This window comes from Chroicocephalus ridibundus, chromosome 5 (genome assembly GCF_963924245.1).
Source record: "Chroicocephalus ridibundus chromosome 5, bChrRid1.1, whole genome shotgun sequence".
NCBI classification, from domain to species: Eukaryota; Metazoa; Chordata; class Aves; order Charadriiformes; family Laridae; genus Chroicocephalus; species Chroicocephalus ridibundus.
Window position 1 is genome coordinate 83,118,854 of NC_086288.1, and position 144,179 is coordinate 83,263,032.

General features: G+C 41.9%; 2 long non-coding RNA genes across 4 annotated transcripts; both read right to left on the reverse strand.

Moving 5' to 3' along the window:
• Positions 1-9,290: 9,290 nt before the first annotated feature.
• Positions 9,291-32,601, reverse strand: LOC134516561 (uncharacterized). Of its 2 annotated transcripts, XR_010071357.1 has the most exons (7): positions 32,061-32,601; positions 30,654-30,787; positions 23,167-23,237; positions 20,856-21,005; positions 19,208-19,416; positions 11,345-11,486; positions 9,291-11,098 (listed from the first exon to the last, which is right to left on the reverse strand). It is a non-coding gene; the product is annotated as an uncharacterized LOC134516561 (long non-coding RNA). The 2 variants fall into 2 exon arrangements; XR_010071358.1 differs by lacking the exons at positions 30,654-30,787; positions 32,061-32,601 and adding an exon at positions 23,348-23,408.
• Positions 32,602-36,354: 3,753 nt separating this feature from the next.
• Positions 36,355-72,854, reverse strand: LOC134516562 (uncharacterized). Of its 2 annotated transcripts, none has more exons than XR_010071360.1 (5): positions 72,649-72,854; positions 71,650-72,181; positions 39,134-39,230; positions 38,663-38,796; positions 36,355-37,359 (listed from the first exon to the last, which is right to left on the reverse strand). It is a non-coding gene; the product is annotated as an uncharacterized LOC134516562 (long non-coding RNA). The 2 variants fall into 2 exon arrangements; XR_010071359.1 differs by having other exon boundaries at positions 39,062-39,230.
• Between the last annotated feature and the right edge of the window lie 71,325 nt (positions 72,855-144,179).

The following is a 144,179-nucleotide window of genomic DNA, read 5'->3' on the forward strand; positions in this document are numbered from 1 at the left end:
AATGAATCCGACCCTCCAATTCTCAGCTCACAAACCCACCAGCACTGGCGTAATGAACTGACACATTGTTTAGCATACATTTTTTAAATCTCATTTAATTTTATAGTAGATTTTTTCTCTTAAAACCTTACAATTTTATTGAGCAATTAAACCGTGTTCTCAGTCAGGGGGAAGAAATGCCCATAAAATAGCAATAAGCTAAGCAGTGATTTCTAGACAGAAGCCGTGTTTTTATTTCCTCCATCATAATAGGAACAAGTATTTGTTTTGTAAAATAAGATGCAGGGCCTTCTAAAAAGCCGAAAATGACAATTGATTTTTTTCCCCCTTTTTTTTTTTCCTTAAGTGAGATTAAGTTTAGAGTGCTTGGAATAACAAACTGCTGCTGCTGTACTGGCCCTATCGGATCAATCAGTCAAATGAAATGAGGAATAGTTGGGGGAATCTTTTTCTACAGTCATTTTCCTGACTGATGGCTGCTTTCGGAGCATCACGTATTGAAATTTGTTTCCACCTCGCCTTTAATGCGAACATTTCAAAGGTAACCTTGTTGCTGCCAACACACCAGCGAAACCCTGCATCTGTTGTCAGCAGTTCTGATTTGAAAGAAAGATGAGGGGAGACCTCTTTGGGACGGTGGAACGACTACCAGTGAATTTTAAAGATGATGTTTACAAGTGTAAAACGCTATGTACAGTAGCTGTGTCTTCAGGTATAATAATCACAAAATTAGGCTTTAACAAACGGGAATTTGAAAGACATTGCTATTTGTAAGACAATATCAATGTTTTTTATTTCACTTGTCACCGCTATTAAGTTGCTCTGGTAGATTCTAAAGAACGTTTCTATCCACCATGAGTAAGGCAGGAAAAATGTGCACTTAAAATAATTACACAAAACTGCCAGTTCCAAGGGGGGTTGGAACTAGGTGATCTTTAAGGTCCCTTCCAACCTAAACCATTCTGTGATTCTGTTAAACCCCCCCCGCCGATATGTATTTAGTTTGAAGCAAATATTAAACCACAAAACTACACACAACTAATCTATAGAGAAGTTCTCCTTTCTTTTTCCACTACTAATTAAATGTCATTGGAAGAATAAAAGAATTCCGCAGTGTGTCTTCTGGAAAACACCTCGTTAAAATATCTCTGTATTGTGAATACCCACCTACTTGGGCACTTTCACTTTCAGTCAACACGAATGAATACCTTAAAAATAATTTGGATAGAGACAACATAGCTTAATCTGCGTACTAACTATTGCAACACCGAATTATGGAAGTTACCGAGGCTCAGAAAGAGGAAAGCCAAGCTGCTCTGCTCTCACCCACGCAGCAGCACGGCACGGGCCAAGGCACGGGACAAGGCACGGGCCAAGGCACGGGACAAGTGGGTTCAAGAGTCAGGAACAACCGCCAGGTTTATGAACATGCTTAAAGACTGGCTGACACCAGCAGACATATCCAGAAGGATCCTGGCACCAAGAGCATAATAATAGCAGTACACCACACTCGTTATGTAGATGATAAGTAAATTAATTATTATTTTAACAACGCAAGTTTCTACAGGATTATAATCTTTGTCCTTTCTAAAGTAAAAACCCCACTGACTTCAGTCCCTGTCTGAAAAGCAAAGGCAGGTGAAGCTGCTGCACCACTTGAAAGACATCCTTACACCGAAATATGGTCACTCTTCTGAGGTGCGATGAGCAGAAGTGACGAGGAGGTGCTTTTATTCACTATTATCATCTAGTTTACAACAGATTGAAAACTTCCTGACTACCTAAACAGTTTCCATCAGCGGGTGCTGATATTATTATATCAAAACATATCAGCAAGATTATCAACATCACTGACATTTAGGAAAAAAGTTCTCAAGAATTTTCTTTGCAGTAAAATAACGTCCTTCATTTTGAATATTACATGCAATCATGAAATCAAAATATTTTACTACACTGTACTCAAAAAGAGCATAATGTAGTTGCAACAATGCAATTGTTTCAAGTCTTGCAATAACATCAAAACTAAGCACTGAAATTTCGAAAACATTTTTGTTCTCTGGAAAAACAGAGAATACACCAGGAATACTATGCAATGATACTTTTGGAAGGATCTTTTTAAAATATCTTTCCTAAGAGATTTTGGTTGCATTTTCCAATTTGGGAAGAAAAATAATTATACTTATTTCTGATAAAACAGTCATTCCAAATGTTGACCAGTCTTGACTGGAGTCACGCTCCAGTTCACGCTTCGTCTCTTTTCCAGCGCTGCGCTGCACTGCGTGGAAAACTGAAGAGTTATAGCACTGAACTCTAATGGCTCTCAGATCAATAAAGCACGGTGACATGCTGTACTCCCAGGTGAACGGAAAATTGAGCTGGCAATTGACATCTCGGATCTGCCAGTTCCTTACATTCACAGAGACATTATTATTTAGTCTGGTTGAAAGCAATATTCTAATATAACCAAAGGTCAGGGTTGAGTAATAAATCTGAAGCTGGAGACAGTTTATCATAATACTGCCATGTAGAAGTCACAATATGTAAGGAAAGGTCAATTTTAGCAAGTCATATTCAAGTGTTTTTCCTTTGGGCTATGGTAAAAAAAAACCCTTCTCTGTTATGTGATAAGTAAATACTGAAAGGTATAGCAATCACTAAATATCATATTACAAATTATCTTATCTATTTTTAATCCTGCTGTGTATCAGATTCTGAGAGACTGCAGCACCTTTCCAGTCTGGTCTTTCAATTTTTTGGCACATCATAGAATCACAGACTGGTTTGGGTGGGAAGGGACCTTAAAGCCCCCCCAGTGCCACCCCCTGCCCTGGGCAGGGACACCTCCCACCAGCCCAGGTTGCTCCAAGCCCCGTCCAACCTGGCCTTGAACCCCTCCAGGGATGGGGCAGCCACAGCTTCTCTGGGCACCCTGGGCCAGGGGCTCACCGCCCTCACAGCCAAGAATTTCTGCCTCACATCTCATCTCAGTCTCCCCTCTGTCAGTGGAAAACCCTTCCCCCTCGTCCCACGGCTCCCCTCCCTGCTCCAGAGTCCCTCCCCAGCTTTCCTGGAGCCCCTTGAGGGACTGGAAGGGGCTGGAAGGTCTCCCCGGAGCCTTCTCTTCTCCAGGCTGAACCCCCCCAGCTCTCTCAGCCTGTCCCCACAGCAGAGGGGCTCACCAAGTTAACCTGACAGTACATCCTCCCCAACTCACAAACTGGAGAATTATTAGCTCATTGTACAGATATTTCCATGGATTTCCAAAGTTTCATTAATTTTTATGTTTCTGAGGGATTATCATACCTTTTGGGAAGATTTTCAGGTAGTAAGCAAGCCGAAGCAACACTATGCGAATCGGCTGGCTATACTGCAATTCTTTCCTGCAGATTTTTAAACTGATGTAAACTGAACCTTTCTGTCAGGACTAATGGTCTGAAAGTGCTACTCTGGTCAAACAGTGGGAAACACAAAAGCATCCCTGGAGGGATTTCACAGCCGGGCAGACGTGGTGCTGAGGGACACGGGGTAGTGGGGGTTTGGGCAGGGTTGGGCTGGTGGTTGGACTCGATGACCTGAAAGGTCCCTTCCAACCCGGGCGATTCTGTGATTCTGTGATTCATACGCCGTTCCTTCTTAGGACAGCACGTTGCAGCTGCAAACCTGTTCCAGGAGCCAGGAATTGCTATACAAACCTGCGGTCCCAAGAGAACGCCACCACTCGTGTGGGAGCTGTTCTGCACTGCAAAAGGGGGCGAGTGTTAGCGTTCGAATATCGCGTCTTGCTGAGAACCAGAATAACGTCCCATAAGAGGCAGCAGCACAACTCAACCTCACGCCGAGCGACGTGGTGCAATGGGATCGATGCGGTCGCTGGGCCAGGACGCGACACTGCGAATTCAGGAACTATGCAAGACCTGTGAGTAATCCCTGCCTAAGGTACTGATGAAACATGGCTGACTGTTAAAAAGAAAGAAAGACAAAAAAGGCTGGTAAGACACAGATGACAGTCAATGTCCATTAAATTGGCCTGAAGTTTCCAGACTGAAAGTATAATCGAGCAGTGAGTCATGGAGGGGATACACCTTCCCCAGGGGGTAGCAACCATGCGGTGCAATTTTCTGGGCTTCTTACTAATTATGTTTATTATAAGAGGTCCACTGAGATTTTCAGCTTCTGTAGACATCTCTATCACAATTACCATTATAAAAGCCTCTATGAAGGCTTCCCCAATATTATTACTATTTATCAGCTTTCCTCCTTCCCTCTTCCTGTGCCCTACCAGCGTGTTTACCATGGAGATGCTGGACACCAACAAGAATTCAATTTGTGAAGACTACGTGCACTCTAATCTGTTATTTCAGGAGAAGAAGAGGCAAAATTTATTTCTTTATCGTGGCACATTTCCTTACAGAGATGAAATCTCCAGAACTCTGCCTTTTCGTTTCCGTTAACCTGACCATAGCAGTACTTTCCCTTATTGCTGGTCTAATCAGATGTGATAACCATTACACTATTTGTAATTATTTAACTGGAGCTGCCTTCAGCTACCAAGATCCCTAATTTTTTTTGTGTGACATTCATTAGGGACATTCATAAAAAACAGGGGTAGTAAATACCATCTGTTGTCTTTGCGTCGCTCCCCCCCCGCCATCAGGTATTTGCCCACGTGGGTACACCCGACCCTTCCTGTCCCCAGCTGCAGAGTCCCAGCTCTCCTCGCCTTCCCTCATGGGAAGGTGCTCCAAGCCCTGAACCGTCCCGGACACGTCCACGTCCCCCCGGGCCGAGGAGCCCAGACCTGGACGCAGCGCTCTAGCTGTGTCCTACCAGAGCTGTGCAGCGGGGAGAGGAGTCCCCTACGTGTTAAAGATCATCATTTTACCCATAAAAAGTAAGAAAACCTTTTTAAAAAGTAAGTTTGGTTTTGATATTGTTATGTTAGCACATAACATCCTATTTTGTAATTGTTGTCAGTTTACTCAAGATATATTGTTAAAGAACTCTTACTTAGAAAGATGCTGGTTTCCCTTGGAGTTTCCGGAACTCGCTAAGAATCCTCTCCACGTGTTTATCCACCCCAAATTTCTAGTCGCTACAATCTGCTTAGAGCACTTCATCTCCCCCAATATCTCTGTGCTTTATTTGCTGCCTCCTGGTTTTGCACATGACACTTCCCCCCTTCTTTTTCCCCACATTCATGTGCTACTCTGAAATCTATTACACAAACTAAATATTTTTCACAATGTTAGAATTAATTACTTTGAAATCACTAAAATAGTCTCAGAGGTGAATAGCTACTAAAAAAATAATTATTAATACAAGTATTATAAAAGTTGTTATAACCACCATTTCAACAACATCTCTTGGATGGAACGTGCTGAACTGCTACATACCATAACACGCCATATTTGTATTCCTTTAAATTCCTGGTTTCAGACATAACCAGCGCCAATTTTGATATATCCATAGTGTTAGTGGGGAAAAAGAAAGCATTAATGGGGAAATAAAACCCATCTCCCATGCTAATCAAACAAAATAAAAAGATAAAGAAAAACTATGGTTGCCCTTGATGCTCTCGGGTGTGTTGTGCATTGGTTATGGTTAGACAAGACACAGCTATTCAGAACGGCTATTCCGAATATCCTGTGCAGTAATCTTAGAATTTATGGCTACCTGCTGGTTGCAGTTCCGTGCCATCGTGCACAGGATGGCTCAGCTCCAGCTGATTGCCTGCCAGCCCCTGCAGGCTCCATTACCTTGCAAGCACTCGTCGTAAACGCTGCCGTTAGCCACAGCCTTCCCTTTGTGGTACTATCCCCAGTTCTTCCGGATCCAACAATTATATCCCTTTTCTCCATAATTCAGCCCCTATCTCACCTGCTGAAAAGGTGCCTTTGATTCTAACTAGATCGAGTTAATTTCAGTCTTGTGTTCATTCTACTGCGTTGTAGGCTCCATAACTGGATTGCTTTTGGTTCATATTGTGACAGAAATCAACCAGAATACCAAATTTTACACTTCTTTTAACTGTCGGGCACTGAATCGGGTTAAATGTAGCAATACAGGCATCTTAATTTTGTATGCTACTGCTTTGCGGAACCATTAATCTTTTAAAAATAACACATTTGTGCTCCAGAAGGCCTGAACGGGTTGTTGGCTCTGCTGTTGTCTGAACCGCAAACGCGAGCAGTGATGGAAACGCGCAGTCCCTGTTGTGGGGAACTCTGGAACAACATGGGCTGCACGCTCCCTCATTTGTGAGCAAGACTCAGCTACTACCGCTGAAGAGCATGAAATTGAGCTGTCATTACTTACTCATTATGTTTTATTGTGCTGGGAATCATTAGGAACCAAGGATGTGAGAGTCATGAGAAACGGGGAGTTTGTTTGTATCAAGTTCTTACCGTTATGCTTCTTCTTCCAATTTTGGGGTATTCGAATTTCTTCAAAATTATTCAATAATATTTTATTATTATGAATTCTTCCTCATGTGTCGACACCACAGAGGTAACTCTCATCACGCTATTCCCTTCTCACAATGACCCCACCTCTACGCCATCCCTGAAAAACTGCAGGCTAATTTATCTCTGATTCTTAACAAGCATTTAAGACTTTTCACCTTTTCCAAATATCCTCTGCCTTCAGAAATCAATGGTGAGCTCCTGTTGTTTGAGATTAGCCCCTTAAAGGGTTGCTTTGAACGACTGAAGGTCTTCTGTATAACCGGTAAGGATTGAGTTCTCCTCCATCTTTTGGGCTTCAGATAATCTTTAGCCACCTGTGGGCACTGCGACATGGGAAACAGATTTTCTTAAATTCAGGGAGGTGAATCTTGAAATGTTTATTTTAAGTTTCAAGGCACCTAAGCCTGGATAGACATCTTTTATTACAAACAACATTTTTTTTTAGTAAAGTATTAAAATACCACATAATGCAGGCTTGTAGATATGCTGCTTCATTGTGAAAAGGATAAACTTGACCATGTTGTGCAGGAATTAATATTGGTGTAAGAAAGAGTCACTTAAGTGACTTAACTGAAGTTATCTGGGTTTACTGGGAAATCTACAAAAGTAGAATTAGAGTTTAATTTAATCTAGCATTCAGGGATGATATTTTTAAGAACAGGAGAAAAGACCAGTTTCACAGTATCTTGGCTAATGAATTCTATAGTGCCATTAATGCCATTTGAATTCAACAAGATAAACATTAATGTATGTATATGGTCCAAAGACAGACCTGTAACTTTTAGGTTATTTTCATGTTTTTTGGAGATTAACTGTTCTGAGTCACCATCCCTAGAGGTGTTTAAGGAACGTCCAGATGTGGCACTTCAGGGCATGCTCTAGTGGCAGAGATTGTAGGGGTTTGGGGTTTTTTGTGTGCGTATGGTTGGACTCGATGATCTCAAAGGTCCTTTCCAACCATGAAGATTCTATGACTCTCCAAAACACGTACAAGTAATTTGAACTTTTACAAGCCATTTGAACAGTAATACTTCTACTTGGCCTTCAAAATCTTTGTTGAAGTGAGCATGAAATGACTCCAGGTTGGATCCATGCTTCACGAAGGAGTCCTTCTGGCTCAGCTTATTTGTTTTCATATTAGCAGAACAAGTGTGACAGTAGCAGGAACAACTGTTCCAGTTAGACTGCCATAAGGCTCAGAGAACTGATGGATGATGCATTTTGTTATTTACTACGGTCCTGTGTTTTCATTTCTAAAATATTGTTAGTGTTACCTGTGACCCCCCTACTACCCTTAATTTGTCCTTGGGGATGGGAATGTTACAAAGTCCAAGTGCTCAAACTATTAATTTAGTGTTACAGACAGGTTTTGCAGAGAACTGAGCAGAATGTGTGCAGACTTATGTAAATATTTCATTTCAGAGAATGTACAAAAAAAAAATCTATGGCAGCTAAATACATAAAAACTGATAGTTTATCTAAGTTGTATGAAGGTTCTCTCTGCCCGGGGAAGGTATTGGTAGATATTTTACCACCTGACCTCCTGGGTGACAAAAGCTGTATGTTGTTATCATAGCTCCATATGGATTATTTCTAATTGGTGAAAAAAAACAGCTGTAAAACTGTGGTTCTGTCTCATGGAAGCAAAACGTCCACAGGGAAAGCAGACACACGATGTTCTGAATTTCCAGTTAGCTTGGCCCGTGCTAACATTACAGAAAATCCTGAAAAAGACAGTCCTAGAGATTGCTAAATTTTGAATGAGAAGTGTCATATGCTCAGTTTAACTAGGATTTCAGATGAATAGAATTGCACTATTACAGTTCAGTACACAAAATTATTTCCGTGCTGTTAAAACCTGAGAGTTCAATACCCTCCAGCAGAAAACACTAAGACCTGGAGGAGAAACCAGCGTAATGTTCGTTTGACTTAGTCATGGGTAGTTTTGTCAGCAGAGCCCCAAGACCCTCACAGCTGTAACGTTTTCTGCTGTGACGGGACATTTTTTCCTCTTCCGCAGACCACCCGGGAGAGCGGCAGGTCTTTGTGTAGAGTTGGGAATCAGCTATTGCCTTCACGCTACCGACCCCAATGCCGAGCTTCAAACGGGAACGGACCGGGTTTTTAAATTCAGAAGCCTAAGCGGAACTTTATGGGACTAAATTCAGTGCCCTGCGTCTCTAGTGCCAATACAACTGGAAGGCAAAACATCATTTTTTTAATTTGATCGTTTAGAACTCATTTTAGGTGTAACCACTTGGTTCTATTTGTAGAAAAATCCCATAATTAACTATAAAGCCCAACGTGGTTGCATATCTTTCCCTTCATGCTTAAAAGAACATAGTGAATGGCTAACGGTACAGCCACACTGATAAGTGGGTTTTTCATTAAAGCCTTGTGAATAGGCATGATAAGAGAGCAAAACAAGACCCAGAAAATTCCTTGACTGTATTGAGAAAGTGCGTAACATAAAGCAAAAAAAAAAAAGTTCTGCACGCTGACCCTGAAAACACAAGTTAATTCTTAATGCGCCTGTTTGACGAGTGCTGTCTGAGGGTTCTGGCAGCCCTGCAGAGCGCTGGCAAATGAAAAGGGGGGTGAGGCTGGAGAGAAAGCTCATTAATTACCATTTTTAGTAGCTCAGATGCAAAGGACAGCATAGACTTGCAAACAGCATTGCTACGGCGTCTCCAGTGCAAAACGAGACGCGGGAAGAGAAATGGCAAATGTAGAAGATTCCTTGTGTACAAACCTTGTTAAGGAAATAAATAGAGGACAGTACATAGAGGTGACTTTATTTTTCACAGAATTTATTATGTACTGGGATAAAGGGAAACAAGAGTTAAATCCAAATTAATTTTTGTGGTCGTAAGAACTCCCTCATTGTTTCTAATAACAAAACTGAAATATTTCCAGAGATGAGTAACCGTCACGGAATGTGATGCTGGTCCTTTCAAGGCATGAAAATATTTCACCGATACACACTAAACCCTTGTTGAATGTAGTATATCCTCTAATGCAAACATTAAACCAAAGACCTAACACCTTTCTTTTATACAATATCAACTCATCAGAAAAGCTATTAGAATAACGACTGTTGAGCTTCTGCTCTCAACATGTAGAAGATAAATTTTCACATTATTAAAACAAAGACCTATCAGTGTAATCGCTTCAGAGCCTCTATGTTGGGACCATAAATTTGCGACTGCAGTACTGCTCCCGCAGGTTATCTATGGTGTTATACAGAAACAGAACATCACAGAGACACTGGTAGGGCACATGCACTATGAATTGCCAGATATATATAACTAATAACGCGCTATGCGCATGTACTATCACCGTCTATACAGTGGATACGCTCTTACAGAGATAAATATTAGGAATAAAAATGGTCTCATACCTACTTGAAGGCCAGCACTCTTTCTCCTAAAGACCTATTATGTAGTGTCAGACTAGAAGGTAATGAGAAATGAGATAACGATGGCGAGATGAAAATAAAAAATAGTGAAAGACAGTACTAAAAGCCATTTTGGTGTTTTATCGGAACAATCGCTGAAAGTGCGAATATTTTTTAAAAGGTTGTACAGTATGAAACAAAAAAATCCACAAAATGTCAAATGTGTGAACAGAAAATAACTGAATATAATTTGGAAATTCTTCATAACAGTTATGCCTTGTGGGCCTTCTTTCTAGAAAGTGAAACCACTCATGCAGATTTTGCAATTATGGCATTAAAATGCATTCAAAGATGACCTCCAGCATTTTAAACACTGTTACGTATGCATAGGTCAATACATTCATAATTAGAGAAGTGTAAAATTGCTCAAATGAAGAGTGCCTGATTAGCGATTGTAGTCGTCTACACAAAAATCCAATAAAAAAGTGGCACATGAACAAGAGAGGAGTGAACTAATTTCGTGGCTTCATTATGAAGGATACAGCTTCGGCTTCGCTGAAAAGTGTCATCTGAGAAGGTGCTCCGTACCAGAAAACAGAGATATTGAGATACTGCACTCGTTAAACACGTTTTACATCAGGACGAAGATATTCTGCAGTCCGTATGTGATGTCACAAAGAAAATTTACCAACACTTACTACACCTGCAGGAAGGGTATCGCTAACTCGAGGAAGGCAGGCGTCTGAATCAGACTTGGCTGGAGTTTTCCAACAGTCGAAGTCCAAAATGGCAAGCATTGAAATCCACTCAAAATCTATCCTATAACGCAGCTTAATTAAACTGCATTCTAAAGAAGTTTTTGATCTTAAAGTTTCTTACATATGTCCCAGTTCTGAAAAAAATTTTTTCACTACTCGACATTTATGTTCAGCCTGCTTAAAAGCCACAAAACACTTGCTCTTCCAGTAAATCCCCCAAAGATCTCCGTTCAATGTTCTTAAATTTTGCCTTGAATGTTTCAAAGGACGGGACTCACAACAAAAAGGATTGGTAGCAATCACTTGTTTTCGGAACGGCTGTGATGCCATTGCTAAAGCCCCTTGCTCAGAGCCTACGCGCTAAAGCAACGTTCAAAAAATCGGAGGAAACACAGTTCTCCGTCGTGCATCTCTCACCTCCCAGGAAAGCGCCTCCAAAACAGGTGGTGGCTGGACACATCGGTGGGGGAAAGACGATTCTAACAATAGATATGGGAAATACAATCAGACCGGATGAAATTAGAGTACCTAACTTGCATTATGGACTACCTCATCCAACCTTCTTTGTAACAAACATTAGAATTCTGATAGAGACCAATGTTTACGTGCATGGTTTGTTAAAATACCTTGCTTTAGAACAGCATCCCTCTGAAAACTTCAATTCTAGTGTTTCAGGTGGTTGGTTTGTTTGTTTTTAAAGAAACAGCTTGCTCTAGAGAACCTACCTTTTAGCTGCTTTGATTCCTTTGCTACGTCTCTCTTCAGGATACAGCACCGGGGATCGGCCGTCTTCATCCTCGGAGACCCAGAGCAAGCGCTGGGAACCAGCTTTCATCATACACCTGAAGTCAGACGAAATATAGGAAACTGCAAAGGGAGAAGCAAAGAGAAGCTGGTAGAAAAAGATCGTATCCTGACAATACATTGTTTGGGTCTAGAAAAAAATAATCATTTTACAGAAAATTCAGACAGTTCTCTCATAACCTATATCAGGCTGCGTAAGAAAGGGCAAACTGTTATTCCTTTACAAATGATATATTATATGCAATAATATTTATTCTGTTATTTATATATTTATTATACTGACTATTATTATTTTACTATACTTATTATGTGTTTGGGGTTTGTTTCTTTTGAAATGGAAGGCATTTCCTAAAGCCTGCGTTATCTTTTTTTTTTTGATCCTCAGGTTCCTACACATATAAATAGAAACGATCAGCTTTCAAGTAACAAATGCCCTTGTAAATGTGAGAAGACACATGTAAGGAGCAGGAGCAAAAATAAGCTTTAAAAAATATCTTTACCTTTTCCACTTTTCATAAGCCAATGAATTAAAGGAGTAAAAAAAAAAAAATTTGTAGGAGGATAGTAAAGAGCCTCACGATTTAAGTATGGAAGATTTCAGTTACTTCCAAGGAGAAACTTTTTGATTTTTTCTAAATAAAAAACAAACCCCATTTTTTTAAAAAATTACCCTTTGCATATATTGTCCTATGGAACTATGAAATCCTTTCCCAAAAATATTTTAAAATAACTTTAATTTTGAAGGTCAAGATGCTTATGAAAATATCTTGTGTACAAAAAATACTGTGTTTCATAATAAAATAATATTACTATAGCGACAACTCAAGTTGTTATGGTAACTGGGTCTGTAAAAAGGGCAAATGAGCTTATAAAATGTTTAGGTATTTGTCTCCGCAGAATTTTTAGATAAAGTTTTTCTATTAAAAATACTTTAGAAATATTCAGAGGATAAAGTGCGGAAAAAAAGAACTACAAAGAATTAGATGGAGTCATCATTATTGTTCTGAAGTACAAACAGCTGTTACGGTTACACTCTTTAGATGTTAATGGCTACGTGACGTTCGCATACGCTGACAGAAAAGGGAGAAGCAGCCCCGTGAGGCATCCTAGCAGCCTCTTCCCAACGTTAGAACTTGCCCCATTCAGGCGGTTGGAACAGGGGGGATTATCAGCGTTAGTTAGGGCTCGTCAGAATTAGCAGCTGGGTTGAGCTGTGTTGTGCTGAAGGCCGAAGGCCGCGGTTGTGTGTGGACGGGAGAGGACCCAGATGTCCGGGACAAAGGCACTCAACGTCTGCCCAAGGTAGCCACGGTTCGGCGGAGCGGCGGCCGCGGAGAGCCCGGGCTGGGACCGCAGCTGTGGGGCTGCTGCTCTCGGGTGGTCGCGGGCACTGGTGGGCTCTGGTGACATGGAAGAGCGGGCTCCGGACCAGACAGGGATGTGCCTGCCCAGGTAGCCTTGTCCTTCGTCATTGTCTTGGCAGAGAGAGCGCGGCTAGAAGAGAAGACATCACCGCTTTTGAGTCATGGAGCGCTTCCTGGTGCTCGCCAGATCCCTTGTGTTGCTGGCCAACGTGAAACGGGCCTTCCCAGTGCCAAACAAACGGTGCTGTGCCGGGAACAGCAGCTCCCGGCCTTACGCCGCTGGCTCTCAGCAACGGGCCCATTCAGCTTTCAAGCTTCCCAGGAAATAACGCCCACGCTGAGAGCCAATCTGCCAAATACCAGGTGAAAATAAAACATACTTATGAAACTGCAGCAATCAAACCTCCTGGGAGTGTCCAAAAAAAGCACAAGAAAATGAAAGAGAAACAGTAGAAACACGTAGAATAATATACCTCCGTTTTACATACTGGAGATATTCAACTGATGATCACTGATTTTGACCCGAGATCACACCTGATTCTGATTGATATTATGATGAAGCCCATCTGGGAAACTTTCAGCCTGGGGGGAGTTAATCAAAAGAGGGAAGTGAAATAGAATATTTTGCTAAACATAAGCATTACGCTTTTCTTTCTCTTATTTTTTTATGCTGTTGATGTTTAAAAAAAAGAAGTTTGCTAATTTAATTTCTAATTCAAACACCCTGGAGAAACAAAGAATCACTTTAATTGTTGGACTATGGGTGAGATCCAGGATACATTCATATAAGTAATTTACATAGGAAAAAGTAACTACTTCAGAAAACAGAGTACGTGATCATAAAGAGCGCAAAAACTGGGCCTGAAGTGTATTTGCAAAGCCGGAGAAACCTATAAACATATATTCTGGCTCCTTATCCAACTTTAAAGCAATTATGGAATGAATGCATTCCTTATGAAATCCCAGGACTTCAATGAAGAAGCGTCTCCCTTTGGAAGTAAATAGAGAATACCATGAGATGACGGAGCTTGTTGGCTACTTCTCTGTAATCAGTATGCTTTTCAAGTATCACCTAGCAAAGCCTATAAAATATGCCTGAAATACACTAGGCACCCCCACTGGCAGGTCATCACGAAACAGAAATCGCTCTTTTAGTTTGGGGAAAGCGTCAGAATAAGCGTCTGGACACACAAAGGGGGTTCAGTAAGCACAGAGATTCCAGCGTCGCTGCGTCTACAAGAGGTGCCGCCAGTGGGAAGCCATCTGAATCCCGTCACTCCCAACACTTGAGTCATTTAGGACTAAAGAAAAATAGATAGATAGCACGCTGCAAGGGTTTTTGCACAAAATGAGTTACAAGTTTCATATGAACAAATGACAACTATAAAAATTAAACCTACCGCAGTGTGTCTTTTCCATCTCTCCTATTCACGATTCTACACAGCTGCTATCTGAAGCGTTTAAACAGTAAACTTTATGTAACCATTAAAAAGGAAAATAATTATTCTGTGTATAAAACTCATTTTAGGGAAGAGTGGAAAGTGTCATATAATCACAGCGACTGTGGGTATCACTGTATGTGTTATAAAACCTGGAGAAATACTTCATAATTAAGACTATAACTGGTGAATTTTACTTTTATGCTTGTGAAGTGTTTGTAGGTAGGAACGTCTGCCAGAACCGAAGCTTATCACTCTATTTCTAGACTTCTGTAAACTAGAACAGTCCCAGGAAACGTGTATATGTTATTACGAAATTAGTTTTTTGAAAAACTGAGTAGAATATTTGGAGAGCAGTAGGAACATCACTAATGCCTGGAAAAATGCGTGCGTTCTGCATTTATTGATATAAATTTTCCCTGCTGGAATACCAGAATATCCCTGCAGATGAACTTACCGTGTACCCGGAATTTACTGGAACATTGTCAGAGATGAGACGATTCTCAGCTGGCTGCGAAGGGCCCGGTCAATGCCCCTCCACCACCAGTCTCTCTGCCAGGGTGGCCGTATCCGTCACTGCGGAACCGGGGTGAAGCTGCCCCAGTGCAGATGATGCTTTTAAGGCCATTTATCACACTCGACCTCGTGAATAAGGCAAAGTCCCTGTCTACGCGTGCATCAAAAGCTTCCTACGTCAAGAGAAAGAGAAGTTGGCTCAAAGTAAGATTATATTTAATTTTTTTCAGCCAGTGAAGTCATCTATGAAGTAGTCCGCTACGCACTGCAGCTAAATATTCAGATTATTTAGAACCTCCATTATTCCCTTCCTGGTCTATTTTTATGTATACACAGAGTACTTCGGCTCAAAAATGCAAATATATGCAGTGCTATTTTACTGTTCTGAAACCTCTGTTTATATATTCCAAGCTAGCTGGAACTTTTTCAAGAGCCTTCATTATCTTAGACATTTTGAGAATATTTTGAAAGCTTGAATAAATTGCCTAAGCACCGAATGCCGAGGGCAGCTAGGCAGTGTCTGAAGACAGTGAATTGAGTGACTCTTAAATTAGACATTTGCACGGTTATTTTTAATTAATCACCATATAAAATGTAATTAGCATGCACCACTTATCATTTGAACAGCAGTTGGCAATTTTTTTTTGTTTTGTAAATTCTTCTCAGAGCCCAGAGTTCAGGAGGAGAGGGGGAATCCCAGAGGCTGATGTCAGGAGCAATCAGGGGTGATGGAGCTGGCTGCTGCTCGGGAAATAACGCGTCGTTTATTCCACTCTCCATGGGGCAGGAGTTTTTAACTGAGAAGCACACTACTGTCCGTGCTCGTCGTTGTGCAGCAGTAACGCGCTCAGTAAGGAAGTAACGGCACAATTGTACAACCCTCCTCCTCGCGAGCCGTGGTTACTCCGCGGTGACAACTCCGAAGACACCGCGCTGTTGCAGGACCCCCACGGGCTCAATGGAGACATGCCTCTGCGGGTGCGGGTGGCAATTCCTCATGCTGCTGCGACGTGGAGTGGAGAACACACGGGAAGAGCTGTGAGGCAGGCGGCACCCCAGGGGAACGCCAGGAAGCCAATTCCTTCCCGGCTGGCATTCAGCGGAGCAGAGCCGCCCCAGCAGAGAGGGGCGCCGGTGGCAAAAGCTGCTGCACACCCCCAGCACCTCCAACCGCAGCAGTTCTCACCACCACAGTGCCCGGAGCTGGTAAGGACGTCCAGAATCACATAGATACACTTTCCAAGAGCACCGTGCTGTGCTTGCCTGGAGAAGCCCATCCCTACGGATACAGGGGATGGGAAGTTGTGGCTGGAGGGGTTCAAGGCCAGGTTGGACGGGGCTTGGGCAACCTGGGCTGGTGGGAGGTGTCCCTGCCCAGGGCAGGGGGTGCCACTGGGGGGGCTTTAAGGTCCCTTCCCACCCAAACCAGTCTGTGATTCTATGATATAAGAAACTGGCTTTTTTTTTTTTTTTCTGTGATTCTTGCTGCTTCAAAGTGTTCACAGGTGGCCTTCAGAATAAAGCTATGCACAAAGTCATGCTAGTGGCCTCTTAATTCTTCTAAACACTGCATGGGAAAAAGTTATCAACTCCTTTTACGTAGTTACTCAGTTGTTAGAAAGACCATTTACCATTTTTACAAAGAGAACAAAAAGAGAATATGTACAACCATGAAAGAAAAAGAAAAAAACCAACGACTTACCTACAAAGGGAAGCAGCTGGTGCCAAGGCAAATGTTCACAAAACATTAACTGGTTAAGATATGTAAAATACCTAAGACGAGATATCTCAAGGTAATCATCTGCCATTGTCATCACAGAAGTGCAACTGCTGGGTTGTTTAGTGTCCCCCCCCTTTTCCCTTTTCTTTTTAAAGGAGAACTGCCAACAAACCCCTCCACACCAAAGCAGACAAAATCAAAACCCTGAGGCCCTGGTAGGCGGCTCACCGATGCTCTGGAGAGGGAATGGGTTTACAATACACCCCACACTCAGCGGTTCCTGTCAGTCGTGGCTTCCGCCCAGGAGATCAGTCACTCACAAGCAAGGCACCAGCAGTGTTTTGAAGCAGCACGTTACTCTCTTTTTTGAATTAGCCTTAGCTCTTTTAAAACCTTTATTACTCTCACATCCATCCAAATAAAAATGAAACCTCTCCATAACAGTATTCACCTAAATCAAACAGGATAAAGCGGCAGTCTATCCGGGAGAGCCTCTCCCTCCTGGCCGCCCGTTGGAGGACGTTCCTCAGGAGACAGAGCAGGGGAGAACCCCCTCTGCTCCACCGCCGCAGGACACTGCTCCTGACCCTGCGCCTTCCAGCGGCCCCTCGCTCCAGGCTAATCCCTTCCTCTTCCCTTTTGCTGCCCGGTGGGGCACAATTTCCAATCTTTTTTCTAGCAAACGCTCCTCAGCTTTTCCCAGGCTGGGCACTAGAGAGTACAGCATAGATATTATTCTAATGAAAATGTCATTTTTTTACTACCACAGTAGCTGGTAATACAACTTGTTTCCCTATTGAGATCTTTTTAACATACTATTTGTTTTAAACTGCCTATATGCTTGTAAACAGCTTAGATTGCTGTAAATTGATCCACCTGACATCCTTCTTTCTGGGGTGGATAGTCAGGATAAAGAGAAGGCCGGGTTCATTATAAAGAAGATGTGTTAATTACCTAATTAACACATCACACTCCTCTGCAGCAGGCAGAAAGGAGGAGGAAGACGACTGGGGAATTGAGTGAAGTTATAGTAGAAATTGGTTTATGAAGCCCAGAGAGCAGGGACTAGCTTTGATGAGACGCCACGGCTGTGTGCAATGCCCTCCGTCAAGTCCTAAATCTCCTGTAAACTGCACGAATTAGCTCAGATGTTCGTCTTGCTCTTGCGAATGCCAGGAGTACAAGCCGTACTCACTTAATCGGGAGTTTGCCCAAGTTTCGACAAACCTGGGTGAGTCTGGTCCCTCTTGACCCGTAGAGCAGAAGACCTCGCTGGGTCTACACAGACCAAAGAGCTACTGGAAACCCTCCCTGCCTCTTACTGCCTTTGCTACAGCTGAGTAAGGACACGCGTCTCACGTCTCAGGAGTTTTGTCTCCGAGTACAAAATCAGTTTGGACTCAACCCGAGTGTCAGCGACGCGCCTTTCACCCGACCATCAGTTGACCCTCAGCTGCCAAACACTCCCGGAGCTTCTGCGGTTTCAGGCTCACGCTCCCTAAAGCAACCCAGGCCAGGACAGATCTAACCAGCACAAAACACGAGGTGTGCATGGAAGTAAAGCTTTTAGGGTGCTTGTTGGAACAGGCACAGCAGTTTTAATTTCACGTCTGTCTCTTCCAGGCAAAGAAGCCGGCAACAATTTGCAGAACTCTGCTGTGTAATTCCGAGTATTTGTAATCTATCGACTGACTGCATTTATTGATGCCATTAATTTATTAATGCCTCTGAAATGCAGGGTGCTGTCTGTCACTCACGCTCACTGCTGCCAGGGCTGCGCAACCACTTTCGGGTGGTGTTACGAGGGTCTCAGCTGTCTTACGCGGCATCTTAGCCTTCTGCTCAGAAACACTGACCTTTTCTGAAATAGGGAGGGAAACAAAAGCTGCGTATTAAAATCCCCTCTCCAAAATGATACTGTGCATGGTTTGCCTTTTTGGGAATTCATCCACCCTTTCCTTGCCAGTCTTCCATGGGAGCGACTTGAGATTCAACACACTGCTTTTTCCCCTATTTTAGGAGTGAGATGGATTATCAATTTCAAAGTGACAAGAAATTGTCGCCCCCCGCCCCCCGCAAGAAAAAAATCCATCCTAGATAGGCATTGTGTCATTTTGAGAAAGCAATAATGATTTCAAGGATTTTTTTTCTTCTCCAGGCTTACTTTGAGTCTTTATATGTCTGTGATTTCTCAGTTCCTCTCTAACATCAGCATCTATTACAGGCATTGAAATTCCCAGTTACTCCTAAAAATTTCTGTAAGCATTGAAACACGTTTCCCTGTTGTTATCCTGTAAATTAGTAATGTTAAATTCAACTCAGCCTGATTCTATAACTTTAGCTAATCATTGCTTTATTACCTTCAATCCTTTTTCACTGTTAGGTTGCGATGGCCGAACTAAAGGCTTATGTTTGTCTGCAAGCCGTGTAAGCCCGTGCCCGCTAACCCACATCCTGAGTTTCTGCCCCGTTCTGAGCTTTACTGCTGAAACCAGCACTAGGGCAGAAGGTGGGAGGTCTCAGCACAAGCCTGACCCTCTCAGGATGATGCCTTACCTCTAAAAAAAATTGCTGAAATCTAAAAAATATTTCATTTCTATTTGCAGTGCCACACTTCTCAGACTTTTCATAGCATATGTTTATAGTTGGGCTCTTTTGTTTGACTTCTTAAATAAAAATGTGAAGTACCTCTAGTGTACCAAAACCCACTATTGGTTTCTCTGAGTTAGGCAGCATACTCCTCACCTGTGCAAATGTTTTGAAGGTATGCTGTAGTTTATGGTTTTTCTTCCCTATTTCTTCAATTTTAGCTCCAGTGGATTTTTCTTCCCAATTCTCTTCTTTCACTGAAGTTATTTTCTTTACTGTCTTCATACTGCTATTTCTGCGTCAGGCTCAGGAATCACTGTTTATCTTCTTTATTTCAGCAAAGTAGTTCCGATGCCTCTGCAAAACTTCGATTTACACAGAGCCCTTTTTCAGATATCAAACCTCTGAAGATAAAGCTATCAGAGATTCAATTTTCTGTTTCACAACTCTGGGCAGGGTCATTGTTCTAGACCTAGAGACAACTGAAATGAAGTTATTCCTCTTACTACATTGATGGGGTGTAAATTTGTAGCTGTGATTTTAAAAAGTATCTAAGTGCACCCTAACTCCCCTCCACAAACATACTGCATGGGAAACTCATCAACTGGATTAATTATCCTTCCATTTAGGACTGGATGAGTGTTACCTTCATTTAGTTGTTTAAAATTCACGTCTAATTTTCCAGTTTTACGTCTAGTTTATTCCTGCTTTTCGTGATCATACTTTTTCCAGGATAAAAACGATGGCTCATCTTTGAGACTGTTTAGCTCCAGCAAAAATTAAATCCGCAGATTATTGACAGCCCCATCGCTGTCTGAATGCCTACTTAGTGCGAAGAAACAGCAAGCTACTACTTACTGCTTTGTTTTACAGTTCTTAGACTTGACTGTCTAACTACATGATATTGTTTGTTAGCCTAATTTTAAGTTTTCCAAGTCTTCATTATTGATGATACAGACAACATACGGATTTGGAATTAAAGCCGCCAAACTCTATCAGTTGAGTAACACACAGTTAATTACACTAGATAAAGAACAATTGCTTTATGTAAATTATGCCCCAAAAATCCCAGCATTATCGTTGCATCATGATCTATTAATATTGCAAATATTAATTAAGCTACATGCATGGTAAGTATTCATACAGCAAGAGACCGCGTATCATTTGTTAATCCAAATGATTATGAACACCAAATATTTCAGTAGAAACCCACAAAAAAACAAGAGAAGAAAGCTGAAAGGAGGTGAGGAGAAGCAGAAGGGAAAAACTGCAGAGGACAGAGAAGAGGTCATACGAGAGCAGAAATAAGTGGAAGCAATCAGGGCATGGCATCTTGTGAAAGATCCCAGGTGAAACAAAATTGGTCCGAGTTGTCATATCTAGCTGACGTTCTTTTCTCTGTAATAAGTACTGTACCAATTTTTTTGCTACATTCGCTGATTAGTAGAGGCTCAAAATTCTTCCAAAGAATAGGTGAGTTATAAAAATGAGATACAGTCTTAATTGTAGGCTTTATGAAGTAGATGGGAATAGCTGAATCCACATCCAACCTCAGGAGACACATACTAACTAGAGAAAATATGAGAAATAATATCGGCAATGGAGAACGGTTTGCAAGAACAGAACGCAGGTGGAAGCAGCTGGGGAAAGCTGGTACCTGTGCTGTGCGGTGCTTTTAAGAATTGCCTTTCAAATTGGATTTTCAGTTTCTATTAGAATAGTCTTTAAAATGTTGTTTATAACTGGCAGGAAGACAGACAACGTTTAAAATACCATTTTCTTACTTACTAAAGTAAGTACTTACTTGTACTAAAGCAGCATTGACATCATGGGATGCGACGTTAATACATTCTGGACTTCACAACAGTTAGATGATATTTTCCGTATTTACACAGAGGCTCAGATTCTTTTGGAAGATTCTTTTGTAACATTTTTTGCAGGCACTGATTCCCCTCTGAAAACAAAGGATTTCACATTTCTTAAAATAAGGTCATTTGTGTGACTATGTTCCAATTCAGGTGTTCAAGCACAAAAGCTTGAACCGTATAATCCCGCTGTAAATATAGGTATGTATTTATTTGTATTTTTACATAAGGTAAACAAAGAATGGAAGAAAGAAAATAGTACCATTCTCATTTTGCAGGGAAAATCACTGAAGCACAGTCTAGGTTCAGGCCCTCCAAATATTTACTCTGTATCAGTCAGAGGTTTTCCCACTAAACGAAACCCAAAGTATTTCCTGGTAAGTGAGAGTTTTGCCACCTTGCTATGGGAACTGTCCCGGTGCATTAATTAAAAAGAACTGTTCTTCTCCACATGTCCTTTTTGTGTTTTGATTTGTTTTTCTAAATAAGCAGGGACCTAGCACTGTGAACTAGATAGAACATAGACTGACCAAAAAACCAGGCAATGACAAAGGGATTGTTCAAAGCACGTCATGCTTCAGCAGCACAGGCATTTCAGAACTTCTTCTACAAGTGAACTGGCCACCTCACTGCTTTCAGAAGCTGTTGCCTTCACGGGCAGCCATCAGAAGCCCAAGGAAAAGGCTCAGAGGTGCGGGTATCATAGAATCACAGAATCATTATTGCTGGAAGAGACCTTTAAGATCATCAAGAGATGCCACGGCTGGTTATTGAAACTTTGGTGGCGCTGTGTATTGGTTGCTAGAATTATAAGCTGTGGTTTCTGTGAACTGGTATTGCCCGTAGTTAAACGAGGTTTGGAGTGATGCTATGGGCACAATCCTACTTCCACTCAGTTCAGAGGAGGTTCTGGTGCAACGTATCTGTGCAGCGGTGGTGGCACACACCCTGGGAATGAATGCCATGTCCTGGGTTTGAGAGGTTTGTTTCGCTTGTCCCCGCTCGTTTGTGAGGTACGTTTTCTGCAATAAACTGGCATGGGTTGGATGACCATAAAATAGTGAAAAATAAGCTCTTGTTGATGCTTCTGTGAAAAAGCATACTGTTTGGTAGGCATTTGAAATTTGGCTTAATAAAAGTCTTTAATGTGAAGTGTAATGTGAACTTCAACCTCATGAAGTTCAACAAGACCAAGTGCAAGGTCCTCGATCTGGGTCAGGGCAATCCCAAGCACCGCTATAGGCTGGGCAGTGACTGGCTTGAGAGCAGCCCTGAAGAAAAGGACTTGGGGGTGCTGGGGGACGAGAGGCTCCACATGAGCCATCAGTGTGCACTAGCAGCCCAGAAAGCCAATCGTACCCTGGGCCACATCGGGAGAAGCGTGGCCAGCAGGGCGAGGGAGGCGATTCTCCCCCTCTACTCCACTCTCGTGAGACCCCACCTGGAGCACTGCGTCCAGTTCTGGAGCCCCTACTACAAGAGAGAGATGGACGTGCTGGAACGTGTCCAGAGAAGGGCCACGAGGATGATCCGAGGGCTGGAGCACCTCTCCTGTGAGGACAGACTGAGAGAGTTGGGGTTGTTCAGTCTGGAGAAAAGAAGGCTCCGAGGAGACCTTACAGTGGCCTACCAGTATCTGAAGGGGGCTACAAGAAAGCTGGGGAGGGACTTTTTAGGCTGTCGGGTAATGGTAGGACTAGAGGGAATGGATCAAAACTAGAGATGGGTCGATTCAGACTGGACGTTAGGAAGAAGTTCTTCACCATGAGGGTGGTGAGACACTGGCACAGGTTGCCCAGAGAGGGGGTGGAAGCCCCATCCCTGGAAGTTTTTAAGGCCAGGCTGGATGGGGCTCTGAGCAACCTGATCTAGTGGGAGATGTCCCTGCCCATGGCAGGGGGGTTGGAACTGGATGATCTTTAAGGTCCCTTCCAACCCTGACAATTCTATGATTCTAATTGCCAACCTAACAGTATTTGCTATCCCCAAGTTAACTACTGGTATAATCTGCATCGATTTCTGAACCGGTAGATTTATAGACACGTTCCATTACCATCCAGCAGAAAGGTGTAATAGCACACTAATCATCAACTGTCTTCTCACTTCTACCTAAGGATATAATTTTGTCATAATAAAACTGCAGGGGAATTAGAGAAACGGTAATAAATCCAATGCCTTGTATCTTGTATATTAGGAAAGTGGTACATAAACTCAGATTAAGCACAAACATTCTAACGTACAAGCACTTACTTTTCACTTAAATATGTATGTTCTTCTAAGGTAGTTTTCATAGTTTTCCCCACTGTATTACTTATTTGTAACTAAAAAAAGAGAAAAAAAAAAAAGAAAAAGAGAAAAGAAATAGTCAATATCTATATTTGAAGGGTGATAAAGACAGAGCAAATAAAACTTTCAAATCTTTCAAACCCACCAGGGAGATGGTAGCTCAAGTCCATCATTCACAGCAACGTGAATTCTGTACATAAAACCATCTGGAAAGAAAAAATTACAAATCAATGTATAAGTGATAATTATTCTCTTCATGAGATACTGTTTGTATACAATATTGCACTAATCTCGTTTTATCTAATACAAAAGCAAATATTTGTGATGAACCCTGTCAGTTTTTTAGTATAATAAATGGCTACTTTTGATCTGGGTGCCGAAAGCCTTTCAGGGCCTCTGTTAGTGCCGCCGTTGGCCATCACACAGACCCCAGTTTAGTTTGGGATATAGTAATTTAGGAACTCTGATTTTTTAGAGTCTCCATTTTTGTTTTTTGGCTCAAAGAGTTCCAATTCTGAGATTTCAAAAACCAAATATAAATAAATCAAGCCATTCCTTCCTCCCTTTAGAGAGCGTATAAAACATGTTTATCTCTTGGGAAGAGTACGAAAGGATATATGAAGCTAGGAAAAAACCTCGGTGATTAGTTATTTCCCACAGGATTCCAACAGTCTCTTGCAAAACTGGGAAGAACTGTTCCCCCAGGACTCTTTGCTATCCCAGTCAGTCATGTTTAATTCTCCAAATCTGTGCTAATTTTAATTCCTTCAATGAATACTGAAACGTATGTTTTCAGGGAATGAGAAAAGCTATTTGGAAATATTAATGGCTAGGCAGTGAGTGAAGAAAGAAATCGTTAAAATATTCAGCTTTTCAATATTAAAAGAGATGGATTTTTTAAAAATGTGTGCAAAATAGTTGTGATAATGTAAATATATTTGTATTTGGTATTATTACGCTAACATATCAGAAGTAATTTTCACTCTAATAACAGAAATTGTAATAACAGTGGAGGTCTTTTAGTCTCGCCTCTGTTCTGGAATTATCTATTTTCTAACAGTAAACTAAATGTCTGCATTAGAAAACTATCATAGCTGAATTTAGAGTTTGTAACAGGTTTTCGTGCTTTATGATTGTTGTCTTCTCCTCGAGGTATGCACTGCATCTGTGTGCTGTTGAGCACAACACGAAGCACTGGATTAACACATGAGACTTTTCAAAGACATCTCTAAGCTCTACCTTCACAACCGAAGTCTTCCCAACAGGGTTCCTGATCCCACCATAAGGGACCAGCCTTCCCAAGAAGACACGTGAAGAATCTTGACCTTGGTGAAACAGAACCTGAACCACGTGGGATTGAAATGTGGAGGGAAAGATGGAGTTTGGGCATCGTCCAGATCATCTGCACTGGAGTGGTTGTACGTGTGGGGCCGGTCTTGGGCTCCTGCTCCCCTGGGTCCCCTCTGATGGTGGGTCATGCTTTGTGATGGCTTTCTCACAGCAAGCAGAATACGGCAAGGCAGAAGGCAGAGGTGGAGTCACTCGTGTGCCACCACCAGGAGTGGGGACATGGACCCGAGAGCCTGCAGGTTGGGAATGGTGTTCCTCCTGCTCACGGGTGTCTGACACGGACAGAGAGAGTTTCCTCCTCTGCTCAAACCCTGACATTGGATGCTAAGTCAGGTTTAAAACCATTTTAGCAATGGTTTTACCTACCTACCTAGCAGGGTAGGTTTAGATTAGACATTAGGAAGAAGTTCTTTACACTGAGGGTGGTGAGACACTGGCCCAGGTTGCCCAGAGAGGGGGTGGAGGCCCCATCCCTGGAGACATCCAAGGCCAGGCTGGATGAGGCTCTGAGCAACCTGATCTAGTTGAAGATGTCCCTGCTACTGCAGGGGGGTGGGACTGGGTGGCCTTTAGATGTCCCTTCCCACCCAACACGTTCTGTGATTCTATGATTCAGTGTTAGACAAGGAATTCATAAAAATCACCTGTATTCCAAAACCCAAAAGCCTTTAGGAACTGAGCTTCCCTTACCCTGCACACTCTCTCTACAAAGGTGTCCTCGGTGGGGTACCGTTGTTTGCACATATACACATCCAGCCTTGCCGGCAGACTGGAGTGGGAATACGGAGCTGGGGCTGGAGGTTCAGCTCGGGCCCTAAGCTGGCATTAGCTATGTCCCAACGTAAGCTGGACCTGGACTGACGTAAAGCAGGGTTGCCTTTAGCCGAGGTCTTCACATACGTAAAAGAGATGAAGACCCGGCCCCGTAGAAGCCATACTGACCAGCAGGTGACGCATGGAGCTGGTGCCGTTGCAAGTGCTCCCAGTGGCTCCTTCTGAATTTCTTCCAGAAAAGCATTACAAAGTCTCCAGTATCCTCGCTTGAACTCAACGTTGTGTCTGCCTTGAAGGATTTACTAACATCTGCAGTTTCTTCCTTTTCCAATGATTCTGCAGTTTGTGTTGACGTGAACCCTGTCAGCTTCCAAGATACAAGTCTGGTAGGGAGTCAACTGCTTACTGCTAAGGTTTTGTGAGCAGAGATTTATTTTCCCCCCCTCCGTTTTGCTGATTGTTTTATTCTAGCATAGGACAGACGATGTGGGGATTGCTCGTGAAGACAGCAAATTCAGCAGATCTGTTCTTGTGATCTGTTTGAGCTCTGCCCGGCTTCGGAGATTCCAGAGCTGAACTGACAGCAGCATTTCACTTCTGTGACCTGCTTTTCACCGCTATGTTTTAAAGTGCTGCTTGTAATATTATGGGAATACCTAACTGGAAAGCCTGTTTTCTTTTGGGTTTGGGTTGGTTGTTTTGGTTTTTTTTTTACTCTAAATGACATTTTACTGCATTTCTCTTTTTCTGTCTGAAGTAGATACACTTCAGCTTAGTCAGAGAAATGGTCTCAGGTACCCCACAGAATTGGTGGGAGAGTTGCTCAATTTTTGCATGATTTGTACTTCGTAGAAAAGTGATTTTTCAACAGAAGACCCCGGGTATAGTCTATAAAGTTGTGGATTCCTAAATAATGCATAGAGACCCACTGACAAGCAGCTGACTTGTCCAGGTTAGTTGTCCCAGCATCCTTAGAAGAGTTTAAGGACTATAGTTTGAACATCACTACATGGGCCTACGTTTCCCGTAGTTTGATTCAATAAACAGAGTAGAATGCCGTGTTTAAAAGAACAAATGATAGAGTGGAAGACAGGACTTTATGCTCTTCTGTTAATTTCAAATCTGCTGGGAGCGCGATGAAAATGACTTTTCTGTAATAATTCAAGCATAACATAAACCCAAGAGATTTCACATTTTGATAAAGACACAAGTAACCAGTAAGAACACCATTTTATAAATGATTGGTTTACTGTATTTCTTACAGTGTTGCATTAAAATAACGTGAATGTGAACACTATTTGTCACATACTGGACATACGGGCTGCCAATACAGTTATTGCAGGATGTCCCCCTGAATTATTCTTTATCTCACTATTGGATATATGAAAACAAAGAATTGCTTGGCAATATATCCCTATTATCTCTGAAAACCACACAAAAATAAATGAAGAATATTAAAAAAAGTCTGATTTTTATTGCATGAGGCTAATTACATGCTTAGCATACTCGGTCAATGAGGGAGGATTTGTGAAAAAAAAAAAAAAACACAACCAACAACCTAACCCATCATTTAAAAGCAAAATGTAATCATTTGCAAAAAAACGCTCCCAACTCTAGAAAGAATTTGCTGTCTGATTATTTCAACCTATTTAATATAAGCACAGAGATACTCCCTCCTCTCACAAAGCTTTCATCAGGTACTTTATATAACAGAACTGCAGGGATGTACGTGTTTCTGAATAAAATTCCAAGACAGAGACAATATTAAGACTGGTTTTATAGAAGTCCCATTTTCAATAGTTACCAGGTGAAATGGCCAATTTCAGCATTTTGCGTTCATGACTCAGTAACGATTACCCAAATTTAGCCCTCAGCTATCAAAATTGAAGAATGTTAACGCACAGAATTAATTTTATACAAAGACCTCATCTACTTTATTCAAAAATCTTTCACTATCTTTTAATAATTATATTTGTTCAAAATTAATCTTAAAATAGAGACACAGTCCTCATTTTCAAACTAAAATGAATGACTTCTGAGTGTTGTTAACCTGTGCCACTCCTAGCGAGGGCCACAGCTGGTCAGACCCCAACAGGGACCAACAATAATCACGTAATCTTCAGAATCAGCGTCGGGAGAAATCACCGGTAACGTCTCCACTGTATCTCAGCTTTTAGGAATCTTTCATGAATGACGTGCACAGACTCTCATTTTATCCACATTTATTATTTTAATTACTCCTAAGAGTTTCGGAAGGATCCAAGCACGCTGAAGATATTTGGAGGCTTTCTGCTGATATAATTTAACTACATTTATGTAACCTGGCTTATGCCTTGATATTAAGTTTATCGTTTACCTGAGCTATTATTCTAGAAAAGCAGAACCTGATTTTGGCACTGGTGCTAATTACTTTTGGTTGTTCTTCCTCAATATATTTTCTTATGGTCGAGGTTACTGACACCACAGAAGAAAGAGAAATTCGAGAGCTGAGGGTGACCATGTGAGTTATTTACATTTTCTCTCCTTGAAATAATGTCTCCCAACATCTGAAATGACATACATGCCACACTACCTACGAATCTCACGTTCATACTCTGGCCTCTTCCCTTCTGAATATTGCAGTGCACAGTGAATTTCTAATTTTTGAGCTGGGAAGTGGAAGAAGACAGATGACTACAGGTACAAATAGGGAATTTTGGCTATTTAAAAGTTAAAAAAAAAGTTTTCACAACAATGGAAAAAGAAAGGGAAAGAGAAACTCTTTGCTTTTTCAGGATTAGAATTGTAAAAAGTAACGATAAGAAAAAACTCAATATATTGCCACTACTGTGCTGCGCTGCGTGTTAGAGACAACATTCAACTCAGCCAGGTGACATTAGGAAAGCATCAAGCCCAAACATCTCAAAACTGAGACACTACTTATTTTCAGTTGTGCTAAATTGCTTCCATTGGATTTCTCTACATTTTGTGCCGTGCTTTTAGCAGCATCTGAAAACAAAGGAAAATGTTATTTTTCCATGCAGTCTTCCCCCAGGAGTTTAAACATATTTCAGAATTAGAAACTACTGCTTGAATTTAGGAAAGTTTCTGAGGAATTCTTCCAAGCTTTGATTATGTGTTGGCCCTTGAAATAATGGAAATACCTGACAAAATGTTCACGCGTTCCTAAACTGAAAGTTCCCTGAAACACGACTGTAGAAAGGCTCGGGCACCATCAGATCTACTGGGCAGGATCACATCACTACATTTTAAGGAGGGACTACTATTAATTCCAACTGTATTCTAAACATAGTAGACACCATAAGTCCACCCTAAATTGCAGATAACTGCTGGTGTTTCTCATTCAGGAAACATCTGAAAAACACCTTTCCACGGAAATCATCCGTTTGCTTTCCAGAAGGCCAGCATCTCACACATGGAATTAGCAAGGGTAATAAAAAAAATGAACAAATTTCACTGGTAGGGTGTGTGGCTCTATGTTAAATTTTCTATCAAGTAAGTTTTAGCCTTCTGTATTTATGAGATTATGGTTTTAAAACAAATAATGCAGAGGAAGATTCTAGTCTTATTCATGTAGCACAATACCATATGCCGCAGGGTTTTTGCAGTAACGCAAGATCAATAGCGGAGTAAAGCGCCAGCTATTGTATTAGAATTTGACCCTTTATCTGCTGCTCAGTGGATTTAATGTAGAATTACTGAAAATCAATACGCATGGACAACCCTTTTTTTTTTTTTTCTACAACCACCGTGAGTGATGATGAGTAGATTTTTACAAGCAAAAGACGCAGTAGTCTACAGAGAGAACCTGGCCTCTCCTGGCTGACTCACAGTGCTTGCCATCAAGCGTCTGCTCTTTAATCTTAGTAAATGGCAATTTTTGGAAGATTCTTTGTCTTAACATAATATTACCCAACCGAAATAAGAGGCATGAGGCAGTTCAGGCATGACTGGCTAATAAAAGGAAATGCTCAGAATAAATTTTCGTACATATCCAAAACCTCCCGTGTGCTCACCATGTCCTGGCTATACTAAATTTACCTGTATTTTTCGTGACCTGCATAATGTCAACAAAACCAATGTGTTTATTTTAATGGCACACTGAAAAATGGAGTTTGAAATTATGTAAGTAGATATATGAAGTTAGGATGAATTCTAAAGAAATTAAGGATTGTGGTGTGATCTATGGAGGGTTACAGACCCTATATTTTATTCCAGAATTCCTCCTCTATCTTAAAATGCTCACAAATGGCTGTGGAGGTGCCGATGATAAAACATATTTGTGGTAACACTGCTTCTCACATGATGGATTACTGAGGCTTAGGAGTTGACAGAGACTCATGAATTTGTGGTGTAAAAAAGGAACAGCCATATATTTTTTACACACTGGAACTGAAGTTTTAAACCTAAATTACAAGATACTCTTAACTAAGTCATCAGCCCACATTCCCTGAACCCTCGGCGAGAAAAGGAGAGCAGCCAACACCTCTTCACAAAGACCTCAGCTGAGCAAGCCCCGTGCAGCCTTTTCTCGGGGAGAAAACACTTGGGCGAGTGATTCCATTGCCTTTCTAAGCTCTGCGCAAAACGTAACAGAAATTTGGTTTTCAGCGCCCAAATATTTGGCTGCGTGCGCCAAACTTTTAACACTGCACTACAACAAAACTTACTTGAATTAATCTTGGATTGTTATTACAGCAAACGACCCCCTGCCCGGTCAGTGCAAATAAGAAAAAGCTTGGCTGGTCTTAACCTAGAAAACTGTAAAATATGTCAACTGGATGCCTCTCAAGTGTGTGATAAAAATGCTTCTCCACTGCCTCCAGCAGTATTGTATCTGACCTCGGAGCATTAGAGAAGAGAGACCATATTGAATGCCTTCATTTCCACATAAAATGCTGATCATGATAGTTCAGACATGCCAGATGGCAGTAGTGGTGATAAATGGTGTTGATGCCTCAGGAGAAACGAGCTAGTAAAGTTATATTATGTTCAGTTGGGATTTTAAACATGTAAGAGCGTTAAAACTGTTATTCTCCGGCAAAATCATACACCTCATATTTCAGTGCCATGTCATATATGGGGAAAAAAATTCCTGCCATCACGTGCTACTATGAAAAGCAAACTTTCCATGTCACAACAAAACATCCCCACACGCAGTATATACAGTAACTTTTTAGGTATGGATATGTATATAAGGAATGATGAACCACCTGTATAGGGAAATCCAACAACGTTATTTCTCCTTTTTTTCCTGCTGTGAGTATAGCAATATATATCTGGAAACAGCAAAATAATAGCACAATGCTAGATTAGATAAAACTCACCTCACGTTTGTAACAGGTCCTTTCCTCCCTTGGAAAATTGGTTTGCATTTCTGAGCGAAAGGCCATCAGACGTGACAGGAGGAGCGGGGCTGGCTTTAATCAGGAGTTTGATCTGGCCGATGGTTTAACTGCAACTGAAAGATGGTTTAAGACATTTTAATGATCTAGACATAATTTGTATCTCCTCCAAAGAGGCAACTCTATGGGATTTTGCCTGTGAGTGTCCGAGGCTTTTAGAGGGAGTGGGAAGATGCTCTGTAAGCAGGATCGGGCTGTTCCCACAACTCCTAAGGACCCCGGGGGCTGGAGGTGAGTTGCAAACCCCCCCTGCCCCGATCCCAGGACTTGGATCGCTTTACCAGTGACACGACGTCCTCTTTACCAGATTGTCCTACACGGACAATTCATCCTCTTTACCAGATTGTCTGCCACCAGTGGCATTCTCTTGATCTTCGACCGTACAAGGAAGTGCCAGAGAAAGGAAGGGAAGTTAGAAATAAAGGAGTTGATGGCAGAGATATTTTTCCATTGTCCATTTTCGAGTGATGGGCAGAAGGTACCTTTTCTTTTTTGTGTCTGGGTCAAGAACGTGCTACAGAAGCACACGACAAATTTGTTCTTGGAGAGGAGGCAGAGCGCTCGTAACGGAGACTTTTACCTCCACGTCAAAGAGGACCAACTGCACCTTACTACAGAGTGCTGTTGACGGGAAGGAGAAACTACACTCGGCAAATATATACTGTTAATAAATCCATACATATTCGTTATACATACTAAAGAACAAAGAAATTAAGGGATGTCACAACTGTATTGTCTGTAAAACCTTGACGAAAAGAGGTGCAACGGGCACACATATTTGTCATACTTTTTGTGTATATTACTCAAACTCTTTGTCCTTTGGCAACTTGGAATTTAATTTCTTTTGTCTAACTTTTCTTATTTAATTTTATTAATTAGAAGGCAGCCAAATTTAGAAGAAGAAATATTACAGAGGTATATAAGAAATAAGACAGTGGAAAAGTCTATCACGCAAAGATTAATTTGTCCAATTTCAAAATGTATATTGCAATATTTTACCGCTGACAGGTGATCATGGGCAGATGGTCATTACAATTTATCACAGCAGGAAGCTGTTAAAATGACAATACGGGCAGGTATAAAATTATATGAAGGAGAAGTTATAGAAGATAATTTTGAAACTCTAGCAACTTGTCCTTTTAAAGTTTCAATCACCAAAAGAACATAATCCAAAATCTAATTATAATTTTAAAAGACAGAGTGGGGGGAAAAAATAGCCTGTTGAGTGGGGAAAAAATTTATGCGGGCAAATTTCCACCGTTACTTCCTCCTATTCATCAAAATTTATGCTTTGCTACACAGGAACTCTGTAAAAGTTTTTTGCCTCACCTTTTTTGTTTGGAATTTATTGACCGATATTCCAAGAAAGAGAGAATGGGTGTCCAACCCCAATTTATGCCTTTGAAAATCCGCCTCTCCCTCTCCACTTTTGTAACCCTATCATTTATAAACAGCAGCCACACGTTATTTTTAAGTGGAAAAGGAATGTTCTTTGGCACTGATCAGCCTTGAGTGAAGTTTTATAGCAGTCTCATAAATTTCTCCACAGCAGGTTTATAATGAGATTGCTGAAAGTCCTCTGACTCTGGTCTGCTAGCTGGCATTTAGACACTGCTGAACGGATCCTCGGTATAAACTAACAAAAGGAGCTTGAAATGTTTCTTCCCTGGTGTGGCTAGCACTGCTGCCTGCTTTTACAATTCCACAATCAAAGGTCCGTAAGTTCAGATATTATTGGCTCTTCTTTAGTGCTCCATCTGGTCACTGGCATCTCTTACAAGAGCAGGAGCTGAAGACCATCATCTCTTGGAGGTCGGATTGTGTCGCTCTATAGGCTGCGGGATTTGCCACACCGTTGATGAAATGCGTGCTGTAGATGCTGTTGCAATAGAAAAACGAACAGACGGTTAAAGTGAGACATCCATTTTACACTTTATCATATGCAGAGCGAGCAGGGGTATTAAGGTCTTTCTGACATCTTCTCCTAGGGTTTCTTCTCCTGCCTTTCCAAAGGGAAAAGACCTGTCCCAAAGCGGGGGCATTCACGGAAGCCCAGTGGAAATGCTGCTTCTGGCAGGAGCAGTTTAATAGTGAAATACTGAAAGGAGGGGAAAAGCAGAACAAGTATTCTGACTGTTCCTTTAGTTCATTGGTGGGATTTTAAAATTATCTTCATGATCTGCAGCTTTGATGCTAACCCAACCCTTGAGGCAGGGGATGCTGGGTCTCATCCAACCAGTAAGTAATAAGCAAATACGCTTTTTAATAATTTGTTGACACCCCATCATTCCCATACAACCCTGATGATCAGTACCGAGGCCCTTTGCAATCCTCACGGCAGTCGCGGCGAGAGGAACCAACCGAGCCATGGCTACTGGCCACGTTACGGAGACTTTCCTGAAGCTCAAGCCTCTCGTAGACTCTGTCACTGGCTCGGAAAAGGACCATCCCACAGCACAGCACAGCTGGCTACTAAGAAAGCTACAACCTCATCGCACTTAGCTGGGCTTTCAAATTAGCCCGCAAGAGGAGACCGCTGCGCACTTTGTATGCAGAAATACAGAACAGAACCCTCTCAATTTCTTAAAAAAGCTTGCCTTGAGAGCATACAGTTTTCAGTTAAAAAAATACCACTTACTCACATGCATCTTAAATCAAACCTTGGTTTTGCAGGTAGGCTGGTGTTTCTTTGCGTTTCTGCTGCGGTGGCAGCAGCGACTGCAGTCGAAGCCACACCAACCGGCACCCGACACAACCACCCCCAGGGACAAGATGGGGCTGACGTGGATCCCGGTGGGAATGTCCAGCCGGGCGGGAGCACGCCGCCAGACAGGGCAGGTCGGGATGCAGCTGAACAGAGACGCGTGTCCAGCTCTGTTTGAAATGGATTCCAAAACACAGCTTTTTTAAAATTCCTGTTACTTGAATATTTTCACTGAATCTTTCTAGAAGCAGAATTTGGTTCCTGGAACCCAGAATGTCATCATGACGCTTAATACTGACTAGGGAAAATTTATTTGAGTACAGATCTGGAGGAACTTTCTAGTACCTTATAATGAGCACCCTATTGAGAAAATAAATGAAATCTCCACATTTCTCGCACCTCATGGGGAAAAAAATCTGGTTTCTGCCAAAGCCAACGGTGCACCTTTTTTCTTTCAACAAAGCAAGTACCATTGAGATAAAATAAAGAGTGACTTTGCAAACCCTTTAGCAAGGATTAAGTAAATTTAGTCCTTCATCATCTTTGCACAATGAATGGATTTAGTCTCTTTTCCCTCCATTTTCTGAAATCCTCATGTTTCATGCACTCATAAAGTAGGGATTTAAATATTTTTTTGAATTTTTAATTGCTAAGCAAGGTTGAAATGCATCTTGTCTAACGTTTTTTCTTGTTTTGTTATTGTACAGAGCAAAGGAAGCTTTTAAAAATAATTTTAACTCAGTTGTTAAACGTTACTATAATAAGAATGTGTCTTTAAAAAGTGAACATTTTGTCACTCATTGTATCATTTACATACTCCTAAAGTCTAATTACAAACACACAATGAAACACAAAATGCCATGTGAAATAAGCAAGAGAAATTGATTTCAAGTATTTTTAATATCTCTCACCCACCACTGTTCTGGTTCCACAAAATATACAAAGGAAAACATTTTCAACTTTATTTGTCCAATTATAATGTATTGCAAAAGCATAATTACCATTCAGAAACATCCAATTTTGTCTACAGAAAACCGAATGTTACTTATAACACGACTTGCAGCCATGTAGGAGGTCTTGGCTAATTCATATGTTGCTCCGAATAACAGGCTTTCTAACTGACGACCTAGGACTGCGGTCATCCTGCAGGCACTGGAAATCATGGATATCTAGTCCAGGGGCAGAAAATACCTGGATGCATATTCATGAACTTAAATAGAATTCCTGTTGAAATTCGACTCTATTGTTTTATTAATACCGTCTGCGTATAGAAGTACTTCTGAGAGCAACATCAAGCACTATTATCTCAGAAAGATGCTTTTTATGTCATGACGATATTTTTTATGTCCAGAATGCTCATGCGTGACATTCACATCCATATGTATAAGTTTAATACATTTCCTCCTGTCATTTTCATACATTATTGAACTGAACAAAATTCAATAAAACACAGACTCCACAGTTCACTTGTCAACATCAACTATAGTTTGCACAGGCTTTTTCAGCTAGTCCACCCAAATGTAGTCCCTTCTTTGCATTTCCTGAGTCAACTTATTGCATATCAGTGTATCTGAATGGGCAAAAGCAGTTTAAACATGAAAAAGGTGTAATTCACAGGTGTTTGTAAACTTTGCATCTCTTGCTCACAAGCCCTGATGGCCAGAATGAAATCCTGCTGCAGCTGTACATCCCCCCTGCTCAGAGCAGAGCTGTCTCTCCCGTCCACCCCTCCAAGCCCCACAAGAAGGCACTTTCTGGCCTTGCTGTCTTAAATAAGGACGGAAGATGGAGGACGGTGGAGTGCAGAGCTCAGGAGGACGGTGGGTAAACCGAAGAGCAGAGAATCCCCCCGAACTCCCACGTCTGCTCTCGGGGCGGGCACACGGTGTCCCGGGGCTGAGCCATGGCGCCCGCATGGGCTGCTCTCAGAAAGCCCACGGGAGTCCCCAGATCAGGGCTGGGCTACCAGGAATGAAACCCAAAACCACGTCAAGGGTCAAGGACTCCAGCTGCTTGAACGACCACTTCCAAGAATCCAGTCTTGAGACACTGAGTAACTTTGCTATTTGATTAAAGACAACGTCAATAAAAAATGCCAAGAAGCTAATTCTGTGTACCAAAAGGAGTTTTTCCATGTAGTCACCCTAGAAAATTACAGTATTTACCTATAATCATTTTAGCAGTTCAGAGAAGGCTAAAGACAATCCGGCTGTACGGTCCCACACCGTACTGCGCACTGATCAGGCTCTACTTTGAAGACAGAGTATACCCTGCAGAATTACACTGAGATGTGGAGGAACAAGAAGGGAAAATGCCTGCTTACCCTTATTTCCTACAGCCTTGTATCTTTTGGAAAAAATAAAACACAAACTGCAAGCTGCTATGAGCAACTGATAATTGTTTTTTAATGGCAACGTGCAAAAATATAATAGAGGGCAACATATACTTTAATATGAAATGGAAAAAAGCCACAATTCGTAGGGCTGAGATTTTTTTTTTTTTTTGATAGCTTTACTAGTCGGCCTGTTTTCTCCCTTTCTCCCGCTGCCTTTGTGCAGAACAGATACGCCCGCACTGATTGCTTGGGGGTTTAATGTTTCCAGCTTAGCAAGGAGAAATGTGATTGTGAGCCCCACTGCAGGTATTTAAATGCCCAATCGAAACATTCAACAATAGATGTAATTAAGCAGGCTCTAATTTTACTTATGTGATTCAACATAAAGAGAGGAGCTCCATTACTTAAGTGTTTACGTCATTCCTTGGAGAAATAACCTTAATTTATTGTAATTTCCAGTTGGAAGATTTCCAAATTGGTTTTGAATTTAAGTAGCCCTGTGGGTGCGCAGTCATTTACGGCCAGATTACATGAAGTACACTGATTACTTCTAATTACAAAAGACTTATTTTTCTTAATAAATAAGTTTACCTTTATTACTAAATAGATACTACAGCTAAACTTTCCTAACTGTTAGGCTCATCTTGCGTGTGGGCAGTTATCTTTCACCAAATCGTTAATCAAAGCATCTTTACAAAAGGAAACACAAGTTACATGGTGTATCGTTTTGTCTATCACCTGAATTGAGCCAGAAGATCAAGAGAGGTTTGGGTGACTGAGCTGAATTTGACAACTTTTCTATGCAACTAGTCTTTATGCAACTATTCTTAAGAGAAATTTTGCAAGATGTTTAATTTGGGTTTATACCTCCTGTGATCATAATGAAGACTGTCCAACTGACACTCCAAACCACCAGCCACTGTTTCCTTGTTCAAATTTTCATTAAAAATTTCCAACTTCACCAGAACCTCCTGGTTACAAACAGCTATTGTATGAGGACAAGCTATTATACATAAGGAAAAAGGCAAAGAGAGTTTAAAAGTACTGTGAACAAGCAACAGCAGTTCAAAATTAGGGCTTTACTTCAGACTGAAGCCAGTGGATACTTTCAGAAAATACAAAAATGAAAACAGCAACAAAAATACAAGTGGAGGATCTCAGCAAGGTAAGTACACATACTAAAAAAAATAGCAATATTGCTCAGATCAAGGACATTTTAAGGCCGCAATCACTACTTTTAACTCTTAGGAATGCCTGATGATGGGAGCTTTAACATGTCAGTTAATGTCATATAATGCTTCACAAATAAACTTAAAAGTGCAAAATGTATTCCTATTCTCTGTACGTTACCTCCTCTTCTCATCTCTCTGGAAAGCTTTACAGGTGATCATTTTTTTTTCTGGAAGAAGACTGGGCTACAGTCATTTGAGACCTCATGAAAAACTCTTCATTTTTCATCCGCGTTTCCCTGTGGAAGAACTTTCTACGTCAGCAAATACCTGGACTTGTCACCTGGTTACCCTGGACTCAGGGCTGTCACTGCTTGATCCCTCCTACAGCGCTTGAGCAGCCAACACGATTCGGAGCGCCTGAGAGAGCACGAGAGCCGTCAGTTTGCACGGGAGAGAGCCCCAAAACAAGGAAGAATTCTGTGCTGGAGAAAGGGGGAGCGTGGGTGCACGTGTGTGTGTGTGTGTGTTTCTAGGGAAACCGCCTTCTCCCACAGGAATTTTAATCGGATGCTTTCCCTTCTTTCCTTTCTCTCCATTTCTTTATTAAAATATGGACTTGCTGATGTCTCATATGTTGGGAAGTTAGAAATGCAGAGGCAATGCCTGGAAGGGGATCTTTAACATTCAGGTAAGAGCATTCGGGAGCATTTCTGGTGCTTGTTGTGGTGGCACCTGGGCACAAACCCACTACATCTGGTACCCTCCCACCGAACTGAGCCTGGCTCAGACCCAGGTTAAACTTCCTCCCTGGCCCGAACGCCTACTACGTTTCTTGTCACTTCTCTGTGTTTTTGTATAAAATACCTACAAGAAATTCATATCTGTCACAAATAATCACATCCTTATCCATCACTGGAGCAAAGTGAACCCAATACTACCCCAGACTAAAGCCATATGGGTTCTTTCCCTGTGTATACAAAAGGAAAGGTTAAATGTTCCTTTTGGATTGTTTTCTCCTTCCACTGGTACTGTGATTTATTTTTTTTTTACCGTGTTACCAGAAGTGTCTGCGTTATTTTCCTTTATGAAAAAACTTGATGTCTGAATAACATTCTTTACTTGTTTAGCATTTTAGAAATATTACACTGTTTAATAAATTTTACTAAAGCTGAATAAAGTGAAATAATTTGATTATCAGCTATTAATTTGGAACATAAAATGTGTTGAATACTTGTATGAGAACTCCAGGGTCTCCAGTGCTCCCTCCCCATCTGTAAACTTCATCCTCCTCCCTCAGTACTGAAACCATGACTTTTCTCACCATTTCCAGAATATCAAATACACATGAGGCGTTACCAATAATGGGGCTGAGAGTAACATTCTGGGTGAGGGGGAGTTGGGCTCACCTTGGTACCATCAATTTGGGTGCCTTAAAAACACCCTGAAGAGATCGGTGGCAGCAAAGCCTGGAACAAAAGCAGACACAGGCGAGGAGGAACCACAGGAGGAAGATTAAACTCTGTGCTACTCGTTACGGCAGCCGATACCCAACCGTTGCCTGGTTTTCAGGTAACAGTGGGTGCCTCTGCCTGGCTGCCAGTCTGTAAACAGCACCCTCTGAGAAGGTACAATGACTCATAACAACTAATTGAACTTTATGGAACAAATAACCTTTCGCCAAACCAGGTGTTTACCACGCAGCATTTTCAGGTGTACCCACCTGCCAAAATCCGCGCTTCTGAGAAAGGTGGTCTGGGGTAACTCCCCGTGTCTGTATGCCGGTTCTCAGTGATGGTGTTTTAAACACGGGCTGAGTCCGTGGATACGCACACAGCAGCCAGCAGGGCAGCGTTCCTGTGGAATGGATAGCACACCCTCGTCAGTAAGAACTACAGGCCTAACAGTCAACCGTTTGTATTTCAGTCGTTGGCAGTTCAAATGCCCCTGTATTCATTTCACAGGCTAAACCACAGGGTGCAATTCTTTTCTGTGTTAATTTCCGGACTCAAATTGGCAATTAAAAGATCACTTTTCCCAGTACAGGGCCCAGAGCCTCAGCACAAGGCTGTGGCATCGCCAATGTTCACCCTACGCGTGGTTGCCCCGGCTCCTGCCCGACCTGGGGATGGCAGAGGGGACGCGAGACGTGCCGGAGGAGCTCAGCAGGGCCTGCACATCAGGCACTCCGTACCCTCCGGCATCCCAGCACACGGGCTCAGCGTGCAGGCGGCAGCATCCTTTATAGCTCAAATTCTAATGCAAGGCCTCAGGAGACAATCCAGCCTTACCTGAAAGCAAATGAAACAATAAACACATTTCACTCAGCACTACCTGAATACTTCAAACAAAAGAGTGTTTGAGACAAGCAGATAGCAAGCAAAGGGAAAGGCAGCCTTTCTGAAGGCTTTCTTTCCACAGAGGGGGAAAAAAAATGGAGAGAGAAACTTTTGCGTGTGCTGCGTACAGAGCTGAAAGAGAAGAGTAAGGAGCCAGGAGCTGTTTGGAAGACTTTGCTCAGACACTCTGGGGAAAACTTCAGAAAGTCCTGCAGAAAAGAAAGGCTTCTATTTTTACTGAAGACAACCCACCCCAAAAAACCCAAACCAAAAAATAAACTCCAACCTCCCCAGCACCTGGAGTTTGAGAGGACAGCAGCAACACTGGAGGACTCCTGAAATACTGAAGAAAGTTTTTACTTAGAGGACGAGTGAAAAAGGAGGCTCGCTGAAAGCTCGAGAGGAAAAGGACTGAGCCCAGAGAAGAAATAAATTCTCCAGAAGAAATTAACCCAGGGAAGAAATGCATAAGAATGAAGACCTGAGCTGTGGTATATCAACCAGGAAGTTATACCAGCCAAACTTTTAAATTTAAGCATGGCCATAAGAAGCCGCACACCCAGCAGGAGCCGACGACCTCCTCATGCCTCGTGCTCTGCCCCAGCCACGGGTGCACACTCTCAGCACCGGGCCTAGGGCATCCCCTAACCTGCCGCCATCAGCCATCTCGTTAGAGGCCGTTTATATTCATAACCTGAACTCTGCCAGAAAGGATAGTCACAATCCAGCCTAAAATATTCCTGGCCCATGCGGAAAGGATTTGATGAATGTTTGCAAATGCTTCAAGCACTGTTTTATTGTAAGATTAACTGCCTCTTATTTGGATGCTTAGTCTTTTTGGGAGTCATATCTACTCACACTTAACAAAATTATTCCTGTCAAGTCCAAGAGCTCCATTTTCTGCTGGACTTGTTTGATCTCATCAGCACCTCCTAAGCAAGCTGCATTGCTTTGTGTTCTCACACACTCCAAAAATTCATTTTCAAAATGACTTCCTTATACAGAACTATTCATTAGGATTTCTGAATCACTTACAGTAATCAACATTTTAAGAACAGAAGTATTCTATCCTCTGTTCCTGAAGTGTTCTATTCTCTATTCCTATTAGAGAGGAACATTCCTCTGTTCCTAAAAGTATTCTGTTCTCTATTCCTATTGGAGAGGTGTTTATTAGCAACGCATGTAGTAGTAAACTATTATAAAATTCACTATAATGTAACATCATAAAAGGTCCAGAACAGTCTCTGTAAGTGGTGTTGTCTCAGGGGTTTAAAAAAAACCAGTGTCTCTGAAACCCAGAAAACCACTCCTTCTAATCAGAGGGTCTTGGCTTTGGCCTGAAGTTAAATGCAAACGGAAATAACCCTTAGCAAGAAAGAAAAGCACAACAAGAATAAAAAAAAAGCAAAGCTCTTATGGATAAAGCGTAACAAGGAAGAAAAAATAAAGATTATTTCATTTCACAAGGTTCTCATCTGTTCCTGAAACAGATAGATGAATACAGAGTACACAGATGGGTGCAAAAAAAAAAAAAAAAGTTAAAAATAATCCATCCTTCTTTGAAACAAAAAAGCTCAGGACTAAGTGCTTGTTGGTGTGCTTGGAGCTGTCGTGCTCAGGGTCCATTTCCCATCTCTGATCTACAGTGAGAGCTGGCTCCGCGTACTGATGGGAACGGCCTGTACCCGCTCCTGCTGGAGGAAGGGGTGGGAGGGACGGCCGTGGCCCTGCGCCCCTGCCCGAGCCCCCTTCAACGCTCCGACATCTCTCAGAGACCCAATTTAGCACAGACCTGACACAAAACACTGCATCGCTTTTTGTGGGTGCTGGGCTGGAGCTCCATCAGCGCTTTCCAAACGCTGCCAAGAAGTCTCTGGAACGGAAGTTTTGACCAAAAAAGAACTGTTATTGTTCTTGAACCACTGTTTGCATCAATATTCATTTCATCATGACAGACAGCACATCTTTACTATTGAGGAGACTTCAGGGTTGAATCATACTTAGAAGTTTGGGACTAACAGTAATTATGGCAGAAATAATTACCTTTTAACTAGAATCTCATGAGAAACACAGAATTTGAATCTGTACTTCAACCACTTGAAAAGCTTCAGAGTATTGGGAATCAACATTTCAGTTCAGGACCTTCTCTATTTTTGCCACCAATTTGCATAAATATATATAATAAAGAGTAATACAATTGCGATTAAAATTAGACAAAAACTCCCTGTTGTTCTGATAATTGTAACGGCCAAGCTCCAGGGATATTACTGAAAATTGAAAATATGAACAATAACAAAAACCGTGGTCCTGTGGTAGCCCGGGAACCTTTCTGAAAGTTGGAAGACGCGCACGAAATGACTGATCCTTTCTCCAAGGTGCCCTTGAGTACTGCGTGTAGCGATGGGGAGAAGCAGACACATTAAGCCATCGGAGCAGCCTTGGATTGCAGCAAATTAGAACATTGTGCTAAAGCAAACCTGGGTCTAACAAGAAAGGCTACAGCTCCATACCTTTTAAAAACTTCTAAAGATTTCACTGACCTCACTGTATCTTCCCCAAGAGCCTGGCAACAAGCTCTCTTACGGGATGTGTGCTACTTGACACACAACTTCTGGCGTAACTCTAAACTTCTTCTTCTTCATTTAAAGTTAGTATTTCTCATAAACTACACATCAAAAGTCTCCAAGGATGGACGCTTACAGGAGAATAGGTGAATATTTTTTTTAGTAATTCATGGTTCTGATGAATTTTGATCATGTAACAAGTTAATTTCCATTTGGTGGAAGAGGCGTAAATTCTCCAAATAGCCTGGAAGGGTTTCATTACCAAATCCAATCTGTTACAGGAGAACTGGAGTAGAGCAGAAATATTGCGAGGCCAGTGCCATCCAGAAGATATAGCTTTCTAGAAGGCCGTGTATCTAAAAACTGCTGAAGCACATGGTACTAAAAGGAATGAAAAGTGCGTGCAGTTTCCTGTATTTCAAATCCTATCATTTGATGAAATATTGTACAGGAATTTTTAATGTCCTGTAGCACTATTAGCAGGATTTTCTAATTATCAGTAGACCTTAAATCTACCTCTGGACAGGGTAAACATTCTTTTTCTATGAATAAGTTCACATTTAATTAGTTTATTGCATGTGTTCACTTTATTTTTCTGTATAATTAATCCTGTACTTATTTTTTTTCATATCAGCACATTTCAGTGTTAAGCTGCTATTTATAACGAGTCTGAATTATGTCTTGATTTGGTTCCTTCCATTTATATGTGCACTCCATATTAAAAAAATAATATTATGGTCATTTCAATTTTCGTTCTAATTTCTGGCGCAACTCCAAAATAACATTTTATAAAATAGTAAATGAATTACACATTTTGAACTTAGGTAAATGATACTAAGGAAATACCATTATGTACACTAAGTGTCCATTTGCTCACATAAAGAATCCACTACATCATTCGTCACTGCTGGAAATGCCTCTTCCAGGGAAAAACCCTGCCCGTACTTGAAGCCAGCGGTAGGTTTCAGTGTGCATTTCTCAGCAGAGTTGTGTCTGCACTTGGACTCCGTAGGGAAATCCTCCGCAACGCTAACAGAACAAGACTTAGCATTTTGTATTGACAAATTCAGTGTGAGTTTCTCCAATTCGCCTTCTACAAAATAATTTCACTCGAGTTCAGAAGTCGGTCTGACAGCAGGTAACCAAAGTTCCAAAGTTTCCGTGTTTCTTTTTTTTTTTTTTGAAGACAGTATGACAATCATGTTAAAAGGGATGAGCAGAAATTCTGTGGCGTGGTCAGGTAGAAAAGGGAGACAAGAAAGAGGCTCAAAAATACTGAGCCAGGTCTCAGAATGCGTAGTTCCTATGACTTGCACTATATTTGCAACATGCAAAAATATTTATGGGTGTTCTCCTGGCTCAGCTGAAGTCAATGAAAGTTTTGCCCTCAAATATGCTGGAATCAGAAACCTAATTCATGGAATCACGGAATCTTCAGAGTTGGAAGGGACCTCTAGAGATCATCTAGTCCAACTCCCCTGCTAGAGCACGATTGCCTAAAGCACATCCCTCAGGGCTGCATCCAGGCGGGTCTTGAAAATCTCCAGAGAAGGGGACTCCACAACCTCCCTGGGCAGCCTGTTCCAGGGCTCTGTCACCCTCACCGTAAAGAAGTTTTTCCGTGTATTTGAACGGAACTTCCTATGTTCTAGCTTGTGCCCATTGCCCCTTGTCCTGTCACTCCTTAAACCCACCCTTTAGGTACTTGTAAACATTAATCAGGCCCCCCTCAACCTTCTCTTCTCCAGGCTAAAGAGTCCCAGCTCTTTCAGCCTTTCCTCATAAGGGAGATGCATTAGTATTGCAGGTCTCACACTCAGCGCAATGCAGGCATTTAAAATAACAGCACCAGACTCATGGCAGAACCCCATCACCTCATGAACACTAGACAGCTGTGGCCCGTGTTGTTGCTCTGGCTTCTGCAGCTTCAGTTTCAACCACATTGTGGTCCGGTGTCTGAAGGTCCTTCAGCTGCCTTTGTTTACTTGCTATGTGACAAGCCCCAATGCTCTTAAACCTCGTCTAAAATCTGAATTCAATAGCCTTTACAGTTCCTTAATTTTCTCAGAAGTATAATTCTTAATATCAGACACAAATTTATAGGGAGCTGCCACCTAAGAACTATCATCTATATTTACTTGAATTTATTTCCTTGCTCACACCAAATACAAGATAAGCACCAGTCATTCTTAATGCCCCATTTACAAAACCCCTCTTGCACGCCGCCAGTGAAGCCTGTGGTTAAGTCAGCCTGTTGTACACCACTGATCAGTTCTTTTTGTCATTCTGAAACACCATTTCAATGCTGAAAGCAGATAATTTGAATTTATAAATGGTAAAGTCTCTGAGGTTTGAATAGGTTTAGATCTGCTCTTCCCAGATGTCTTCTTTACTGGCTTAGAAAGAGAGTTTTTGTGGCTCTGAATCATAAATCACAGTCTTGTTCAAAGCAGACCTACTATTTTGGGGGAGTACAATAACACTCTGACTGACACGCTAATAGACGGTTTTACGTGTTGGCTCCATTGTCCACTATTTAAGAGAAGGCAAATCACAATGAGATATTTTTTTGTTCACAGCAGATTATAAATAAACTCAGAATGAATGCGAATGCTAAAAGGAAACTGCTTGTACCATTTAGGTTTGAAATGCAGAAGTAAACACACGGAATTTACATTTTAGCAAACCTTCGCTAGAACAATTTTTATCATCATTGAAGGTATTCTGAAAAGTAGGAAGTCTGATAGTGAATGCCTGACATTAATATAATCAAACCTTATTTAATTAATCATTTTGTAATACATTAAAAAAGAAACAAAAAACCAACAAACCCCAAACAATAGAAAACTGTATGCTCAATCTTAATATAATTTAGAGCTTGAATTCCTGTGCCAGCGTGACATAAAACTCGTTCAGAGGAGCGGGCAGATACCTTCAAAAGCACAGGTAAAAGGAAGTGTCTTTGCCTTGCCTGAGTAGTGCCTGGTGGCGGCCACAACCCAATGGGCAGGCGATTATCCAGTTCTTGCCATGAGCGGAGGAGGACCTTTGAAGCTTGTTAAGATGGTTGATCCGTCTGAAGGCCGATGCACCAAGGAGACAACACGTTAGGTGCAGACTTGCTGCGGCAGATGAAGGCAAAGACAGCAGCATCTTCCTGCTGAGTCCTGCCTGGTACCACAGAATCACAGACTGGTTTGGGTGGGAAGGGACCTTAAAGGCCACCCAGTGGCACCCCCTGCCCTGGGCAGGGACACCTCCCACCAGCCCAGGTTGCTCCAAGCCCCGTCCAACCTGGCCTTGAACCCCTCCAGGGATGGGGCAGCCCCAGCTTCTCTGGGCACCCTGGGCCAGGGGCTCACCGCCCTCACAGCCAAGAATTTCTGCCTCACATCTCATCTCAGTCTCCCCTCTGTCAGTGTAAAACCCTTCCCCCTCGTCCCACGGCTCCCCTCCCTGATCCAGAGTCCCTCCCCATCTCCCTTGTAGCTCCTTTAGGCGTGGAGCATCCCTCCGCTTGCGGGGTGTCAGTGCCCCAGCTCCTGCCCCCCATCCCTTTGGATGGTTCTGGTCTTCCTTTCCTTGGCCAGCATCTCCCCAGCTGCACAGTCCTCCACTTAGACCAAACTGCACTTTGGTATCTAAAGAAAATAAGGATCAATAATCTTTAATAAACATGTAAGAAAACTGCCCTTGTATTGTGTGGCTGTCCAGACACTCAGGGACAATAGGAAAGCTGTACTGGTCAAAGATACATATGTCTAAGGTTTTTCTGAAAATGATAACTCTGGCCAATTTCATCTCAGATTTTCAGAAGAGATCTCAATACTTCTGTAACTAATTAATTATTAAAATTTATATTAGATTAGATGGGAGATTTACTCTTACCTGATACAAGAGTCTCAGGTTTATACGTTACACAGACAAGGAGGGTGAGATACGTATATTATATCATTATTAGTTTTTAAATTCCCTGCTAGATCTGCCAAAGGGTTTCACTGTCTCTAACACTGACACTAATTTCAGTAAATATTCTCCCGGTGCAAAGCTACATGACCAGTGACTTCTTTGCAATAACTCACCGATGCCTCCTGCAGCTCCCGGTGCTGCTGAAGTTACGGAGCACCAGACGAAGGCATTGCCAGAAGAATCCCAATCTGGTATTTTAACTCCCAATACACAAGACGGATCTCCAACATTTTGAGCCTAACACGGCATCAATTTTTGATGGCTTAAGAAGAATTTTGACTATTAGTCTTGTTCCACTATAGATGATGGAGTGAGCAATTCAAATTCCTTGCGGAATTGTTCCAAGCTGTTTGGCCTTCGGCCAGGAATGACAGCAGCCCTTTGATTTGCATGTCCCTTTACCTGTCTGCCGTAAAAGACACAGTTTTAGGAATCTTCGTAATCATCTTTCTTCTCAGCACACAAGCAGCCATCATGGGTCGGGGGATCCCACCGCTCCGCCAGCCACCAGCTGCAGCTGCTGCATGGGGTCTGCGTCTGCCTGGTGAAACACAACTCCGGCAACGCCACACAACTCTGCGTAATGCGGCCCTGCTGTACGTCAGCCAGAGTGTCAATCAGCTGCGCCAGGTGGAAAACGAGCGGCTCGGGGCTCAGGTTTAGGGGAGAATAAATTTCATCACATTCTCTTAATGTTTCTGATGGCCCAGGCATCCCAGAGGGATGAGGTGTATTAATGAACAAACTGGACACTTGGATTGAAGATCAGAGGATTCGAGACAAGAGAATTTACTATTCTAACTGATTCCCATTCCCTTTCTGCCCCCTGTTCTTATTCCCTCAAAAATGCCCAACGAACATAACCTGAAACAAGACCAAAAAACCAACCCCAAATCGCAGAATCTCAGGAAATTAGGAAAGAAAAGATAGAAATTCTTTGGCTGGACAAGACCAAAGTTAAGTGTCTTCGAGATTCCCTGTTGCGGTTACCAACCGTGGGACAATTCCTGGGATTAGGAATCATGACAGAAGGTGAGGAACATCTGGATCAGCTGTAAGTAAGGGAGGGGAAAATATCAAATATTTACAGAAGACTGGTGGCTGAGAATTGGATGTGATATATTACTGAAGTTACCCTGCAACACGTGTTCAGACAGCACTGGAATGCTACATGGGGCTAATTTATTCACCGCTTGACCTCTGACTGTCCTGTGTGTTGCATCAAATTAACCTTTGCAAAACCCCCAAAAACTTGTTACAGGGAGCTATTGCAAGAGTTACCACAATGTTCCCAAAATAGAACTTCTGTAGAATTGAAATGTTTTCTACACATCCTCAGCGTTTGTGCTGCAATTATGAAGGTTGAGACATGCTCACCTAAACCTTCTTGCCCGTACGACCTCTGACAAAGTGAGAGGAGCAAGCAGGCTTGCAAAATAGCAGTAAGATTGACTGACACAGGCAAACATGTTATTCTTGGATTTTTCTCTGCTACGCTGATCTTCAATTTTTGTTGTTACTAAATGACGTTGATTTGTTTGGCTATGAATGACTCATCTGTAATGGCATTATTAGTACTCCTCTTCAGTTACACAACAAAAATAGCCGGCATTTTTGTTGACAGACAGAATCACAAAATCACAGAATCTTCATGGTTGGAAAAGATCCTTACGATCATCAAGTCCAAACAAACAGCCTACAATGTCTGCCACTAGAGCATGCCCTGAAGTGCCACATCTGGACGTTCCTTAAACACCTCTAGGGATGGTGACTCAACCCCCTCCCTGGGCAGGCTGTTCCAGTGCCTGACCACTCTTGCAGTAAAGGAATTCCTCCTAATGTCTAACCTAAACCTCCCCTGCCGCAGCTTCAGACCATTTCCTCTGGTCCTGTCATTATTCCCCTGGGAGAAGAGGCCAACCCCCACCTCTCTGCACCCTCCTTTCAGGGAGTTGTAGAGGGCAATGAGGTCTCCCCTCAGCCTCCTCTTCTCCAAGCTAAACATGCCCAGCTCCCTCAGCCTCTCCTCACATGCCCTGGTCTCCAGACCCCTCACCAGCCTGGTAGCTCTCCTCTGGACACGCTCCAGCACCTCAATGTCCCTCTTGTACAGAGGGGCCCAGAACTGAACACAGCGCTCGAGGTGAGGCCTCACCAGTGCCCAGTACAGAGGCACCATCACTTCCCTGCTCCTGCTGGCCACGCTGTTCCTGATACAAGCCAGGATGCTGTTGGCCTTCTTGGCCACCTGGGCACACTGCTGGCTCATGTTAAGTTGGCCGTCCACCAGCACCCCCAGGTCCTTTTCTGCTGGGCAGCTTTCCAGACACTCTTCCCCAAGCCTGTAGCGTTGCTTGGGGTTGTTGTGACCAAAATGCAGGACCTGGCACTTGGCCTTATTAAACCTCCTACAGTTGGCCTTGGCCCATGGATCCAGCCTGTCCAGGTCCCTCTGTAGAGCCTTCCTACCCTCAAGCAGATCAACACTCCCACCTAGCTTGGTGTCATCTGCAAACTTACTGAGGGTGCACTCAATCCCCTCATCCAGATCATCGATAAAGATATTAAACAAAACTGGGCCCAAAACTGAGCCCTGAGGGACACCACTGGTGACCGGCCGCCAAGAGGATTTCACCCCATTAATCCCAACTCTCTGGGCACGGCCATCCAGCCAGTTTTTAACCCAGCGAAGAGTACACTTGTCTATGCCATGATTCGCCAGCTTCTCCAGGAGAATGCTGTGGGGGACGGTGTCAAAGGCCTTACCAAAGTCCAGATGGACAACGTCCACAGCCTTCCCCGCATCCAGAAGGCGGGTGACATGGTCATAGAAAGAGATCAGGTTGGTTAAGCAGGACCTCCCCTTCCTAAACCCCTGCTGGCTGGCCCTGATCCCTTGGCTGCCCTGCGCTTGCCGTGAGAGCTCACTTAGAATGATCCTCTCCATGATCTTTCCCGGTACCGAGGTCAGGCTGACAGGCCTGTAGTTCCCTGGATCCTCCTTCCGACCCTTCTTGTACATGGGCGTCACATTAGACTGTTTAAAGAGCGTGTTAATGTCAAAAAACCGAACTGAATATAGAAAATACATTGTGTGCTCTGAAGTGGCCGCACTGGGCCGCAGCGCTCACAGGCTTCTCGCTGGAAGCGAGGAGGGAAGCACGGCGGGGATCAAAGGCGTCAGTGTGGTGCTGTAATGTAAACACGCTGCGAAAACACAGACCATACACTAATAGGAAAAGATTGCTACACTGAAGATTCTTTTTTGGGTATAGCACTGTATTAACGTACCACTAAATAATAATAAAACAATTCCCTGTACCTTTTCCGTTCCCATTTAAGTCCTGTCTCAAAGGGTAAAGGAAAACATATTTTTAATTCCCAGTCTAAATATTTTATTACATTTGTTAATTGGAACCACAAGATTTCTGTCAGAAATAACCATTTCTAATTAAGCTCTGGAAGTGATTTCTGCGGAAGCTACATTTGACTGCTGTAATATTATGGATATTTATTTTACGGTTCTTGGGTTCCTCTGGGCTATCAATTTATACAAATGAGTTGCATTTTTTTCCCAAGTGATCAGTGCTAACTGTTGTTCCTGTATGACATCATGTTTTTGCAATGATATAATTTCAAAGTTTAATGCATTTTCAAAAAATAATTAGTTATATGAAAATATGCAATTGAATGCAAAATGAAAAAAAGCAAAGAATAACCTATTTTCTTATCTTCGCTTTTAAACATTTTGTTTGGTAAAAAAGAATAAATAAGGTAGCTATTATATAAGTTATTTTTTTCTTTCAAATGCAAGGTTTCTTACAAAAGCGAAAAGCAGAAAAACTGTCATTTACTTGGCTTGTTACAGATCCTCAAAGACCTTTCCGACCCCAGCCTAATAAACTGGAAGCTTCTGTCCTTGTAGCCAGCAACTGAAAAGAAACAGCACTGTTCATCTTTGTCTTTGTGATACTAGTGAGGAATTTGCCATAGGTTTGACAAACCTTTGCCAAGGTTTGTCATTGTTAAACGTGAATGACAGCATAAACAGTATGGAATTTTTTTATAAGAAGTGAAATATGGGCAAAATTCTGAAGCTTCCCAGAATTCCCGAAGAATTCTGAATAGATAAATTTTGGCATGTTTCACTCATTTAAGAATGACTTTTAGGAAGCAAAGCTAAAAATGTTTGACTTACTTCAATAGTTCCATTTGATGACTGAGAAGTTCATTTTAGTATGCAAAAATCATAATGAAAAATGATGACATCTAACGTAGCATTTTCACCAAGAATTAGAAAAATGCATGTGGACATGGCAATTCTCTTAAAAATAGAAAAATCTAAATACTTATCTTTTTTTAAAAACCCTGTATTTTGAAAAATAACATCTTTCATCACGGAAAAAAAAACCCGTGTAAATTTTTGACTGACTAGTCACTTTTTAAAATAGAACCCTTCAAAATGCTGTATTTTGTCAGTGGAAAAAAATAGAAAAATCACTTCTATTCATCAGAAAGCTTAAGTGTAAAATATTATACATCAAAACTAATCACAGACAATTGTTTTCGCTCCTTCTAGACTCAGGTGGGGTTTTTTAAGAATCTTTATGGTATTTAGAGGCTTCTTATGAATACCTGGAATGGGACAAGCAGATTTACTCACGTGGAAATACCGTCTGTGCCATACGGTGACAAGGCTGGATGGGGCTCTTCCAACGCTTGCGTGTGTGGTGGCAGCACCCATAAGAGGGGGAGGATGTCTCGGCCGCGCCAATTTATTATGTGCTCAGCTTCAACTGTTTGGTTATAACAAAATTGGGAAAACCACTGCCTTTTCACTTATGGAATAGACACCATCCATACCTCACCCATTAGAAGCTGTATGTAATGATGTTGGCTTGATAGACGCCTATACATACACTGCTATTTCTGGGCTGTGCAGCGGTTAGTGGGTTTTTATTCTTCTTTTCTCTTTTTAGGAACCTGCCAGTGGCAGCAGACAGAAAATACAGCCAAATGGTGGTGGTTTCCCAGCGTGAAGCTTGCTGGCAGTCATCGCGAGAAGTCCAAAGGCCACGTCTGAAATGAGCGTCAATGCTCTTGTAGCACCTTCTTTATGCGAGAAGGTTCCTGACTCCAAGAACAGGCGCGTTCCAAGTCAATGGAGTTCCAAGTGCATGTCAGACCCTGCAGTGCCAGCGTCTGCACCCTTTTTCCTCCACATCACGCCCCAGATGAGCTACTGCTACAATCACCTTTAGGGATCTGACCTGTTTGCTGTTGTTTGCTCTTTTAAACAGCGACAAAGATAGTAATTTCTTTCTACCACTCCAAGAAAAATCAAGGCGAGGCGATGGTTAAGACTTTAAAATAAATATGACAAAGACACATATACAGTGATGACTGCTTTCCTTAAAGGAGCCTATATTTTTTAGAAATATGACAAACAAAAATTCTATTTGACACTTACGATAATAACATAAGATATAAAGATAAATTATCTTCCCTGTGGTATGCAATATATCTCAAAGTGCAGTGAATTTCAATAAATTGCAATGTATCTTTACACATTCTTTTTTTCCAGTATGTGATGAAATGCTATATTTTTTCAACTTGGTTCAATTTCCTCTAGGCTGCTACCAATAAATTGATTAAATAAACATCTATGCTGTAAATAAAACAGTGCTACCATATTCGCTGTTGTCTTGTGATGGAAGACAATTTGTTTTACTTCCATTTCCCCACCCCCAGATGAGCACGCAATACGATACCTGGGCTGTCAGTACAAGGTGAGCGGAGCAGGTTTTAGGGAGTTTTCAGTGTGATCTCAGACCTACAGGTAACCGTTTGTTAGCCTTTATGCAGGTTTTGGGTGACTGGATTAATTGTATTAGTTAAATATGAACAACATCATTTAAACATGACCTCTCCTCCTGAAACTGTAAACAAAACTCAGCTTGTTTCAACATTAAACTACACAATCACAGCGCGTTGTGTTGTCTTTAATGTTTATACAGCACCTACTGTAACGGGGCTCTAATCCTGGCTGCAGCCTCTAAGTGCTGCTCAATAGAAAAAAAAAACAGAATGATGACTATATTAATTTTCTTTTTAGTAATTCAACCAGAACAGCTGGCATCCTGACTTCACTTATCAGCAAAAACTGAATAAGCAGACGGTTATAATGAAATCTCGTGATATTAAAACATCATTAAAGTTATGGCAGTAACTGCTATGGGTATGCTATAGAATAAAACATTTCAAAAACAAATTATGAGCTAAACAACACTCCATAAGATGACAGAATAAAGCACTTTATGAGATGCATCGGTCAGGTAATGGTTATTTTACTCTGCTATTTTACTCACTCTGCCATAAAGGGCACCTCAGGCAACTCCACAGCTTCTGTCATCTCTTTTTGTGTTCCCGCACACTGAGGTTAGGACGATTTGCCCCCCCAAGACCAAGACAACTCTCCTGGCTTTGCTGCTGGGCTCCGAGCAGCCAGCAGGACTTATCCAGAGGGTTCTGTGACTTCCCCCCTCTGCTGCTCTCACCACGGAACGCTGTGGCCTCGGCACATCGCCACGCGCAGTCTTCGGTATGATTAAGAGGGCTTTCCCGTTGTTTGCTATTTCATCCTAGAATACCAACATTACTTTGTGCACTATAATAAAACACCATTTTCCCCAGTCATTTCTGTATTTTATGCTCCTGCTGTTCCTTCTCTTCTATAATATATAAAATATAAGTGCTACTTTTCCTGAGTTGCTAAACATACTGATCAAAGCGCAGGGAGTTTTACTATCACACACACTTCTCTGTATATTTCTACCTGATTTCTCATTGGGCTTTTTTCAGACACCCCTTTGTAGGCCTGTTGCTCCTCACATTTTTAGTGGGAACGTTTCTGCCTCCAGAGTTCTCTGCTCTCTGTGCTGAAGGGCTGGGAGGTGGCTGCCTTCAGACAGCGAACAGATGGCCCCATGTCAGCCTGCGTTTCGTTCTCTTCTTCCTAACTGGTCGTCAAAGGCCAAGCAATGCCCCAAAGAAGCATTACTGTTAAAACAACCTAAATATTTCAAGTGGAGTAAACAAGACGGCGTCGCACACTAGATCAGTATTATTTTGCCCATAGTCAAACTTCCCCCCGGTTCCCCGAGGAGACCATACGACTCGTATGACCGCTCCTTCAGTCCTGCCTGGAAATACTTGTAAGCTCCAGAATGATGACATTTACATATAAGCACAGAGAAGCAGAAAATTACAAGTGCTGAAAGGGGAAAAAGAAGTGTCTCGATGAACAACACTTCATTCCAATGATCCCAACAACTTTTAGTAATAAGATGCCCTCAGCACCTACATTAAAGTCTCCTCATCCTTCATCTAATCGTGAATCAGACTGAAGGCCATGATGTAACCACATACAGGTTAACTGAGAGGCAGGAGATTTTAAGGGGAGGGGGAGAACAAATAGGTAGGCTGCTATTTGCTAGACTTGTCCCAGTATGATTTCCAGAAATCTCCTCTCGAGCATAGAGAAAGAGAAAACATTTGTGACTAAATTCAGGGCTTCAGCCACATGGCAAAAGGAGTCTTAAAACTTTGAGAACTATTATTTTTCCGCCTTTCATTGCTCTCTCTTTGGGTTAATCCGGGGTTTCAGCAGGTTGCTGGACATACCAACTACTCCCTGACGATACAAGACTGGTGGGTGGGTACACAACAAGGACGATGGCTGAGTGCGTATGATTAGAGGTCCATCTACCAGGCAGGAACACTGGTACCTTACCAGACCTTATGCAAGATAAGCTAGGGTTTTTTATCTTAAAACCCCCAAATCCTCCTTCCTATAGAAATTTGCTCTCTGCAAGGATGGAAACATTTTGTGTTCCTACAGATCTGGCTATTCTGTTCTATTTTATTTTACAATTACACTACAAAACTATACTGTATATATTACATTTACAAGCAATACATTTCTGAGCATACGTCTATAGCATAATTCTTGCTGAACAACGACTATTGGGAATGAAATAGGGATCTTCTTTACCTTTACGTGACTATAGGAATCTCTGTAGTAAAAGCCAAGGACCAACTTTCTCAAAAAAAACCTTGGGTCTACAGGAGCCGTGAAAACTCCAGAGCACCCGATGCCTCTTTTTAAGCACAATCTGTATTTTGGAACATAATCCTGGGTCTTACCCTTTATTCCCAACAGCACTTTTATGCCCAACAGCACAGGAGGATAACAGACCTGGGTAGAAGTGCTGCAGTACCTGTCCTGGGACACAGCTCTACACCAAAAGAAATACAGAGCAACAATACTTGCTGCCACCGGAGACGCGTAATCATTCAGTGACTGGACAGGATTCCGGGAGTTCTGCCTGTTCCCACTTTCCAGGTAGGAAAGAATGTTGGCAAATACAGCAATTCTGCAATTTTGTGTCGATTAAGTAAGAACGTGTCATTAGGTTTACAATCCAGTGCCAGTCAAGATATTCCAGTCTCTATTGTTTTGTTAAAAAATGAATAGGGTACCACTTCTTACTGAAAACGTTGGGAGCAAAGCGGCCGTAAGAAAATCTCCTTCCTCCTCTCTACCTGGCTGGAAGCTTCGGCTGTATAAAAATAGAGATCTCTCCCTTTCCTTCTTTAATATTTTAAGTATGTATTACCATGTCTTTTTATTCTTCAGTTTCAAGCTTTCTGTAAAACTTCAGAAGATTTAGCTCACACAGGCCAAACCCACCACTTGCTACCCTGACCGTCACCACCTCCCGGCCTTCCCCTTCCTCCGTGCAGACTTCTCTGCCCTGGCACCGCTGTGGAGCCAGCTCCCGTCCCGCGCCCACAGAGCACTCCCCCGCGTCCCAGCCTCCGATGCCCGTACAAACGAACAACAATACGGAAATACAACTGGGCCCACTACTTTCTCACAGCACCAGGAACTAAATCCTGGGTGAGAACAGAACCTAATTACTCTTGTCTTTTGACACCAGAGGATGTATAAATAGCAGGCAAAACATATATAAGAAACAAACTGAAAAAACACCAGCAAGAGCATCGTTATGAACTAGAAATATTCATATTAAAAAATACTTTCCATGTTGTGAAGTTTAACTCATACACATAAACCTAAATTCTGCAAAATTCTCCTAAATTATGCAGCTAGTCTCACTAAACAAAGTCAGGCTATATATATAAAAATGAAGAGATAACACACATAAGCAAGATTTTTTAGTATTGGAACTACTAACGTGTAACGGCCTTTTTAAACTGCAGCATCGGCACCAACAGATTATTAACAATTCTTTTTAGTTGGCTTCCCTGGCCCTTATCTGAAATCCAATATGTATTTTCCATGGCCAGAACAGACTCAACTGATCCGGAAGTCAGCGGAAAGTCCCGTTCGGTTCTTCTGGGTCTTTTGAAGGACAGATTTTATCGTAGAAATTCCGTTCAGATGACTGAATGGCATCTATTCCCTGGCCTCCCCCAAGGCAGAGGCTGACTGCTAATGCTCCGCGAGCCCTGCTCCGTGAGCATTAATTTGACACAGCACTCCTCTGAGTTCTATTCCAATTCCAAACTTCTACTAGGGAAGTTTGTGCTCAGTGAAGTGAGGATCATAGTTAATTTTAGATTATTTATATCGTATCCATTGAGAAACATATTAATAGCATTAGTTTGGTTCAGTTGTGATTTTTTTTTCCCAGAAGCAGATTCTCTTTCATTTTGAAGAGGTTTAATAAAAATTAGACTGACACATTTATACAAGGAACACTGAATGTCACAGCATCCCTGATTAAACATTTAGGGTGGCATGTCAAATTCTTGGCAAAGTCTAGAATCGCTCCAATTTTCCAGAAGGGATTGGCATATACATAATGTCATCATTTATCACAAAGCTGCTGAGCTGCATTTTTAATGAAATAGAAATCTTTTACTGTGGTCATTCTACACTGTGTATATTTACATAGTATTTAAATAAAGACTAAATTTTAAGATGAACCGTAAATTGACCAATCGACAAAAGTGCAAGTTGTAGAGTCCTACTTGGCATTAAATTTAATGTGCTAATCCTATAAAATCAAAACATAAAGATAGCTTACCATTTATTGTTCCAGGAACTAATGATCAAAATACCTTTCAAACATTTTTCTTTACAACAGTATCAGGCAAAATAATGACCACCAGAGTAGCGGGAGCGTAATTTTTTCCATTCAACCCTTGATGTCACCAATAACCTTCCAAAATTTCTGTCTCTGGAGAGCTGTAGGTTACAGGTTTCAGGACAGACTCAGCTGACGTGTTCAGAGCTCACCATCCAAGAAGAAAAGGGAAATAAGGACAGACAGCAGTGAAAAAGAACACACAACCGTTTTGCGTTACCTGCTCACTCTGGTGGGGCAGAGCTAACAACAATTTGACATCTATGGGTGGAAAAAAGGTGTAAATAAAACAAGCCAAAACCACCCCAGTGTAAATCCACCAAGTCCATAGAGGTCTGCATGGCACATACCAACCACGGGACATTAACACATGTGGTCCTTTGAGCTGCTGGGTGTCTCTTAGGAAGTGTGTCCCAGGTGTCCCATGTCCCCTGATGGTCTCCAAGGTTTAGGCTGGTAAGACGTCCCATCCACCGTGGAGTCTCCCCACTTGCTGAGCCGTTGCTGTGCTTCATACACGTCAGACCCTCATGGAGCACGAAAGAATCACAGAATCACGGAATGGCTGGGGTTGGAAGGGCCCTCTGGAGATCACCCAGTCCCACCCCTGCCAGAGCAGGGTCACCCAGAGCAGGTGGCACAGGAACGCGTCCAGGCGGGGTTGGAATGTCTCCAGAGACGGAGACTCCCCCACCTCTCTGGGCAGCCTGTGCCAGGGCTCTGCCACCCTCACAGCAAAGAAGTTCCTCCTCGTGTTGAGATGGAACTTCCGATGCTCAAGTTTGCGCCCGTTACCCCTTGTCCTGTCACTGGGCACCACTGAGAAGAGCCTGGCCCCATCCTCCTGACACCCCCCCTGTCAGTATTTATAAGTGTTGATAAGGTCCCCCCTCAGTCGTCTTTTTTCCAGACTGAAGAGACCCAAATCCCTCAGCCTTTGTTCATCAGAGAGGTGTTCCAGTCCCCTCAGCATCTTGGTGGCCCTTTGCTGTCCCCTCTTCAGCAGTTCCCTGTCCTTCTTGAGCCAGGGAGCCCAGAACTGGACCCAGCGCTCCACAAAGACAACACAGAGTAGCTGGGACCCCACTGAGAGCAGTGGAATAAAATTCTTAAAGAGTACAGGTTAAATGCAAAGCAAACCTGTAAAAGTGTTTCAACTGGAAGTTTAGGCGTTTGTTCAACAATAGCCTTGTATAATTGAATTTTCAAGGTTAAAACTAACAGCAATATTTACAATTCCCCGAGAAAGGAAAATCCCAAATTTTGACACACTCTAAAATCACATTTGCAAATTTGATTTTTAATAATTAACTTCCTTCAAGGAAACTGAAAACAGACCTTTTACTTCCTAAACCATGTTCTACCATCACTCCCCAAGAAACCTCCGTTGTCAAAACTACAAAGACTCCTATCAGTTATTTCATCCCGATTGCAATTTCTCTCCCCACAATTTTATGTTACAGCGTATGTAGAAGAATGAGCCTCTCCAGTGCAATACACCAGACAAAGAAATGACGGCTAGCGCGGTTGTTCCATCATATAAATGTTTGCTGTAATTTATCCATCAAAAGTACGAAACGTGTTTAATTATATTGTTGTACAGCTGCGCAGGAATATTTTATCCATCAGAAATGACATGTACAATGATGGCCTACTGAAGTTAAATACTATAACAAAGAAAATAATTCAAAGCAGAAAGTTCATGAATTTTCATTTTCTCTTTTAAAAAGACTGCCATAGAAAAAACCAAAGTCTATGCTGTGAAATAATTCATTTTTCAGCGCTATTAATTCCGTTTACTCTGGCATGAATACTGATGCTTTGCAGAGCACACCATATCTAAGGCTAGCCATTTCAAGGGTGAAGATGGGAGCGATTTCATTTATTACATTTCTCCTGTTTCCTTTAATATCTCTTTTGGTAGGAAGGATCATTTAGGCTTTGTTTCAGATCAGGGCTTTTTACTCTTAGTCTTCGTTACTGATGAAAATCTAGCGACCAACAGCATATTCATTTCATATTCTATAGAATAATTCATGGCTGAAAGAGTAAAGTAAAAGGAAAAAAAGAAAAAGCAAGCCTCCCTACTAAAGAGGGACATTAAGTCATTTCTCTCTGTCATTTTTTTGGCAGCTGATGTTCTATGTTTTGTAAATCATTACATCTCAAAGAGCCTGAGCCGTAGAACTAATGTAGTGGGTCAGGGAAAACAAGCAAAAGGGGCTCAGAGGAGCTGAACCCGTGTCAGCCGTTCGGCCCGTCCTGTGTCACTGCTCACCCTTCGGTTCAGCCTGCCAACCTACCGCCACCGCCGCTCACGAGGAATGCGTCCTCTCCACGCTTTCAGAGGCCTTTGCTGCAGGAACGGAAGCACTGGAGGTTTTGGAAACAAAAGGAGTACGGCGTTTTCTCGAAGCGAGTATTTTTAGAAAGACTTTGTAATAAGAGGATATAACTGAATGACTATTCGCGTCGCAGGAAGCACGGAGAGCAGCACTGAAAAACAAACCAGTAACGAGAAGCAAGAGAAGATAAAGGACAAGAAGCCGTTATTAGTTCAGACGTGTGAGGTGAGACCCTTTATTAAAAACGTGACAAAGGGCTTGAATTTGATTCTGCAAGAGATATGAGGGCAAAAAACCCCAGAGCTGAACAGGAAGAGATAAGTGTGGGAGAAGAAGGCGTATCAAGTATTCAAATGTCAGATACAAAGGAGGAAGGGACAAATTGTCCACAAGGATACGAGTAGAAAGGAGGGAAGGGGGGATTTTGATGATAAAATGGCAAGAAGGCTTACTGAGCTGCGAAAGAGAAGAGAGAGGAGTCAAGAATGACGCTGAGCAGATTAGCCAGGGCAAAGAAAACAATGAAGCTCATGCATAAAAAATCCTAGTCATTGACCTAGTCCTACTGCACCCCTTTTGTCCCCTCTCAGCCACAACGTCAGAACTGCAGCCGTGGTACTTTCAGATGCAAAACGTTACCACCGATTTCTTGAATTTGCACCGGTGCGTGTTGGAAAAGGTGCTGCTCACGCTGCCTTTACAGCAGTTTAGAGAAGGGAAACTTAACATTTTCTGTAACAGCAACTAAGGACTGATGGATGCAATAAAACTTTTATGGAAAGATATCCATCTCACAGGCACAAAACTAGTACTTAATAAAGATATATTCATTTCTGCAAACTTACAGAATATTTATCTACAAACCTCAGGACCAAATACAAATATTCCTTGAGCAGTCTTACCATGTATCTCGTTCTGTGATTTATTGATTTTGTTTGGAATGCGTTGCCTGGTCTTAAACCTAATACAGAACAAAAGGAAAATGCCACCCTAAAGGTCAAATATCCAGATTTTTTTTAGAGGTAGGAATTAAACCCAGACATATTATTTTTTTTTTTTTATTTTAGCTGACAACTACATACTGTAAAGAAAACACAGTCAAATTTAGAGTGAGCTTCAGCAGGTATTAAAAACCAATTGATTAAAATTACAAGAAAACAACCCCAAATTTCTTTTGTACTTGAAACTATAAATCCATTTACTTGTAAAACTATTAACATGTTTTGGAGGCATAGGAGTGTTTCCAACCAAATGATTGGTTTTTCTGGGTACTTTTCACTGTGTGCTTTTCCAAATTTTTTGGAAATATAAAATTCACACACACCTTTGTGTTCCTAACCACTAAGATATAAAAACAGAGAGCTCCTAACATCCGACCAGTGGCATTCAGTGGGATCAAAATGTCAGAAAAACGCTTCTCCTTCAAGCAAGATGAAAGAATTAACACTGCCTTTTCCCCACAGCTTCTGTTTATAGCTCCCTTGAGGCACCTCAGGAGAGGCAGGACTGCTCGTGGCGACATTAAGTTCAGCACTAGGGGCGGCAGAAAACTGCTCCTGAACCTGCGCAGGCAAATGAGACCGCGTGAGATACGTATATATCACATACATACTTATATACACACACACACAGGGCATCACCTACACAGTAATCTATTTCAACCCAAGTTTCCCCCTTTTGAAGCAGTACGTCAAGCCTGTTACTTCACAAGGTCTCTGCAATAAGACTCTCGTTCACAGATGTGGGAACGGACCTTGAACGCCTGGAAAATACAGCCCAGGCATCGCCTATAGCAAGGATCAGGGAGCGGCCAAAGCCCAGCTAGCGCCGGTCGCCTTCTCTACCATTCGCTCACCTGCCGTCAGACACTGAAAGGTGCAAACAAAAAGAGAACGAGCATGCTTGCTCAAGAGACCAGAATCTCCTGTGCATCGGTATAACACAGGGTATTTACGGTTTCATTCGTTTTAAAAGATAAGGAGATAATTATTTCGCATTTTAAATTAGCATAAAGTAGTAAAAGTGAAGCTCTGCAGATGTTCACTTTGTTTCTGTACCCATATTTCTGCTCCTTGATGTTCAATATAATGTCATATGTTTGAGTTTTTGGTTATCCAGGGAAAGTCCTGAGGACCCTTAACCGTACTTTATAGGTTTACTTTAAATAAGCATAGCAAGGTATTTCTAGAAAGGTCCAAGTTTCTGAGTTTTCCAAAAAAGTCTGTTCTCATACACAGAAAAGAACATATCTTTTAAATTCCTACTATTTAATTTTAGGCGAGTAAGAAAGGATGCCTTTGGCTTTGGGGAACCACCTTGGCATTTTCCACAAGTATTAAAAGAAGACGGCGTTACCAGCAATGCAGAGACTTACAGCTTCAGGAGGCTCACCAGCCTCCATGGTTATTTACTGTGCAGAAGAAAAGCAGTATTAAGTGGATAATGATACGTGGTAGAATTTAATAATAGTAACATTTTCTTGGAATTTTTTGACCATTTAATAAAAGATATAAATCCTTATTAAAATTTAGAACATTATTAAAAAGGAAAAATAAGGAAGCTTTGCACTTCTCTGGAAATTTCTAAGGGATTTATTTATCAAGATATGAAAAAAATAATATTAGATCAGCAAAGAGTCTTCCAAAAGCATAACAGCACCAGAGAATATGATTTCTTAAAAGCTGGACTAATACAGTCATCAAAGCACTACATTCCTAACTGCATCTTCTTGCTGGAGGCTGAACCTGTACGCATACCTGAGGGACATGTCCTTAAACAGTTTGTGTCCTATCGGTCTGTCCTGTAATCGACACACTTCTTTACCTTTAAATTAAAGCGGTTTTATTCCGAGACGTAAAAGCCTCCCCGGTCCCTGCCAGTACAACTCTGCACACAGGAACAGTGACGGTCAGAGGCCTTCCCTGTGGTGAGCTACCAGCAGTGCCTACACAGTGACAGCTCGTTTCTGCAACACAGAAATCATGACCAGGAACATTTTGGTTCCTTTTGGTGGGTAGCGGTATTTGAGTGTGTGCCACATACGCATACAGGAGAGTGTGAATACACCAAACCACATATTTTTATATATATATATATATGCAGATATATACATTTTCACTCAAAGGAACAGTGAAGAACTTAAACGAATGATCAACATTTCAAGTAAATAGATAAAAGCGATTACCATTTTGAGATGGGGCCTCCAACAACCCGTCTGCTGAGATGGGTATAAAGGAACCTGTCTGGACAACTGCCTTAACAATATCATAAAAACTACACCAAAGAACTGAACTGATGGACAAGCTGCTTTGGAATAAAAAGAAACAATTACAAATGTAATTTCAGCAAAGCTCTTTCTAACTGTACCCTACAGAGAATGAAAAACCTCTGCTCTGATGAGAAACTCTGTAAAACTTATTCTGTGGCTTCACTGCGGGCTTTGTTTAAAGCCCATTTACAGCAGCGGCAGGATCCCAGCTCACTTCAGGGCTGTCAGAGCACGGTGTGTTTTGCTGAAAGAGGAGAGAGACAAAAGACTCCTCTTCTAATTTCTGACACTGAATAGTAGAACTGTAGAACTGCGAGTTTCACCCTCGGTGTTTCCTATTATTATTTTTTTTTTTAAGGCAATGGTTTTAATTATCTATAATTTTGACAAAATAGAATTGTTAAGGCTGAAATTTTCCATGCAAGATTACTTTAATTGGTTTTGTCTTGATTTTAGCAAAAACAGTTCAGAGAAGATGTGCTGTTCCCTAATATTAAAAGAAATTCTTATTGATGATTGATTCTCAACAGCCATAAATTGGAAAGCTACAGAAATACTGTGCTTTCAGAGCAGGCAGCTAAAATATAGCAGGGAATGTTCTCACAAGAAGCACGAGCTACCTGTGCCCACGGAAGTCTGCCCAAATTACCTGCTTTTACAAATGCAATGCTCACGTGCTTGGAAAAGACAGCCTTCCTGTAACTGCTCCATCTCACTTGTGCCAAGAGTGCTCCGGGCTGAGGCAGCCGGGCATTGTCCCGGCAGCATCCGAGGTAAGACCCAAGGCTGCTAACTAACAGCGGCAACGGGAGCCCGTCTCCCCAGCCTCCGGTCCTCCTGCCTTCCCCAAGCCCAGCTGCTCCAGAACAAACCCGGGGTTACAGCAACAACAGAAAAACAGACTCACAACTAAAGCAGCTGAATGAGCACCCACAGAACTAAATCCTATTCTTTCTTTAGCTGCTGAACTCCTATGTGCTAATGAACAAGCCGTTTAAAATAGTCTTTTCATGGATGGCCGTTGAATACGGACTCATAATTGGTGATCACCTGATTTCTGACCTACGATCCCGATACGCAGACATACCGAACGCTGACACCTGCAGCAGCAGCCAGCAGGAGCTTTGCTTCAAGCCACCGCACCATCGAGCTATTTGCAATGCTAAATAGTCTGGAGAGCAGGTCACGGGCAGCTCCTTTGTCACCCAAACTGAATGGTGTGTTGACCTTCATCCCCGTGTACTACAGTATACGACAGTGTGTCACCCCCTCCTCGTGCAAGGCGACCCGAAAAGAAGTATTTTTGAACCAAATAAAGCAGGGATGTTTGGCACAGAAAGGCAAGGAAAGACATTGTTGGAAATTCTGGAGTTGGGATAGGTTGATACAATGCAAATGGAAGTAGAGAAAAGCAAAAAGAAATTCACAAATTCTTCTGTTGAATCCAATGCCATTTTAAGCCTTTCTTCAGGAAAAGCAACTTAAAAAAACAATAAAAATGCCCTGGGCATTTTATGACGTGAAGGCGGATTGAATGATAAACTACCTAGATGCTCCTTCCTTCCTGAAGTTCACAATTAATGTACGGCACACCAATGAACCACCAAAAAGACAGGAAAAAATATCTCAATCCAACTCTCTCTCCTAGGAAGGGATTTTCTACGGAAAGAGAACTGACTTCTGCCCGCTCTCCACACCATAATAGCTGGAAGATCTTTGATTTTTCTTTAACTACTGCATATTCACCCATATTTTAATGTAGTACAAATGACTGGTGCAAATACGGGCATTTTGTTAACTTTGTCACTTTTTTAACTAATATTGCCTATAGTTATGCTTGTTACAAATCAAATACGCAGCAAATGCAATATGTCCCTTTAAATGACATTTTCCTTCCTGCAGTAATGAAAGTGAACGGAATACCTTTTTTCCTCTGTAGTAATTCTGCTCGTCTTTTAAATCTAGGCTCAGCGGAAGTGTTGTACATAACTGTCTCTACAAACGGCTTTCCTTCTCTTCAGAAGGACAGGTTCTCTTAATTTCGTTTCTCCTGTTGCTTTTAACCTTCTCTTGCCATCAGGACACAAACCACCCTTTTCCTCAGGAGCTGGGAAATACAGGCTGCCCTTAAGCGTCATTTCATGACTCAAGGTTACTAAGCGCGAAGTCACCCTCAGCTCTTCAGCTGGCAGCTGTTGGAACTGCAAGAGCCTGAGCAGGACCATTCTTGCTCACTGCTTTGAGCTTCAGGCTTCAAAAATCTTCAGACTCAACGTGGAGTTTGGTTAAAATCAACAATTTTTGCCAATTCTTGTCAACAAATCTAGGCTATTAATTACTTTCCAAGGCTTTTGACAAAGCAGATTAACCTAAACTTAAATCAGCAGGGAAATCTCAGATTACCTGAAGCAGACACAATATTGAATTTCACAAAAATCATCAAGAAAGTCTCGAGTCGAGGCAGACAATCACACTTCTGTGATGTGAGCAAACCACGACTCTGTGCTCATGCTGCGAATGTGCTTCAAAAACAGATCTATAAAAGGAAAATACACAATTGGCAAAGCTGCAAGTCAAAATTAATCAGGTCATTAGTTCAGAAACCCAAAGGAGAGCTTAATTAGATATGAATTATCTAATAATTGTGAGTATCTCTGATGTGCATTTGTTTGGACACCTATTACGAAGGGTCCCTATCACTGTTCTAACCTTACAGCTAAATCCAGGAACATCCCCCCTGAGTCCCGTGTCGGCTTCCAGCTATCTGCGTGTTACATTCTCATTCTTAGCTGTCAACGTGAATCTCAACAGAGCTGAGTTCTTTGTAAAGCATTTCTAGCAAATTTTTAGCGGTTGTGTTTCTTGTTTTCAAGTACGTTTGGGTTGAATAAGTTTGACCCTACTTCTTTAGATGTCTTGCAGCCTCAGGTACCCACTCCTGTCCCTGGTTATTTTGGCTAATGTCATTTTGGCTATATTTTGGCTAATGTCATTCCAACACCAGCTCGAAAGCTCGGCTCTTTCTATGTCTATGCTAAATATTCCCAGGCACAGCAAAGTTTCACCTTCCTTTCAGCTGTTCACCAACACTTCTCTGTCTGACATAAAATCTAACTTCAAACTTGGGATACTGTCAAATTTCAACACAGCAGATAGGAATATAAAAATATAAAATATGCACAGTAGCTTTTGTATAGTCAGCTAATACATTTCTGCCTGTTAGGCTCCGAATTTACCTTATCCAGGATCCAAATACGTCAGTAAAAGGAAGAACTCACACGTTGCCCCTCTAGAAGGAGTAAGCAATACATGCAAGCTATGCATTTAGATAAAAAAATTACTTGGACTGCTAAAGGTAGAAATCTACCGCTGTATTTTTGGTACGTATCTAAACAAATGCCTGATTTTCAGCACTCAAAATTGCCATGTGGGGAAAATACGCTGGTGCTACTTACTATCAAATACAGATTAGTGAACTAAACTGGATGTTTGCAAACATTAAATGCAGTATTCTTTTCCTATAGGTACCAAGAGGTATCATTCAATTTTTCTCAAAAGACTTATTTATGAGTAGATTAAGGCAAGACCGTGTCACTATAGCAGGTGGGTGTGAAAGAACTTTCAGGGTCTCCAACAACCCCCAGCCTCTCTGTTTCTGGTATTACAGTTCTCTTAGACCGAAATTTTAGCCTCTCTTCATCTCAGGGCAGCTGCTGTACCGTAGTGAAGTGTCGTGGTTTGGGACGGACCGGCCACCGAACTCGTCACCTCAAAGACAGTGCTGGAACAGAAAGCTGCCTATGGTGCGTGGGGCACCATGGAGGGGCACGTCCGACGCCTGCCTGGGGCTGGGGGGTTATATTCTACTGCACGGAAAATTAAACAGAGAAAAAGTAAGGCTGAAAAGAAAAAAAAAAAGGATAGTTTCCCTTAAACTTAGATGAGATGTTACGAAGAAATAATCAAGCTGGAACTTATTTGAACTTCTCTGTCTAAATCAATAGTGGAGTAGTCTGTCTTTGCAGTGATAAGACGGGAAGATTCAGCCTTTCTATTGGGCTCAAGGCAGAAGCCACAGGTTGAAGTGTAATCAAAAATTATCTCCTAGCTCTTTCTTTTTTTTTTTCCCCTCCTAGAGATGAAGCTTCAATCGATGGTCTCAGAGCTTCAGATTATCTGTCAGACAGGGAAAAGCTGTCTCAAGCAGCAAGAACCTCTAATCAAATATTGACAGATGAGATGTTCTGGGTGATAAAAATAGATTTAAAATCCAAAGTGACATTTTTTGATTAGAATCATAGCCTAACTGTTAAAGTCATGATGTAAGATAAATGATACAGTCTAAGCCTTCCAATCAATTTATTACCTTTCCTAAATATAATGAATATGAGTTTTCTGCTTAAGCCAAGGTCAAATCCGCACAAATTAACCTAAATAGCTTCATATTTTTCTCTAGATTGATAAAAAGACATCTGTTCATTATAAAAACAACTTCTACTTGATTTGAAAAAGTTACAACTTTGAAACATATATAGAGAGAATAGGCAATATGAGTAGAAATGGTCATACTCTACAACCTTTAACTCGTGTACCATTCTAACTGAACCCATGGCAACACTGTAGTATTTAACAGCTCACCTAGAGAGACTCCTCTAACTAGAAAACATCGATCAGCTTCAAAACTCAGTTAAAACTTCGCTTAAATTAATGCAGTAAACTGCACTCTCCACAGGAGCATGTTAGCTAGCAGAGAAGAAACCACGACTTAAACCAGAAAAAAACTGCCACCAACTAACCACTGAAAAATTCAACAAAAATGAAAAGAGTTCTACCTACTCAGAATTAAACAGCTTTAATAAATATCCAGCTTGAACTGGTGGGCACACAGTTCACAGCTCCTAGCATAAGCCTACTAACAGATGCTCTTGGAGGAAAAAAGGGAGAAGCATTTCTTCAAACAGACCCCCCTTTACAGCACTGGTATTGAACCAAACGGGCTTACATTCATGTAGAAGTGTTACACTTCACATGGGAATGATGACCTCATGCTGTTATAAGAGCATTTAAGCCCATGCATCGTTTGACTTCCTAAAAGCACGGGACGCTTTAAAGGTTAAAAAACCAAAATTCATATACCTAACTGTTCCAACGTTTGGTGTGGGGTTCCTGGAGACCACAGCCACTGTCAAAGGGGAGTTCAGGAAACCTGCAGCAGTGTGGGAATCCAGGGGAGAGGAGAAGGAAGACGCTGGGCTGCCATTTTTTACAGATGCACCACATCCCTGCACACGGCGCTTCAGCCCAGGAAACATCCTCCAGCAGGACCGTGATGAGCAATCGTCAGCTGAAGGATGCAACCTCAGCCAAGGTCAACGTGAAGCGGCACTTCAGAGAAAGAGGGAGTGTTGAAGAACGGAGGTAGTTTATGCCGGGAACGGAGACATGGTCGACTGGGTGCCATACGTGGAGGATGTATCGTAGGCATGCAGCAGCGACAACCCATTGGGAGGTGGATGGCCCAACGTACATCCCACAATATCTCGTTTGCTATTTGATGTACATCCCAAACGGCAGTATACGGGGGAACTGAGAAATGCACAGATTTTTGTGACCGAGTTCATCAGTGCTGCTCGAAGAAAGGAGAGTAAAAAGCCAGAATTCAGGGTAAGACAAATGGAGGAGGAAGCTGTGCTCTGGAGTCATGGGACAAAAGTCAACATAGGTCAGTATAGCGAGGCCATACCTACCTGGCCGATACTACGACTGAAAAATCCAGCTATGGTTCCGTACAGTTATTATAAAACATTTTGGTTTTATAGGCTGAATGCATTATAGAACGCATGGGAACTTAAAGTGGATTGGGATTGATGAAGTATTTTCAAAGCAAAGCACTGCAGTCGTATTCTAACTCACACGAGAAAATGCAATGGTAGACTAACTTTGCTTTGAACTGTTCAAATGGTCACAAAATAGACATCTACATTTTCACGCAATGATGTGCTAACTCAAACTCAGTATCAGTTAACCTAGGATATGATAGAATAAACTTGACCTTTTCAATTTTATTAAAAAAAAATGGTTTGGTATAAACACTGTGCAAGCAATCAACAAATTTAACATTCTGAGCAATCATTAGATAGTTTAAAAATTGAACATATATACCTATTGCATGTGTATAAAAATATTTAAAAATTGAGTTCACAACTATATAAGCAATAATTTAAATGAAAGGTTTTTTTTGTTTATGAAAATACAATCAAAAGAATAGAATGAAAACCATCAAAGCTAAAATAATAATTATAATAATAACCACAATAATAATCCTATTATGGGACACTAGGGCAGTACCAGCATTTAACAATTGTCAGGAGAAACACGTTCTCCTCTCCAGCCTCCTAACAACATTCAAATCAAACATTATTGAGAGAAAGAAAGCAGTCTAACACCAGCACAGAAGACAATTCCCTATATTTTCGCCATCATTCGTCAAGAAAAAAATTTTTGAGTGCATCAAAATAATTCTGGCAAGCCATGACTTGCAATATTGTGCATATCCAAAATTTAACTAAAAACTTTGGCCTGTGATTTCCCCCTGGCAATACTCACGAAGATTTTATCTGCTTTGCCTGTTGATAGGCTTTGCTGTTACAAGACCCTCGTGCTTCTTATAAGCAAAACCCACCAATGAATTAAGTCTCACAGCACCCATTTTCAGCAGGAAAAGGACATCCAGTTGACAGATAGGGAATTGCACGAGTTCACCAAAGTCAAATCAAGGTCATATGTAGTCAGCTGTAGAATTGCCACTGAATTCAAGATTCACCTCAAACTACAATAAAGCTCACGTTAAATTGAGAGGAGGCAAATTTGCTTCAGTCTCCAGATTCCCAGTGCTGGGCACTAACTTCCAGCTACGATGTTTTTGAATTAACAAAACTGGCTTGAATTAGAAAAAATCAATGGCTTGATCTTTTTTTTCTCCCTTGAACAGGTGGTTGCCGACACTGCTCAGTTTGAGAAATAAACCAGCGACCGTAAAGGAATTAAGAGAAAAAATTAGTAACAGAGGGCTTAAACTGAGCTACTCCAATTCTCACCCGAGCAATTCCACAGCGTGGTTGCTCTGACAACTGCATCCACTGCGCAGGGGTTTATTTCACTACACTTCATCGGCACCTCACCCAGGCTGACGCTCTGATTTCGCCACAGTGTAAACTGGGTTAGATGAAGAGCAAGTGCGGCAAAGGCCCGTCATGTGGATGACTCTTCTATCCAGGGTTTGAAGGACTAGTGTTACAGAAACAAACGTTTTAAACATTTTGGAGCCATAAATTATATATTTTCTAAGTCTTTTTCACCCAGTGAAGAAACACACTAATTTTCACAGTTCTGTTACACACGCATGACCTCATATGGGTACGCAAAGGCACTTCTGCAAATCTCTCCTGTGCTCTTCTTCTAGCTAGCCTACAGCCAGTACAGAACCACAGCCCGAGTGCTGGTGGAAAGAAGGGGGTTGGTGTTTCTTTTAAAAAGCGTACTTAAAAGATGCACTGGAAACATGCACTTGCTTTTTCCTGCATGAACTTTTAGACAGAGATACAGTGAAAATTTGCCTTCTAATTTATGTGTTCCGATACAGATTCTCGCTTATCTCCCGCCCAATAGCTTTTGTGGAAGTTTAGCACCATGCATGCACGTAATGGAAGTGATGCAGATAGTTTCCTTGTTCTTTCAAGCTTTCTTTCTTTTTCGGACCAGTTATCCCCACAGCATTTGGTTAATCAGCACATACCTACTCTGGCTCTCTCTACAAGGCAACGGACTGTCAAATAAACTGGGTAATTACTACTTCCTGATCTTAGTGCTATTATTCTATAGTTCCAATTTTGATAGTTTGCCACGTAACGTTCACAGCCTAAGGTACACCATTCATAAAATAATATATCATATAAGCAGGAATGTGCTTTATCTTCACCTGAAAGCATATACTTTTTTTTTTATCCACATACATTCAAATTCCAAAGGCATTTCTATCTCTGACTGCAATTCACTCAACAGTTTTGATATTTCACTCAAAATTAGTTTTTATTATGAGATACTAGCAATCCCATTTCTCCAGCATTATTTTGTATTTCTTCCCAAACTACGTACGTCACCTGTTTGTTCAGCTGGGCGCGTTCGCTAAGGCTTGTATCTTCAGGTAAATGCTAGGAATGTGAATTCCTCCACTGTGTAGAAATTGGCCGTCTACCGAGCAAAACTCCGAGGTTACCTATGGAAGGTTTCGGAAGGTTTCCAACGGCAGGCAGAGTTTGGAACGCTCTTCAGCGCCATCCCCGCAGGGGCAGGTCTATGGGGTCCCCAAGCAACGCCGTGTCCTCCCTCGGGCCCCCCCACTTTTCACTGCCCCCGCCGACCAACGAGCCCAACAAGTCTGATGGTGCTGATTGCGTGACAGGCGTGGGGTGTCACGGGCTGCACACACAGTCTGTCCAGGTGACCAACACCTCTCCCAACACTGGGTGACTCTCCTGGGCTTACTGAGGCCATCCGACCCCCCAGCTGGAAGGCAGTGCCGGGGCACTCGTCCATACTCCCACCTAAACAGCCGAGCAAACAGAGACCCAGACCCTCGTGTGGACGATGAGGCTGGGGTGAGTTACAAGCCAAGTGCCCAGTTCATTGGGCAGTAGAAACACGCCACTCAACACCAGGACCGATTCGAGAGCCCCTTGCAAACACCGGCGGAATTCTCACTGCGATAAAGGACCCGCAGCTGTTTTAGCCTGGATCCTGACAGAGAGCAGAGCGGAGTAAGGTAAACAAACAGAGGCAGGGTTTTGGCTTTCTTCTAGAAACAACCCAAACAAAACAACCTTTTCATACCTTCACGTCTTCCAATCAAAAAATTAATTAAGGTGTTATTTAAACTGACATAGATAAATAGCGCAAAAGATTGCAAGGACGTTTACTTAATTAAAAATGAGGCTTATTTTATAAACCAGACTTCAATTCAGCTTAAGTGAATTCAAACCAATTAGAATTGCTGTATTTCCTATCTTTATATAAGGCGCTGGATGCATCTGAAAAGCTCCTTACTTACGATCTCCGAGTATGCCACATCACCTGATAAAGCTATGGGCCATGTTGCTTCAAGAAATGTTAAGCAGAATTCCATTAGCCGTTATGAAATGGTCCGTTAAGGAAAAAATATGGTGCCGTGTGACTGATGACTGTACCTTTCAAGAAGACTTGGAGATAATTCTTGACTTATTCTCGTTGGGCAACACAAATACTCATGACATCTTTGGTGCCAGTTTAGCAATTTCTGCTACACAACGGCATTTTTTTTCATCTGCGTAGAGAACTCATTGGCAGGCAACAACAAACGTCTGGATGGTGACACAGGCACTGTTTAAACTTTCATGAGTTAATACAGCTCTTGGGTTAAATTTTTGCTCATGTAAGCAAAGCTGTACAGTGGTACCACGCTTCTACGAACAACTTAAATTCTCTTCCTTTACACTAGCAACCAATTTGGTGGTTCTTCTTTTTTTTGCTTTTTTAAATTAAGAATAATGTTAACATGAGAGAAATCAAAAGTAAGTTCAACAAAGACAATAACAACGTGAAGTTGCCCGGCAGATTTTTGACATTTGGAAATGCCATTCTCACCACTATGGCATGCGTCAAAACACCGGGGTACCCAGAGCTCCGATTGCCTTACAGTGATTTATTGTAAGCAGTAATTCTGCATCCCTAGCAGCTGCTGGGGCAAGGCTGTGCTCGAGGCCTGTGCACATTCATGTTGGAATTAATGGAGCAGCAGCTCGTGCTGCTGCGAACAGCTGGGGGTGCTTAACTTGTTTTCCTCCGCAGAATTTTTGTATTTCATTTATTTCTGGCAATTATGGAACGCGATAAAAGAGAGTATAGTGAATGAAGAGAAATGGAGCTACGTAAAACAGGAAAATCTGGAGCTAGGTCAACAAAACACGCTCCTCTGACGATGTAGGTGATTTACGTTTATATTTTACACCATTTTACCTGTTGGTGAGGAGCGGGACGAGGGATGCGGAGGGTGTTCCTGCAGCTGGAGAGGGGCTGGGGGCAGCTGCCGAGGCTGGGACCTCTGTGGTGCTCCATGCAGGGACAGCGGGTTCTGCAGCTGCCCAGTTCCCTGCGGAACCTCCCTTCTTTCATGAATATTCCTTTATTCCGCGCATCTCCTCCAAAGGGGCTGGCAGCATCACCGGATCCTGTCTAGCACTCTTCAGGGTGCGACTCGCAAAGGCTGTTTGCGGCAGCTGAAGCGCTGCACTGATGGCGTATCGCCGGGGCACGCTTTGATTGCTCTCCCTCTTCCTCAGGCTTTTCAAATGAAGGCAGCAGCTGCATTTTGCCATTCACAGCCATCTATGCCTACAGGCTCGTGTTTCCTGTCAAAAGCTGGAACCAGTGATTGTATATGATTTTTGTTCTTCAGTTTAATCGTACATCACCGATATGTTTTCATAGCATTTTCCATCTAGTAATGACTCTATTGATCCATTCTTCAGTCTTTCATCTTTCCATGCACCTAAGCACATTGTAACAAACTTCAGCTGATCATTTTGTACCTTAAATGGCACATAAATATATATTATAGAGCTACTCAATAATCACTCAATATCAACAGTCTGACTATCCAGGGGCCCGAGACAGAGCCAGGCATCCTTAACTGTCACTGGAAATAATTACAGCTAAAAAGGAACAGAGCTAAGTTGCTGCCATCTGCTTGGGCTGCTTCCCATTGCAGAACCAAAATGAAAAGAAAAGAAAGAAATGAAAAAAAATAAGAAAATAGGAAAGAAAAATAAGCCTGTAACAACAGGAATCGGTAAAAAAGAATTACTTTCCTTTTTCTTAGTAAGAATATTAATTCACGTGTAGTGAATTTAACCTTTAAATTTATCTTTTCAAAACATGTTGTTTGACAATTAAGAACTTTATGCTCTTACATAGACATCCTCATCAAGATAATCTGTAATATCTGAATATACTTACTTTCCTCTGACATACTGTCCTCTTTCTCTCTGACGGTTTTCCGAAGAATCGGAGATACCTGTGTTGAAAGGAAAGCTGCTTCTACCGCATCCACACTTTCAGTTTCTATCACATTCTGCTGCTACTCAGCCCACGGTGCCGGATTTCTAATATTGCTAATATCACTTCCATAGCAACACACTAAGATATCCTAAACTCGGCGTTATGGCTTTATTCCTCCATTGTGTAAGGAGGAGCCGATTTCAAAAGGCAGCTCTTATTAAAACATACGAATATACATCATCACCGTAAGTCACTGCCAGCGGGATACAGAGCACGCCTTTCAGAGTACTGTAAACTGGTCTCCCAAAAAAGTTGTCCCTCTTCAAATCCGACCAAGAACAAAGAACTTGTTTTGTCAGTGGTGTTTGGAACAGATTTCCCCAGCCGCCCTTAAAGAGGGTGGCATATAACCACAGGTATTCGGTTTCTAAGGAAGACAACGTTACTTGCATTTTTCACAAGCTGGATTGAGGCCATCGCACACTGGATTGAACACAGTGCAAAACGAAGGGAAAATTTGGGTCCATCCTTTGAGCTGTAAATATTAAGAACGCACAAAGAACAGAATGAATAAATGAATGAATGAGAAGGAATTCAACTTCAAACGGTGGCGAGATAATTTTATCAATAAATCTTTTTACTTTTAAACACAAAATGTAATACATTAAGCAGAACACACATCATTTTGGTCAGCACTCCGGCATATCTCATGATATATAATGACTAAGGGCAAACGCGCTCCACTTGTCACTTGCTGGCTGGAATCCCAAGTGAAACGCAACGGGAGGGTAAGTCCAGCAGCCCTGGACAGGCTGTACCACCACCTCCTGCCCAGATGGCTGTAGCTCACAAATAAAAGATGGCACTTTAAGACTAACTAAAGCTATGTTAGTTTTTCATTGGCAACAGTCAAGACCACAGAGGAAAATCTCTCTCCTCTGGCCTCAGCACAGGCTTTCTGTGGGTTTCATCGGGAAAGCCGTGAAGTAGCGTGCGGAAAAGGAAGACCCAGCTGTCCATTTCTCAGGCATTCAAGGACATTCCTCTTCCAGCTCTAGATTAAAAGGGAAGGTTCTGCAAGGATGAATTCAAGGTCAAAAATCAGAAAAAGGAATGAGCAGCTTTCAGCAGGGAATACTTCAGGATCTGTAGTAGCACCTGCTCTGTCCAATATATTCACAACTTGTCTGGGAAGGTGACGAACAAAGATTCACAATACGCGGTTATTCAGGATAGTGACAGTAAGAGCGAACTGTGAACAATTTCAGGGGCAAAAAAACCCATAAAAATGACTGAGCAATTGTACCATAAAATGGCAGGTAAAATTAGACATAGCAAGATGGATACGCAGTGATGCATATGGAAAAGAGAATCTGAATTTCACATCCAAAACAATGGACTCGATGCCTTCTCAGGAGTAGTGTCTTGGGGTTTTCACTACGTCAGCTCAAAGCTCAGCAGCAGTGAAAAAAGTGAATGGAATGCAAGAAACAATAAGGAAAAGAACAAAATAGAAAACATTGTCATGCTGTCATGGAAATGCAGGATGCACCTGTGTCTTGAATATCGTACGCAGTTGGATTACCACTCAGTGAATTTATGGAAGAACTGGGGAAAGTCCAGAGAAAAGCAACTGATATGACTTAAGATTGGGATCCTTCAGTCTGGAAAAGAGACAGTTGACAGGAGAAGAGATGGTCATCTATGTATTATGAAAAAAAAGGTGAGAGAGGTAAGAGGTGAACAATAATTAACAGTCTTTTCCAAGAAGTATGGAAGATCAAATAAAAAAAGAATTCAGATAGAAAACAAATGTGGTGGGTTTGGGGTGTATTTTAACTGCATGGTCACATATTTAAGTAATTTGTGGAACTTCTTGCTGTTGTGGATACTAAAATCTTATGTGGACTTAAAAAGCTCATATTTGAACAATGTAAGGACTTTAAAAAAGCTGAGAAAATAGCACACAATGCCCAGCTGAGGCAGGAACTGCTGTGGGCTGAAGAAATGTGCCCAGGAGCCGAGGGCAGCTCCCGCCTCAGCCAGGGCACCCCGTGCCCGTCTCTGCCGGAGGGGGACACGTGGCAGAGTCTCTCTGGGGCTGACCCCACACAGCCACGCCGGGGATGGGACAACCAGTCTGTTCCCTCCAGCGTGTGTCACCCCTCTTCTGCCACAGCCGAAGGACGGGAAGTGCTTCCGTCCCTGGAAGGGCTCAAGGCCAGGTTGGACGGGGCTTGGAGCAACCTGGGCTGGTGGGAGGTGTCCCTGCCCAGGGCAGGGCGGGGTGGAACTGGGTGATCTTTAAGGTCCCTTCCCACCCAAACCAGTCTGTGATTCTATGTGTTTTGCCTATTTCTGAGAGAACAGAAAGCTCCTGACCTGGCTGTACAACCTTACCTGCACGGGCAGGGTGGGTTATCCTCTTGCCTCGCACTCCTTGAGCTAGATCATCGTCCGCTAACTGCAATTAAATGTTTTGAGATCAGGATGCTCACCTGTTTACTCACGTGTTTTCAAGTCTGTATTGTTTCTGGTGGGATTTAAGCAATCGAACCCTTGCTGAACCAGCTGCACCAAGCAATTCCGATAGCTGAAAGAGGGGAAGCACTCTGAGGAGGACGGAATGGGCGGTTTCACTGACTACACGACTCAATGGCCAAACCCATGGTGAAATCTCACATAATGAGTCATGGCTTTTATAACGCACGGGACTGTCAGTGGGCTGGCATTTCCAAAGGGTTCTAGTATATTTTCCTATATGTCACTGGATGTCTCTATAGGCTTCTATTAAACTTTTAAATGCAGTTACCTCATCTATGTCCCAAACCCATTTTTTTTTGACAGGATCTGCCCCTGTACAGTGTTAGAGCAACCCATGCCAAGCTCATGTATCCAGGAAGGACACGGACCGGTGGCCACCAGCCCGCTCTGTTGCCGAAGGCACACTGCCAAACACAGAACTGGAGAAAATCCTGCGGTTTGCGCTGCAGCCCAGAGGAAGCGTCTGTCCTTAGGCAGCGTGCTGCCCGGAGAGCAGGTCCGGCCTGCAAGGTCTACCTTTCAACTTCTGCCTTCCAAACTGGAACCAGAGGAATAATTTCAGGAGGCAAGACAGAAGCAAGCCCCAAACTCACATCTATCTCGTCTATAATCTGCCCTCCTTCCATCAGGGATGAAGGGAACAGACAACTCCTTCCTTCTTCCAGGAAAAGGACACAGTGATTGCTTGTCGTCAGGGCCAGGGTATTGGTTAGCTAATTATTAAAATGTGACAAATCAGTTTTTTAACTGTAGAAACCTTTGGTTTAATAGCTGAAGTGTGTTGGACAGACCTGCCACTTGAAACTCACTGAAACAAAGTAGAATCCAGAAAATGTCCTGGAAAGGGGAATTTCCCCTTGTGCATGGTATTAACCCTAATTTCTTTGGGTTGCAGTTAGTATTTTGCGTGAGGGGAAAAAAAAGTTAGTTCTTTTTTTTTTGACAGTGTTCCTTCATAATAAACATTTTTCCATGAAAAAGTGAGAACATGGATTAATGAGAAGGATAAAAAATGTCCCTTATTTTCTGTATCCTCTAAGCTCTTTGTGACATTTGGTTGTTTTCTGTGTTTATAATTTAATACGCCTATTATAATTTAAACAGGCCTTCACACACATGCAAATGTCTGAGTAGCACGGCAAAAGTGATCTTTCTTTGAATTTCAAATGCTACACGAGAAACACCTCATAGTTCACTCGATTATATTTGACACATTTAGAGACAGACCAGTTTGAAACGTCATTTCTTGCTAAACAGTATTGTTGCTTGGGAAAAGTACGAGACCATATTCGTGTTCTTTCTTCTTTTCTTTTCTTATTGAAATCTTAACAGATTTTTTCTATCTACACATTCACAAACACACGGACTAACTTATTTCTCCAAGTAAAAGTAGGAAGGTGTTCTGACTAGGTGACAAACTCCTCTGGGGCTGAACTTCATTCTCCGCTGGGACTCTGTGCCTGGTCTGGGACGATGACGTTCTAAGGAAGTTCTCCTTTCACTTGCCTGGGCACCAGATCAAGATGCAATGTACACTGAGTACGCCGATTGTCCCAGCTGCTCCAGATTCACATCAAACTAATTTAAGGACAAGATGATGTTCCTAAACATGACAACGTTCCAGAATTAGACAGAAAATGAATCTGCAAAGACCCTCAGCGAGGTGCTGAGCGTCCAAAACTGACACTGAATGCTCAAGGGCTTGTCACTGGTTACTGGTTCCAAGAGGGACTCAGTGAAATTACACTCCTGGGCACTAATTCTGCAGAAGCGAAAAAATACCAGTTATGCAGCTTTGGGTTTAAGGTTCATTCACCAGAAGGAATGGCCTGTAATGGACTGTGGTAATCATGAGATAATACTGTGACTGCACCTATGCTATTTCCTTCATTTACCGTGAGGTCAACGCTACTCTAAAATACATGTTTTTTTCTTAAAAACAAGCAAAAAGGGAGGAAAATCATTGCATGTACTTCTTCAGTTCTTCCATTCCACACTCGGTACAGCTCTTTTCCTCTGCAAGATGCCAAATACTGCCCTAGCATGGCCCTATTCCTCAAGCATATTTTCAGGAGATTTGTTGATAAAAGCGTTTTAGTTTTGCAGATAAAAACACGGGTTTGCTATGTTGCTGGAAGGAGTTTTGAAACACAGATGCAGTTTTTGCATGGCTCTCATACATGTACCTTCAAATGCACGGAACAGGACTCTCTCTCCCGAACCTCACCCAATTCTATTAGCTGTCGGCACTTGCCCGCCACTGGAAGTTCGCTCCTGCTGGGTAGTAACAGGCTCAACGCCACATAAATTACCATTACACAGTACCGTTAAAAATACTCTTCTCTCACCAAGCATAGTTTAACACAGTGCAGAAAGGAAGTTAGAAAGGCATTTTTTTGAACTTTCTTAAACTAATCTGTATTCTCAGTGACATTTATACAGTAAACCACGATATGGTGTTTTTCTTTTCCATTAATATTTCCTGGTTATTTGTTGATTCTGCAATAGCCAAGTGATAAAAGTCTGTCTCCTGTATTAACTTACATTATTTCACCTAAAATGGTCATGACACTCCTTTGCTTAGCAGTTGAAAAGCCTGCTAGAATAACTCGTTTAACGTGGTATTTGTCACTGATTCCAAGACAGCGTTGTAAAAGCCGATGCATTTGCAGCTTTCCTTATTTATCCTGAAGAGGCGATTTCCCCCCTCAAATAGCTCAATATCTGTTTCCCCTTAGTAAGAAAACGAGTGTGAAGGCAGGTGAAATAAAGCATCCTGCAGATGAAGAATACCCTGACAGAACAGCTTATTTAAAAACCAAAAGCAGATTTCAAAGCACTGGCTTTAAAAATAGACCCAAACAGGATGAATGAGCTAAATATTTCAACTCCTGCAATTTATATCTGTTTTAAATATTTTGACATAGTTTTCAGTTCAGAATGATTTTTCTCTGTTTCTATGATAATGGAAATTGTAATGAAATACTTTATCTACCTTAGTGAGAAGTCTCATCTTGTCTGACTGGCTTTTGATGAATAGCAGGAGCACAGACTGGAAAAAATTGAAATAACTGATAGATAAACTTACTTATAGCTGGAACCTTATATGAATCTTGGAACTAGAAGCTCTTATTGATATAGTTGTCAAAAGATCAGGTCATAGAAAAAGTTTCTCCAGTTTTCTTTTACTCAGAACAGTCATTTTTCAATATCTCATTAGAATTTTTTGGCATGTTAACATAGTCATCCCACATACCCGAATTCCAAGCCCAAATTCCAATGATATTTTCTAAGTCAGGTACAGAGTCAACAGCTGAAGAGCAACTGCTCCTCTAAATGAGTCTAAACTTTAAATTTCTTCCTAATATTGGGCTATAAAAGACACCTCTTGCCATGTAGGATAAAAATCTCTTTCAGATACACCTACTGCAGTTGATAAAGTACTTCTGAATATTGCTGACTCAGTCATCCCTGGTAAGACAGGAATACGCTTTGGAGACAGCACACCTGACATTGCTGGGAGGGATACGCATGCCTTAAAATGCCCGCAGTTTAGTTTTCTTCGGTGCTTTGCCTTTTTGTAACAAATACATTATTTCTACTAAGCATATTTTATGTGCTGTTTAGCTCTTACAAAATCTATGATGATAAACCAGTAACGAAGACCATTTGGTGGTAAAAAAAATACATCTGTTGATGAACGCAAGAAGTCATGGAATGAAGACAAGCAGCCAGCACGCTTCATGACTACTCACCTCTTCGGTTTTCTTTTAATTGAGGTCCACTTCGCAATATTGAGGTCGACTCCGTACTGGATGTGCATGTGGAGAGAGGTGATACTGTGCTGGGATGACAGGAGAGCAGCTGGGGACGCTTACGCTCCTGACCGGCCTGGCCCTGGAAACACCTGGAAACATAGAGGGCTCATTTTCCAAACAGACATGACTAAGCAAGTAAAATTCAAATGATTTGCCTTATTTTCTAAAATATTTCATACTAATATCTGTATGCCTTATCAAAAATGGAATATTAAATGCAGTAATTTATTTATTTTAATTAGAGTAAGTCCTAAGAACAAAGTAACTGTCCTGTCTACAGTACTACACAGAACGTCAACATATGATAATCTGAACATGGTTCTGGTGGAGTTTTCAAAATAATTTTGCACTGTTCTGTGCTACCTCTACCTTCATTACTGACCCACATGAAACAGATGTGGCCCAGAGCAGAATAATCGTGGAAATTCTATGATTAGTCTGAAAAAAAATAGGGAAGTCATTGTAATCATAGAATCACAGACTGGTTTGGGTGGGAAGGGACCTCAAAGCCCCCCCAGTGGCACCCCCTGCCCTGGGCAGGGACACCTCCCACCAGCCCAGGTTGCTCCAAGCCCCGTCCAACCTGGCCTTGAACCCCTCCAGGGATGGGGCAGCCACAGCTTCTCTGGGCACCCTGGGCCAGGGGCTCACCGCCCTCACAGCCAAGAATTTCTGCCTCACATCTCATCTCAGTCTCCCCTCTGTCAGTGTAAAACCCTTCCCCCTCGTCCCACGGCTCCCCTCCCTGCTCCAGAGTCCCTCCCCAGCTTTCCTGGAGCCCCTTGAGGGACTGGCAGGGGCTGGAAGGTCTCCCCGGAGCCTTCTCTTCTCCAGGCTGAACCCCCCCAGCTCTCTCAGCCTGTCCTCCCAGCAGAGGGGCTCCAGCCCTCCCAGCATCTCCGGGGCCTCCTCTGGCCCCGCTCCAACAGCTCCGTGTCCTTCTGCTCTTGGTGCCCCAGCGCTGGAGGCAGCACTGCAGGGGGGTCTCCCAGAGCGGAGCAGAGGGGCAGAATCCCCCCCTCGCCCTGCTGCCCACGCTGCTGGGGATGAGCCCAGGCTGTGGGGGGTTTCTGCGAGTGCGCCTTGCCTGCTCATGTTGAGCTTCTCGTCCACCAGCACCCCCAAGTCCTTCTCCTCAGGGCTGCTCTCCAGCCATTCATCCCCAGCCTGGATTTGTGCTTGGGATTGCCCCGACCCAGAAGCAGGACCCTGAAGGCCGCCTTTTCCTAGACACAGGGGTGCATATGTAGAAAATTTTAGTTTTGATATCTATTCTATTTTTAGTTGTAAAAACGCACAGATGATTGTTCAATTTTCATTAAAAATTCTTATATTGTCCTCGTAAACTAAGTCCAAAGTTATATAGGGAAACTGTTGTAAATGAACTTGCAACACATCTTTTGGAAGAACAACCAAAAAACTCCACTAACAGGATAAAAAAAAAAAAAGTAGCTAAATTAAATTGCTGACATTATATTAATAAATAACATAAGCGCCAAAGACATAGTAAAAATGGCTTTAATACAAAAAATATATTCGCTGCTCTTCTCAAGCAATTTTCTAAGTTTTTAATACAGCTACATAAATGAAAGAAAGAAACTTAAAATTCAGTGCTATATATAATACATGGCACATGACTGGATATATATCTTTGACGTGATAATATTATTAACTTTCTTTTCGGCTTCATTCATTCATCTCCCTCATGAAAAAATTCTGGATGCTGTAATTTACGATCTGTCAAGAAGATTCACGGATTAAACTAGATTTGTGGAAGTTGCCTGTCTCTTGCCTGTTTAGCATAAAAATTTTACTCTCACGAGAAAACCTTGTGGCTACTTTACAATTAGTCATAGCTGGTTATCGTCCACACAGAAAAAGACACCGTCAGTACTGTGCACTACATTCATCACGTTGTTAAATGTCCCTGGTTGGAATAGCAAAGACATAGTTTGCTCTGAAGTATTTACTAGTGGTTTTTTGGTTTTGGTTTTTTGTTTTTTTTGTTTTTTTAATAGCTGAATGTACTTACCTCTAAGATGTAAAGTCCATGACCTATAGGGATACTCCAGAGTTTATAGGAAGCAGAGTTACTGCTTGCCTCCATGAAGCAGCGTGCCTTTGAGGAACAAGCCATCGCTCGGGCTTCATTGTTTGCGAGTACTTCTATGCATTAAGAACAGAATGACCATGAGAAAAGCGGAAAGAATAAGAAAAGCTGGAATCTGTAGCCACAACACACAAAAACTTTGATTAACTCCCATATACATTTTCATGTGTCACTGAATTTCTTCCCTTAGAAAACTAAAGTAAACAAAACACTAAAGAAAAGGCTGTGCCCACCGTACTTTTCATCTGGCTATACCCAAGAATTTGCAACAAATGCTCCCCAGAACACACGTTCTTGTAAAACTTCTTCACCAGTTTAGCAAAGTAAAAAGGTTCCCAGTGTTAATACCAGGGAGCCAGCAGGGGGTGGGCAGCTTGGCATAAAACAGAATGTAAAAAGGAGGGACTCTGGACACTGCAAAGCACAAATTGCGAATGCGCATGGCTATGATTTACTTCAGCAAATACCATACAGTACTGTGCTTAGAAATGGGAATATTTACCATCAGATATCCCGAAGTGAAGCTAAAAAGCTACATAACCAGCGCTTCCTACTGAGAGTTTCGGCAATATGTGCACGACCATGCAGTTAGTGCCTGTAAAAACAGACAGATTTTGGCTGTGAGACAGAGAATACATTTTGCTACCAGAAGAATGTGCCACAGGAAAACAAAATGAACTGGTGAAAATAAACTCATAAATTAACACTAAAATATCAAATATAAAGCTATTTAATTTGGTATAATACAACAAAAAATTGCTGACAACAAAATTATTTGTATTAGTATTCACTTCAACCTAACAAAAACATCGTTGTTACACAACTTCTCAAACCAATATGTAAAGTTGAAGTGTTCCCTTCTAACCCAAAATTTTAGCCAAAAATACCACGTGTTCCAGAGAACGCAAAGGTATGAATATGAATGTATTCATTTTTTGAGAACGACAACATGTTTTTCAGGGAGTAATTAGGAAGAATGAAATACAAAGCTCAGAGATGCAGAAACACAGTCACTTTCTTGATGATGAACTGATTACCAATGAGCTTGAAAACTTCCTGATCAATGATATGGAATCCTAATTTAGAATTATTCTACATAGAATAGAATCTTCATGGTTGGAAAGGACCTTTGAGATCATCAAGTCCAACCATAAACACACAAGAAAAACCACCAACCTACAATCTCTGCCACTAGAGCACGCCCTGAAGTGCCACATCTGGACGTTCCTTAAACACCTCTAGGGATGGTGACTCAACCCCCTCCCTGGGCAGGCTGTTCCAGTGCCTGACCACTCTTGCAGTAAAGTAATTCCTCCTAATGTCTAACCTAAACCTCCCCTGCCGCAGCTTCAGACCATTTCCTCTGGTCCTGTCATTATTCCCCTGGGAGAAGAGGCCAACCCCCACCTCTCTGCACCCTCCTTTCAGGGAGTTGTAGAGGGCAATGAGGTCTCCCCTCAGCCTCCTCTTCTCCAAGCTAAACATGCCCAGCTCCCTCAGCCTCTCCTCGTGTGACCTGGTCTCCAGACCCCTCACCAGCCTGGTAGCTCTCCTCTGGACACGCTCCAGCACCTCAATGTCCCTCTTGTACAGCGGGGCCCAGACCTGAACACAGCACTCGAGGCGAGGCCTCACCAGTGCCCAGTACAGAGGCACCATCACTTCCCTGCTCCTGCCGGCCACGCTGTTCCTGATACAAGCCAGGATGCTGTTGGCCTTCTTGGCCACCTGGGCACACTGCTGGCTCATGCATATCCATATAGAAAATACAGCTTCTATAAAGTACATAAATATGGATATTTGGAATGTAAAACAAGTCCTGTGTATCTGCTTGCCCCCTCGGGTTTAATGCTAGGACAATGGAAGGTCTTTCAGGCTATCACAGCATGAGTCATGCCCTGTTTTATCACCCATGAACAATTGCTGGAGAACTTTTGTGAGATACCTGCCTGATTAAATGCCTACACGTTTCTCACTCTTTCCCTTTTCAAGTATCTTCTTGATATAGATCATAATACCTATTTCCCTACCTATTTCTCTGTCAAATATGTCCTTCCTCTAGAACTAGAGAAGGCTTGGCCCCGTTTTATTCTTGAATGACATGTCATCAATGTTACTTGCATGGTCCCGATTTAATAAGTGGGGTCACATCAAGTACATTATATCCCCCAGGCAGCAAAAATTTAACAGCTCCATAAATGTGTCAAGATGACAAAAACCTCATAAAGTTGATATAAATTTAATATGAATGACCACTATTCTAGATTTTCCTGCAGGTACCACTAAAATTACTTTTTTTTTTCTTTCTTTTATTAACAGCTTCCTGAGTAACCACACAGAAGCACACTTAAATTATAGTACAGTGCATTCCAATTTATTTTAGAAAGCATTTTAAATAAATTGATATCCATATCCTGTAAAACATGCTGTTGGCAGCCGCCTTTGTTTTGCTCGGTAACTGAGGTACAAATTTAAAATAATCAGAGTAATTTTTGCACAGGATGTGAATAAAAATGTAAGATTATTTAGTTATTGAAAACAAACAATAAAAAATTTTATACCTTTCACAGCTTCAATATTGCCTGTTCAATGCCTCCCTCTCCCCAAAGAAAAGAAAAAAACACCTTAGACCAGTAAATGAAAGGAGTATTACAGAAGAACAGTCTAATATTAAGTTAGAATTGAACTCCAAAGCCCTTGGTGTTCTCAGGAAATGCGTAAGTGACAAAGACACAGAGCTGGTTACTTTCTACATTCCTGTTGAAGTTCCTGTCATGAATTTTATGGATTACTGCTAAAAGGGAAACTGGATGGCTTGAAAACACTATAGAAAATGAGGTGTCCAAACAACAGTGCGGGAAGATCCTTATTAAAATCAAGAAATAGTACGGTATGCGGCACTTTCTCCACTTCCACACCCACTCACAGGCTAAATCAATAATACGATAAGAAGGTACGCATATTTACTTTTTGCCTGCGACCTTCCTTTTCCTAGGTTGTGCCCTATGTCGTGAAGAACTGAGGCAGTGGTACAGAATTTTACTATTTTTGTTCTCTCAGCATTTTATTTCTAGAACCAAGACAAAGCACGTTATCATGCCCAGCATAAACTGTGCTCCTGACACTTTAACTTAATGAACACGAAGTTAAAACAATTATGTTGTGACTGATCAGGCTTAGGCGATCCACTGCTCTCCTCTCATACCTGAAAACACACAACTGTGCAATGGTGCCAGTTTTTTCCAGAACTTCAGAGCATGTTAAATTCCCATCCTGCTCAAGAGGACTCTATGTGCTTGATGAAACCCCGACTGCATGGATCAAGGACCCAGATTCCCTTAGATGTCAGTGGAACAAGGATTTTACCTGAACTCCTTTTTAGTGCAATTTCAATTTTTCTTTTGATGCTGTTTAATCAGTATTTAATTTTTTTTTGAAGCTCCTTTTGCTTCTCTGATCAACTGGATCAACACAATCCACAAAAACTCTAATGCTGCCAGTTTGATGAATCAATTAAAAGAATCTTGTTACATGAGATACCTATATAGAAATACTTATTTCATATCAAAACAGTTAAAATAGAAATTATTTTTTAAAAATTGCCTAAGATTACAGATGCTATTGAATTCCATTAATATACCTATTAACACATTTTGCTGAATATTATTGCTGCTTCATTAACCACTTTTTGCTGCCAGAAAAAAACTACAAAAAAGTTTCCATTTATACAATAGCACATTTGCAGTTCATAGCAAGAACACCACCAAGTTTCCCACAGGAAAATAATGGACACTTCCCAGAGGATTATCTGAGTCTTGACAAAACCATTAACAGGACAGGAATTCCAGTGCCGCATCTCGCTCGGAATTAACAGCACCCACCGGACCTGTCAAAGAAGGGGAGGGTAAGTCGCTGCTGCGCCCGTTTCCCACTAGCTGCCAGAACATTCCCGCTTCTGAGCGCGGTCGCCTTTCCCAAATCAGTGCTTCCCACTGCAGGTGGAAGCTCTTCAGCTGCCAGCTGCTCGTTAGCTGGGGTTTACTGTATGGGTTGGAGAAGCCAATCCACGTTTATTTGCCATGGCAATGGGTTACACTGAGGGTTACTGTACACCTTCTGAATGGCAGGAAATTCTTTCCATTTTTATAGGTAACGTGACTGCTTGCAATCCTGCAAATGCACCTTTACGCATATACAAAACCTTATGTGTATGTTATTTAAATTAGTCTCAGTAACTAGAGTGACTGAAGTTATTAACTTCAATTATATGTGAAATTGCCTGAAGATGGACTATGCTAGCCTCGTTATAGTCATAGTAATATTTTGCTAAGGTTCATAATTACAGAAAAAGTGCACAAAGCCATGGTTTGCCCTCTACGAAACTTCACCCAACAAATTCATTAAGGTCCCCCATTAGCTCTGGAAGACATTCAGCTCAGTACTGCCACGGGTCCTGACACGGGGGAGCAGCCTGGATAAGTACTGAGAACTAAATCACGTACCTAGTCATGACGGACATCTCATTTAAATCGTCGGAGAAAAATGCCTAATACTAAACTAAATAAATATTTCATGCTAGCCATCTAAATAAAAACGGTAGGAATAAAAATGCAGGAGAAAGCAGCATCTGACTTTTAAAAATAAGATTCTGAATTCTACCCGTCCCAGAAAGCAGGTAATCTAAACTCATCTCCAATGACACTTAAAATAATTTTCAATATTGTTCCATTGCAGTCTTTGTCATTTGCCTGCTCGTTTTTAAACCTTCAGCCTCTCAGTTTCTTTCCGGAGTGTGCTCTCATTATGAAATATGTAAGCAATCCCTCTTCAATTACAGGAATACATTTAAAAGAATGGGTGAAATAAAACGTTCCCAGTTTAAGTACCTAAAGAGGTAACAAAAAGTAGGGGTATTACAACATGAGTGACAATTTCAAGAGACGCTTTCAAGTAAGTAGAAGCAGAGCATTAAACTGAATATTTGCATCTCTTAAGCTGACCACTTTAGATGCTGTATAAACTCGATATTTGAATGTTAAATTACCCTGCGGCAGCAATAAAATACCAAGAATTGCACATGCAATAGTGACGGGCACAATCCAAAACAGGTTTAAATGTAAGAATCCATTTTAAATAATGGGAAACATTTCTTCCTGGTATATTCAAGCATGTGGCTAGGATTTTTGGAATCCACTCATACTCATGCCTTGTTAACTAGATACTGCAGATGGTTAATCACCCTCTCTAACAACCCATACCCCTGTGCCTTTAAACTGGCCAAACAAATAAGGTAAAAAACCTGCTGGGCTGGTCTCTCGGGTCCCCTGAGCTCCTGGAAGCACCTCGGATGCCAAGCCCCTGGAATTCACTTGTCCTCCAGCTCCTCATCGCTGGAAGTTCCTCCCAAGGATTTTATTAAAAGTACCAGCAGGACTGTAACGTACACGCTTTCTTCATTTCCCTGAACAACACACCATCGAGGGACAAAACACGGAATAGTATAAAGCGGACAAAATCAAGGTTGCATACAGAAATGAATGCTGCTGTGAGCGTTCATCTGATAAATAAACGCATTTACATTGAGCCTGCGAGTTCATCAGCTCTCCCGAGAGCCATTGCCTCCGCCAACCCGAAGAAACCCACCCCACGCTGGTCCCACTCACCTACGGCAAAGACCGTGGAGCTCGATGTAACGATGCAGCTGTGCCAGCTCGGCCGTCCTGAGACATAATGGTAGCTCTCGGAAGACAACTCAGAGATAATTAAGTGAGACTATAAGAGGCACTTTCAGCAGAGTTTCCTTATTCCCGACTCTAAACTTAAATGCAAGAATTTATGGAATTTGGCCCATATGGCCAGTACTATTATTGCTGTATTATTATCAAAAGTGCACGAAATTTCAAACCATCAGTAATAAAATTAAGAATGAAAATAAGTAGCTTAATTTTTATTTAGACCAGATGTTTTCCTAAGTAATTTTTAGTACACTGATTGGAATGTTTAATCACTGTATCACAGCAAGAGAAATGACAGAAGGCAAACAATTTTAAATAATAAAAACAAGAGGAAAGCAACGCAAGATACAAGCTGGGAGACAATGACTAAAAATGACAATTGATCTACTTACAGTATTTGATTTGCAATTCTCCATAGCAGTGTATCAAGCTATTTCATCAGGAGATTTTAATTCATTCATGAAAAGACACGTCAAAAATAAAGAGCACCTGTTTGGCAAGTAAACAAAATACATACAAGACCATTAAAACAAGCCTGGTTGGATTTTCATATTTTCTAAGAGGTTAAAAAAAGGAGAGTGGCAGCTGAAGAGCTTTATGTGCTTTGCATAAACTGAGAATATGAAAACTGAAAAACAATTACTTGCGTAAATTGATTGACTCACAAGGATAAAAGAGTGATGCAACATCACCGAGATTTAAATAGTAACTATAAGAAACACATATGCGGTTTCTAACAAATGAATTCACGAAATACGTTAACTTGGTTTGTAGAATCGAGCTCCTCAAGCTGGATGATTCCCAGCTTCGTTCACGTATCTAAAGTTATTTTTCAAGGTCTGAATCCAAAACTCCATTTCGGAGCAGGACATCTCTGTACCTTGTAACAAACGCACGATCTGTAATCAGGATCTCTTTTTCCAAAGCATCGTGTCAGTTTTGCAAGTTAATTTCTGGTAGCAAATTAGAGTCCACTCACATCCAGTCAGACAGTTCGAGACCTCCCTGCTCTGCTCAGCCCCCGGCGTCCCTCAGCACCTGGCCTGGCCCCAGGGACAGCCCCTGCTGGGTGCCGACCGGCGCCAGCCGGGAGAAACGGAGGAAAGAGAACGACGCCGTGAGGGGGAGCGAGGGGCACTGCCGTGGTGGTGGAAGGAGAAAGGACACGGGGCTGCAGGAGACCAGAGCTCGTTAGGTTTTGTGCTCAGGGAGCAGCTTCTCAGCCATTACAGTTCCTGAGCCGATATCCCGACCCTGTCAACGAGCCGGGCGGGAGGGGGATGTTTCAAAAAAGAAACGCAAAATAAAGCCAGACACTATGCAAATGTATAGAGAAGTGAAGTATCCGTTTCATTTAAAAGGTATTCATCAGTAACATTAAATCCTAAACAACTCACTTCGCCCGCGTTCGCTATGCGTAAACTCAGTTTGCCTAAGCCTGGAAAAAGGAGTAGGTAGAAGGCAAAGCCACGAATCCTACCCACCTTCCTCGCCACGATTAACACCACCCTCGCTCTCACTAGGGCAGAACCATTTATTTTCTAACATGGATGCAGAAGTTTGATATTCAATAAAAACTGGGAAAACTTCCACCAGCTGAATTTCCGAAGATAGTAACAACAACGACAATAATTATAGTAGGCCACGGTGACAGTGGATGATAACAGTAACATCTTTCAAACACAGACATACTGCAAGAAGGGGGGGAAAAAAGTCAAATCAATGGGTTTCCACTACAATTTGCAGAGTTGAGGGTAACGTAATAACTACAGTGATTCTGTTCGTATTTTAAGTTGTTAAAAATCATTGTTTCCCAGCACAAAGTACAATAGAAAGTTTTTTGTCTGTCTTCAGTCTGTTTTCCTCTTTCCTTGAATATACTACACCTAAGTAAGGTTTGCACCTTCTGTTATTGAGACAATCGCAGCTCTACCTCCTCCACCTACACAAACACCAGTTAATCCACTGTAATCAATGCAATTGATTACACCAACGTTAAATTGACGTGAACTGAGTAAAATGAATGCCATGCCTTCTGCTAAGGGAAAACTGCAGACGCGGTAAGTTTCAAAAATACTTTAGACTGTATTTGCAAAAGTAAAACTTACGCAGTATTAACGATTATATTAAAAAAACACAGCCTGGAGCCATTTCGACACTACAAAAATTGCGGAACTGTTTTTATTATTATTGCAGTGCGTGGATTAGGGGGACGCGTGCTACAGCACGCAGCTGTTGCAAAGCTTTCTCTTTTAACGAGCATTGTTCCTCTTTCTGTAGGTAACTAAATAATTACGTAACCCAAAGAGACTAACGAACGCGTGCTCTGGAGTTTCTGACTTTCTGCACAGCCTAACGCTCACACCGCAGAGGCCCCAAATACCCTGAGACTCCAAATAGGAACTATTTTAGGCCGGTATTTAATTGACTGGAACTCAGAAACTAATTAGCAGATTTGCATGAGACTTCACAGAAAAATCAAGCTTTAATGAAAGACTGTTTACTTGAAAAATAGGGGAAGGCATTTTTTCACATGAAACAAGGAAAATGAGTTTCTACTTAAGCGTAAGAGAAAATGGAACGTTCTACATCTATACAGAGGTCAGTTCTATTCAACAATAATAATTAACATAACTGAGCCAAACTAAACAAGCAAATATACATTCAATAACGGCAATTAATTAATTGTACACGATTTCTGGAATGAGAAATGTGGCGTTCTGCGTACACAGACTGTGTGACCCACAGGACTGCTCTGTTTTCCATCCTAGTTTCCCGGATCAAGCCAAGTTCTAACTTTGGCTTAATAACTTCAGTCTCAAAACCCACCGGCTTTGAATTCCCCCTGTCCCACTTGGAAGTCCATCCTGGAACTCAGACGCACGTATGTATGACGCGCATTCCTCTGAGATCGGCAAGGACACTATTCACAGGAATATCAAGATTTTAGCCCCACATATAGAAAGGTAGCTCCTCTGATCTGACAGAATCTCAGTTTTCCGCAATCTTCCCTGACACAAACATTTGTCTACCAGCAGTTCTCGTGTGCAAACGCTTCCTAAAGCAGGAGAAGTGCAAAAACGCTGCTCAGAACTCCCTCGACCGCCATCTGTAAATGTTGGAAAGTCCACTGCAGCCGCCGCTGATCTGGCAGCACGCCCAGAGATAACCGATGGGTGCGCATGGAGATGTGGGAGCGCAGAAACGATCAGCTCCGTGTCTGGGCTATTCTAAAAGCTTACCGTGGAAGTAGTCGTTTATTAAAAAAACGTAGAACCTTTCTTAAGCACTAAGAAAAAGGCTGCAAAGAATTTTAAGGCCAAGAGGAATTTAAAGCAAAGTAATAATGAAATAATTTGTGGAGGAGGAAAGGAGCCTTTGGAAATGAATGTTTATTGTACCGCTGAATTAACGGTAAAAGAAGCAGCAACCATATGTATGGGTATTCTCCAGTGGAAGAAAAGGATATAAAAAAAGATTAAGATGGAAATTAAATGTGTGGCTGATGATAACTATTGACTATTCATTAAAGGCCTTAATAAAGTGCATTTTTTTCATTTGTCAGTGACCCATGTTTGCATGTTTTTATTTTGATTAAGTATGGTTGTGATGATGACAATCCTGTAAGAAGAAAAGAGCAAGCAGCAAAACCTTAATGTAATTTAAAGATTACTAGTATTAAATTAAATTTAATTTGAAATCTATAGCTAGGGAAATGAATTTGAACGATAGCAGACTACAGTTAGGACTTTCACATATGATAAACTCAAATATTCTTTCAACTAACCTTCCAAATGAAAGAACTGCTATCACTTCGTACTTGAAATGAATTAACAGAGAACATTTTTACTGGTGAAAAATATTTCTGACTTTTCACTACAATTTTTTTACCATTTCTATTTTATTTCAGAATATTACTGCATTTACATTACACTACAACTATATGGAAATACAAGGAAAAATGCAGCGAGGAAGCAAGCTGAAATGATACTATAAAGCACCGATTCTCTTCAAAAGCAAGAACTGATACTATTTTTTGTATTAGTTTTATTACAAATAAAAACACTACAGAATAAATCACCTGTAAACTCTGAGTAGATTTTTCAGTCTTTCTTTAAAAAAATAGATTTGTGTCAGCAGTATTATCTGGAAACCATGTATGCATAGATGCTATGCAATAACCTTGAAATAATTAAATTAATGTTTATTGTATTCTAAAAAAAATTTAAATATTGTCATCAGATAATCTTCTTGAAAATAAACTAGAATTTAACAGATGTGCATTGAGAACCATCACAAGTGACTTTATGAATGTAACCGCACTCAGGAAGAGTCACTGCCCCTTCACCGAGTTTTACGCCTGCAGCGTTTAGGATCTGGGTGGCCACAACAATCTGTCAGGCAGCGCTGCTGTGTGAATGGTCCTGCAGACACTCAGTGAATCTCATTCATGCTTTCTGCAGGATGCCCTGACACGATTCCACAGGTGGCTGCACAAGAGCCCACTTCCAGCACCGATACCATTCCAGCGGGTCCCGCCACAGGCACCAGAGGAGATGAAGAGGCTCCTGCCCAGAGCACACAGGAATATCTGCAATAACCCCAGCAACAACCCAAATTACAGACATTACGTACGCTTCCTATTTGGTAGCAAAACTTTAAGCCCCGGCTGGGATTGCCGCCCGTACCAGAAAAGGAAATACGGAAAAACAGTCGGCCTCCTCTTCCTCCTTCCTGACTAGAAACCAGCACAACGTCTGCAAAGGAAATTCCCTGTGAAAACACTCCTCGCAAGTTACAGTACTTAAGGAAAACGGGGTCTCCTTTTCCACGGTAATTGATGGGCAGTTTCCCACATTATAATTTGCTCAGATCCTTTGAGCCAGCCCATGATTTAAAGCCACAATTAGACTTCTACAGTAGGAAAATAAGCAAGCCGCTCATTAAATTTTCCATAGTGTGCATGTTTTGTGGTACAGTTAGCAGCTTTGTTTCAAGAAAAAGTAAGGAATAATACTTCTTAAAACTTCCGCCCTTCATAAAAAAGGCACAAGATTCAGGAAAACAGCCCATCACGGACTGACAAGAACTTTGGCAGCTCTTCTAACTAGATTCACTGTCTAGTATGGGGTGTTTCCTCTTAACTATTCATCACAGGTCTCCTTTTATCAAAATTACAAATTTTCTTCTAGCATTTTTGCAACACTAAATTCTGAAAGTTCCTTGATGAATTTTAATTAATCTTCAGCATAAATAACCCAAGGCAGACAGGTATTATTCTTAATTTACAAATGAGAGACGGCATACAGAGAAGTGACCTTGTGCATGTTTGTGCAGAAAAAAAACCCTGAACAGAAGCCAGGTTTACATCTCAGGGGTGTCTTTCACAGTCTACTTCATCTTTTCATTTCTCGCTGATGTTCTCCATGCTCAGCAGCTGCTCGTGTAACCTATTTGCAAAACTCCTATCAACTTCTGAGTGAGCAAAGTCCTTACTACTCCCTAGGCAGTAAAAGTTACTCAGCCCATAGTCCCCCCTCATCCCTCCAAAGAGGTAAATATTTCTTTTCCTAATCGTTTCTACAGAACCTCCGCGGATGTGCAATAAGGCAAAAGGGAGATGGTACTTTCTGCTCTCGGCTGAAGGCTGCGCTGGGTCTCGCCCACCCAACCCGCTGGCACACGCCGCTCGCTGAACAACTGAGCTCAGGAGTTGTCCCAACATGCCCAATGTGCCACCGTGCTGACACAACATCGGCTTTGACCCTCTAATTCTGCAGTGAAAGCTTCACAGGCACATCCGTAGCCTTTAAGCTAATTTTGAGCCCAGAATACATCTCCCCTTCTCACGACATGGTCTGTTGGGCACTCACCGCTTCAGGGGTCGGTGCGCTCCTCAGAGCTACAGAACTGCCCACTTCTGTCTCCACATTCTCACACGGACCTCTGCTCCTGACAAACTGAGATTTAAAAATGTGCTAACAGCACAAGTAGGGAAAGTAATATTCCTACGCACATTCCATCAAATTCTGAGATGCATTTCCATTGGTTGCGGTTTGGGCTGGGTTGGCCAACGACAAGACGACAGATGCTCTCCCCCACCTCCGTCTCCAAGGAGAGGAAGAAGAGAGAGAGAGAGTTATGAGCTGAGAAAAAACCTAAACTACTGTAATGAAAAATTAATAATAAAATAAAAAAGGAAATAATGAAATAGATAAAATATATAAAAATATATACAAAACCGGATCAAGTTCCTAGGAAGATGTCACTGGCAGGCACTGGGGAAGTTCCAGACTGGACTCAGTGACAAACGGGAACTGGAACCCACCGACCGGGATGAAAAGGCAGATGAGCTGATGGGGTCCTCCTCAGACGTCAGTCGTTGAAGAAAGAGAGCCATTGAGGAAGCCCAGCCATGGAAGAAGCCCACTGCAGAAGAAGCCAACGCATCGATCCCTCAGCTTTTCCACTCCTACCACCTTCTCACTGAGGGTAAAACGGGAAAAAACAGCTATCTTGGAAGATCCAGCATCCCAAAATTGAACCGATGCTATAGTTCTAAAGGTGTTTAGTCAAGGGCTACCTCCAAGGCTATCAAATACATTCCAACACAATGGAACAACCCACTCGTACAAAGGACAGAACAAGGGGAAAAAAAAATCCCCTAATGGCAATCCCACTGCTGTTGCTATAACGAGGAGTAACTCGTGTATTTCCAATATTCAGCAAAATCTTCATGTATTATTGCTGTACACATGGACATTGTCGCATTCTCTGCTCTAACAATGCGTTGTTTATCAGCAATAGTCACTCGAGCCATTTAGGATCCATCACACCGGACCCTCTTCCCCAGGCTCTGGAACTCCCGTGTGGAAATGCATCCATCTACATAGGCAATGCTTTAATTTAAGCCTTTTATATATCAAGTCTTTGTTTCTTAGCTCTGTAAAAGCCAACTAGTGCTGATTTGGGTTTTGTGTTTTACTAGAAAACATTGAAATACGTCCTCTTTAAAAGGCAAGTCTTTGTGAACAAGGTAGCTTATGCAATAAGAATATTACTTAGCTAACCCAGGCTGAAACGGTGATAATGTGTGTAAACTGAGAATATGCAGCTAATTTGTTGGCAAGGGAATGGCTCCTGTTCTCAGCTGTGAGATCAAGGCAAACTTATGCTTAAATTAAAATAAGCCATGCTTTGATAATGGAAGCGGTATCAGGCAAATCAGCTAAACATGCTTATTTTAGGCCCCTCCATCTAAAGGTTTCACAAGCACTTTCCAAAATGGGAAGTACATAAAACTCATCAAAACCTTTACAATGACTCAGACTTGAAAGCACATTTTGTTAAACCAGTCCATAATTTAAAAAAAAAAAAATCAGTAAAATGTTTTTCTTACGTGGGTCAGAGTATCTGTCTTCAGCAGGTATTGTATTTTCAAACCTACAGCAGCTGATAGCGGTCAGCTCGATTCCCTAATTCATTTCCCCAAGCATCCTGATAATACTCATTCTCGGTATAACAGTCTACTAATATCATTCTATAACCAAATTCTAATTTCAAGGTGCCATCAGCAACAGAGGGACACTGGCCGCGGAGCGCTGAAGGCCCCCAGCGACCTCTGGACCCACCTGCACCAGGCATTTCTCACTCCGCCCAGACTGGAGACGTCTGCGACAGGTATCTGCTGTAATTCAAGGTCACCTCCATCGCTGCACTCTCTTATTCCCCACCAGTGTAAAAATTAGATGCTCCGTTCCCATCTTCATGTCATAACTATTGCCTGCGAATATTATACCAATTTGAAAAATTCCATTGATTCCCAGGGGAAAAGTATGGACATTAACATTCTTGTCAACGAGATTATTGGATTTTCAATCTACTAAATACCGAAAGAAATCTCAAGCAGATTGGTTTTGCCGCGGGTATGTATTCTGGTCATGGAGGTCAATGGTTTTTTTATGCCTGGCGTTTGATTACTGCAATACGTCTTAAAAAGGACAAAAAAAAAAAAAAGTCTGAAGTTGCTTAACCGTCACATACATCTAAACGTCACTCCTGGGCGTTCAGGATTTACTGTGTATTTTAAGTGGCTGAAGCGATCTAAGATCATGTTTTTACTATAGGCAATGGTGTAACTGCAATCTTTGCAGACATACCCAAACTCGTCTAAAATTAGCTGACTCCCGCGCTGCTGCCATTGTTGCCATAGCAGCCCAGGGCTCAGCATTTATTATCAATGACCTGACGCGGCTTTGCAGCCACGGGGAGCCTCATGCACGTAAACGGTATGAAAGCCAAGTATTTTGAAGCTAGGGTTGGCTGTGTCACGTATTTCACTGCAAGGTTATCATTCCTAAATAGTTAAGGATCATTCCTAACCAAATTCCTGTCTGAATCCAGTTGTTCTTGCAGTGACATGATACTGACTAATTTTGTAAAGTATTCTGAATACCAGGAGATCATTATTGTGCCCTAAGTTTTCATACAAAATTCATTTAGTCCCCACTCTGCCATTTTTCTCCTTTTCTAGGCTGATTGTCACCATAAAAGAGGACCTAGGCACAGTCTGTAGTCTAAACATACTCCTCCAGACAAAAAGCTTTATTGATTTAAGCACGAGAAAAAGTAGTAGAACTGAGCTACATTCATTCTAATTATAGATAAATAGCTGAGTCTGGCAGTAGTAGACCAAGGGAGCAGAACTATTTGATTTTTATTAGTTATTTATTTTGATTTCCCAGTTTCCAAGAGCGAACGCTCTTGGGATAACTTGCTTTGCTTTGCCTAGAAACTCTAAGAGCCTTCTCAGCAACCAACACTGCATTACGAGACGTCCCCAATCATACGCCCCTCGGTAGAAACGCGGTACTTATTTCTTTGGTTTCGTTCCACATGAGGGAACTCCAGCACAACCTTGTTGAATAAAGAGAGATGAAATAAAATATGTAAAAGCAGTTTCATTTTTTTCCAATATTCTTAGTAATATCAAATCAGGAACGCATAAGTAAGACTTAAAATATTTGCTGATGATAGCAGGAAATAGCTAGTGCTCAAACTTCCAAAGGCCAGCCTGGGAGAACACACCGCAGCTGATTTCCAGTCCGCAGAGAAAGATGAATTTCTGATACAGCAATTAAAGGGTGTTGCCCTGAAGTAATAACTACTGTCTCTTCTCCCCTTAACCCTGAGATTACTGCTATTGCATAGTCAACATGGGAGCAATAAAGCTTTATAAACTTTTGAAGCATATGGCAGTAATAATAACCTTTAAGGAGTAAGAAAACTAATCTACTGCATCTCAGATGCATCTCTGAGTCTCCAACAGGTCTGGCATGACATTTGGAAACCTGAAATTATCTGAAACTCACAGGTTCTTGAAGAATAAATTTGCACATTGTAGGACTCCTCAAGGAAGCTTAAAACTTGCTCCCACCTTTTTCTTCGCAGATCTATTTCCTCTGAATTTTAACCTGAAATACAGTCATCTCCCCCTGAAAAGAAACAGTACTTTGATTTCCCATCTAGCGATAGAGCTCTTCACACAAAGGCAGTACCCTTCACACGACAAGTGAAAAAAATAGTAGAATTGCAGAGACAAAAATTGATGTGGAGGAGAGAGAGGGGAAAAAAAAGCGATTGTCCTTGTATTTCAAGAGTTTCCTCCTCTATTACAGACAAATGGATGGAGTACGGCAAAATCCAAGATGTCCTACAGACAAAAGCTTTTTCCTGTGCCCTCTGGTGTCCAACTGTGCTGGAGGTTAAAGAAGTGATGCAAACACATCACGAACACAAAAGCAGCCATAGAGGTGCAGAACCTGAAGAAGTTTGGCACTTTGAAAATACAAAAAGCCTGTTTGATACTTCTATTAGCTCAAACATAAACTGCTTTCTTTTTCCTTTTATAAAATTTGGGTTTAAAGTTTGAAGTTTCAGTGAGTTTCACTGATATGATATGAAATACCTTACTTGCTTTATCACTCTTTCATTTCCTTTTTTCCCCAGGGTAGGGTTATCTCCTCTCATACATGGGAATAATCATTTCTATCAGGTATTCATTTATTCCTACGGCTTTATCATGATATTAATAATCTGGCCTCCTTTGCTCTGGATTAAAAGAGTTCCCTGATAAGGTTTTATTGTGTTTACATTTCACATCTTTGGATTAGATGAACATTTCTTTTAATAAATTCCAATTTGAGTCAGGTAATAGCATTTTGCCACGTGATTTTTATTTATGGCTGTTATTAATAATATAAGAATAATTAATGTCAATAACCATAACAGTGATTATTGAACGAGGTGAATGGTCTAATGCAAAATACAACCTACACTGTGTGTGGGCGATGTCTCCTTTAGACTCCCCGCGTAGCACTTGACCTCTCTTTCTTAAAGAAAGCATTTATACAATGAATACCTCCCATAAATCAACAACGTTGAACCACTTAGAAACAGGAATGAAAGATGAGCGCCACCATTTTTGCCAGATACCGGTTTGGTTTGAGGTCTTTTAGTTTTAACTGCGTGTTCCCCCCTTCCCATGATAAGGAAATTTCAGGCTTTTAAGCGGCAGGGAATGCATTCCTTTTGCTGTATATAGCACAATCCTTTTTCTTCCTGTCAAACTGCAGCACCAAATCACCCTCCCTTGACAAATGTTTTCCTTTAGGGGCAAAGGAAAGATCAGAACATATATATGGGGTTTTTTTTCTATATGGCATCAACTTTTTTCTGTGGATACTTTCTTATGATTTATTTTGAATACAGTTAAACATGAGAGTTTGATTCAGAGCTTTTTTGGAATACAACATAGGGAAGCCAGTAAGGTTCGCTTCAACATATATAGTGGTTGTGGTACTGCAGTAACCTCCAACAGTCTCCAGCAGTAACAGTCTGGGGTGGTTCGCGCTTTACATCAGTGTCATTTTGTTTTGGGGAGAATGATGGAAAAGCCAGAAAGGCTGAACAAAGATGCTCAGCTTCCCAACAGCTTTTCAAGGATGCTGACATTCTCCATCTCTTTCTTTAAATCATGCTTGCTATTTACAAGATGACTGCATACTTTATCTGAGCTGTGAGAACCAATAAAATGCAGTTTATTATTTCATTTTCTTTTTAAAAAAAAAACCCAGAAACATCCGTGAAGCTGGGACGGAGCCAGGGTTCTAATACACTCACTAGCATAAGATGCCTGGCCCATCTGACAAGTGTTGACTTCTGGGTAATTACCGGGGTCGCGTTTGTGCCCTTCATGACCTTACCGTGTTCCATCTTCTGAATTTCCACCTGTGCCTCAACACACAGCAACACCTGGGCGGTGACATTTTGAGCTGTGTGTCAAGGAGCAGAGGGAGCGTGGCTGCTCCAAGAGGGAGGACAAGCCAGGAGCCGAAGACCACCATAGCACAGACGGTGCCCTCAGCAACAGGGTCACAGTCCCACAGGAGCTGAGCAGGCCCAGAGGAGGTGAGGTCCGGTGTCTCTTCAGGGAGTTCAGTCACAAACAGCAGGAGATGGCCAAAAACAGGACTGAAGACAAAGCAACCTGCAACCCAGGAATACCAATCAGCAAGCTGGGCCAGCTCTGATGTAGCTCAGACAAGAGATAAATGGAGCTCCTAGAGGACGTGCAGGTGGATGCCCCGGGTGAAGCTAGTCAAGACGGTTAAGACCTGAGACTATGGCAGCACCACACACAGTTGTGGCAATACCATTGCTCAGAGTATCAAGAGGCTTAATTCGTGATTGCGTACATTAATTTGGATGGTAGCAGTAAGTCTGAGATGGATTTTTGAGGTGAGAAAAAGCGTCTTCATTCCAAGGTTATGTGGATGGTTATAACATGAAAAATACTGCTGAAGAGCCCTTCTTTGATAAGAATTTTGGTTTTATGGAAGCAGATCTCTAAAATCGTCTATAAAGAGAGCTCTAGTAACTTTTCCAGCTCCAGTTCTAATGCAGTTCCTCCAGTGAATATAGACTTAGCGTGCAGCATCTCACTGGACTAATGCCCGTGACATCGACTGTCCGTGGGATTTAAGCTACTCAGTGCAGGATGCTATCTCCCATGTCACCCTGAGGACTGGCACAGTATATGGGCACAGCAAGTATGAAAAGATAGATGTGCAGCTGCCCATGCGGTGCTTAAGTGACCAGAAGCAGTGCTTCTTGCATCGTGACATTTTACATAGAGATTTGTATTTATTTATATGTGCTTAGACAACCCTCCTGCACCCATCAGAAACACAACTTCTCATTTGAAGCCCAAGGAACTGATAAGATGAACACAATTCTAGGTGTCTATTACAACTGGTTACTTTCCTTTTTTGAACCTGAGCCGTAGCTATGTTTTGACATCTGGTCAGTCATATTTATTTATGATTCATTTGCAGATTTCTAAAAAAAAAAGAAAAAATGTCAATGAAGGTTTTGTTTGTTTGGGGTTTGTTTTTTTCTTTGTCTAATAAGCACTTGTTATTAAGTGGAGGAAAGCAAGAGAAGACTTGGAAATGGGAGCTCCACAAAGACTCAAGGCCAACCAATTACAGGACCTGGTAAGGCAGATTTCCGGAGGTTTCATCTGGATTGAAGTTGCTGGTTGAGTGGGAGCTGGCATCAAAATCAGGTAATTTTGTCAACTGAACATCTTGCCTTGGGCTCAGAAGGAACCAGCTGTTAAAAGCTTTCTCTGAAGAGGGGGATATTTTCCACGTGCAGTTTTACGTGCTTTCCTGATAAAAATTAGTGACAAACCTCGTGCAGGTGAAATGACCATATCAAATAATAACTGCAAAGATGACTGAAGTCTCAACAGCAGAGATCTGGTAGCCCTCTGGCTTCCCTCATGCACACTAAGGATGCAGGCAGGAGCCCGGGGCAGTGAATTTTAAGACTGCCTTCAAATGAGTTCAGATGCTGTTGAGCAATGTTCATCCGAGTGAAAGATTCTGTTCAGCTCCCTTTCAATTAAAAGCACACAGAGTGTTCTGCTCTGCTAGTTCCGAGGTTCTGGCTACCTTGCTTTCCTGGCACAACACCGGCAACACCACTGGCTGATTAAGGAAATAGATGTTCATATTGAACATTTGGGACAAACATTAGGATCCCCCGAGGGTTGTACTGGGGGGCGAACGGAGGGTAGCACGTTCTGTCTCATCTAAGAACATGTATTTGTTTTCCTTCTGCCTCACAAACTCCAGCCTAATTACATTCAGGCATAAACGCAGTAAAATCAAAAGGAGAAGTTCCTTGCTTCATCTGAACTTTTAAGAGTTTCTCTAAGAAAAGACACCTCAAACAAAACATATACAGGCTTAATTGTTACGAGGGTCAGACTAGGGCAAGAAGGGAACGATGCAATAAGAGACTTTGCTGCCTGACAGATGGGCTTGTACCCGGCAGAATAAAGCCGGGCTGGCTCTGTGCCGACAGCTCAGAGGAGCCAGTGCGGTCGGCGTGAGGCGCCCGCAGCCCTCAGCCGGACACTCGTGAATTTTCACGTCCTTCCCAAAGGGCCCAGCTCGGCCAGACTATTAAGTATATTTCAACCATAATCTCACCGGTAACTATCCACCCACTCACCACCACCCACAGGTTCACCCGTGCGATGCACGTGAGCTAAACGGAACGCTGCAGTTGCAAGCAGAGATGATTCTGTTGGCTTGCATTTCCAACACGCGACGTCTCCCAGTGCAGTTCTACATGGGCCTAATTCTAAACAGGTCCCAGCAGAAAATGGATATACGGTGAGAGAATAAGGCTCTAAATATCCAAGAAACCTTTAAGTTACCTAGCAACATGAAGCTCTAACTTATCCTTAGAGTACCATATTATTATTTACACACTTCAAAAGTAGTCAATTCAATGTAAATGTCTAAATCTTCACATTCACATTTTCAGACTCTTGTTTATATTTTCTGGGTTTAAGTGTTGATCTCATGGGAGCATATTGCAGTAGCAATTTCTCCCTGAGCTCCTGGAAGTAACAGATTATAGTGTTGGTGAGATCTTGTGCAAGTTTTAGCATGACTTTGGAGAAGCCAATTCTTATCTTCTTTTTGGCAAACAAACCAATCTCAGATCCACCTGTACACCTGCCTGGGAGAGACCGGAACCCTGGAAATGACACTCCTGCACATACAAAGTTATGTTAAAGGTGCTTAACAGAGCACCCAAATCATAGAATCGTAGAATTGCCTAGGTTGGAAGGGACTTTAAGATCATTGAGTCCAACCATCAAAACCGCCACTACCCCGTGTCCCTCAGCACCACGTCTGCCCGGCTTTGAAATACCTCCAGGGATGGCGACTCCACCACTGCCCCGGGCAGCCTCTTCCAATGCTTGACAGCCCTTTCCGGGAAGAAATTGTTCCCATTATCCATCCTAAACCTACCCTGGCGCAACTGGAGGCCGTTTCCACTTGTCCCATGGCCTGTTCCTTGGGAGAAGAGTCCGACCCCCCTTGGCTACCCCCTCCTTTCAGGGATCTGTAGAGAGCGAGAAGGTCTCCCCTCAGCCTCCTCTTCTCCAGGCTGAACCCCTCCAGCTCCCTCAGCCGCTCCTCACCAGACTTGTGCTCCAGACCCCTCACCAGCTCCATTGCCCTTCTCTGGACACACTCCAGAACCTCAATGTCTTTCTTGGCATGAGGAGCTGAATCACGCATGGAAATCTCCTCTCTCTCCACCAAACTCACCAGCTCCCACTCGTCTGCCCAGCTTGCTCTGCTTTTTCTCCATTTTCCTGGTCTCCATTCCCTTTTTCCTCCTTCAACTTTTATTCCTTTCTGACCCAGCTTTTGTCTCCCTGGGTTTCCGAAGCCACAGCTACTCCTTCCTGCAGCTGGCAGTCGTTGGAGGCGAGTGATCTCCTGCTGCCACAGTTATTAGCGGAGAAGGAACAGCCTTCTGTGCATCCATCCGCTCTCCTGCCCGGCTCCTGAGGGACCGCAGCATCGTTTCCAAAAGCCTTTGCCTTGGACACTTTAGAGTAGATCCCACACGAGCCAAAAGGCGCTTCCTCACAGAACCTATGTCCCTGCCAAGTTTGAAATTCAAAAACTACAAAAATTCAGACTCTAACATTATACAGCATATAACAACAAGAAATAATGTAGTAACAATAAAATACATATTGCATATAAAATATGACATAACAAACAGAGCTTCAGAATTTTTTTTCCTTACTATTGCAACACAAGGTATTTGCAACCTGGCCTTGCTTCCATACCTGGATGAGCCACGTGGGGTTAAATGTTTATAGAACAGTTAAACTTCAGGGCAGGTACATGAAATGGAAGACGTCAACCCAAACATTCAGCGTTTGGCAAAGTTACAGGAGACAAAATACCCACACTCTTATTACAGGAAATTAATGCTAATGGTGAATTGCAGAGCCCACCCTTCCAGTAACACGGAGGTGGCTTTTATTCCTTGTAATCATCCCTAATTTACTTTAAAGGCTTGGGAAATATTTATGCGTGATTTTCTGTCATGTTGGCGGCTACTCATCAGTAAGTGTCCAAAGATCACGCAGAGGTTATATCTGTAACTATGATTTCACCTGTCATAATGCGAAGCTACAAGCCAGAAGAGGGCCTCATCCTCAGGAGCTGTACATACATAATTAACCTTAAACCAATTATAATAATTAATGAATAAATTACTATAAATTTATTTTTTTATAATTGTGTTAAATTATATTATCTGACTGATATTATTTGAAGCATAAGATGGCCTGAAGTGTACTAAATAACGAGGAACTGGATGCAATAAAAATACAGCCTGCTCACAAAGTGTCATTACTACTTGGCTGTAAACTGATTTCATATAGGACACAAACAATAACATTTTAAAAGTGTTAATTTTTTCTATAAGTAAAATTAATGCATCTGATATGTCAGAAAATTATGTAACTATTTCACTAATTATTTGTAACCATCACATAAGAAATTAATGTAAGCTGTGATTTAACAAAGGAGAGAGATCGTTTCAAGTGTGCGATCCCTTCCCCTTCCCCACCTCCCACCATATCCCTGTGGACGTGGAGAAAGGCGAAGAGGTGGTGAAGGAACAACAAGAAAACAGTTATAAAACACAGAGATTGGAAGTATAAAGGAACAGGAGATCACAGAGTCATAGAATCATTTAGGTTTAAGACCATCAAGTCCAACCATTGACCCAGCACTGCCAAGTCCACCACTAACCCAGGTCCCTAAACGCCAGGTCTACCCATCTTTTAAATACTTCCAGGGATGTGACTCCGCCACTTCCCTGGGCAGCCTGTTCCAATGCTTGACAACCCTTTCGGTGAAGAAATTCCTCCTAATAGCCAATCTAAACCTCCCCTGGATAGAAAGTCAAAGAAATTCTATATTAGGAGATAAATAAATTCATTACTTTGAAGTTAAGAATTAATGTTACAAAGTTGGTATGATAGAGAAAGTGAACTGGCAAAGGGACTCAAAGGGGCGATGAAAGAAGATTCCCATAAGCAGGATGTACTCTGAAGAACTGCCGAGTGATGGGGAGGCAGAGAGGACTAAAACAGATATCAAAAAGCAAACGCATAATCCCCCTTGCACTGTATGTTCATACTAAATGGAAACAGTATTTCAAAGCAGGCCAGCAATTGCCTTGAAAATGTATGCATAGCATATCCTCAGAACATCTTTGTATGTGCTTATAAATGTACTGGAATAATTCCTGCACTGTAAATACAGCGTTATATACCCTCTCTATAGATAATTATGATAGTAACCCTCCCTGCATATATCTGAAATCTCAAACTAGTCTTATTCTTAGCGTTCTCATGAACCAAACCTAAACATAGCCCGTAAGAAGTGAGGGCATTTCACAGAATGAGTTGTCCATACTGTATTTTATATTCTACGTAAAACCAGTGGCCTGAATTCTGAGTAGAAGGAGTAACCCTATGAAGGCTAAATAGGTAGGATTTTCCTTTCAACAGGCACCGTAGGGCAAATACCTATAGTAAACCCAGGAGCAGAAGAAATAAAAAGGTTCTAAAAATTAAAAAGGGTTATTAATCTATTCAGAGTCTCCTTTTTATGCCGGATAGTTCAAATTGGAAATTGTTGCATGTTACTGCACTCTGTGCAAAAGAATCGATGCAAACCAAGGGCTGTGGTGACACATGACCCAGAAAACCAAAACAAAACAGCTTTGGTGAGACCTACCAACTTTACAGTAGGATAATGACTGCTTTAAAGTCAAACAGTATAGCGCTACACCAAAGGTGTAATTTATATTTCCACCTTCAAGGGGAAATGTTCTTGCTTCTGGTTGAAAAACATTTCACTGGTTGAAAACTTTTAAAAAGACTGTTAAAACCTTGATCATAGAATCATAGGGTTGGAAGTGCCCTCTGAAGATCATCTCCTCCAACCCCTGCCAGAGCAGGGTCACCCAGAGCAGGTGGCACAGGAACGCGTCCAGGCGGGTTTGGAATGTCTCCAGAGACGGAGACTCCACCACCTCTCTGGGCAGCCTGTGCCAGGGCTCTGCCACCCTCACAGCAAAGAAGTTCCTCCTCATGTTTAGGTGGAACTTCCTGTGATCAAGTTTGCGCCCGTTACCTCTTGTCCTGTCACTGGGCACCACTGAAAAGAGCCTGTCCCCATCCTCCTGACACACACCCTTCAAGTATTTGTAAGTGTTGATAAGGTCCCTCCACAGTCATCTTTTTTCCAGACTGGAGAGACCCAAATCCCTCAGCCTTTCCTCATAAGAGAGGTGTTCCAGTCCCCTCAGCATCTTGGTAGCCCTTTGCTGTCCCCTCTCCAGCAGTTCCCTGTCCTTCTTGAACCAGGGACCCCAGAACTGGACCCAGTGCTCCAGGTGCAGCCTCACCAGGGCAGAGTAGAGGGGGAGGATGACCTCCCTTGACCTACTGGCCACACTCTTCTTGATGCCCCCCAGGATGCCATTGGCCTTCTTGGCCACGAGGGCACATTGCTGGCTCATGGCCATCCTGTTGTCCACCAGGACTCCCAGGTCTCTTTCAGCTCAGCTGCTCTCCGGCAGGTCACCCCCAACCTGTCCTTGTGCCTGGGGTTATTCCTCCCCAGGTGCAGCACCCTGCACTTGTCCTGGTTGAATTTCATAAGGTTCCTCTTTGCCCAACTCTCCAGCCTGTCCAGGTCTCTCTGTATGGTGGCACAGCCTTCCAGTGTGTCACCCACCCCCCCAGCTCTGTGTCATCAGCAAACTTGCTGAGAGTGCACTCTATCCCCTCATCCAGGTCATTGATGAATACATTGAAGAGGACTGGAGCCAGTACTGATCAATCTTTTGTTTCTATCAGTTAATTCCACACAGAAGAATTACATCAATAGACTACAATATGTTGACTTGCATGGATTAACACTACTTCACAAGAAGTTGGGTTATTTTGAATCATAAAGGTTCACAAAGTAATCATTTGTTTCCTGCAGTTACAGATTTTCTAAGTAATTGATTTTACCTGTTAATATTTCAGTATCATTCCTCTTTTCAATAACGTCTTACATACCAACACTATTTTTGCTCACTGTCAGGGCCCAAAGCTTGCTCCTGCCTCCCCGGAGCTGAGCCGCCTGTGCCCCAGGACGGCTCTCTGGGGTGGCTCCCATCCTCATCCCCACCGCTCTGAAGGAAGAGCTGCTCGAGGAAGAGCCATAACAGACTTGCAGGGTGGGGGACGACATGTCCCCTCTTCATTCGGGAGCTGCTGTAGGCCACCCACTCTGTCCTTGCGTCTGTGCCCCCCTGTGCCCGGCCATGTACCCTCCTGGTCCAGAGCTTGGTCCTCGGCCTGCCCTGGCGCTGCAGCCACCATGGGCGACCACCGAGCTGTGTGTGACCCTGGTCATGTCACCGGACCCGCAATGCAGGTGCACCCAAGAAATCAGACGCAATGCGTAAACTCCATACAGATCAAATAAACAGTTACTGCACATTTCCAAGTGTCACCTCCAGCACCTTACCTGTAAACTAAATGGAAGCTTCTCTGAAGCCTTTTTCACCTGATGCCCTGTTCCTTGCACCACCTTTGCCTGCTTCCTTCAAAGAGAAGCTGCTACCAGGAATTGCCCATGGCCGATTCCCCCTTGCTCCTTTCCTGACAAATGGGCAGGGATGCTCTTCCACCACTGCACCTCAGAACACCGCTGGGATGTCCTTCCAGGCCCCGGGAGGGAAGACACCCTGGTGAGGAGAGGCAGAGGGAGACACTGAGAGACCATGAGACTGACAGAGAGAATCTCTGCAATTCTCTCAGCAACTAATCAAAACCAAAATTCCCTCACGAAGGAGACTAAGGAATAAGAGGGCAAACTGAAGTGTTCTACGAAATCTGGATATTCACCAGAGCTGGAAATAATGACTGGGAAAAGGCCTAAAGGATGTGCCTTATCATTCCTGTGTTCTGACACCAGTCACAGCAACACCACACCTGACAGATGAGTCTTACATGGTGCGTTGGAACACACACACACACAACAAAACAGACCTGAGATTTTAAAGGTGGTATTTGAGCTATGATTTTCTTACTTCCGTGCAGTAAAAATAGTGCCCTTTATTCCCTTTCCTCCTGCATCTGTGATTATCAAAGATATGTAAAAAGATTCAGGCAACTGGACCTTTGCAATGCTGGAGCAGCAGCAGACTAGAACACGACAGGAAACCTGGTGGTAATACTCTGATGAAGACACAAGCTCCACTCTTCAATTTGCAATACAGATTTAAAGTTAATTTTTTTTAAAACATTACATATTTAGAAGCTATGCACAAGATTAAATAATATAGTGAAGGACAATCTGGGAATAGTAACACTGTAAAATAAAGCACAATCTCAAGGGTGAGAACTCATTAAATTCAAATTTATGGAGATGAGTTAATTTAAGTTGATATTTGCTCCACAGTATCTATTTTTTTCCATACGTTCCCAGTCCAATTGTTAACAACCTGTTGTACAAACAGTAAACTTGGTGCACTGAGGAAGAAACAAAAAGCTACACCTAAACTTTAAAGAATATAATTTGATACCAATTTAACTGCAAGCATGCTTGCCTACCCTAAAATTGCCTTTTTTTTTTTTCTTTTTTAAATCTAACCCTAATGAATTGAAAACACTAAGTGGGAGTAAAAGGTCCAAAAGTCCATCTGTGATCAGTGTCGTATTCCTGTCACCTCCCAGGCTCCAACCAGCTCAGGCACTTCCCGAGCCAGATGTAGCTTCTAAAGTACGTAGCCACCACGAGTGCTCATCTCTTCCAAAACCTGTCCAGCCTTCTCTTGAGCCCATGTGAGCTTTTAGCACCTTCAGCAAACTCAGGCAAGAATCTCTGCAGGAAGAACCACCTCCCTTGGGGAAGCCCTATGATAATACACACTTCCCAGCTCCGCACCCCTTCCCCAAGGAAAAGGGTGACAACACAAGAAAACTGGACTTGGTTAAATAAAAAGCCTGATGCTCAGGAAAGAGAAAAAGAGGTATATTTTGAATTCAGAAAATATTTTTTTTAAAGGAGGGTACAAATGTTCCTCAAATAATTTGTTCTCCAGCTGTTGCACACATCAGGAAAAAAACCAAGCGCTGATACTATTTTATTATTATTGGTATTGCTTAACAACTCTTAACTTCTTAGTCACAGACATGCAACTTACCCAATGCCGTAAGCAATTTAAAGATAAATGTTTCTGGGTTCTCCCTGTAGAAGTAAAGAAAATAATGTAAGTCACTATCTGAAACTGTCAGATTTCTCCACAGAACTTGTATAAGGCTGGTGGAATCAGTCTTTCTGAGGAGTAAAACTACATACTGGTTCTGGTAAGTTGAACATAGTGGAAGCTAGCAACCAACCATGGCTAATTAAGTAGCTAAATATCACAGAAATAACTACGAAGTGTGGCTTCTTGGAAGATGATTTCCACCATTTCCCTGCCCCAAGCAAGATGAGCAATACCTGAATCATTTCTAGCAGGTGTACAGCTTATGAACTTCCAACTGTCCCACCTAATTTATTCCAGCGTGTCACTGTCCACGGCACCAGGAAGTTTTATTTTCTTGATGTTAAAAATCTAACTTTCATTCGCTTAAATATTTTCCTCATTGATGGCTTTTCTTAACTGATTTCCTCATTCACATCCTACTTCCAAACTCAGTTTTCTTCTTTTGGGGGCTAAACAACCCTGGTATATTGAGAATGGTTTTTTCCTCTGATACTGGCCGTGAAATGTAATCTGCGTTCCTTCAGTGCTCTTACGGAGGTGCCATAGGACAGGAAAACAGACTTGCTGGAGCCAGGGCACGGAACTTCTATTGCATCTTTCCTATGTACAAGGTCCTCTACTTGGATACAGGAAAAAAAATTAGGTTGGTGGCACAAGATTTCTTGGTGAACTGATGTTAGACCTATCTCCTTTTCTTTCAGGTATGTGGATGGTTCAATAGTGATTATTGCTCCAGTACTTTTCCAGGAAGGTAAACTGGCTATCATGTCTTTCTTGTTTATCTTTTTATGGACAGACACTACTTTTTAATTTTTCTAAAATGTTCTCTTTTTTTTTATATTCCCAACAATTCAAGATTCTGAGGTTACCTAAGCCAGTCCTTTGAGAGGCAAAGAGTAATTTTAATGAAGCAGTCACCGCAAAAGCTTCTAAATGAACTGCAGCTGTTATTTTTCAGTAGATTTTCCTTCCTATTGATTGGTAAATCTACTCCTTCCTTAGTCTTTCTTGCAGCACTAAGTGGAAGACTTTCACTTATGCAATATTTTCTTTTTTCCCTTCATAACCTTTTGCCAAAAGTATCTCATTTTCGACCTGGACACTTTTTAATGTCCTTAAATAGACTGATGTATTTTCCACATACCCTTTTGTTTGAGTTCACTGAAGATTTCGTTACATTATCAAATTCACCCCTGCTTATATTTTCTAGTCTTTGTCCCAGGATAAATGCATGCATGTCTTTAACTTAGTCTGTTTAAGGAGACGGAACTGCTCTGAACTCCCTTTATACTTAAACTTGCTTCCTATCACATTTTCCTACCAGCTCTCTGAAGCTGTTTAAGCCTACTTTCTTGAGCTTTGTTGCTTGATTTTTGTAGGATTTTTTTCATTTCTAAGGACTGTAAACTTTTTCTTTTCACAGTTAATCTCACCTAGGCTTGTTGCAACTTTCACATTTTCTGCTGTTCCTCCACAATGTTTAGAACTACAGATATAAATTTCTTTTTACTTTCTTTTTTTATTCTCCATTTTCCAAAATGTGCTGGAAATTTTGTTGCTAGTTCTATCTATTTTCTAAAAAGCTTTTGCTAACATTGTCTGTACGGTACAAAATTTTGCTTTTTTTCTTTTTCTTCCAGAAAAAGTCTTGCTTACTCCAAGAATCAAATCTTAACTGGTGGTTCGCACATGATTTGACCATTTTATCCTTATCCAGAAAACGTGTGTCGTCATCTCTTTATGGCTCTACTTGCCATGCAAAGCAATACGTTCTCTCATTTTTCCCCCTTGCAGATGTTTCTGGAGCAAATTATACCCACTAATAGAATCATGTGAATTATCCCACCAAGTGTCTCATACGCCAATTGAGAAACTGTTGTGATCATTAATTAAGATTTCAGCTTTTGCTGTTTATTCCCCTTACTTCTCAAATTAAATTACTGCAGAAACAACTAAAATATTTGGTGGATTGACATACTACTATTCTACTTGTCCTTCTTGTGACCTTCTTAAAATCAACCCTAAACTCAATAGTTTTTAGGTCCTTTTCCTAGTCACTATTGTTTATATGTATCTATGACTATTTGCAATCCGATTTCATCCTAGTTTAAAGATTTTTGTCATTACCGAGAGGCCAAGACTGTGTGTCAAAACGTTCTTCACAACAGCAGTACCATATTTTAAGGATCAATGTTCATGAAGAAATTACCACGTGTCAAAGAACTATTCCACTGCTCAGAATAAATGAAACCCCAAGTTTCTGTATTGTTTCCCCCAGTCTTCTGCAGATGCAAGTACAAATGCAGAACAGCCAGTCCAAGACAGAAAAAAGATTTCCTCTCAAACTCCCCTTCATACTTCATCACTCATATCCATGAAGAGTTCAGTACAAAACTATAAGTAAAATAACGATTCTGGAAGCTTTCCTGTACAAACATCACTTCATGCTTAGGAATCAGGAATCAAGTCTTAGGAACTTCCTCCACTTGCTCACAACCGTGAACGTGTCAGCTCGGGCTGAATTCAACTTAACGACGCTACTGTACATGTAACGTAACGCTTTGGGGTGACCAACAGCCAAAAGCATTACCACACACCAAGACTTACTGTTAGATTAATACACTGCTTCATAAGCACTTTCACAACAATGCTAATGACAGACTGCAATAGACTTTCCGTCAAAAGCTATTTCATAGCAAAAAGCTCTGCCTAGTATTTCTCCTTCAACCATCACACTTTAGATGGCAGTTTGCCACGTCATTCAATTTGTTCCAAAAAGCAAAGCTTTCAACGATTGTCTCCACCTAACACAAGCACATCGATTACTTACTCACAATCTTTGGTAATACTTCTGTAATTCTAAGGATTCTTGAGCAGAAAAATGAAAAGCAACCGTATGAGGATTTGTCCTTTAGGTAACAAGCACTGTCACCTCAGTCATCTCCGAGGTGAACTCAGCTGACTCAAACTCAACTAATTGCGAATTTTGCCATCTCTCTCTCATGTCTGTGTTTCAGTGTTCCCTCTACAAACTTCCAAAATTCATGACGACCTATGGCAGTTCTCGGGTTCACTAATAAACAGGGAGTAGAACCAACGCACTCTGCCCTCCAGCAAATTCCAGGGTGACCCAGTGGCTCCGGTGTCCTCGGTGCTCTCTGCCGGCATCCCACGTGAAGGGAAGTCGTGTAAGAACGAACTGATGCAGCATTTAACGCCAGAACTGCCCGCCACAGAGACAGTGATCTTCTACAGCGGGAAGAAACTACTTGAAATGGCAGCCACCGCCCATCTCACCACAAGTTACACCGTAAAACCATATGTTGTGTTTAGCAACGGTAAGTAGAGTTGCAAGAATTAAACCAAAATGACTTAGTTTTCCATTATCATACTTTTAAAAAATTGACTATTGACTTAAGAAGAGAAAATGTTATTAATCAGCACTGAAAACAAATCAATGTCGGCACTTCTGTAATTTTGCTGGAGCCTATGCATTGAAAACTAAGCAGAGGGCTGGGCAGGAGCAGAAGTTATTCTGCATAGAACACTCTGGGACAAAATATGCTGGTTTAGTATATCCAGTGATTATTATTGGATATTTATTATAATTAAATTATTAAAAATAAATATTATATATACTTGAATATAATTTAATTAAATATGAAGCACAAAAACCTGTAAGTTAAATATCTAAAATAGTAATAATTTAATATTTAATTATAAAATTAAATAATTGTTAATAATTTAATACTTCTTATAACTTCTTATTAACTCTCAGCTCCTAAAGCAAAATCAAGATAAAAAAATTTCCAGATTTACTCTTTTTATTATATTCTATTATATTCTATTATATTCTATTATTATATTATATTTTTATTATATTATATTATTATTGTTGTTGTTGTTGTAAATGGGTACATTTAAACAGCTGCTGCTGCTGTTTTAATTGCGCGGTTTGGAGTAGCCTGCATTTAAAGGATGACATCAGGGCTGAGCATTTCCAGTCCATATTAAAACTGAAAGACACTACTTCTTGAAAAGAAAAGCCCAAAAACGTGATCCTGGATATTTAAAAAATAATCAGAAGGCAATTTACTAAAATGTATAAAAGTATTTGTACTCTATAAGCAATTAATCTTTTGTTCAGCTCACAGTTCCTGGGTGTTAGTGACCAGCCACAACAGCATCTCTTTAACTGTATCTTGAAGTGTCAGATATTTCTTCAATGCCTGTTCGTCGCAATTACGGGTTCCGTGCACCTCCTCTGGGCTCAGCCAGGGACTGACTCTGCAAGGTGCTGGATTCCTCGCAAAAAATGCTGAGTGTCCTCCCGAGATCTCACTGGTGGCACTGGGAGTCCTTAACGCGCTGGAGAAGGGGGCCCTGAGTCAAACCTCAATCCATCACCAGCCCCTCGGTGCCGGAGCCGTGGGGTTCTGGGGGGCCCTTACACCGTTACATGACATTTATGTGCCTGTGAACCTATGGCAAAAGAGCATTCTTGGGCACTCAAAACCTTACGCTCTGTCTGTTCCTCACATAAAGACTTGTGTAACCCATTGAATTTTCTTCCAAGTGGTCTGAAGCTATGTCTAGAAAAAGTTACACTAGCCAGTACTTTTAAACTGATTTTTACGCTCCAGACTGCTGGAGGGAGAAGATACCCACTGTACATTTAATGGAGAAAGATGTACGCAACTATCATTATTTACACTTTGCAGCATTAAAAGGACACTCAAGAGTTGGGAAAGTTGTTTCCACTTGCTGAAATTCAGCCTCAGACACAGAGGCATTAAAAGGAATCAAGCTTTTTATAATCCCTCAGCAAGAAAAAGATGCCTTGCAGTAGAAATCTGACCATCATGTGCTCTCGGCAGGCCAAACCATGTGTTCTCCCCCTACTAACTCCTTCACATTAAGTGATTTAACTACAGTAAGCAAAACCTGCAGGGTTTTTTCCAGTTGACTGTGTCATTTTAACATATAAATTGTATGTTAAATTGTAGGTTCATCGGGCCGTGACAGCGACCACGCTGTGCAGGTCTGGGTTTGAGAATTGGAGCTGGAGAAGAGGAAACAACCCTATTTTAGAGGGAGGGAACAGCCTGCTGAGAAGATGCAAAGATGCCCGTTGCCCTCCACAACCCTCACACACGTTCCTTGCGGAGCCCGTGCCCGGCGTGGTCAGCCCAGGACGGCCGAAGATGCCTGGAAGGTCGCACACAACACCTCTTCCTTCTGGGGACAGCCACCATCACTCCCAATGTTCTCAGTACCGCCAAGTTTGATCCGTAAACCTGTATTTATGGCAACGGTTCACACTCCCACTGAAAATCTGCAAACCCCTCTGCCCAGCAGTGCTCAGCACGTTAATCTGCAACACGGCTGGCAGAGCATACGGTAAACAGAGCGGCCATCCAGTTTCCTTCAAAGTTTGCTTCGCAGAGGATGAACGTGCCGTTTGCTTTATCTCCAAAACCCTGTGTAAATGTGTACTTTAGAAGGTGATGACATTTTACTCTGTTCCCAGAATTAAAAATAAAAATGCAAAAAAAGGCAATTGTTTTCTGTCACTATCTGCAGAATTTTCCAACAGAAGAGGAGCAGAGGGGTTTTTTTCTCCCTTAACATTGGCCATTTTCCGCTTTCTAAACCAAGCTTATTTCTTGATCGCAGCACTAACAGCTCTGAAATTTATGGCTAAAACATATATTAAACAAGACCCAAATGGATACCACATACCTCATTCAAGAATTCCACAACAATCACTACAAGTTGTTTAAAGTGAATGTTTTGAGGAGTATTTTCAAGGAGTATTTTCACAAGAATACACTCACACATAATGAGAATGGAATGGGTAAATACTTCTTGCAACATCCTGTCTGGATTTTCCACCTTCCTCTGAATGTGTGGTGGTTCTGGCAAGGTCTTTAAATGAACAAGTATCTGATCTTCTGACGGTTTTAACTGAGAGGGTAGCAAGCCCAAAGTTTGTGCAGAAAGTCCTTGAAACAGCCATCCCAAAACAAGTGAACAAGCCTGAAAGGACTCCAGGAAACATAGAGCTTTTGGGCAGCAGACCAAGGAGATGAGGAATGCAGAAAAACATTCTCAGCTGTGAAACAAAAGCCTCCCAAGCAGAATCGAAAATGAAGGAATAAATGGAGACGGCAGATGCTGGGTCCAAGTTACGGAGGACTGCAGGTGGGGTGAAAGAAAGCTTGGAAAGGGCTGGAAGACCACGGAGTTTAGAGTCGAGGAACTGAAAGCTGTGAAGTCTTACTTCTGGCGTTTGTGGGGGAGTGTCAGAGTCAGGTCCCAGAGAAAGGTGGATCTCCGCAGGGGCAGAAGGACGGCAGGCAGAGGTCCCCAGCCAAGGAACCCCTACTAATGGCACGTTGCCATCCTGTCAGTGAAGGGATTGACAGTTCTTCTGCAGGACCTAGACTGGAACCAAGTGTGATGGGTTTAAGGCTGCCTTCATCATCATCACAGACAGGGGAAACCACATCGCTGACTCACAGAATCGTAGGGCTGGAAGGGACCTCTGGCTATCATCTAGTCCAACCCCCTATCAAACCGCAGGCAGGTTTATTTCTGGGAATATCAAGACCTTCTAGTGCCCTTCATTCTTCTGAATAATAAACCAAATTTACTCATTTGTATGGAGGTGTTCATCAGAACCTTCTGTTTTCAGTCCTCAGCAAGGTATAGCGCAGTAAGTTCAGAGGAAGGAGACAGGAAAGGAATAACATTTAAATAATTTGAAAAATACTGCAGTCAATGAATTATACTTTTGTTCTTCCCTAGTGAATTTCTCACACCTTGGCATGCATGACAAATATGCATTAGTTTAAAATTCCAATTTGTAAAACTGGCAGGTTGAAAAAAATTCTAAACCAAGCTTGTTTACTTGGGCTGAAAGCTTGAACTGAACGTCCCGTGTTCTCAGCAGAAATGACTTCTGGTTGAAGGCTGAACCCTGACCTTGTCATGTAATCTCTGCTGGAATCAGTGAAATGCGCTTTTGCTACCAAGCAAAGAAATCAGTTCAGACATAGCATTCTTATCAGATATGGGAATTAAAAGAGCTGCATCAAATCTTAAATACCCACTCTAATTTTACCTGTCTTGGGTTGTCCTTGACACTGAAGCTCAATCCAGCTGAGATCACTGCATCTAAAAATGCGCGTTTTTCTTCAAAGCTGTGTGTCCCCTTACAGATCCTCTCCAAGTCATACGAGGCAGGGAAGGTACCTTCCACCGCTGCTGAAGCAGGAGAAAATACAATAGGAGAAGGATGAACACAGACTATATCTGATTTAGAAAGTGGCATGGCACAAGGGGAGCGAGGTGTGTGGAGTGAATCATGCACCGCAGAGGACGAGCAGTCGTGTTACAGATACTTGAGAGGGCTATAGCTGACCAGCCCCAGTCTGATCCCGTGAGCAATGCCCATCAGGGGTTAGAGCTCGTTAGCTGGGCTCTGACAGGATGGCACCTCTCTCCAATCCAGGGTCGTCAGGACAGAGCCGAGTGGGAGCACCCTGAAAGGCTCAGGTGAGCCAAAGCACAACGGTGAAGAGGCTCCTTACCCAACACAGGCCAGCGGGGAGGACACCCTCACAGCTGCCCGGGATGGTGCTGCTGAAGATGCCCCCGACAAACCACACACCATTCCTGAAATAGCGGCACACAGCAGCAGGAGGACCTCAGGGCAATGAAAACCCTGCAAATGGTGAGATAACGCACCGATGAGACAGTCTCGTGCCTGGAAAACCCCCGTGAGATCGCACTGCTCGTGGTGCACAGAGAACCTCCTGGAGTACAACCCTAAACCCTCCAGAAGCCGAAACCCTCCAGAAGAGGTCTATTACACAGCCGTGCTCACGGGCAACTCTCTGCAGAGTCGCAGAGCTGCAATTAGCTTTTTCCCTCCTTTTCTGCATAGGAGGAAATGCCATAAATAGAGTGTAATTTGTTCTCTGAATGCGAGTATTCATTATCGTACGTATTCGAATGGCATGGACCAGATGGAGCCCTTATTCTGAGTGGAGTTTTGGATACAGTGTTCTGCTCACTTTGCTTCAGAAATTTTTTGCCTTTTATCATTCCAGTGAGCTTTTTGTGTATTGCAACACTGATTTGGGAGTGGCTTTTTCAGTTCGTTTTTTTTTTTAATTTTGTTTGTTTCCCTGTTTGCAGAATTTGAGGCTTCACTGTATGCTGAACCTGCCAGTTGATTTAGGAAAAAGTTGTTTGACCTTCCACTATGTTACACAATGTATAAAAAGCTTATGGGATTTATGACCATTAAAGAAGTCAGTTATTACTGAAACGATAGAAACCTTGACTGGAAAAACTATTGACAAAAATTGAGCTATAAAAGCCAAGCTGATCCCACCTGTTAAAGTCAAAGCTGATTATTCATACTGGTTTAATTTGAGGCACCTAACTTCCCTTCTCACAGAGATAAAACCAAGATCCTCCGAAAAATCAATAATCTAAACAAATTAATCAATACTTATTTTCACGTGGGAAGGCGCCTCGGAAAGAAAAGGAATACTTATGGGTAATTTATTATTAGTACCAGTCCTACTCCCACCCCACAACACCCTTCACTTAAGCTGTTTCTGGGGTCTGAATATACCCCAGCTTATTCATAGCAAGGATGGTAAACGAGTTTGAGGTAAACCATCAGGAGAAGGAGGGGAAAAAAAAAAAGAAAAAAAAAGTGTTTTGCAGCTCAAATAGTAACTGAAAAAAAACACTAGCAAAAAAAAATATTTGAAAGCTCAATAATAATGACTAATAACACTTTTAGTAAAAGAGTAGGTGGCCTTTACATGTTATTGATGTCTACCTCTATGCTAACAGTATGAAGTACAGAAAAACGTTATTTTGATGTTGATGAGATTTTCGGAAGGTTTCTGCAACATCACTAGGAAAAAGCTACTTCTGTATAAGCCAACCCATGAGCAAACAGGCCGTGTGCGACGGCATTAGGAGATAGTGGGGTAGCATGGAGGGAGGATGGACATTAGAACCACAGAATAGAATCACAGAATCGTTTTGGTTGGAAAAGACCTTTAAGATCATTGAGCCCAACCGCTAACCCAGCACTGCCAAGCCCACCACCACCTCGTGTCCCTCAGCACCATGTCTGCCCGGCTTTGAAATCCCTCCAGGGATGGCGACTCCACCACTGCCCTGGGCAGCCTCTTCCAATGCTTGACAGCCCTTTCCGGGAAGAAATTGTTCCCAATATCCATCCTAAACCTCCCCTGGTGCTTGAAGGCAGCATGGAATGGATCAGGAGAAAAAACACCTCAGGCCAAGGAGCTGACATCTGCATTATAAGCATTTCAGCATGATTTATTTTGGCATAGCTCTAGCCTGATCTCAACAGACTAAAACACCGTTATTGTTTAGATCACATCATGCATGCTCCTACAGCATGTTTTCTCTTTTACTTCCACGTAAAGGAAATCCAGCTTGTGTATTGCAGGATCACTATGCAACACACCAGGGTTTGACCTAGAGTATTTGACCCAGAACATTTGCTTCAAAAGCGCATTTCTGATCTGAGCTAAAATATGAACGCAGACATACCCAGAGACTGGAGAAAGTGGTTCGTTCTATGCACGTGCCATGGACTGACAGGCTGGACACGTTACACAAATACCACTTGGTCTTGTTCGGGTAAATCACACTGACTCACCAAGATCCGACCAACCTGCAGTTTGGGGTGTCCTTACCATGGTTTAACAGCGTCTGCAAGGGGTACCAGGAGACAACCTGCCAACTGCGCAGCAGCTGCCTCCCACCGCGTCCCGGGGGTCCTCGGCCACTTCTGAAGATGAAGCAGGAAAAAGGGGGGGCAAAAGGGAACCCTGGTTCAAAACCCTGCCACGAAGCAGGTAAAGCCGGGACTAGATTCAGGCACTTTCATGTTCCTGAAGAGAAATGCAGCAGAATGGGGCACAGAATGGTCCCCTCAAAGCTCAGGTTTTAATCTAATGGAAACACTGAAGATTACACTTACTTCCCCGATGAAATGAGCGTGAGTCTGAATCTTCAGAAATTCATGGCATTACCACACTCTAGTTCAAACCAAATCCAGAATGTTCGCATTACACGAGAAAGTTAAAGGGTTCAGAGGGGCAGAAACATGCTTTTTTAACAATATTGAATAATCTTTCAGCACCCTCTCTTAGAAGACTTCTGATCAAATGCTGCAGACTAAGTTTAGATATAGAATCTGGGCTCCTGCATCTATTTGTTACGCTCATCCAATGAATTACGCTATGAAAAAACAAATTTACCTAAACCCATATTCATTAATAGCATTCAGTATCAAAAGCTGTTGTAAGATTTGGTGCATCGTTATGACATGTTTTAGAGATACGTCCTCCACATTAAATAAATAAACCTGGAAAAGAAACAGAAAGACACCATATCTCGAAGAACCAAATATTTTACAAATTTAACCATTTAATAAATCTATGAACTGTTATTTTCTGGAGTGATATAAAATAATTTCTGATTAAGCAAATAAAATAACATAGAAAATACTTTCTAAAAAGCATATTTTTTTTCATCATCCGTGGCTAGAAGGTCTAGCCTCTCTCTCTTTCACAAGTCGTCCATTCTCTTCTCTCTGTCTCCTCCTCCTTACCCTTACCCATTCATTCAGTGCTTGAAGAAGCTATAAAAGCTGGGGCACTCTTCAGATAACAAAAAAGACATTTCCCCTGAGCAGAGTCAACTCAGCCAGCCGGTACAGTGACGTCCACTGGACAAGATCAGCAGCTAGCAGAGTTCTGAAGCTGCTGTGATTTCTGTTTTAGGCAGGAAGATCCCTGCCAGGCACAGCATCTGTTTGGTGTTTAAGCCTTGCAGAGAAACTTCCTTTGGGCTGAATGAAGTTCATTCAGACTTTAAACTTCATAATTTTTCATCAAAAAACAGATGAACGTTTTAAGATATCCTTCTTAGAAATCAGCATGGTCCATCAGACTCCCTGAAAGGAGGGGGTAGCCAGGGGGGGTCGGGCTCTTCTCCCAAGGAACAGGCCATGGGACAAGAGGAAATGGCCTCAAGTTGCACCAGGGGAGGTTTAGGATGGATATTGGGAACAATTTCTTCATGGAAAGGGCTGTCAAGCATTGGAAGAGGCTGCCCGGGGCAGTGGTGGAGTCGCCATCCCTGGAGGTATTTCAAAGCCGGGCAGACGTGGTGCTGAGGGACACGGGGTAGTGGTGGGCTTGGCAGTGCTGGGTTAACACTTTGAACTTGATGATCTTAAAGGTGTTTTCCAACCCAAATGATTCTATGAAAACCAGCCTTTTTTCTCCCAGTTTAAACCTACTGTTCCAGTGGCATTTTCTACACCTACCACATCCCAGTGTGGAGAGATGCCCACTAATGCCACTGTTGTGTGGCGAGAAGGGCTTCTTGTGCACACCAATGGCTTTTTTGGGGGAGGAGGTAAAAGCAGGCAGTGAACACTAAGAGCAGGCAGGTCCCTGTGTGGGACAGGCGAGCTGCTGCTCACGGAAGAAAATCAAACATTTGATGCTTGCTCAGGGAGAAGTAGGTTGCTGCTGCTGGGGGCAGGGGATGTTGCCAGAGGAGAAAATGCAAATGGCCTGTGGGATCCAAAGCCTAGAATGACTTCCTGAGGCTGCTGAGCTTAAACCATGCTCAAATTTCTTGAAAGACTTCACAAAATAGTTCTACAAGATAGTAAATGACACTAAGAAGCAGCATTTCTTGGGTTGATGTAAGCACACTGAACTGCACCGTTTAGAACTCTGTCTTTTTTCAGCTGTTTCTTTTGGTTTTTTCTAAACAAACAAACAAACAAACCAACCAAACAACCAAACAACACAGTTGCCTGTGGAATAAACAGCTCAACAGCACCTGTGCAGAAGCTGCAATCACGAGAGGATGTTTCCATTTCTAATTCCCCAAATTCTTGTTCTATATAGAGAGCACTAATCCACAAATACGTTGTTGGCACCGTTATGCTGACACAAGTCAACTCGGCATTAAGACCGACTGTCATTACTCTTCAGAAGTGACCTCCAACCTACTGTTGGAGAGTCTGGTTATTGTGGAACTTGGGCAGATTCAACCTAGAGCTTTACAACTCTTTTCTACGGACAGTTTTTTAGGGATGAAACTGTGACTACTGATTTCTCTACTACGAAATCCAGGTAAACTTTCTACAGGTAAAATTCAGAACATGAAAAATGAGAGGAAAATATGTGCAGATATACTGATGCTCCCAGGAGTTTCCAAAGCAAACTCGGATAGCCTTCTTCTTTTTCTTAATGTTGGTTCCCATGATAAAACCTGTCAAAATTTACCAGATTTATTGCAAGCAAACAGCATAAATTTCAGTGGTGGCTAAATTTCCAAATTTCCTATTCATGACTTGCAGTACTAATAAAATTCATGGGTGATGTTAGTAGGTCAGAATACAGAAATCTACAAAGGGAATATAGGATGCATTAGAAATACGGGTAAGGCAAATTAATATTAAGGTAAGAAAATAGAAAAGACTGTAGATATGAAAGAATCCTGAACACAATTTTTACAGAAGAGCTGAAACTAGGACAGCAATCTTCATATGTTGGATACGAAGAGAAAATCAGATGCAAATTGGCAGGCATGGAAACAGCGAGTGGCTATTAAAGCAGATCTACTGTGTCATCAAACAAGCCTGGACACACGACACTGGTGAAACTGCACTAGGAACATGCTTTTCTATTTCAGTTCCTTCTTACCAGAAAATAAATGGGAACATGTAGAAAACAACTATTGTAAGAGATCAAGAAAGGCTTTTTGTACAGAAAAAAAGTACCGTATGAAACATAGGAGCAAACTTAGCTCCACTGTATACTCGGAGAGGAGGTGTCACCTGCAATGAAATAAAAGGGATGACCTGTAGTGCCTCAACAGCTCTCAGCTGGTAGAACTATCCTACAGTCTCTGAATCACTTGGGACAGATGAAAAGAACATAGACACAAAAATGAAGTATACACCAGGGATAAATTCTACATTGATAAAAAGAGAGACTGTTCCTGAGAGTGAAAACTGAATGCGACCCAGCTGTTTTGGCTGGCTCACTTCCTAAAGTCTGCATTTATCTGTAGAGTGTCGGGGAAAATAACTCTCAATCACATATGCATATTTTAGGTCCATATATCCCAAATCCAAGGGAAGTGGTTAACAGTGGGAGGTGGTTAACAGTGCTGGCATTTAAGCAACCTGAACAGGAATTCAAATCAAATTCAACAGCTGAGACAAACAAGGGCGGGAGGATCACCCCGGGGCAGCTTCTCTGGCAGCTCATCCATCACTGGGTCACACTCTGTGTGCTAGACCCAATTTCTGCTCAGGGAAAAGCCGCTAATTACATGACAACAGAAATGCTGGAAAATCTTTGCAAAGCTGGTGAGAAACGCATTTTTGCTGTGCTGTAGCGCTCCCCTCGCCTTGCTGGTAAGTGAAGAGACTTCCAAGCACATGCCACGTAACGTACGTATCTCCAATTGCCATTTTCTCTGATAACATGTTTAGCTTGTCTTATCTGCCAGCTACATCTCATTATTATTTGAGAGAAATGCTGATTTTTGCAAAAAAAAACTGACGGGATTTCAGAGGATGGCATTTAGTCATTGAACATCATTCCATAACATGTCATATCTCAGCATGTGGGGCTTTATTTTTTTTTAAAAGACATTTACCATTTTGCATTCATACATAAATGAAGATTCCTTTCCCGTACAGACACAGGGGAGTGTTTCTAATCAGAGTATTTTTTTTTTTTAATTTGGACAAGAAAGGTACCTGCTGTCATTATTAATTTGATTTTATTTTTCTTTGGCAGGTATAATTCTGAGATGCCTAAAAAGTTGTCATGTCTGAAAAAATAATCACTGAAAGATGCTTATTCTTCATAATTTGGAAAGCTTACTAAAGTGTCCTATAAATCGTCTGTTTTAAGAGTTCAAACTTTATTTATTGTAATGTGTCATTTTGCATCTGTGTTTTATTGCTTCCTGTACAGTACACAGCATCGGTCTGATATTTGAAAGATTGCATGACTCTGTATTACCGTAGCTATGATTTTTAAAAGAAGTTATTAAATGTTATTGTTCAGATTATGTCCTCAGATATCCATTGTATCCATTGTTGATAGAAAAGTGGATTTGTTTTTACATGATCACAAATTTCACTTTATTAAGATTCAACAGCGGCAATTAAATTTTTTAAACCCTCTTATTTTACCACAGTGATTCCTGAGTCAAACACCAAACTTTAGGAAGTCGAATGCAGGCAGCTTTCTGCATGCATCCGATTTGCAGCAGAAGCCTTAGTGATGTTGTCTGACCCTGAAGGGCGAGGGACCCAGTGTTCATCACGTCTGAGATGCCATCGCAGCCCCTTCATCTCCTCCACCTGTCCCTCCTGCCCTTCCCCATCACACAGAGAAGCCTCCACAAACTGAGAAAAATTAATTCCATTGAAATGCACTTCTGAGTGGAAGTCAGACAATTCTCCAATGTATTGCTTAAGTATAAATAAAATCTAATTTAAGCACCATTAAAGATTGGAAATATTTACATGCAAGAAAGAACACTCTTTTTTGGGGGGGTGGGTGGACATAATCTTATATCAAGAAAAATATTCACTCTGGCTGTTCCTGTTCCAAACCCTGAACACTTGTTATTCAGCATGCTATAGTCAAGTTTTCTGACATAAGTAATTTAATTAGTCTTTCGTTAGTAATTCTGGAAACCATGGTAGGCTCTCCCTATGTTTTTCACTATATGTATGTACAGAAGTGTCTTCTTTACCCCAGCCTATTTACAGAGCACTGAGCAACATTCAGCACTATGAGTAAACCTTAAATCCCCCAAATTCAGTTTTGGGTTTGCGTTTCGTTACTTTATGCGGGAGGAGGACAAAGCCGTTTGATGGGAACACACAAGTCATCCCTCTGCCCCAATCCCGCCAGCTCATTGAGAGGTGGTTTATGCCTCCCCTTGCAGGAATATTTGAACACGACCCCGGTGGCATTGCACAGCGTGTGAGCCCAGGGTGACCACGACCCAGCCGATATCCCAACCATCTCAATGCACATCACGATGAATTGCTCTTCGCTTGTTTTGAGTGACATTTTACTTATTCATCTACTGCAGAGAAAGAATTCTAGCACAGTGAATTCAGCCGTACATCTGCTGTGACACTAAAATGTCTCACCAAATTACTTCAGATGTCTAAATACAGGTGTGTTTTTTTCCCATGCAAAACTGCAAGGACAGGGAGAGCAGCAGTAGAAAAGCCGGTGAGAGATGAGACCTCCACTGGAGATGACACAGCACAGGTAGGAAGGCTAACACAGAAACCTTGACAACTGCCCTAATCATAAACCTACACCTTGGCACTGGGAGGTCCACCAAGCCGATAAAGAAGGAGAATGAGAGAAAAATATCAGAGATCGAGATCCAACAGAAGTAAACATCTCCCACAAAAATGTGCCTGAAGGGGGAGTAAATAAAAATTATCTCCAAGTATTGCAGGAGTAGAACTGCGCAGACTCAGATTTTTACCCTGTAGTTTTTATCAGAATCACATATTAGTATCTAATTTGGAGTGGAACTTCATTTATCCTGTGCTGAACACTAAGTAAATGGCTATTACAGCACTGTTAGCCACTCAGCTGCCCAGTACATTCAGGTAATTAGACCGAAAGAGCTGCCCTCCTTTCTTTTTGATTTAAACAGCCAGGAGCCACTACTTCTAAGTGCAGTCCCCATCACAAACCATCCGTATCTTTGTCTTTCTGAGAGCAGCTATAACACATGCCAACCAAAGCTCGTCACTGAAGCCACTTGGAAGTGGAAGCCAGAGGAAAAAACCCGCAGAACCCTAGAATCACCTAGGTTGGAAGGGACCTTTGAGGTCATCTAGTCCAACCATCAACCTAACTCTGACAGAAACCATCACTAACCCATATCTCTCAGCACTATGTCTATATAACTTTATAAACAGACCACAGTTTCTACAAAATGTGTCAATCTTGGAACTAACCCTGCTCCTTACAGCCACAGTAGCATCATAAAGAACTTAAAGTAGAAGCTGTCCCAGGCTGGGTCTGTTCTCACTGTGACTGTGGAGTATAGCAGAGAAAGAATTACAAAGCTCAAGTGTAGAAACATATTTAAATTTAGTGGCTGTACTCTGGTTCTTGGAGCCTTTTAAAATATATTCAATGGCTTTTTTGGCACATATGATTGGAAAACAAAACACAAAAATACTATTAAAACAGCGAGATAAAGACTTTACGCACATTTTCCAGGCCAATATCTGGTTCTCTCAGTTTTGTTTCTTTGAATGCAGAGGAAACAGAGCAGGAAATTCTTCATATTGGCTGTTAAAGAAAAGGGCCAATCACAGTACATAAAACAGTCTATCACATAGTACTTAAAACTTTTCATTCTTCTCATTTACTATAACAGAAAAGACTATATATACTCTCAGTTATTTACACAAGTATAGCTTCTGTTGGAGTCAAGGAGAGACACAAAGGCAAGAACTGATTTACCAGAATAAAAATAATCCTGCATGTAGAAAACAATCAACAGATACTTTTTAGTTCTATGCAGACCAGTGTAGGGCTTTTTTGCTGTTGCTGTTGGTTTTTTAATCAATAAAGTTCAGCAGCAGATTAGCATTCTCGTGAGACAGTTTTTCTGCATCGTGAGACAGTGCTCATTTAACGTAGGGCATAAGTAATATTTTGCTTGTTCCATTTGGGAAAAGCTTTGTGAAAAAATTAAGAACTAAAATATTTCTCAAAGCACTTCTCTGAAAAGTCATGCCAACCAGAATTTCCATTTCCTGACTAAGAACCTTCCTTTTAATTCTAAGCATTAATACAAATAAAAACATCCTGTATGTAAGTTGGCACTACACTTGGCTAATTTCCACTTCTTTTTCATGGTTATGAAAAACAAGCAGTTGAGAAGGCAGAAATCCTCCTTGGGCCAGGTCACGTCCTTAAGTATGGTACACCCTAACTCTTCTTTGAAATAGCCTGTCAATTACTTCTCAGAAAAGAGAACTTAAAAATGAGACAAAACACATAACAAAGCACAAGGGAAAGGAACGACTCTCTTCTAGCAGCTGAAGCATTCAGGTCTATTTCTCTTCCAAACAATCGCTGGCTTTCCTGTTTTCCAGGCAAATAGTCCACACAGCAGTTTGTTTCATGAAACACGCCACCACAGCCCTGCCCTGGAGCAGAACGGCCCCTGCTGTACAACAGAGGAGCGAGACCTCGTCGGTGTTTCAGAGGTGCAATAATGGGGCCTGCAGGACATTTACGACTGGGGCTTAAGCAGCACTGCAACTCTGTTCTGTACAGCCAAAGAGAGATATTTAAACTAATCAAGAAGGCATCTAAATGCTTTTAAATTGCCCTGAGCCATGGCATCAATAAGTTTAGGATTTCTGAATAACAATTTTGGACTTAAAGACCTAAACCAGACGTTAAAGCACCTAAATCCTTTACCAGCTCTAGCTTTCAGTCTCACCCGTTGCCAATGAAATTTAGATTAAGTCAGTCAAACTCTGAAGAGCTGAATAAACACCTTTAAGAATAAGGGGCCATGCGACTTTTTAATAAGCAATAAATATGCAGTAGAGTACATATATGGTGCTCCTTTTCTAATATTAAATACATTGCTGTCCTCATCAGCATTTCACTGACTTCACTGGTCTGGCTGGGTCTGACCATTTTTAAGCGGAAAGCTTGCTTTCATTCATTCGTCCTTTTACCAACATAGCTTTGATTTAAAAACAATCAAAACCAGAAAAACAGTGCCTGTGGAAGGGTAGTTTGCACACGAGAAATGGTGTTTCTGGGAATTTCTTTGCAATGCTGCAAGCTAACTTGGTTGAGCTCGTTATTACACATCACAGTTTAATTCCGTCCGTGCACCAGTTAGGCCACATCTTCCCTTTGCAGGATCGCAAATGCAGTCAGGATTTCCTTCCAGCCTAGGCAATTCTATGGTTCTAAATGGGGAAGCATCTACCCGCAGAGCAAACGCGTGGGCACCGCCAGGCCCTGCACGCAGCGCATTGCGCCAGAAACGCACTGGAAACTTCCCCAAAAGGAAACTCTGCCGTTCGGAAGTGATACCTGTCACAGTTAATGTGTGTCATCATTATCTTTCCTAAATAGTCTCTGCAGATTCAGTAAGGACAATGATCCTTCCCCATTTACAGAGTAGATTTGACAGAATTTACAAGACAGGTCGAATTATGTCCCCAAATGGACTCCAAGGAGTTTTCATTATCTCTGTTCGTATATACAGTGGAGAAGATTTAGGACTCCGCTATTTTTCTCCTTGATGACAGTGTAAGTCACAAAAACGATGGAAAAGAGATGAGCAGCACTACTTGAGGAAAGATAATTATTCCAGGATCTGTCTCTGACTCACAGACTGGGTAATTTTCACTTTGATTCTCATAATATTTTATTTCATCTTTTTGCTCTTGATGAGTTTAGCAGGGGACAAAACAAAGCCAGCTCAACAAACTGACACGGTGAAGTCTGATTCTTTTATACCCAAAGGTGTTACTGGGAGAAGTTAAAGTTCAGTCTCAGAAACAATACTCACATCCCTGAGGTTCATCTGCTGAAGGTCTTGTTTACATCTCCATAGTTCAGTTTCAAAATGCCGCACCAAAAATACTTAATCTTGATTTAATCATTTTGTAGCATGACGCTGCTGAAGAAGAAAAATCAAATTTAAATTAATAGAGTAAAAGCTGAAGTTACTTCAATTCACTAAACAAAATAAATGACAGGAAAGAAAAAGCTACAGATCAAACTCTACAGATCAAAGGTACCAGGGGAGCGAGCAGACCTTGCAGTGACGTGATATCGATGGCTAACATGGGCCAGATCCTGAAAAAAGTCTCGTGAGACCGCAAAAGAACAAACTGGTAAAATATGAGGTTATACTTCTCCATCCAGCGGTCCTTGGCAAAGAAGTACTCTGCTATTAGTAAATTGCTTTCAGAATGAGATATCCTGAAATTTTGCCTGGGTCCCTGTGGAGGGAAATGCTAAGTCTGTTCATTTTCTAAGAACGCACAAACTATAGCCAAAGAAGAAAATTTAGGATGATTGTGAGAAAGAAAATGTCCCCCAACCAGATCTGGTCTAGGCTCCCAAGAAAGCTGACACAAACTCTACCTTTTTTTGCTGTTTAAAGCTGACCTAATAAAGCAAGAAACAAACCCATAGTTGCACATATGACCTGATGCAACTTTCACATCAAATAAAAAATGAGTTATTTGTAATTGCAATTACTGTCTGCATTAACAAATGCTACACTTCCTTACATAGCCCAACAGACAGACAAAAACATCAAAAAACGATTAAAGAAGACACTGTCATCAATCATTATGCAAAGTAATTGAGAGCAATTTACTTATCTTTCGTAAAAGGAATAGAAAAAATGCAATGAAAATGAAGTCAGACAATGAGCGAGGTAAACACTATGAAAGAACTGAATAAAGAAGGGAGTTCATTAAAATAAGGCAACCGAGGCCTGAGCTTGACAGTGACGCTCAGCTTTTTTTTAATATTATCTTCAAGAGATTCTCTGAGGAAAAAAATCTCTCTCCAAATTTTTTAAGCTTCCCAATCCATGTACTGTTTCAACTTCTACTCCTTTGTTCTTTTTACTGTTCCCCCTTTTTGAGTTCTGTTCTTAGATATTTCACCTCAGGGCAGCCCAGTGATAATCTGTGTGTTGACTGCGGCCGCAATTTAGATCACAGAATGGTTACAAGCGACCAGAAACTATAGTCAAAAGGATACAGATGAGGAAGAAAAAGCCAAGGTATTTTCTGCTGCTCCCTCTCCACCATTCACAGGCTGCCGAGTAGGAGACGCGGGTTCAACAGAAGATCTCATTCAGTAATTTTACCATAAAACATGTTCTTCAAGCAGAAGCTGCCCAAAGCTCTGCTGTCCCAAATGAAAATAACAAGAGACACCAAAGGAATCACCACTTTGCTGCCAGTGCAATGGGAATACCATTGGAATGGGAATTTGCTCAGTGCTTTGGTGACCGCAGGGAGGAATATTTGAGCCCAAATTGTGGAAACAGACACTCTCAGATGTTGTGCTGACTTCTGAATACAAATATTTTGGTCACCCTCGATACAGGCTACTCATGCTTTTATCCTTTTATTAACCAGTGAAAATTCTTTTGCTCCCTTTGCCACAATTCTGTGAAAAGCCCCCACCTGTTCTCTCCTCTCTTCCACACCTTCAGACATCTTGCGCGGTGGCAGAGCAGCTCTCAGACTCGCGGGGTTGGGGCGAAAGACGCCAAGACCCGAGCACTGCCTGGAGAGCCACCCCTGTCAGCCGGCCACGGTGCTCCGCTGCAGGGGGGACGGCGGCTCCGGGGACACCATCCGCCCCGAGTCCCACCAGCCCCCAAGGGGGAAGCACTCCTCAAGGTCAAGTCACCCTGACTCGGCGTCCCCTCCTTCAACAGCCTGCCTTACTTGTACAAGAGGGGAAATATCAGATTTACAGGAGAGAAAGGCTACCCACAGTCCCATTTTATGAAATTATCTCTTCATAATCAAAGTACAGTTCATGACAGATCCTTATCAAACACCTTTAGCATGTTTCATTTTTACAGTTTTTATGAAATACATATTTATTTTAATGGCTGAACCTTTCAGTTACTGTCACATGCTGTGTTAGGCAATGGAAATTTGTATTAATCTCATTGACAGTTCTTTCACGGATCTCCCTAGAGTCTACCCAGAACCCTCTGTGAAGGAAGAATAGTCTTGGCTGCTAGAAAGTTTTATTCCTCTTTACTTTTACAGGAATACTCTAAGTAAGAAAAACACCTTGTACTTGTGTTGTCATCTGAATTAAGATTATATTTTTGTTTGCTTGCATTTCACTTCAGCAACTAACCAGTGCTAAAAATCTTTATAAATAAATATTTTAAACGCATACACTCTCTTTCTTCTTGAAACCTCCAACGCCACTAAAGATGAATGTCAGCAGTCAATGTTTCAGTCCTGAGCAACAGATGAAGCACATTTCAGTGCTTACTTATTCTTCAGACAAAATAAAGACAATCAATTTGATTTACAAAGCATCACCTGCAGCGTAGTCAAATATTTATGTCCAATGTTTTGCTTACCTGAGTTTTACAGAAGGATATTATATGACTGATGTAATGGTTTAAATAACCTTTGGGTTTTCAATTCCATAAAAACTCATTCTGTCTCTACATATATAAATTACACAAATTTATGTTGAATCCATGGGACAACAAGCTTTTCAGGTCACTCCACTCATAATTACAACTAATTAAAATGTGCCAAAGAAAGGATAGAAATTTATCACTGCTCATTAAACCTGTAAAGACTGTGTTAATTAGATGTCAGACTCAGTAATTCACATAAATGTTTGCTGCCAGTCTAAATTTAGTGAAAAAAATAAACGCATTTATAGTCACTGCTGCAAGAAAGGAGATAGGTACTGTTGAATTAAAAGGGTTAAAAGTTTTCTATACTACAAATCTCTACTTACAGGGTTTTTATCTTGAAAAAAGTGTGCATGAATTGCCTGTTGCTATTTTTTTCCCCAAAGTCAAATACCCATTTGATGAAAGGGAAAGGTAATGTCATGCCATAATTTTTGTAATGTCAAATTTTCAAATATTGCTTACGTGTCTTACCATACCTTAATTTGCAAGAGTTAATTAAAAATCGATATTTACTAGTAGTTATCACACTATTCTATCATCTATGTTCTTACTCAAGAACATTATATTTATCCTGTTTTATCACCCAGAGCAACCAGGAATTGGTTCCACTGTGTTCCCCAAAATTTATGACCGAAGCCTCCAATGCTTCAGCTGAGTCTTCTCATGGGACATCTCATAGAGGTCAAATGATTTTAGTATGAGGCATTGTATATATTGATTAATTTGAAAGTGAGTCATCAATTCAAGACATAATTGATAAGTCAGCATGTAATAACATAAATTCTGTTCTTTACAGATTAGCTGCAGGTACAGGTTCAAATTACAACTTCACTAGACTCTTCCTACCTAGGACCTTTCATCACAGAGAAGAGGAATGTAGGAATGCATGGTGATACCAACTGAGAATACCCACCTGTGTGTTTCTAAAGGAGAAAATAAAAAAAGCGCTGAGGTGCCTGGAATACCAATGCCGTAAAGGGGTTGCATTTCAAATGGGGAGTAATATATAAATTGTTGTACATTTTAAGGACTGAAGTTCCAAAACGTATTGATGTTTCCTCATATTTATTCACTGAAATCCACAGGAACGGTCATTATTACACAACAGGAGAAGACGTAGTCTGTGGAAGGAGTCACCCGTGCTTGCTGCTGTCAGCCCCGAGGCAGAGCCATGGCTGTCGCTCCAGGAGAGCTCCTGCGCCCGGCCTGCACAACAGCCGTGAGCCGGCCCTAACGACTCACGTAACGCCTTCCAGCTACTTGGCTTCACTTTAAATATTTGTCTTAAAGGCAATTTAGTCTCTGCATATGGGTTTTTTCCCTCCTACTGTGAGGAATTTGAAGTTAAGCACATCATACAGGAGAAACGAGGCCCCATCCTTCAGTCCTTTCTCACCGGAACAGTTCAACTGCCTCAGCAGGGCTCTTCAGATAAGCAGAGCAGGATCTGCTTATCTCGGTTAACTCTAAGCCTTCACAAAGCAAGGGAGCTATATGAAAAACCCCGTGAGCTACAGGCATTCATCTACCCTCTGTTCAATTAAAATCTTTCATGAGACATGTCGCTGGAAGAAGTAGATGGGCGAAACGTTCCATGGCAGTAACAAGCAGTAAGACAAGAGGAAACGGCCTCAACTTGCACCAGGGGAGGTTTAGGGTGGATATTAGGAAAAATTTCTTCACCAAAAATTACGTTGTGAAGCACTGGAAGAGGCTGCCCAGGGCAGTGGTGGAATTGCCATCCCTGGAGGGATTTCAAAGCCGGGCAGACGTGGTGCTGAGGGACACGGGGTAGTGGGGGTTTGGCAGTGCTGGGTTAATGGTAGTGCTCAATGATCTGAAAGGTCCCTTCCAACCTAGACGATTATACGGCAATATCTGATGAATTAACAGCACTTCAACTGAAGTATTTTTATGCTGTAGGTTTGGATGCACAGGAAAAGTGTCAGGACCAGGCTTGTTTCGACAAAAATGATGATAAAACAAATTCCCACAAGGTCCATCTCTCCTACAGATATTTCAGAAGAAATTACAAATATCTTGCTAATGATTTTTTTCAGGAGAAGTCACTATCTAAATGACAACGTTCCAACCAAGTGCCAAGAAAAAAAAAGAAAAAAAGCACAGCTCCCTACTGTCCCAGCTCTTATAACTCAGATCCTCACTAAATTAGGTTACCAAAATAAATAAATACCCCTATGACCTTCTGTGAAGCTTTACAAAGAACGCGTTGAAGAATGGGAGTTTGACATCTAACGATAACAAGAAACAGTGTTTGCCCTTTACATGGATGTAGGCTACGCTTGCTCCACATCCCACACACTGGATATTCACCAGCCACCTCCGTACCCAGCGCAAAGGCTGTGACTGCCACAACTCACTATATTAATGGGGAAGAGCCTAAAGGACTGCTGTCCTCTCCTGACTTTATTTAAACCTGTATGAAAGCTTTATAGGAAATCCAAAGCGACAGCCAAACCCCAAGGCACACATAATCGAGTCACTGTCTTCTCACTAATCTGCTAAAACAGGCACTGGGTTCTCCTGCTTATGGATATCTTTCTTTAGTTACCATCTTCAGTTCCCTTGACATGAGCCAGAAGAACTAGCTAGCAGAACAGTCACTATTTAAGATCAAAACTGTAAATGTCAGCAATTAATAGATGTAAAAAGCAACAAAGTTTCGTGGTTTGGTTTTTCTTTTGGGGGGGAGGTTTTTTGTTGTTTAAGTGCATTCATTGGCATGCCTTTAATATCTTCTTCTTTCTAAGGGTCCAATTAATAATACCCCCAAAACATGGTTCCCACCCAGAAAGCAGCTGATTTATCACCTCAAGCTGATCTATCCCCCCAAACTCCCCACCCAAGCAAAAACCCCAAAACATTCTGGGTTAACTTGGAATGACAAACAATTGCCATTTTAAAACCCAAATTAGACATAAAACTGTGTAGTAATGGCCTTATCAGGTTTAAATAACACATCTCTTCTGCCCACCCCCCAAAATCCTAGTATTCTTTCCATCTTTCTTCCCATCCTTTCCTCGCTCATTTAAACACACCTGCGACCCACAATGCCTCGGCTGACTCTGTGCTGTGACAGTGACAGATGCTTTTTTGGAGTTGATTTCAGCAGATTGGTTGTGAGAGACAAAGCTCCCCCAGATGTCAGCTGCTGGGCTATCAGACTCACTGAGACAGACAGGCAAACTTGGAAGAGACAGTGAACATTACTCCAAGAATACATTTCGAACAAGGCTAGAAAGGGTGCAAAAATGTTATTTTAGATGTGAATGCACAAGGTTCACCACCACAGCAGCAAAATCATGTCACCGGTCAGACGGACAGAGAGCTCTCAGTCTGTCTCTCGTGGCTTCTGCATTTTTACATGGAATGACTCTTTACAGCAATAACTGAACCTCGTTAACATTGCTACAGTGTGGGAGTCAATGAGAGCAGCCCTTGGTTAACGATCACCGCCCAGAAGCATGAGCCAGAGACACCCTCCAGCGCCGAGGCAGCGATGGCGATACAGGGATGAGATACATGAGGCCAGCAGTTACCAAAATACCCCTTCATCTAAGAACCTATGTCTAGTGATGCGGAACTGGCTTCCTTCAAACAGTCTCTTTCTCAAAGATACATGCAGGAAAGGGTTAAAAAGTCAAGAAATCTTTATTCCTCTTTCTTACCTAAATCTTTATTCTTTGCTCATGTGTTCTGTAAAGTCACAAGGAGTTCGCTCTCAAATGCCACGCACATTAAGGAAGCGAAAAACAACAGCTGATGCTTTCCTCTACACATCAGCCACACAGAATTTTCGACTCCATGTCAATTTGTTATGTAGGGTAAAGGTATAGCTTTTTTATTGTATAACTAATCCTCCACCAGCTGATGCTACAGTATTGCAAGTATCATAACCACCTAAAGATGTGGACCTTCTAAAAATTTATCACAGTAACATTAATAGTACATGCTGTCCTGGACAACGTGAGCACTGGAAAACAGACCCCAAAAAAATGATGTGCCGTAAGAGCAGAATAAAATGCCAGTGTTAACGCATGCACTTCACCCTGAAAAGGTAGACTGAAAAAATAATAAATGATTAAAAAGATATATGAACTGTACTATGACTAAATTGTTTTAAAATCTGTGAGATATTCTGATATTCTAAAGTATTTTATAAAACTAGAAAACTTTATAAAACTGTCTTTATAAAACTGTATTTTATAAAGCTAAATACTGGATGACATGGTTCTACACACATGTCAACCACTATGGAATTGAAGGTAAATACTGTAAATCCTTATCTGCTCCAGCCTCATACCGGCAGGATAAATGGAGCGGCCCAAACAAACAAAGATAATTCCGTAGAGGACGGGAAAAGAGGAGCGTGGGGTGATCCGACACAAAAGGGCAATGGACAAAAGATGGAAATGCCAAGGGCAGAGAATGCGAGATTTTTCCTGACTGTGGACCAGAAAAGACGCAAGGAACGGACTGTAAGTGAGCTCCCGTGTCCGAAGGGAGACATCCCCGGCACAAGAGTTTAATCTAGGAAGATGATCGATCCCAGCTCCAGATGGGACCTCCTGGGGCACGGTTTTGCCCAGACCCGCGCACCCAAACCCTGGCACCCAAACTGCAGGGTACGAGTTTTTAAATCTTCAGCAAACTCCGAATGTTATGGATGCTGTGTGTCACCGGGCGAGCCGTGGAGACCTGGGGAAAGGCTTAGGCACAAGCACCTGGAAAATACTGTGGTGAACAGAGGCATCAAGGACTCCCCATGCAGAGCTCAGAACAGCTGGACTGAGAAACACCATGGAAATCAAATGTGCGCCAAAGGAGTGAAGGATAAAAAGGAGGCGGCATTTAAAAAAAGAAAACAAACCACAAAAACAACCAAAAAAACCACCTCAGGATGTCCAAAAGTACCGGAAATTTTTCCTCAAATACTTTGCTTTTGACAACATTTTTCAACTTTTTTTTGCCAGTCTCTCCCTCTTTTGTCAAAAGCCTTCAAATACTCTGAGTTGGTGGAATTTAGAAAAATACCTGCTTTTCACATTTTTTTGTCTTTTTTGGTCAACAGTCTCAAAGTAGTGAAAAAGTAGTTTTAAAACCTTTATCAAAAGTACCTCTTTCAGGTGAAGCCTCCTGATACTTCCTGCCTGCATCTGTTTGTGGTCTCTTGGCTTTTTAATTTAGTACTTTACTACACAGGCAAGCAAGGAGAACTAGAACCACCTCGCCCAGCCTTCTTGTAAAAGAACGTGTCGTGATCTTTAATATGACGCTTTTTGTAGCAAAAGCGTGCCCTGTACTTTGTGAAGAAAAAGGATTTTTTTTCTTTTATTACCTGAAGTGAGACATTCCAGGCCATCCTCTGCCCAGCACACACTCCCACTACCAAGAATGGGAGGGAAACACTAACAAACTGTGAGATTAAAACAATTAACAAATAAATATAACTAAAAAAGAAGCTCTGGTCCTGGGAAACAGGATGTGTGTAGATGTTGCTTCAAACCTTAAAACTTTTTATAAAATTACATTATATTTCTTTTTGTTTTGTAAAACTGAGACAATAAATCAGTTTGCTTTTTCAGTGCTATGTGTATAATCCTTTGTTTCGCTTGGTAAGAACAATAAATTTTCATTATCTCATGAGACCACTTGAGGTTTATAAAGTGATTTTTCATTATTGTGTTCCCAAGTTGAAAGATTTAAGCACAAAGCCAATTTCAGTTAATGCTTGCTTTTACTCACGTGCTTCAACTAATGCAAGATAGTACACTGCATTAAAAACACTAACCCAAAACACACTGTGTGGGAAGTCGGTGTGACTGTATGTAGAAAATATACATTATGTACCCCGATACAGATGCGATGCTCTGTGCATCCTTCTGTGAGCAGCACATGGGAAGCTCCTGCAGAGTTTCTGGGAGCAGCCTGTGGCTGTGCCAGGTGTCCGTACACCGGGGCTCACTTCAGTGACCACACGTGAACCCAGCGTAACTCAGGTGTCAGAGGGTGCAGAATGACAGAATCATTGAACCGCAGAACGGTTTGGGTGGGAAGGGACCTTGAAGACCATCCAGTCCCACCCCCTGCCCTGGGCAGGGACGCCTCCCACTAGGCCAGCCTGCCCAAGGCCCCATCCTGCCCGCTTTCTCACCGCCTTCTCCACAAAGTCATGGAGCATCATGGAGCACCACGTCCTCCAGCCCCATGCAGGTGTTGCCGGAGCCGTGCAGACGGGCTCCCACCGCGTGTGGCCTGGACGCGGTGCAGAGCCCCGGCCTGCCGGGAGCACGCTCTGCTTTGCCATGGGTGGCTCTGCCCGTGCACGAGCCCAGCGCTGCTGGGGTACAGCAGATTTAACGGGATCAAGCTTTGCCTACGCGATCTACCTGCACGCACAGGCAGTTCATCTGACGCTTTTCGAAGTAACCCACCTTGTTAAACATGGCTTTACTGGGCACGGCCACAACACACACAGCACGGGCAGATAAGCCGTGTCCTCCTGGTGCCAGAGAGTCTATTAAGAGAACCAGATATACCGAAATCCCAGATAATTGTAAATCTTTCAGGTCCCTCAGGACAACATTTCTAGGTAGAAATAAGAGAGAACTCCACAAAAACCATATGACACAGACAAACGGGGTGGGAACCCATTTTATTTGGGTGTTTTTCCAAGCCCCCGATAGAACTAGAAAATGCAGCTGTTTTTAACCTTCTTCCTAAACCACATCTCTTCTAGAAAGAGATTCTTTCAGATGCAGAGATTAAGCTTTACCTCAGTGAAACAGTGACACTTGTGCTCGAGGCTACAATCAAATACCAAATGCCACTCTGCGCCAGAGATTAGAAACCCCCTGCCAGAGCGATGAAGGCCGCAGATAGATATTTACTAGAGGTCAAGCAGCAGAAAGAGCTTTTAATATATATATATTTTTTTAGAGCACAGGATATCTTGCCTCCGAGATCTGTTTGATCCTGTCTGACGCAGCCCTACCCCTTCACAAAACGCTCTGCCTTTATTACGTTGTGCTGCTTGTGAGGGAGATATAAACGGGAAGCCCAGAAATCGTATAAAGACTAACTGGACACTGCACTATCACCCGTACCTGTTTCACACTGCATAAAACTGTAGCTTGGCTTCCTATCTTTCATTTAAAAGAGAAAAATATGCCAAGATCTACGAAATTCTAAAGCTACGCCCTTTGTTATTTATCATAAACTAAGGCAAATAAATATTTATACACACTTGAAAGCTATTTGTTCTTTTGAGCCTCCTGCAGTACAATCTCATTTTGCAACTGAATCACGGCATGCAAATATTTAACAAATATTCCAAAGGAATAAAGTAGCCTGGAAAAATATTGCTTGTATTTCCTACGAAAAAGAGGTCAAATTTAAATGGTTGGATTTTTCTTTTCCTTCTACGTACAACTTTCAAAATAACAATGCTTCTTATTTTTCAAGTCATACGGTTTCTTTCCCTTTTTGTCATCTTTGGATACAAAAAGTGCTTTTAGCACAACAGCAATCAGTAGTAAATGGTATATAGTTAAAGCCAAATCATAAAATACACAGCTGTAGAATTTCATAAAATAGGCATTTCATAAAATTCTGGCCTCTGTTCAGCTTTTTGTTTAAACCATAAGTGTATATAACATGCTTTCACAACCAAGTGGCCTCCAAATATTTCATTATTATTAGGTAATAAAATATTGTTTGACTACTTTTTCTCTAACCCACTTCAAAAACTATTTTGAGAGTATTCTACAAGAGTTAGGTATCACCACTGACAATTGTTCAATTACTTCAAGCCTATGGTAAAAAAAAAATCCTTTGAAAAATCCTACCTCGCCAAGCTTATATGCATGATAAAATGTAAAACCAAAACGCTTGTTGTCCCTTCAAAACGCATTAATAAAAGCTGAGAGAAATATATTATTTCTAAATCAAATATGAAGCAAGACTACAACTGTATTGTTTCTTTACTCCAAATAACTTGTTTGTATGACTACTCATATCAGGAAAACATTAACATTAAAATTTAACACTATGACTATAGTAACAAGCCTTTAGATTTGCAAAAACTGCATGTGTGTTTCATCAAATGATTCAAATTATGCTAGCACAGAGAAAAAGGCAGTTGTATATTGAATAGTAACAGAAAATACGCCTTTCTGAAGTAGGCTTTTATTTTCCACATTTGACAGTCTGCTTTGGTTTTACGACTAGAGGAAGCACGTACACAAGTTAAGAGGTGTCATAATCTACTTCTGAACAAAGGTCTTATGCTAAATCAGGCCCAAGATTAGGATGGATCTGTGTTTTACAGGTTGTTTATCACTTCCACTGATTTATTAGAAAGTAACCTGAAAGAGTACAAGATCCTGAAGAATCTGTATACAATTTTTTATGCAAATTAAGTGGTTTGCCTAATCATACATTTGGAATGTAAGATAACTGGCCAGAAGACGGGACATGAACCTCCTTTGTAAGGATGGCACTGTAAGTCACTAGTAGGAGAAAAGATATTCATCCATCATCTGCCTGTATTTCAATATAAATCCTCGTATCTATATGGATAAGAACAAATCCATGGTATCGGCCAAAATGCACAGGTAACCCAAACACCGTTCCCATAAAAGTGTAAAAAAGTTAGGCAACTGGCATCTTCATATTATTTTGGCTACTAGGGAGTTGGATTTTGTTTTCCACGACTCATTTGAAGTCCAGTTTTTCACGTACACATCCTCGAAAAACTCCGAGGCACTGAGCAGGTGGAATCCCAGCTGCAACCCAGGTGAACAACCCGGACAACCAGAAAAGGACTTTCTCCATCACCGTGGAAGCTCAAAGACCTCACATTCTGGACAAAAATTTAATGCATGCGTAACTCTGCTATGGCAGGTTTGGGTCATATAGGTCATCTTTTCCTTTCTTTCTTTAAATGGAACTTTAAGAATTATTTGGTTTAAAAAACCAGCAACACCGTGCTATTTTAAATTACTCCCAGAAGGATAAGAAACTCTTCAGTTTAAAACTTCTGTTAAGGGACTGGCTATTTTCCAGTGTTTCTCATCGCACAAGATCCAACCTACCTATGGATGGACAGACAAAATGGTATCTTTATGGATTGTTATTCAAGCTGATGTGCTCAGTACTGCTAACAAAGATGAAACGTCAAACTTAAACAATGTATACATTCCATGTTTTTTTCCACTGAGCAATTTATCTTGCTTTCTGAACAGATCATCTTCCCAAAGAAATCAAAAACACCACCCGGCAACTGCTCTATGAATTAAGAAATGAAGACTATTTGCATCAGTAGCAGTTAAGCCTAACTTTGATTAAATAATTTTATTCCCGGAACAGATACTGCTGACTTGCATCCTTATAGGATAAACCGGGAAGATAATACAACTTCATTACAGAGAAAAATCTGTATACTGAAATTGCTTACTATTGCTTTCTAGCAGGTGTGCACTTACCCGGACAGGTGGACAACAATCCTGCAAAAATCTAATTTGTGCTTTCACTAAGAAAATGGAAAATTTTCATTACTTCCAGCATTAGTCTGAAGATACAAGTCTCACCATGCCAAAGAGATGACTAAGCAGCCACCATTTATCTTAATTAAAGTTCATCTTAATCAAGGTACAGTCTGTGAGATATAATGCTACTTAAAACTAAGGTTCTTAGCATAGTTGCATGGTTCCCAGAGGGAACATCTATCAAGAATGAACGTATAACTACAACTTAGTCCTGCTAAAAAGGTAAAGAGAGGAAACAAAGCAAACAACAATTAAGGAAAGCAAACATATCTAGTCTCTTATCTGTTGCTTAAATCATTCAGAGACCAACTTCAATACATTGCAAAGTCAATTTGGCCCTCAGTAATATGGATACTGTATATTTTCTTCAAAAGCAAGTGTCTTTCCCAAATAGGTATTACTAATTTAAATAGAACTATTGCCGAGTTCTGCAAAACAAAGATCAAAATTTGACTCATCCTAAAGATTTTGCAAAAACTGGCATTTTTTAGCAAATTTCTCCTACATTCACGTAGACCCATTCCCTAGAGAAAAACCCGCCCTACATTCACATAAGTAGGAAGCGAGGTCGTACTGGAAAAGACCACGTTTCACTTCTTTTTTTAGAAAGCTCTGTCTTTTGTCTGCTCCACTTTGAATCTATAAAGCACCTGTCTCTAACTTCAGGGCTTAGGAACCCTGTACTGAGAAAAAGGTTTTTAGATGATCGCTTGATCCTTTCTCAGAAGGAAAATCAGCTTTATTTATTCAATAAAAGTTTCAGAACATCAGCTGCATATTAAGGCAGTAACAGGGAAGGGCAAATTACTATTTTCCATTCTAACCTTTAAATTCTATTTTTGCTTTCCTTCCAGAAACCAAGTTAAACTGTGGTACAGCTGTAAATGCACCCTTTTCAATGAACTGGGTTGCTCAGCCCATAGGAGGTGCTGCACAAGCGATCACCCAAGTCAGCTCAGGGATCAATGGCTACAACGAGTGTATAATGTACGCTCCTGGGCACTGCTCCTTTAAGCTGCTTATTTTTCCAAACTCAGGAAAAATGAATAAGATGTGTCAGAGGAGCACTTTTCTGAGGGACTGCAATAGTTGGTAATTCACCAGCGAGAGCTCGCCGAACACCCTGACTGATTCCCAGAGCTAAAAATAAAATAAGCTGAGGAAGAGACTAGAGCGCAAAGGTTAAAACTCTAAAGGAAAAGCAAAGATAATCAGCTCAACACTGTGTATCTGTAAGCAGTGGATGCCAACAGAAAGATGACAATCACAAAGTACCTGCATCTCCAGCAGAATGTGTGGGTGCTCTCAGTGGGTTTTACATTTTCCATTAATTGGGAATTGGAAATCAATCATAAAACTGTTACAAAAATGTAAGCAGCATCCCACTGTCTGCAAAGGTGAAGGCACAGAAATGAAAGGAAACTGGACGTTACTTTCCACAAATAAACGGAAAGCAACAGTCTCGCATTTGGAGAAGAAACAGTCTTGTATTTGGACTAACATAAAAGACAAATAGGAACCCATACTGTGATAATGGTCTAAATTTAAAAAAAACCCAAACCAAACAACAAAACAACCCCAAAAAGCAAGCAAACAAAACCTCAAAAACACCCCAAAAACCAGGCGGAGAGATTACTGTTGTGTGCACAGTTATCCTGGACAAGGCAATTAGAATTTAACAGGAAAAGGAACTTTCTTCCAGAAAGGAAGCACTGGGCCTAAGCAAAGCTTATAAAAAACAGTGCTCTGGTACCACAAACATTACTGAAAATGCAAAATGCACAAATGAAGGGAAACCTAAAGAAATAGAGAGTCCAAATCCAGAGCGCGATCAAGCTGTGCATCCTCACGGGCTGGACGAGCATCCCGCGCTCACTCCCGGCATCCTCCGCAAGCCAGCAATGGTCACGTAGCTCAGCCCTACCTCAGCCCGTGCTCTTTCCTCTTGGAACAACACACGTGCCTGGATTTACACCTAAAGTTCTCGGTATTGACTCGGATTTGGTCCCTGATTTCCAGAGAGCAGCTACCAGAGACACACTCGTGGCCACTTTGCAATTACCCCAAGTATCAGGCATTTCCCATTACTATCAGCACAGACACACCGCTGCGGATATAAAACCAGCTCAGCGTCAACTGGAGAGCAGCGAAGGATTATTTCTAAGCCAGTCACATTTTGTGCTACTTTTTTTTTTTCCCCCTTTTTTTTTTCTTTTTCTTTCATTTAGGCTTCACAGGCACGGCAGTGAAACCAGTGCCGCCCAGTGAATCGGCTGCTGTTTTAAAGCTTTGGAAGGAAAAGAGAGAAAGGAGGGCAGCCACCGGCAATTATGGACCAGAAGAGAGACATCAATGCTCACTTCACAGCACCAGAAAAATTAATACAGGGATTACTATTTCCTGCGCTTTTATTTCAAGAGAAAGACTCAGAGAACCGCTTATATCAGGATAAATGTCTGTGCCGCACTGACCTGCGATCACAGCCTTCTACTCTGGGTCTACATAATGAGTGACGGAGGCATTTTCTTCAATTTCTACAAGAATCCTCAAAACTGACAAATTACATTGCTACTAACTACAACAAAATTAGCCGAATGAAGGGGGTGAAAAGAGGTCATATTTTATTACTGATTTATGCGGCAAACCCACAATTCACAGAATTATGAGTTGTAACATGAAAGTCATGTCAGCGAATTAATAGTATTATATTGGGGCAAAATTCTCAGCAAGCTTGTAGCAACAGGACGAGGGGCAATGGTTTAAACTAGAGCAGGGCAGGTTTAGATGAGACATTAGGAAGAAGTTCTTTACACTGAGGGTGGTGAGACACTGGCCCAGGTTGCCCAGAGAGGCGGTGGAGGCCCCATCCCTGGAGACATCCAAGGCCAGGCTGGACGAGGCTCTGAGCAACCTGGTCTAGTTGAAGATGTCCCTGCTACTGCAGGGGGGTGGCACTGGGTGGCCTTTAGAGGTCCCTTCCCACCCGACACATTCTATAAAAAAAAAAAAAAGTTTCTGAATTAGCTGTGACGAGGAGGAGACTACACAGACACTTTTCTACCCTTCATTACGTATTTAAATAAATCACATTTTTTGGCATGCTTAGTTGATTCACCTATTGAAAGACACATCACCAGTTTTCCCTCATGAATTCTTACAGGTTCTTGTGTCCAATAAAAATATGAATTCAGAACTAACTGAATGTAGTCATGGTAGTAATTTAAAATTAACTATCTTCTTTAAACTTAAAAAAAAATAAAATTACTTGAAGCCAGCCAAGCAGCTTAACTTTATCTCATGACGCTGGAGTGAGGAACTGAGCCTGTCCCTGTAAACTCAATAATCCTGAGGCTTCAGGAGGTTGGCACAACCTGGAATTCCCATTGGAAAGGCACACTTAGAACCATAGAATTGTCTAGGTTGGAAGGGACCTTTCAGATTGAGTCTGACCATCAACCCAGCACTGCCCAAACCCCCACTACCCCGTGTCCCTCAGCACCACGTCTGCCCGGCTTTGAAATCCCTCCAGGGATGGCGACTCCACCACTGCCCTGGGCAGCCTCTTCCAATGCTTGACAGCCCTTTCTGGGAAGAAATTTTTCCTGATATCCATCCTAAACCTCCCCTGGCACAACTTGAGGCCACTTCCTCTTGTCCTATGAAGCTTGGTGTCCAGCTCTCTGACGTGAATTTAATTTTTACAGCAGGTAAGTGCTGCTACTGCTATAGGAAAATATAAATAAAAGAATTTACATGACCCGTAATTCTTCTGAGGTCCCCATAAATGTTGAAATAGAGCCAGATTTCAGCTGTTTCAGTGTTGGAGATGTTACAGACTTACCAGCACTACAATAAGTTCAGCAGCTTTGCCACAGAGATCATCCTCGCGCAGTTCACTCTGACTCTTCCTGCCCCAGCAGTAACACTCAACTTTTGCCTGGGCAGGGGCTTGTATAGAGTTTAAAGAGTAGAACTAAGCATTTTTTTTCATGTTTGATGAAGGGATCACTATGCAGTAACAGCCAATAGCAATACAAATCATGATATCTAAAAATAAGACTTTACCAAGCACATTCAGCAAGTCCTCACCTCCTTTAGATTAATTTTTCCCCATGGTGAAATCAGCACCCATTGAACGACTGGCTGGTCCTTCATCCTTCTTTTGTCGGGGATGACGCGTACCAGCGCGGAGGGTTTCTCTGTGTGTGGGTGCTCCCCGCGGCTGAGCCAACGCACGGATTTTGGAGGGGCAGCACCGAGCCCCGCTGCGCACGGGTCAGCGGCAGATACCACCCTGCCTCTGGTAAGGCATTTGCTGGATTAAGGAGCAGTGGAAGGATGCTGGAGTCAGCGATTCCCACAACTGGCTTTTGCAATCAGTCCCTCTGCTGACTGGGGAACACGAGTGGCCTCTGGTCTTTAACGCCCTTCTGCACACCTGTGGTTTTCTTCCCGCACCTATGCGTATGCAAATACACGAACACACAAAAATCCCAACGTGCTCAGAAGACAGCATTGAAAATTCTGTTTCTTCTCAGTACTAAAATTTAAGTTTCATCATCAAAATATGTGATTTCTACTAACTCTTGTTAAAACAGAGAGCCATCAGGCTTGCACGGCAGGTTCTCTTCCGGATAAAACTGTAGCTCATGCTTCCATTTCCTTCTCAAATTGAGTTTAATGGGTAAGGAGTCTCTAACTCCACCTCAGTATTTTTCCCCATTTTTCCATCAGCAGAAGCGAGCCACACAGAGCAGTGAATCCTAACCTTGTCTCTAAGCTCTGCCTTTCACTCACCAGCCTTCAACAAATCCATTAATCCTTGTCCCCACTTCCACTGCGTCAAAAGCGATGCTGGAATGGCTCACAACGCTTACCACAGAAAGGCTTTAATTAGTCACCCTCTCTAAGTGCTGGAATCAATGTTTTTTTATCGTATAGAAAAGATAACATACCAACCAGCGATCAAAATTTAAAATAACTGTGCTCAGGCCTTTGCCCCAGTTCCAGTTCAAGCCATGTAGAAGTGCTGCAGGGAAGCTCTGGTTGGGCTTCACGGCAACTTTTCTGTGAAACGGTGAAATACTTGGTGATGTGCAGCTGGCTGGAAACTGTCAGTCCCAAGGGCTAAAAGTCATGACTCTGTTTCTACAAAATCAAACAAGGGAACAGAAAAAGGCAAATTAAACCTCAGATCGTCTCCCTCCTGGGTTTTGAAAGCTCCGTTTCTGTTACAGTTTAGCCTGGTCTTGAACTCCAGAAAACTTCCTCGTTGCCTTTAGTCCAGCGTTACTTCCTATTTTTAAACTTTTAGTTGCAGCATGTTAAGGCTGAGCTTTCTTTCAACGTGGAATTGAACGCCAAGGCTTTTTGTACAGCATCATTTCAGCACCTGGAATACCACGATCGTTGACATGAATATTGCTGAAACGCGTACACTACCTACCCAAAACTGGACCTGTGTCGCTTTCAAAGCTTCACGCGGGAAGCCTTTCCCCAGACCCAACCCTCAGGAAACACAAAATAGCCCCAGGCAGCTGTGACTGACCTCCGGCCACACCGAGGCCCATTTTTCCCAGAGATCTGGGCACTCTGGCTGAGTTTCTCGGGATCTTCCACTTGCAGGAGGGTTTTC